Below are 121,896 nucleotides of genomic sequence, written 5' to 3' on the forward strand. Positions count from 1 at the left end.
GAGTGTTCTAATATGTACCGGAGTGTTCCACTCTTGCGAGTTGATGGTCTGGTCAGCTGGCGAGGTGTGCGCTCAGCTGTGTCTACAATAAAACTACCTGTAACCTAACTAGAAATGTCCTGAGTCATCTACAACACTTTCGCACTCCCGTTGTCGGTGCTGCCCCCCTCACGTTGTCGTGATGCCTACTATTTGCAAAGCAATAGGCCTTGCGAAAATGCGAGTCCTATTGCATTGCAAATGCTTGTAATAAATATTGCCGTTCTTCCTTTCGATCTGATGCATGATTTAGCATGGCTTCTCTGGGTTTGCAGAACGTGGGGGGTGCGGAGTCATATTCGTCTTTTGCCCATATCCATCTTTTTGGCACCTCTCTTCATTTTTTCACTCGACTGAAGAATAGTTTGTGGTAGGTGGATGTGGTTCCTAGTTTGCTGCATTTTCCTATCCTCCGGCTATGGTTAAATACTGGGTAATTGCACCGCTTGTTATGTGTAACCTTCGAATCTTGGAGGAGAGTGCAGTTGAACCTTTAGATTCTTCACAAAGTCAGCCGTCTCATGAGTGCATCGACTAAGAACTTTCACACCATCCACTATTTGTTTTCACCTTAATGCTGATTTCTGTAAGCTTCTGTTGTTGGAATATGATATCGTGTAGTTCGATGACTAACTTTTTATTTAGGTAGAGGTTTTATATACAAGGACAAAAATCAGCCAAGCACAACCTCAAGCATGTTCGGAGGGTTAAATGTATTTAAGTTTTCCTGAGTGTATTTTGTGTTTTAAGGAGTGTAGCAATTTTGCCTTGTGCTCATATGTTGTCTCCTAATTATAGTAGTAACAGCGGCATGGTGTAATTTAGGACCTTTAAAAAGTATTATAGCCTAGTGAACCAGCAACTAAATTCGTTTAATAATTTTAGTTAAAAATAAGGTCGTAATATTTTGCAGCAATTTGTAAAGATCTATGTTATGTGTCAATGAAGTGCAATTCGATTCTTTTTTTCTTCTACATTTTTGCGTCACTGACTTCAGTTAATTCTGAAAAGAGCCATTTGAAACCATACCTGTATGTGAACTGAGCACAGTTAAAATTGTCACTTCTTCACTGAATCCACCTTGTTGGTCTACAAATTTAGCCCATATCAGTTTAGGAAGTATATCCCAGTGTCTTTTCAAATATTAAGGTTCTGTGGACTGCCCTGAACCTGTCGCCATTTTTTGTTACACATTTTCTTACAGCAATATTGCTAAAACTGTTCAGAAAAAATTATGATTGCAAATACCTAGCAGGGAGCACCTGGATATATGTAGACTGCTGGTGTTCCAAGCATCTAGCTGCACATGGCAGGCCCCACCATGGTCAGAATCTTGGATGTTTCCACATCTCTGTTTGTAGTGTTCTGTGTTAGGTGGCTGGATCAGTACCACATGGAGTTAACAGTCAACAGTGGGATCTTTCATGAAACTGTGTTAGAGAATGTCCACACCAATGTTTTCAGGCTAAAGTGTAGTAACATTTTCTTAAATCAAGATTGCTCACTGAACTTGCCTCACCCAGGGAGGTGGCAATCCCATCCAGGCTCCTCCTGATACAGCTCAAGATCTTGCATAGAACTTATTACACAAGAACAACTCTCTGCAAAATAGGTCAAACTGATGACCAACTTTGTCTGAGGGGGTGTGGGGCGGCTGGCACTTTCTTCCACACTATCTGGGACTGCCCTGAGATAGCAAGATACTGGGCATCAGTAATGGACACCATCACACGACTGAGTGGAAGCCCAGTCCTGCCAGTACCCAAACGCTGTTTATTAAACGTATAGGAGGCCATAGACCTGAACTCCACAAGACAAACATGTGCAACCCTAGGAATGATGCTAGCTAAAGGAAATATCGCTAAGCATTGGGGAGCTTCCGCCGCCCCCACACTCACGGAGTGGTGTAAAGATATGGACATGGCTATGGTGGCAGAAAAGACAGTGTATGTACGTAGGGGGTGCCCGAAAACATGGATACGACTCTGGTAGGGATGGAACACAAATAGAGGAGGACTATGTACCTTACCAACATTACTCCAAGATCAAAAAACTGTAAAGAGATTATTATTATTTTTTTTTAAATAAATGTATTTATTTTGTCCAGTCAGCATTACAATTCACACATTTGGTATAATTTTCTTGCTTACAAAGTATACATCACATGATATAGCTACATTTTCCATTGGTTAAATCCAACATTTCACGCATCCCTGGTCACTGTGAAATTTTGCATTATCGCCCAACATGATGACATATCCAACCCCTGTTAGGTTTGCATTGTAGCTTATTCTGTGAGATCTCATTACGTTGTACATGAACTTAGGGGCTAGTACTCGTATCTGTCCCCACAATGACACATAGAGGAAGGCCATCACATCAAACATCGTGTAGTATGCAATCACATCAATTTACATGTATTACACATATCCCCGCGTGGTCAAAAGGTATTGTTTCAGTGGTTCCCAGAACTCTCTCAGCCTCGATGGATGCAGTAGTTCTGCATATGTTTCCATAGTTTCTCTGCAATATGACATGTCCATAACCCAGTCCTTGAATCTTGGGGGTCGTTTGCTACCCCATTTAATTGCAACTCGCCTCTTTGCCAGTAATAATGCTACCTCCATCGTCGTTTGGCCAGCTTCAATTTATACATCCCTAATAAACATACAAGGGGTGTGTTCGGTACCAACTCTTTTAGCATTGTAGTTATCGCCCCTATAATGTCTTGCCAATATTTATGTATCTGTGGGCATGCCCACGCTAAGTGCAGAAAGAGATTATTATTTACGTTGTATCGTGATAAGCCCACATTGATGTGCTGCATGAGCATTAATGTAATGTTATGAAAGAAATCCTAACCTATTGATCTGACAAACCAGCTGATTGTAAAGATGTCTAACTGTGCTATTCTATTAATGTGCCTTTTTATATATGATACAATAAAAATATATTTAAAAAAAAAAAGATTGCTCACACGCTTGCCATGCTGTAATGTCATAAGTACACTAAGCTAGTATAATACTGAAGAGAAGGATATTATATATCGGACCATGGAATTCAGCATGATTCTTCATACTGTGCAGCTGTCAAACTGTTCTCACTCCATTTTTAATTAAAAGCTTTAATAAGGTGGATAGATCAAAACTGAATTAAAATGTTGGGTTTCAGTCCCTCAAATTGGCAACTATGTTATCGTTAGCAAGAGTTATCGTTACATTTAATTGCATAGCAGACTTCTTAGGAATGGCATAGTTTTGGAGCCTATAAATTCCAACTATGGAGTTGAACTAGGATGAGTGCCTGGCCCCTACTCTTTAACATATACATCAGCAATTTTGCTACTGAGGTTGGGGAGTGACATATTTCCACCTAGCTTGGTGCTAAATACATACCCTCAGTATGTTCGTCTGCGATGCAGCATTTGGCTAGTGGTGGTAATCTATCATTTGGGAGCCCATGCTCTGGCCAACAGTCTTGCCTTAAATTTGGAGAAAAACCCAGGTAGATCTTTACATTTATTACTAATTCTCATGAACCTGACTGTTGGCGGCCAAACGTCTGAAGCCCTTGTGACTTTCAGTATCCAAAATGTCATGTCAGCTTGTTCTTCTTGTTTGAGAAAGCCTATTTGGCAAGATATAACCTGTTTAATGAATGGAGCGCCAATATGGTTTTTGGGCTGCATTCTCAACTTTGATATGCCACCAGGGCCAATCATGAAACGGGCCTTGAGGCTACAGGCTTCTTCCCTAATGACACTCTCAATCTGATTTCACAGAAATCTGCATAGCGTCTTGTTATGTTAGCAATTGTGTGGCAGCATAAAATGAAGCCAACTGAAGCGTGTTCTGTCTTGGCTGCAATAAAGGAGAAATAATACTGTCTGGGTTCATTCAGTGTAAGTTACATCTGTCTTTCTTGGTGTTGGACCATCCTTTTATGATACTACTTTTCCCTGTGCCCATTTTTTAAGGCCATGATCATTGGATGCCAGATATCAAGGAATAACAGATGTAACCTCACTGTTGGGTTACAGCTCTTTTATCTTTTGTGCTTAAAATTTCAAAGTGTATGTGCTCCAACTGTATCTATAGGTGCACATGTTCCTTCGGTATATACAAACATAAAATTATGTTTTTAAACTTTTGGGCTCTTCTGAGGGCATGTACCAAGGTATTTTAATGGAGTCCAGAGTTTGCCAATGAAGCATTTTTTTCCCTAGAAACTCCGAATATAACTCTTATGCTCTGTGAACTACAATCATGAAATTCCAAACAACCTGATGAATTGGTACTCTTAAGCCAGTAGATTTAATATTACAGGTCTCAAGGCTTATGAATTTTCTTATGAGAAGATCGTGCTATATGAACTTAAGAGATAACGAATAGTATAACTAATGGTGGAATATTCGTTTTATAGTAACTTGTGAATTAAGCAGTGCAGTTTTGCCATATGTTGGGCTGGTGTCCAAAATAGGGGGAACAACAGCAATGTAGGATGGTAACCGTTCCTATAGGAAAGGGAAGAAGAATAAACAGCCAGGTAGGCTGTAGGGAAGTGTAAGGTGTCTCCAGATAGGTTAGAGTGTGCCAAGAAAGGGTAAGGATACTCCTATGTGGGTCTCAAGGTGCCCTCACACACCCTTGCGGGTATATAGCATCCTCATCGGGCTGGTGCTCCTCGTGGGGGTGGCGCTGCAGTCCCTCATGGGCCCGTTTTACGGGGCTCTTTAGTGGAGATCTTTTAGGAGTTTGCCGTATTTGTGAATGGGGGTGTGTGGGTCAAAGAGGTGATGGTGAGTGAAATATAAAAAGAGCCCGAGGACACTGACAATTTATTGAGGATGTCCTTAGAGTCTGGTTAAGATATATCACGGGGATGGAGAAGCAGAGTCTGTTGCCTATGTGAGAGGGGAAATTGAACAAATACGATCCCTCTTCTCTCACCTGTGTAGTGAATATGTGTAGATATATCATGGGGTCAACATGTTTCGCGCTATGAGTGGTCCCTAATGGATCCTGGAGCGCTTCATCAGGACCTAAAAGAAGGGTGTGTAAACTGGGAATCGGGAAGAAACGCCCTATAATCCCAAGGGAGGGCCACATCTAGGGACACGCATAACGACGTGTTCCTTACCTAGTATTTCTAGAGTTTCTCCTATAATTAGGACCCTTGGGATTATAGGGCGTTTCTTCCCGAAACATGTTGACCCCATGATATATCTACACATATTCACTACACGGGTGAGAGAAGAGGGATCGTATTTGTTCAATTTCCCCTCTCACATAGGCAACAGACTTTGCTTCTCCATCCCCGTGATATATTTTAACCAGACTCTAAGGACATCCTCAATAAATTGTCAGTGTCCTTGGGCTCTTTTTATATTTCACTCACCATCACCTCTTTGACCCACACACCCCCATGCACAAATACGGAAAACTCCTAAAAGATCTCCACTAAAGAGCCCCGTAAAACAGGCCCATGAGGGACTGCAGCGCCACCCCCACGAGGAGCACCAGCCCGATGATGATGCTATATACCCGCACGGGTGTGTGAGGGCACCTTGAGACCCACATAGGAGTATCCTTACCCTTTCTTGGCACACTCTAACCTATCTGGAGACACCTTACACTTCCCTACAGCCTACCTGGCTGTTTATTCTTCTTCCCTTCCCTATAGGAACTGTTACCATCCTACATTGCTGTCGCATTTAACTTGGGAGCTCTGGTACAGGACCTTTTCCAATTAGCTCCTCGTCCCCCCTCTTGTGTTGAATCAAAATAGGGGGAAGACAGAATGCCAGCACACGCTTAATGAACCGAGATTTGTAAAATGGGTATAACTTTAACCAGCCTTCGGATAAGAGGCCAGAAATTCATGAACTGGGGGTTAAAGATCTTGTCAAGATGACTGTAGAGAGAAGCAACGTTCCATCTTGTGTAATTAAATATTATCTGGTTAGAGGAGATAATTCTTCAAAGTCCAAACTGATTTTCTCTTTGTCTGGGCGCATTTGCACTTTTTATGTTGTATAATGTTGCCAGTTTTAGCAGTATGATCTTTGGAAATCATTGGCAGTTGCCTAACACCAGCCAAGTAATCCATTTGCTAGACCAGAATGGGCTGCAGATGGTTGCATGTCTCGTTTTCTGCTGAATATGGAATCTGTGTTGAGACAGTATAATTGGTTAGTTTTAGCTTCTAAAACAACTAGATGGGTACTGTTTACTTTTTAGGTCGAGCCTGGGCTGCGCATGTGCTGCGACGCATGCTGTATCGGAGTATGGACTTGAAGCCCTGCCCGCTGTCCGCCCCTATTTGTCATTGGCTTGTGTCATTGTCCTTTGTAAATGCTGGCTTCTTATTCGTTAATAGGCTTGTTAGTCCTTCCTTAGTACCGCCTTGTCTTCATTTGTAACCTCCCACGAGGACAGGCCCTTTTACTTCGGTTGTTACATGGTACTTCTTATTTTAGTCTGTAGGCACTATTTTCTTCAATGAGTTTCTCCTACTGCAGGCATGACATGCTTTCCTGCAACATTCAGTGCACCATGCGCGCTTTCACTTTCCAAGCAGCCCGAGGCCAATGGTAGCCGCATCTTTGAAATGTGATAGGTTTCACATTTACAAGAGTTTGACCTATTGGCATTGTAGATGACAATGCCTTTTATTTATATGTTAATTATCAAAACAGATAAATAATAAAAGGCATTGTCATTTACAATGCCAATAGCTGAAACTCTCACAAATGTGACACCTATTGCATTGCAAATGCTTGTTTAAGAGTAGGCTGTGGTCTGTGGGACCACTGCCTGCTCCTAAAAAACATTTTCGCATCCATTCTCAAAGGGGGGAAGGGGTCCCCTGGTGAACCCTTCCCATTTGCGAGTGGCTTACCACCTACTTGAAATAGGTGGTAAGCTGAGTGCTTTGTGACCACAAAAAAATGGTCATACATCTGGCTCTTGGTTGTACACATCAAGGTATTAATGTGAATTAGGACCCTCTTCCGAACACTGAGATGGATTCCGTTTGTTGATGGCTTATGAAACGCAGACATCACATCCAACCCTTATGTAGCAGGTAGTTCTTAGCCTGTATAACTGCTGGGCACCATCACCTTAGGCACATAATTGTAGGGTAGCCCAGTAAGAGCTTACGGGAAAGGGTGGTAACACTTAACAAATTGTTGTTTCTCTTCACAGGGTGAATGTATGCTGCCTAAAGCGAGGAAGCTTTTCTCACGGCTGGGGCAATGGTGAATAACAAGGGTCCCATCAACAGCGCCCCTAGGGCATTGGGAAGCGCTACTTCCAGCTGTGCCGAAGGTCCAGACCAAAAACATCCTCTTCCCGCCACAGAAGAACCATCAGCCAGATGCCAAGGACTGCAGCCTCCTGAAGCCAAAGGCGAGCAGGCCATGTCGCTGGAGGAGATGCTGCTTCCTCTCACAGAGAAGCTGCAGTACTTGGTGAAGAAGGCAGAGGAATTCCAGACGTACCTGTTGTACAGGTGAGGCTCAACACACCAGCTGAACAGGGGCTGAAGAGAGTGAAATCTGAGTTACAGAGGGAGGTTGAGACTAGCTGAACTGGGGCCAAGGAGAGTGAAACCTGAGGTACAGAGGAAGGCTAGGCCAGCTGAACAGGGGATGAGGAGAGTGAAGCCTGAGGTACAGGGTTAGGCTGAGGCCAGCTGAACAGGGGCTGAGGAGAGTGAAGCCTGAGGTACAGGGTTAGGCTGAGGCCAGCTGAACAGGGGCTGAGGAGAGTGAAGCCTGAGGTACAGGGTTAGACTGAGGCCAGCTGAACAGGGGCTGAGGAGAGTGAAATCTGAGGTACAGAGGGAGGCTGAAACCAGCTGAACAGGGGCCGAGGAGAGTAAAACCTGAGCTGCAGAAGGAGGCTGAGGCCAGCCGAACAGAGGCTGAAGAGAGTGAAACCTGAGGTACAGAAGGAGGCTGAGGCCAGCTGAACAGGGGATGAGGAGAGGGAAACCTGAGGTACAGAGGGAGGCTAAGGAGAGGGAAACCTGAGGCACAGAGGGAGGCTGAGGCCAGCTGAACAGGGGATGAGGAGAGTGAAACTTGAGGTGCAGAGGAAGGCTGAGGCCAGCTGAGCAGAGGCTGAGGAGAGTGAAACCTGAGGTACAGAGGGAGGCTAAGGCCAGCTGAACAGGGGCTGAGGAGAGTGAAGCCTGAGGTGCAGAGGGAGGCTGAGGCCAGCTGAACAGTGGCAGAGGAGAGTGAAATCTGAGCTGCAGATGGAGGCTGAGGCCAGCTGAACAGGGGCCGAGGAGAGTGAAACCTGAGCTGCAGAAGGAGGCTGAGGCCAGCTGAACAAAGGCTGAGGAGAGTGAAACCTGAGGTACAGAGGGAGGCTAAGACCAGCTGAATGGGGGCTGTGGAGAGTGAAACCTGAGGTGCGGATGGAGGCTGAGGCCAACTGAATGGGGGCTGTGGAGAGTGAAACCTGAACTGCAGAGGGAGGCTGAGGCCAGCTGAACAGGCGTCGAGGAGAGTGAAACCTGAGGTACAGAGGGAGGCTAAGGCCAGCCGAACAGGGCTGAGGAGAGTGAAACCTGAGCTACAGAGGGAGGCTAAGGCCAGCTGAACAGGGTCCGAGGAGAGTGAAACCTGAGCTGCAGAGGGAGGCTGAGGCCAGCTGAACAGGGGCCGAGAAGAGTGAACCCTGAGGTACAGAGGGAGGCTGAGGGCAACTGAACAGGGGCAGAGGAGAGTGAAACCTGAGGTACAGAGGGAGGCTGAGGCCAACTGAATGGGGGCTGTGGAGAGTGAAACCTGAGCTTCAGGGGGAGGCTGAGGCCAGCTGAACAGGGGCAGAGGAGAGTGAAACCTGAGGTACAGAGGGAGGCTGAGGCCAGCTGAACAGGGGCCGAGGAGAGTGAAATCTGAGGTACAGAGGGAGGCTAAGGGCAACTGAACGGGGGCCGAGGAGAGTGAAACCTGAGCTGCATATGGAGGCTGAGGCCAGCCGAACAGAGGCAGAAGAGAGTGAAACCTGAGCGGTAGAGGGAGGCTGAGGAGAGTCAGAGCTGAGGTACAGAGGGAGGCTGAGACCCAGAGGGAGACTGAGGCCAGCTGAACAGGGGATGAGGAGAGTGAAACCTGAGGTGCAGAGTTGGCTGAGGAGAGTGAAACCTGAGGCACAGAATGAGGCTGAGGCCAGCCAAACAGTGGCTGAGGAGAGTGAAACCTGAGGTACATAGGGGGGCTGAGGTCAGCTGAACAGGGGCCGAGCGAAGTGAAACCTTAGGTGTAGGTGGAAGCTGAGCCCAGCTGACCGGGGGCTGAGGTGAGTGATTTCTGAGGTACAGAGGGAGGCTGAGGCCAGATGAACAGGGGCTGAGGAGAGCGAAACCTGAGATACAGAGGGAGGATGAGGAGAGCGAAACCTGAGGTACAGAGGGAGGCTGAGGTCAGCTGAACAGGGGCAGAGGGAAGTGAAACCATAAGTGTAGGTGGAGGCTGAGCCCACCTGACCAGGGGCTGAGGTGAGTGTTTTCTGAGGTACAGAGGGAGGCTGAGGCCAGATGAACAGGGGCTGAGGAGAGCGAAACCTGAGGTACAGAGGGAAGATGAGGAGAGTGAAACCTGAGGTACAGAGGGAGGCTGAGGCCAGCTGAGCTGGGCTGAAGAGAGTGAAACCTGAGGTACAGAGGGAGGCTGAGGCCAGCTGAGCTGGGCTGAAGAGAGTGAAACCTGAGGTGCAGAGGGAGGCTGACGCCAGCTGAGGGGAGTGAAATCTGAGCTGCAGAGGCCAGCTGAACAGGGGCAGAGGAGAGTGAGATCTGAGATACAGAGTGAGGTTGAGCCCAGCTGAACAGGGGCTGAGGAGAGTGGAACCTGGGGTACAGAGGGAGCTCAGGAGAGTGAAACCTGAGGTACAGACAGAGGCTGAGGCCAGCTGAACAGGGAATGAGGAGATTAAAATGTGAGGTACAGAGTGAAGCTGAGGCCAGCTGAACAGCGGATGAGGAGAGTGAAATGTGGGGTACAGAGGGGGGCTGGGGCCAACTGAACAGGGGCTGAGGAGAGTGAAACCGGAGGTATAGAGGGAGGCTTAGGAGAGTGAACCTGAGGTGCAGAGGGAGGCTGAGGCCAACTGAACAGGGGCCGAGGAGAGTGAAACCTGAGGTACAGAGGGAGGCTGAGGCTAGCTGAACACTGGCTGAGGAGAGTGAAACCTGAGGTGCAGAGGGAGGCCGAGGCCAGCTGAACAGGGGATGAGGAGAGTAAAATGTGAGGTGCAGAGGGAGGCTGAGGCCAACTAAACAGGGGCCGAGGAGAGTGAAACCTGAGGTACAGAGGGAGGCTGAGGCTAGCTGAACAGTGGCTGAGGAGAGTGAAACCTGAGCTGCAGAAGGAGGCTGAGTCCAGCTGAACAGAGGCTGAGGAGAGTGAAACCTGAGGTACAGAAGGAGGCTGAGGCCAGCTGAACAGGGGATGAGGAGAGGGAAACCTGAGGTACAGAGGGAGGCTAAGGAGAGGGAAACCTGAGGCACAGAGGGAGGCTGAGGCCAGCTGAACAGGGGATGAGGAGAGTGAAACTTGAGGTGCAGAGGAAGGCTGAGGCCAGCTGAACAGAGGCTGAGGAGAGTGAAACCTGAGGTACAGAGGGAGGCTAAGGCCAGCTGAACAGGGGCTGAGGAGAGTGAAGCCTGAGGTGCAGAGGGAGGCTGAGGCCAGCTGAACAGTGGCAGAGGAGAGTGAAATCTGAGCTGCAGATGGAGGCTGAGGCCAGCTGAACAGGGGCCGAGGAGAGTGAAACCTGAGCTGCAGAAGGAGGCTGAGGCCAGCTGAACAAAGGCAGAGGAGAGTGAAACCTGAGGTACAGAGGGAGGCTAAGACGAGCTGAATGGGGGCTGTGGAGAGTGAAACCTGAACTGCAGAGGGAGGCTGAGGCCAGCTGAACAGGCGTCGAGGAGAGTGAAACCTGAGGTACAGAGGGAGGCTAAGGCCAGCCGAACAGGGGCTGAGGAGAGTGAAACCTGAGCTACAGAGGGAGGCTAAGGCCAGCTGAACAGGGTCCGAGGAGAGTGAAACCTGAGCTGCCGAGGGAGACTGAGGCCAGCTGAACAGGGGCCGAGAAGAGTGAACCCTGAGGTACAGAGGGAGGCTGAGGGCAACTGAACAGGGGCAGAGGAGAGTGAAACCTGAGGTACAGAGGGAGGCTGAGGCCAACTGAATGGGGGCTGTGGAGAGTGAAACCTGAGCTTCAGGGGGAGGCTGAGGCCAGCTGAACAGGGGCAGAGGAGAGTGAAACCTGAGCTGCAGAGGGAGGCTGCGGCCAGTTGAACAGGGGCAGAGGAGAGTGAAACCTGTGGTACAGAGGGAGGCTGAGGCCAGCTGAACAGGGGCCGAGGAGAGTGAAATCTGAGGTACAGAGGGAGGCTAAGGGCAACTGAACGGGGGCCGAGGAGAGTGAAACCTGAGCTGCATATGGAGGCTGAGGCCAGCCGAACAGAGGCAGAAGAGAGTGAAACCTGAGCGATAGAGGGAGGCTGAGGAGAGTCAGAGCTGAGGTACAGAGGGAGGCTGAGACCCAGAGGGAGACTGAGGCCAGCTGAACAGGGGATGAGGAGAGTGAAACCTGAGGTGCAGAGTTGGCTGAGGAGAGTGAAACCTGAGGCACAGAATGAGGCTGAGGCCAGCCAAACAGTGGCTGAGGAGAGCGAAACCTGAGGTACAGAGGGAAGAAGAGGAGAGTGAAACCTGAGGTACAGAGGGAGGCTGAGGCCAGCTGAGCTGGGCTGAAGAGAGTGAAACCTGAGGTACAGAGGGAGGCTGAGGCCAGCTGAGCTGGGCTGAAGAGAGTGAAACCTGAGGTGCAGAGGGAGGCTGAGGCCAGCTGAGGGGGAGTGAAATCTGAGCTGCAGAGGCCAGCTGAACAGGGGCAGAGGAGAGTGAGATCTGAGATACAGAGTGAGGTTCAGCCCAGCTGAACAGGGGCTGAGGAGAGTGGAACCTGGGGTACAGAGGGAGCTCAGGAGAGCGAAACCTGAGGTACAGACAGAGGCTGAGGCCAGCTGAACAGCGAATGAGGAGATTAAAATGTGAGGTACAGAGTGAAGCTGAGGCCAGCTGAACAGCGGATGAGGAGAGTGAAATGTGGGGTACAGAGGGAGGCTGGGGCCAACTGAACAGGGGCTGAGGAGAGTGAAACCGGAGGTATAGAGGGAGGCTTAGGAGAGTGAACCTGAGGTGCAGAGGGAGGCTGAGGCCAACTGAACAGGGGCCGAGGAGAGTGAAACTTGAGGTACAGAGGGAGGCTGAGGCTAGCTGAACAGTGGCTGAGGAGAGTGAAACCTGAGGTGCAGAGGGAGGCCGAGGCCAGCTGAACAGGGGATGAGGAGAGTAAAATGTGAGGTGCAGAGGGAGGCTGAGGCCAACTAAACAGGGGCCGAGGAGAGTGAAACCTGAGGTACAGAGGGAGGCTGAGGCTAGCTGAACAGTGGCTGAGGAGAGTGAAACCTGAGCTGCAGAAGGAGGCTGAGTCCAGCTGAACAGAGGCTGAGGAGAGTGAAACCTGAGGTGCAGAGGGAGGCTGAGGCCAGCTGAACAGGGGATGAGGAGAGTAAAATGTGAGGTGCAGAGGGAGGCTGAGGCCAACTAAACAGGGGCTGAGGAGAGTGAAACCAGAGGTATAGAGGGAGGCTTAGGAGAGTGTAACCTGAGGTGCATAGGGAGGCTGAGGCCAGCTGAACAGGGGCTGAGGAGAGTGAAACCTGAGGTACAGAGGGAGGCTGAGGCTAGCTGAACAGGGGCTGAGGAGGGTGAAACCTGAGCTGCAGAGGGAGGCTGAGGCCAGCTGAACAGGGGCCGAGAAGAGTGAAACCTGAGGAACAGAGGGAGGCTGAGGGCAACTGAACAGGTGCTGAGGAGAGTGAAACCTGAGGTACAGAGGGAGGCTGAGGCCAACTGAATGGGGGCTGTGGAGAGTGAAACCTGAGCTGCAGGGGGAGGCTGAGGCCAGCTGAACAGGCGTTGAGGAGAGTGAAACGTGAGGTACAGAGGGAGGCTAAGGCCAGCCAAACAGGGGCTGAGGAGAGTGAAACCTGAGCTGCAGAGAAAGACTGCGGCCAGTTGAACAGGGGCTGAGGAGAGTGAAACCTGAGCTGCAGAGGGAGGCTGAGGCCAGCTGAACAGGGGCAGAGGAGAGTGAAACTTGAGGTACAGGCTGAGGCCAGCTGAACAGGGGCTAAGGTGAGTGAAATCTGAGGTACAGAGTAAGGTTGGGGCCAGCCGAACAGAGGATGAGGAGAGTGAAACCTGAGGTGCAGAGGGAGGCTGAGGCCAGCTGAACAGGGGCTGAGGAGAGTGAAACCTGAGGTGCAGAGGGAGGCCGAGGCCAGATGAACAGGTAATGGAGAGAGTGAAACCTGAGGTACAGAGAGAGGCTGAGGCCAGCTGAACAGGGGATGAGGAGAGGGAAACCTGAGGTACAGAGGGAGGCTAAGGAGAGGGAAACCTGAGGCACAGAGGGAGGCTGAGGCCAGCTGAACAGGGGATGAGGAGAGTGAAACCTGAGGTGCAGAGGAAGGCTGAGGCCAGCTGAACAGAGGCTGAGGAGAGTGAAACCTGAGGTACAGAGGGAGGCTAAGGCCAGCTGAACGGGGCTGAGGAGAGTGAAACCTGAGGTGCAGAGGGAGGCTGAGGCCAGCTGAACAGTGGCAGAGGAGAGTGAAATCTGAGCTGCAGATGGAGGCTGAGGCCAGCTGAACAGGGGCAGAGGAGAGTGAAACCTGAGCTGCAGAGGGAGGCTAAGACCAGCTGAATGGGGGCTGTGGAGAGTGAAACCTGAGCTGCAGAGGGAGGCTGAGGGCAACTGAACAGGTGCTGAGGAGAGTGAAACCTGAGGTACAGAGGGAGGCTGAGGCCAACTGAATGGGGGCTGTGGAGAGTGAAACCTGAGCTGCAGAGGGAGGCTGAGGCCAGCTGAACAGGAGTCGAGGAGAGCGAAACCTGAGGTACGGAGGGAGGCTATGTCCAGCCGAACAGGAGCTGAGGAGAGTGAAACTTGAGCTGCTGAGGCCAGCTGAATAGGGGCCGAGGATAGTGAAACCTGAGCTGCAGAGGGAGGCTGAGGCCAACTGAACAGGGGCCGAGAAGAGTGAAACCTGAGGAACAGAGGGAGGCTGAGGGCAACTGAACAGGTGCTGAGGAGAGTGAAACCTGAGGTACAGAGGGAGGCTGAGGCCAACTGAATGGGGGCTGTGGAGAGTGAAACCTGAGCTGCAGGGGGAGGCTGAGGCCAGCTGAACAGGCGTTGAGGAGAGTGAAACGTGAGGTACAGAGGGAGGCTAAGGCCAGCTGAACAGGGGCTGAGGAGAGTGAAACCTGAGCTGCAGAGAAAGACTGCGGCCAGTTGAACACGGGCCGAGCGAAGTGAAACCTTAGGTGTAGGTGGAAGCTGAGCCCAGCTGACCAGGGGATGAGGTGAGTGATTTCTGAGGTACAGAGGGAGGCTGATACCAGATGAACAGGGGCTGAGGAGAGCAAAACCTGAGATACAGAGGGAGGATGAGGAGAGCGAAACTTGAGGTACAGAGGGAGGCTGAGGTCAGCTGAACAGGGGCCGAGGGAAGTGAAACCTGAGGTACAGAGGGAGGATGAGGAGAGTGAAACCTGAGGTACAGAGGGAGGCTGAGGCCAGCTGAGCTGGGCTAAAGAGAGTGAAACCTGAGGTGCAGAGAGAGGCTAAGGGCCAACTGAGGAGAGTGAAATCTGAGCTGCAGAGGCCAGCTGAACAGGGGCAGAGGAGAGTGAGATCTGAGATACAGAGTGAGGTTGAGCCCAGCTGAACAGGGGCTGAGGAGAGTGGAACCTGGGGTACAGAGGGAGGCTCAGGAGAGTGAAACCTGAGGTACAGAGAGAGGCTGAGGCCAGCTGAACAGGGAATGAGGAGATTCAAATGTGAGGTACAGAGTGAAGCTGAGGCCAGCTGAACAGTGGATGAGGAGAGTGAAATGTGGGGTACAGAGGGAGGCTGGGGCCAACTGAACAGGGGCTGAGGAGAGTGAAACCGGAGGTATAGAGGGAGGCTTAGGAGAGTGAACCTGAGAGGCAGAGGGAGGCTGAGGCCAACTGAACAGGGGCAGAGGAGAGTGAAACCTAAGGTACAGAGGGAGGCTGAGGCTAGCTGAACAGTGGCTGAGGAGAGTGAAACCTGAGCTGCAGAAGGAGGCTGAGTCCAGCTGAACAGAGGCCGAGAAGAGTGAAACCTGAGGAACAGAGGGAGGCTGAGGGCAACTGAACAGGTGCTGAGGAGAGTGAAACCTGAGGTGCAGAGGGAGGCCGAGGCCAGCTGGACAGGGGATGAGGAGAGTAAAATGTGAGGTGCAGAGGGAGGCTGAGGCCAACTAAACAGGGGCTGAGGAGAGTGAAACCGGAGGTATAGAGGGAGGCTTAGGAGAGTGTAACCTGAGGTGCATAGGGAGGCTGAGGCCAGCTGAACAGGGGCTGAGGAGAGTGAAACCTGAGGTACAGAGGGAGGCTTGGGCTAGCTGAACAGGGGCTGAGGAGAGTGAAACCTGAGCTGCAGAGGGAGGCTGAGGCCAGCTGAACAGGGGCCGAGAAGAGTGAAACCTGAGGAACAGAGGGAGGCTGAGGGCAACTGAACAGGTGCTGAGGAGAGTGAAACCTGAGGTACAGAGGGAGGCTGAGGCCAACTGAATGGGGGCTGTGGAGAGTGAAACCTGAGCTGCAGGGGGAGGCTGAGGCCAGCTGAACAGGCGTTGAGGAGAGGGAAACGTGAGGTACAGAGGGAGGCTAAGGCCAGCCGAACAGGGGCTGAGGAGAGTGAAACCTGAGCTGCAGAGAAAGACTGCGGCCAGTTGAACAGGGCCTGAGGAGAGTGAAACCTGAGCTGCAGAGGGAGGCTGAGGCCAGCTGACAGGGGCAGAGGAGAGTGAAACTTGAGGTACAGGCTGAGGCCAGCCGAACAGGGGCTAAGGTGAGTGAAATCTGAGGTACAGAGTAAGGTTGGGGCCAGCCGAACAGTGGATGAGGAGAGTGAAACCTGAGGTGCAGAGGGAGGCTGAGGCCAGCTGAACAGGGGCTGAGGAGAGTGAAACCTGAGGTGCAGAGGGAGGCCGAGGCCAGCTGAACAGGTGATGGAGAGAGTGAAACCTGAGGTACAGAGAGAGGCTGAGGCAAGCTGAACAGGGGAGAGGAGAGGGAAACCTGAGGTACAGAGGGAGGCTAAGGAGAGGGAAACCTGAGGCACAGAGGGAGGCTGAGGCCAGCTGAACAGAGGCTGAGGAGAGTGAAATCTGAGGTACAGAGGGAGGCTAAGGCCAGCTGAACAGGGGCTGAGGAGAGTGAAACCTGAGGTGCAGAGTGAGGCTGAGGCCAGATGAACAGTGGCAGAGGAGAGTGAAATCTGAGCTGCAGATGGAGGCTGAGGCCAGCTGAACAGGGGCCGAGAAGAGTGAAACCTGAGCTGCAGAGGGAGGCTAAGACCAGCTGAATGGGGGCTGTGGAGAGTGAAACCTGAGGTGCAGAGGGAGGCTGAGGCCAACTGAATGGGGGCTGTGGAGAGTGAAACCTGAGCTGCAGAGGGAGGCTGAGGCCAGCTGAACAGGAGTCGAGGAGAGTGAAACCTGAGGTACGGAGGGAGGCTAAGGCCAGCCGAACAGGAGCTGAGGAGAGTGAAACCTGAGCTGCTGAGGCCAGCTGAATAGGGGCCGAGGAGAGTGAAACCTGAGCTGCAGAGGGAGGCTGAGGCCAGCTGAACAGGGGCCGAGAAGAGTGAAACCTGAGGAACAGAGGGAGGCTGAGGGCAACTGAACAGGTGCTGAGGAGAGTGAAACCTGAGGTACAGAGGGAGGCTGAGGCCAACTGAATGGGGGCTGTGGAGAGGGAAACCTGAGCTGCAGGGGGAGGCTGAGGCCAGCTGAACAGGCGTTGAGGAGAGTGAAACGTGAGGTACAGAGGGAGGCTAAGGCCAGCTGAACAGGGGCTGAGGAGAGTGAAACCTGAGCTGCAGAGAAAGACTGTGGCCAGTTGAACAGGGGCTGAGGAGAGTGAAACCTGAGCTGCAGAGGGAGGCTGAGGCCAGCCGAACAGGGGCTAAGGTGAGGGAAATCTGAGGTACAGAGTAAGGCTGGGGCCAGCCGAACAGAGGATGAGGAGAGTGAAACCTGAGGTGCAGAGGGAGGCTGAGGCCAGCTGAACAGGGGATGAGGAGAGGGAAACCTGAGGTACAGAGGGAGGCTGAGGCCAGCTGAACAGGGATGAGGAGAGGGAAACCTGAGGTACAGAGGGAGGCTAAGGAGAGGGAAACCTGAGGCACAGAGGGAGGCTGGCCAGCTGAACAGGGGATGAGGAGAGTGAAACCTGAGGTGCAGAGGAAGGCTGAGGCCAGCTGAACAGAGGCTGAGGAGAGTGAAATCTGAGGTACAGAGGGAGGCTAAGGCCAGCTGAACAGGGGCCGAGAAGAGTGAACCCTGAGGTACAGAGGGAGGCTGAGGGCAACTGAACAGGGGCAGAGGAGAGTGAAACCTGAGGTACAGAGGGAGGCTGAGGCCAACTGAATGGGGGCTGTGGAGAGTGAAACCTGAGCTTCAGGGGGAGGCTGAGGCCAGCTGAACAGGGGCAGAGGAGAGTGAAACCTGAGCTGCAGAGGGAGGCTGCGGCCAGTTGAACAGGGGCAGAGGAGAGTGAAACCTGTGGTACAGAGGGAGGCTGAGGCCAGCTGAACAGGGGCCGAGGAGAGTGAAATCTGAGGTACAGAGGGAGGCTAAGGGCAACTGAACGGGGGCCGAGGAGAGTGAAACCTGAGCTGCATATGGAGGCTGAGGCCAGCCGAACAGAGGCAGAAGAGAGTGAAACCTGAGCGGTAGAGGGAGGCTGAGGAGAGTCAGAGCTGAGGTACAGAGGGAGGCTGAGACCCAGAGGGAGACTGAGGCCAGCTGAACAGGGGATGAGGAGAGTGAAACCTGAGGTGCAGAGTTGGCTGAGGAGAGTGAAACCTGAGGCACAGAATGAGGCTGAGGCCAGCCAAACAGTGGCTGAGGAGAGCGAAACCTGAGGTACAGAGGGAAGAAGAGGAGAGTGAAACCTGAGGTACAGAGGGAGGCTGAGGCCAGCTGAGCTGGGCTGAAGAGAGTGAAACCTGAGGTACAGAGGGAGGCTGAGGCCAGCTGAGCTCAGCTGAAGAGAGTGAAACCTGAGGTGCAGCGGGAGGCTGAGGCCAGCTGAGGGGGAGTGAAATCTGAGCTGCAGAGGCCAGCTGAACAGAGGCAGAGGAGAGTGAGATCTGAGATACAGAGTGAGGTTCAGCCCAGCTGAACAGGGGCTGAGGAGAGTGGAACCTGGGGTACAGAGGGAGCTCAGGAGAGCGAAACCTGAGGTACAGACAGAGGCTGAGGCCAGCTGAACAGCGAATGAGGAGATTAAAATGTGAGGTACAGAGTGAAGCTGAGGCCAGCTGAACAGCGGATGAGGAGAGTGAAATGTGGGGTACAGAGGGAGGCTGGGGCCAACTGAACAGGGGCTGAGGAGAGTGAAACCGGAGGTATAGAGGGAGGCTTAGGAGAGTGAACCTGAGGTGCAGAGGGAGGCTGAGGCCAACTGAACAGGGGCCGAGGAGAGTGAAACTTGAGGTACAGAGGGAGGCTGAGGCTAGCTGAACAGTGGCTGAGGAGAGTGAAACCTGAGGTGCAGAGGGAGGCCGAGGCCAGCTGAACAGGGGATGAGGAGAGTAAAATGTGAGGTGCAGAGGGAGGCTGAGGCCAACTAAACAGGGGCCGAGGAGAGTGAAACATGAGGTACAGAGGGAGGCTGAGGCTAGCTGAACAGTGGCTGAGGAGAGTGAAACCTGAGGTGCAGAGGGAGGCTGAGGCCAGCTGAACAGGGGATGAGGAGAGTAAAATGTGAGGTGCAGAGGGAGGCTGAGGCCAACTAAACAGGGGCTGAGGAGAGTGAAACCGGAGGTATAGAGGGAGGCTTAGGAGAGTGTAACCTGAGGTGCATAGGGAGGCTGAGGCCAGCTGAACAGGGGCTGAGGAGAGTGAAACCTGAGGTACAGAGGGAGGCTGAGGCTAGCTGAACAGGGGCTGAGGAGGGTGAAACCTGAGCTGCAGAGGGAGGCTGAGGCCAGCTGAACAGGGGCCGAGAAGAGTGAAACCTGAGGAACAGAGGGAGGCTGAGGGCAACTGAACAGGTGCTGAGGAGAGTGAAACCTGAGGTACAGAGGGAGGCTGAGGCCAACTGAATGGGGGCTGTGGAGAGTGAAACCTGAGCTGCAGGGGGAGGCTGAGGCCAGCTGAACAGGCGTTGAGGAGAGTGAAACGTGAGGTACAGAGGGAGGCTAAGGCCAGCCGAACAGGGGCTGAGGAGAGTGAAACCTGAGCTGCAGAGAAAGACTGCGGCCAGTTGAACAGGGGCTGAGGAGAGTGAAACCTGAGCTGCAGAGGGAGGCTGAGGCCAGCTGAACAGGGGCAGAGGAGAGTGAAACTTGAGGTACAGGCTGAGGCCAGCTGAACAGGGGCTAAGGTGAGTGAAATCTGAGGTACAGAGTAAGGTTGGGGCCAGCCGAACAGAGGATGAGGAGAGTGAAACCTGAGGTGCAGAGGGAGGCTGAGGCCAGCTGAACAGGGGCTGAGGAGAGTGAAACCTGAGGTGCAGAGGGAGGCCGAGGCCAGATGAACAGGTAATGGAGAGAGTGAAACCTGAGGCACAGAGGGAGGCTGAGGCCAGCTGAACAGGGGATGAGGAGAGTGAAACCTGAGGTGCAGAGGAAGGCTGAGGCCAGCTGAACAGAGGCTGAGGAGAGTGAAACCTGAGGTACAGAGGGAGGCTAAGGCCAGCTGAACTGGGGCTGAGGAGAGTGAAACCTGAGGTGCAGAGGGAGGCTGAGGCCAGCTGAACAGTGGCAGAGGAGAGTGAAATCTGAGCTGCAGATGGAGGCTGAGGCCAGCTGAACAGGGGCAGAGGAGAGTGAAACCTGAGCTGCAGAGGGAGGCTAAGACCAGCTGAATGGGGGCTGTGGAGAGTGAAACCTGAGCTGCAGAGGGAGGCTGAGGGCAACTGAACAGGTGCTGAGGAGAGTGAAACCTGAGGTACAGAGGGAGGCTGAGGCCAACTGAATGGGGGCTGTGGAGAGTGAAACCTGAGCTGCAGAGGGAGGCTGAGGCCAGCTGAACAGGAGTCGAGGAGAGCGAAACCTGAGGTACGGAGGGAGGCTATGTCCAGCCGAACAGGAGCTGAGGAGAGTGAAACTTGAGCTGCTGAGGCCAGCTGAATAGGGGCCGAGTATAGTGAAACCTGAGCTGCAGAGGGAGGCTGAGGCCAGCTGAACAGGGGCCGAGAAGAGTGAAACCTGAGGAACAGAGGGAGGCTGAGGGCAACTGAACAGGTGCTGAGGAGAGTGAAACCTGAGGTACAGAGGGAGGCTGAGGCCAACTGAATGGGGGCTGTGGAGAGTGAAACCTGAGCTGCAGGGGGAGGCTGAGGCCAGCTGAACAGGCGTTGAGGAGAGTGAAACGTGAGGTACAGAGGGAGGCTAAGGCCAGCTGAACAGGGGCTGAGGAGAGTGAAACCTGAGCTGCAGAGAAAGACTGCGGCCAGTTGAACACGGGCCGAGCGAAGTGAAACCTTAGGTGTAGGTGGAAGCTGAGCCCAGCTGACCAGGGGATGAGGTGAGTGATTTCTGAGGTACAGAGGGAGGCTGATACCAGATGAACAGGGGCTGAGGAGAGCAAAACCTGAGATACAGAGGGAGGATGAGGAGAGCGAAACTTGAGGTACAGAGGGAGGCTGAGGTCAGCTGAACAGGGGCCGAGGGAAGTGAAACCTGAGGTACAGAGGGAGGATGAGGAGAGTGAAACCTGAGGTACAGAGGGAGGCTGAGGCCAGCTGAGCTGGGCTAAAGAGAGTGAAACCTGAGGTGCAGAGAGAGGCTGAGGCCAACTGAGGAGAGTGAAATCTGAGCTGCAGAGGCCAGCTGAACAGGGGCAGAGGAGAGTGAGATCTGAGATACAGAGTGAGGTTGAGCCCAGCTGAACAGGGGCTGAGGAGAGTGGAACCTGGGGTACAGAGGGAGGCTCAGGAGAGTGAAACCTGAGGTACAGAGAGAGGCTGAGGCCAGCTGAACAGGGAATGAGGAGATTCAAATGTGAGGTACAGAGTGAAGCTGAGGCCAGCTGAACAGTGGATGAGGAGAGTGAAATGTGGGGTACAGAGGGAGGCTGGGGCCAACTGAACAGGGGCTGAGGAGAGTGAAACCGGAGGTATAGAGGGAGGCTTAGGAGAGTGAACCTGAGAGGCAGAGGGAGGCTGAGGCCAACTGAACAGGGGCAGAGGAGAGTGAAACCTGAGGTACAGAGGGAGGCTGAGGCTAGCTGAACAGTGGCTGAGGAGAGTGAAACCTGAGCTGCAGAAGGAGGCTGAGTCCAGCTGAACAGAGGCCGAGAAGAGTGAAACCTGAGGAACAGAGGGAGGCTGAGGGCAACTGAACAGGTGCTGAGGAGAGTGAAACCTGAGGTGCAGAGGGAGGCCGAGGCCAGCTGGACAGGGGATGAGGAGAGTAAAATGTGAGGTGCAGAGGGAGGCTGAGGCCAACTAAACAGGGGCTGAGGAGAGTGAAACCGGAGGTATAGAGGGAGGCTTAGGAGAGTGTAACCTGAGGTGCATAGGGAGGCTGAGGCCAGCTGAACAGGGGCTGAGGAGAGTGAAACCTGAGGTACAGAGGGAGGCTTGGGCTAGCTGAACAGGGGCTGAGGAGAGTGAAACCTGAGCTGCAGAGGGAGGCTGAGGCCAGCTGAACAGGGGCCGAGAAGAGTGAAACCTGAGGAACAGAGGGAGGCTGAGGGCAACTGAACAGGTGCTGAGGAGAGTGAAACCTGAGGTACAGAGGGAGGCTGAGGCCAACTGAATGGGGGCTGTGGAGAGTGAAACCTGAGCTGCAGGGGGAGGCTGAGGCCAGCTGAACAGGCGTTGAGGAGAGGGAAACGTGAGGTACAGAGGGAGGCTAAGGCCAGCCGAACAGGGGCTGAGGAGAGTGAAACCTGAGCTGCAGAGAAAGACTGCGGCCAGTTGAACAGGGCCTGAGGAGAGTGAAACCTGAGCTGCAGAGGGAGGCTGAGGCCAGCTGACAGGGGCAGAGGAGAGTGAAACTTGAGGTACAGGCTGAGGCCAGCCGAACAGGGGCTAAGGTGAGTGAAATCTGAGGTACAGAGTAAGGTTGGGGCCAGCCGAACAGAGGATGAGGAGAGTGAAACCTGAGGTGCAGAGGGAGGCCGAGGCCAGCTGAACAGGTGATGGAGAGAGTAAAACCTGAGGTACAGAGAGAGGCTGAGGCAAGCTGAACAGGGGAGAGGAGAGGGAAACCTGAGGTACAGAGGGAGGCTAAGGAGAGGGAAACCTGAGGCACAGTGGGAGGCTGAGGCCAGCTGAACAGAGGCTGAGGAGAGTGAAATCTGAGGTACAGAGGGAGGCTAAGGCCAGCTGAACAGGGGCTGAGGAGAGTGAAACCTGAGGTGCAGAGTGAGGCTGAGGCCAGATGAACAGTGGCAGAGGAGAGTGAAATCTGAGCTGCAGATGGAGGCTGAGGCCAGCTGAACAGGGGCCGAGGAGAGTGAAACCTGAGCTGCAGAGGGAGGCTAAGACCAGCTGAATGGGGGCTGTGGAGAGTGAAACCTGAGGTGCAGAGGGAGGCTGAGGCCAACTGAATGGGGGCTGTGGAGAGTGAAACCTGAGCTGCAGAGGGAGGCTGAGGCCAGCTGAACAGGAGTCGAGGAGAGTGAAACCTGAGGTACAGAGGGAGGCTAAGGCCAGCCGAACAGGAGCTGAGGAGAGTGAAACCTGAGCTGCTGAGGCCAGCTGAATAGGGGCCGAGGAGAGTGAAACCTGAGCTGCAGATGGAGGCTGAGGCCAGCTGAACAGGGGCCGAGAAGAGTGAAACCTGAGGAACAGAGGGAGGCTGAGGGCAACTGAACAGGTGCTGAGGAGAGTGAAACCTGAGGTACAGAGGGAGGCTGAGGCCAACTGAATGGGGGCTGTGGAGAGGGAAACCTGAGCTGCAGGGGGAGGCTGAGGCCAGCTGAACAGGCGTTGAGGAGAGTGAAACGTGAGGTACAGAGGGAGGCTAAGGCCAGCTGAACAGGGGCTGAGGAGAGTGAAACCTGAGCTGCAGAGAAAGACTGTGGCCAGTTGAACAGGGGCTGAGGAGAGTGAAACCTGAGCTGCAGAGGGAGGCTGAGGCCAGCCGAACAGGGGCTAAAGTGAGGGAAATCTGAGGTACAGAGTAAGGCTGGGGCCAGCCGAACAGAGGATGAGGAGAGTGAAACCTGAGGTGCAGAGGGAGGCTGAGGCCAGCTGAACAGGGGATGAGGAGAGGGAAACCTGAGGTACAGAGGGGGGCTGAGGCCAGCTGAACAGGGGATGAGGAGAGGGAAACCTGAGGTACAGAGGGAGGCTAAGGAGAGGGAAACCTGAGGCACAGAGGGAGGCTGGCCAGCTGAACAGGGGATGAGGAGAGTGAAACCTGAGGTGCAGAGGAAGGCTGAGGCCAGCTGAACAGAGGCTGAGGAGAGTGAAATCTGAGGTACAGAGGGAGGCTAAGGCCAGCTGAACAGGGGCTGAGGAGAGTGAAGCCTGAGGTGCAGAGGGAGGCTGAGGCCAGCTGAACAGTGGCAGAGGAGAGTGAAATCTGAGCTGCAGATGGAGGCTGAGGCCAGCTGAACAGGGGCCGAGGAGAGTGAAACCTGAGCTGCAGAGGGAGGCTGAGGCCAGCTGAACAGTGGCTGAGGGGAGTGAAACCTGAGGTACAGAGGGAGGCTAAGACTAGCTGAATGGGGGCTGTGGAGAGTGAAACCTGAGGTGCAGAGGGAGGCTGAGGCCAACTGAATGAGGGCTGTGGAGAGTGAAACCTGAGCTGCAGAGGGAGGCTGAGGCCAGCTGAACCGGCGTCGAGGAGAGTGAAACCTGAGGTACAGAGGGAGGCTAAGGCCAGCCGAACAGGGGCTGAGGAGAGTGAAACCTGAGCTGCAGAGGGAGGCTTAGGCCAGCTGAATAGGGGCCGAGGAGAGTGACACCTGAGCTGCAGAGGGAGGCTGAGGCCAGCTGAACAAGGGCCGAGGAGAGTGAAACCTGAGGTACAGAGGGAGGCTGAGGCCAACTGAATGGGGGCTGTGGAGAGTGAAACCTGAGCTGCATGGGGAGGCTGAGACCAGCTGAACAGGCGTCGAGGAGAGTGAAACGTGAGGTACAGAGGGAGGCTAAGGCCAGCCTAACAGGGGCTGAGGAGAGTGAAACCTGAGCTGCAGAGGGAGGCTGAGGCCAGCTGAATAGGGGCCGAGGAGAGTGACGCCTGAGCTGCGGAGAGAAGCTGAGGCCAGCTGAACAGGGGCAGAGGAGAGTGAAACCTGAGCTGCAGAGGAAAGCTGCGGCCAGTTGAACAGGGGCAGAGGAGAGTGAAACCTGAGCTGCAGAGGGAGGCTGAGGCCAGCTGAACAGGGGCAGAGGAGAGTGAAATTTGAGGTACAGAGGGAGGCTGAGGGCAACTGAACGGGGGCCGAGGAGAGTGAAACCTGAGGTGCAGAGGGAGGCTGAGGCCAGCCGAACAGAGGCTGAGGAGGGTGAAACCGGAGGTACAGAGGGAGGCTGAGGCTAGCCGAACAGGGGCTGAGGAGAGTGAAACCTGAGGTACAGAGGGAGGCTAAGGCCAACTGATCAAGGGCTGAGGAGAGTGAAACCTGAGCTGCAGATGGAGGCTGAGGCCAGCCAAACAGAGGCAGAAGAGAGTCAAACCTGAGCTGTAGAGGGAGGCTGAGGAGAGTCAGAGCTGAGGTACAGAGGGAGGCTGAGGCCAGCTGAACAGGGGATGAGGAGAGTGAAACCTGAGGTGCAGAGTTGGCTGAAGAGAGTGAAACCTGAGGCACAGAATGAGGCTGAGGCCAGCTGAACAGGGGATGAGGAGAGTGAAACCTGAGGTACAGAGGAAGGATGGGGCCAGCCAAACAGAGGCTGAGGAGAGTGAAACCTGAGGTACATAGCGGGGCTGAGGTCAGCTGAACAGGGGCCGAGCGAAGTGAAACCTTAGGTGTAGGTGGAAGCTGAGCTCAGCTGACCAGGGGCTGAGGTGAGTGATTTCTGAGGTACAGAGGGAGGATGAGGAGAGCGAAACCTGAGGTACAGAGGGAGGATGAGGAGAGTGAAACCTGAGGTACAGAGGGAGGCTGAGGCCAGCTGAGCTGGGCTGAAGAGAGTGCAACCTGAGGTACAAAGGTAGGCTGAGGAGAGTGAAACCTGAGGTACAGAGAGAGGCTGAGGCCATCTGAACAGGGGATGAGGAGAGTGAAACCTGAGGTACAGAGGGAGGCCAAGACCAGCTGAACAGGGAATGAGGAGAGTGAAATGTGAGGTATAGAGGGAGGCTGAGGCCAACTGAACAGGGGCTGAGGAGAGTGAAACCTGAGGTACAGAGGGAGGCTGAGGTCAGCTGAACAGGGGCCGGGGGAAGTGAAACCTTAGGTGTAGGTGGAGGCTGAGCCCAGCTGACCAGGGGCTGAGGTGAGTGATTTCTGAGGTACAGAGGGAGGCTGAGGCCAGCTGAGCTGGGCTGAAGAGAGTGAAACCTGAGGTACAGAGGGAGGCTGAGGCCAGCTGAGCTGGGCTGAAGAGAGTGAAACCTGAGGTGCAGAGAGAGGCTGAGGCCAGCTGAGGAGAGTGAAATCTGAGCTGCAGAGGCCAGCTGAACAGGGGCAGAGGAGATTGAGATCTGAGGTACAGAGTGAGGCTGAGCCCAGCTGAACAGGGGCTGAGGAGAGTGAAACCTGGGGTACAGAGGGAGGCTCAGGAGAGTGAAACCTGAGGTACAGAGCGAGGCTGAGGCCAGCTGAACAGGGAATGAGGAGATTAAAATGTGAGGTACAGAGTGAGGCTGAGGCCAGCTGAACAGTGGATGAGGAGAGTGAAATGTGGGGTACAGAGGGAGGCTGGGGCCAACTGAACAGGGGCTGAGGAGAGTGAAACCGGAGGTACAGACGGAGGCTGAGGCTAGCTGAACAGGGGCTGAGGAGAGTGAAACCTGAGCTACAGAAGGAGGCTGAGTCCAGCTGAACAGAGGCTGGGGAGAGTGAAACCTGAGGTGCAGAGGGAGGCCGAGGCCAGCTGAACAGGGGATGAGGAGAGTAAAATGTGAGGTGCAGAGGGAGGCTGAGGCCAACTAAACAGGGGCTGAGGAGAGTGAAACTGGAGGTATAGAGGGAGGCGTAGGAGAGTGTAACCTGAGGTGCAGAGGGAGGCTGAGGCCAGCTGAACAGGGGCTGAGGAGAGTGAAACATGAGCTGCAGAAGGAGGCTGATTCCAGCTGAACAGAGGCTGAGGAGAGTGAAACTGGAGGTATAGAGGGAGGCGTAGGAGAGTGTAACCTGAGGTGCAGAGGGAGGCCGAGGCCAGCTGAACAGAGGTAGAGGAGGGTGAAACCTGAGGTACAGAGGGTGGCAGAGGCCTGCCGGACAGGGGATGAGGAGAGTGAAACCTGAGGTACAAAGGAATGCTGAGGCCAGCTGAACCGTGGCTGAAGAGAGTGAAACCTGAGGTACATATGGAGGCTGAGGAGAGTGAAACCTGAGGTGCAGAACGAGGATGAGCCTAGCTGAACAGGGGCTGAAAAGAGTGAAACCTGAGGTGCAGAGGGAAGCTGAGGCCAGATGCACACGTTGGGCACAAAGGTACCACTTAGAGGGGTGCAGAGAATGAGACAACTACCTGCTTTAGTACTTGGGACAATGATTTTCTTTAGAAAGGGGGAAAAATATCCATCCTGTTGAGGTGAGTAACACAAGACCAAAAAAGCTGCCAAGGTTGGCTGCTAGGCCTTTTCATTGGGGTTCTATGGTAGTTAGAGGTTACTGTGTATCTTGCACCACTGGTGTGCTGGACCACGCACTGTCGTATGCAATCAAATGTCCAAGTTCTCCCTTTCAGCCCATGATGGTCTCAAGGCAGTGGTGTCAGGCAGTCTGTTCTCACTCCAGCAGGTTCGGGTTATTTGGGCTTAGACACTCAGACACAGAGTAACATCATAGATAACAGTTAATAACTTTAATGTTTCCATGGTAGTTAATTTATCAAATAAATAGTTTACTATAAATTAGTGAATTGTTGTATACTTAAGAATAGAAAATCACTCCCCCTTTCAGCTGCACCATAATTTGCCTGATTTTCCATTTTTTCTACCTTTCTATCCACCCACCCTCTTCCGACCTCTGAACCATACCCTTTGTTTCTTGTTGAAGTTTTGTGATGTTTAGCTGTGGACAAGGGGCAATATTATATACAGTGCCTGGGAGGCACATGGACCTATGCGCCCAGTTTCTGTGGTCCTGGGGCACTTACAGAAGAGGTTACAGATGCTGGTGTGGCCCTTTCTAAAACACTGATAGCACCAGAGCTACCTTAATGGGTGTTTCTTTGTTAGCATACGGGCATGGCCCAATGCTAATGAAGGAAACATTTTGCCTCTGCACACATGCTGTATTATGGATGCAAGTGCAGAGATAAGATACCATTAGGAGACACAATGACTGTGCATCACAAAGAGGTGGCCCACAATATATGCACCCCCTCTAGGCAACCCTCTGGAGGGAGTGAAGGAGGTCTCATGACCCCCCCCCCCCCCCCCCCGGGATCTCTATACCCCTATAAAGGGCAGGCCAGGTCCCACTTGCACTGTGAAAAATGGACTGGCTGCTTCAAACAGCCAGTCCAGCTTTCACTAACGTGCTGCCCACAGGTCAGCACGAGGTCATGGCTGCCATGGAGGCAGTGCATTCTATGTAATAGGGCACACGCTCCCTGTTTGCGTCGATGTACCTAGTTATGGGTGCATAACAGAACAAGCAGGGACAATGCCGCCCCTGATGCTCTTCTCTCTTGGGGAATATGTGTCTTGTGTCCAATATCACTCATCAAGTTTTGTTGCTTCCGTCTGTGATTTATTCGCTCTCAGGACCCTTCGCAGCGGCAAACAGCAAGTGGAGAAACGGTGCAACTCTTCCCAGATCGCCCCAGCTCGAATGTCCCCTGCATTCCACACCACACATTCTACCCTATGCTTATACATTCGAATATGCCAGGTGAGGAATGGTCATAACACTAATGATAAACATTAACTCTTACCTAAAGAACAAACGCAACACATCCTCCCTTCCAAAATAAAACAATAACCCTGAAAGAATCGTTAAAAAAAACGTACAGATTGAATGCTAACACAGTGATCAAGTGAACGTAAGCAAAACAACATATTGTTTTTAAGAACTCTAGGGATTCATGTCAGCTCCGAAGAATTCACTAAACTAAAAAATCACATAAACATTTAGATTTTACACAAACCCTGCCACATCTGGAAACCACTTGATGAGGAACAAGATTTCCCTCTACAGGTTTGTTAACAGGTGAAGTGGCACCATTTTCATCTCCTCCCTGTTGTTCCGAAACTATACTCTCGAGTATAGTAGATTCATTGTTATCACCCTGTTGCTCCTGAACATCCTTAATACTGTGTTGATTGATTATGATGGACCTATAATTAACAGCTCCAAAATGGTTACTGTCCAGGCATACGTCATCCACCCAATCATATGACCTGCCCCCAGGATTCTCTTTAGAATCCACATTCCCAATTTTTCCTCTGAACAATGCCAATCTTTTCGCATGCCATACTTTGCTGTCACTCAATAAAGCGGAATTGTACAATATTTTGATAACCTTTAAAGGTTCAGAAAACCTACTCTCACCCTTGCATACCAACCACCCTTTTTTTACTTTCACAACATCTCTTACTTTAAGATCTACTCTTTTTACACCCGTGGATGAATCATACCTTTGCTTGTACCTTCTCTGTCCTTGTTTCATACACTTTCTTATTGCATTGGGTGACCACTCAACCTTCCTGGTATTACTTAACCAACCCATGTTGACTATGGTGAGAGGTGGTCTACCCCTCATCAGTGCAAAAAAGGCTATGCCCCGTGGTTTTACACTTTGCAATCCTATATGCTCCCACGGTCTTCCTCACCTCCTCCTCCCAAACGATGCCATTACGGGTAGACAACTCAATGGTTCCCTTGATGACCTTATTGAAGCGTTCCACATTTCCGTTTCCCTCGGGGTGGTATAAAGATGTGGTCTTATGCACTATTCCTGTTTGTTTTACCAATGCTTTGAATACCTCTGACATAAACTGTCCTCCGTTATCAGAAACTATAATTTTTGGTAAACCCTCTCGACAAAACACCTCCTTCAAAAAATCCGCTACTGTTTCAGAATTTACCCTGGACACCATTTTGAATTTTAGCCACTTAGAAAAATGGTCTACTACCACCAGCAGGATTAATTTAGAAGTACCATCACTATTTTGCACAGGACCAAAAATATCAACTCCCACTCTCTCCCACGGCATGCTAGGCACTACTATGGTGGTTTAAATGTAACCATGGATTTGTCTGAATTGGTACAACTTACACACTCCCTTAACACCTTTTCAATCTCTTTATCACCTCCAGGCCACTAGTACGATTGCTTTACCCAGTTTTTCGTTTTTACAATTCCGAGATGTCCCTCATGACACAATTTAATCACTTTCCCTCTTAGAATCGTGGGTGGAACAAGTTTTCCCCCTCACAGCAGAAAGTCCTCATCCACAGATAATTCTACTCTTACCTGCCAAAAAGGAACAAAATCCTTACGTAAAAACTGTTTCTCCAGCCATCCTTTTATGACAATTTCTTTGATATCACATACAAACTTATCCTGTAAGAGTGAAGCAATCCAGTCTTCATGACATATACTCTGCAAATCATCTTTAGCTACTAGAGCTAATAGAGCCAGTCCATCTTTCACTCATGTGCTGCCCACAGGTCAGCACAAGGTCATAGCTACCGCGGAAGCAGTGCATTCTATCTAATAGGGCACACTCTCCCTGTTTGTGCTGATGTACCTAGATAATGGTGCACCCCAGAACAAGCAGGGACAATGCAGCCCCTTTTGGGGAACATGTGTCCTGTGCTCTGGTTCTACAGGAGCTGGTTCTGGGGGTTTAGGTGTAAACAGCTAGTGGAAACCCCAGGCGCCTGTAGTAGCACAAACTTGAGTGTGATGACACGTGTCACTCTTTCTCATTAGCACAATGTTTATCAATAAGTCCTAGAGGAGGGTGTTGATATATTGTTGTAGAAAAATGTTATGCGTCTGTGGGGATTAATTGTTTGTCTCTGTGTGCGAGGTTGTGTCCCCTAGGGACTGTGTTTGGAGATCCTCAGTGACACTGGAGCAGGATAAGGGAGTGCCATTGGTGCACTGCCCAAACCAAGTTGCCACGGGAAGGGCACTAGTGTCAAGATTACCAGACCCATGTGCTGAGGAGACTGCCTTCATCTGTTGGCCATGTACTGGCTGTGCACTGTGAGCAAGTGTGGTTCAACCATTAAATACCACTTTTCCGCAGTTTATTTACCTTTGGCAATGTAGTGGTTTATGATTTAGTGACCCTCAATGTAGTCGTTTCCAGAATATAGTTGAGTTGAAGTAGTTGTTGGAGGTTGTGAACTTGATGTTGTGGGGGGTGTGTCATTTAAACCTCGGAGGGATAAATCCCCTAATGGAGAACCCCAGTCATACATGAACTCTTAGACTAACAGATTAGTGTGAAGCATACAGCGAAGAAGTAGTGTCTAGAGCAGTTCCTTGCTTTTGAAGACTGACTGTACGTTTCAGCATTGTTCAGCTGAATAGAAAGAACAGCAAAGATCTGTACAATAACCTCCTTTAGAGAAGCAGAGGGTGAAGGGTAGAGTTGGTTTTAAGGTGACTCCTTTTGTAGATTTCACTGCAATTGTCATTAACTTTTGCATTACCGTGGCTGTTCGCTACTCAAATTCCTTTAGGCCAGACTGCAAAGAATGATAGTTTATGTCTGATATATTTACTGCTTTTGGTGTGGGGTGTTTTAGCTGTGAGTGTAAACATTCTTTAGCATATTAAGAACAGTTCACTCTAGTAGCTCTGTTGGGCACTAAATCCATGCGAACTGAGCAGTGCTGCTTAGTGGAGGGAAAAATGCTTGAGTTTTTCTTAGCTATTTTAAATTTCTCTGATTCACATTCCAATTGTTGTGTTTTTTGCTCACTGGGCCTCTACAGAGACCAATCATAGGTGAATCATCTTCGATTCTGCTTCGATAGGAGCTGTCTATGCCAAACTACTAGGGAACATTTTTCTCAAAAGGAACATAAGCAACTGCAAACCTTTCTAAACTATGTTGGGCCTCATCAGTGAGTTGCAGTTTGAGTCTTGTGGCTCAAGGAGCTGCAGAACCAATGTCTGAGCATACATATTGAAAAACAACTGATGGGTGGTACTCTTGAATCAACTCATCCACTGGTTACTATTTCAGTCAACGGAAGATCCATGCAGGGGAGCTCCTACTTTTAAAGGCTGCTTAATGGAGGTTGCCACAGTGTTGAAAGGAATCCCAGAACTTACACCCTTTGTAAGTCACATTCAGTATCTTTGTGCAGGTGATGTAGGTGGATTTCATTTGGTCTATGTTGACGCATTGGTTGTGATGATCCCAAGACTAGATTCCCTCTGGTAATCCAAAGATCAGTGCTCTGTTTGAGAGTGGAATAATACTTCTCTCTGTCCAGTGACAATGGTTGCCTGTAAAGATTGTGTGTTGTGACTTGAACTGTTTTTCTCCAGCAGGGACAGAATGCGCAAGGAACAATTCGCCAAAGCGATGCCTACATTTCTGCAGGCGTGCCAGCCGTACCTCTTTTACATAGAGTCTGTGTCCCGCGAAGCAACACCTGGCAGGAAGATGCTGCAAGATGGTGTGCAGAAACGGGTAACTTTGTTGCAGATGGCAGATGCGTGTATCCTCGCAGGAGGAACCCGAGAGTTGTGACCCCTGTAGAAGGAGAACATTATTAAAGTCTACAGATGGGTAACCTCAAAGGAGAACCTATAGATGGATAACCTCACAGTATAGACCAAGTATTGGTAATCTCATTTGAGAGTTTAAGATGAATGGCTTTCATAAAGCAAGCATAGGCTGGAAGAACAGAGACAGTGGGGCCTTCGGGGGAATGTAAAGTCAACAAGACCCTAACAAAGGGAGAAACAAATCGCAGTCGAATATACAGACGAGAATGGGCAATTTTAGAATAGGGCATAGAGACAGGTGGGACCGTACAGGAAAATGGGAGCCTTGGATGACTTTTGGTAAATGTTAGGGAAGCACACAAGATGGTAATCCTAATGGGTCAAATGGAGCATGGGGATTCGTATTGGAGCACAAGAGGCATAGGAACCGCAGCGAAGAACAATGGACTGGGGAACATCAATGCAACACAGAGAAATGGGAGCCTTAGATTGAGGAGTTATATTGGAACACAAGAGACCTCTGAACCTTAGTGAACCAGAAGAGGTTGGAGAACCTTAGTGGAACAGAGAGAGGCAGAAATCCTTGTGAAAAACATGGAGTAGGAAATTATAATGACATGCATGGAGACCTGGGTACTTTAGAGGAATGCAATACAAGAGAGTGTGAAACCTTATTAATGCACACAGGCTATAACCCTTTATGGATTCTAAGAGACTGAGAAATGAAACACACAAGACCAGGGAACCTTAGAGAAGCACACAAACAGGGTAACCTCAGTGCAGCTAACAGAGACTTGTGATCTTTACAAGAATGCTCAGGTATTGGAGGTATGCATGACTACCCACAGGCTATGGTCCTTTTCATAACATAGCAGGGGCAGCATATCATTTCAGAGCAAAGAGTCACTCTCAGAGGCACAGAGATGGGGAATCCTTTCAGTGGCACCTAGAAGATCATTTTAGGGTTTCACACACAGGGTATCCTTTCGGTGAAATAGTGCAGAGGTGAGATCCCTCTTTTGACATTGCAAATTTCCAGAACATTTTTCTTCTCTCCTTGCACAGCTCCTGGAAATTTCTCAACAACTGACAAACCGGCTGGAGCAGCTCGCACTGATGTATGCTTCTTTCGGATTTATCTCCCTGGATGACACAGACCCATGCAGGTACAGATGAGGGCTAGACCACATGTATCAAGGTGAGGTGAGGATTCAAGCATGCAGGAAATGGAGAGGCCATAGCATTGGGCTTAGCACGGGGAGATGGCGGGAACAGAACAGCAGGGTGAGATTTACTAAGATTTTACGCTGTGTTTGTGTCACAAAAGTGAAGCAAATCGGCGCAACATTTTTTTTTCCGATTTACTTTCCAGTGCTAAACTTGCCTAGCGCTGGAAATAACTTGAAAGTAACGCAAAGCAGCACATAGCTCTGCTTTGCATTACTTTGCGCGAAGGTTGCATGCCATGGGTGGAGCATGGGCATTCCCATGGAACCACCCAAGGTTTCTAAAGCTAAACCGTATTTACTAAATAAAATAGACAGGATTTAGTGTGGGAAAACTGCACCCTTTTTTTAAATAGGTGCATGGAAGGAGAAATGCTTTCATTTCTCCTTCCTTTTCCGACTTTGTACGTGTGCTGCACTGTACAGCACACATACAAAGAGGGAACATGGTTTAAATCACTCTATGCATAGTATTTTTTACCCGAAGGGTACCCTTCCAGTACAAAACCTATGCTAGACTCATAGAGACACTCTTGCACAATGGCACAAAGGCCGGCGCAAGGGAAAGGGGAAGAGAGTGCCATATTTGAGTAAATTTGGCGCTCTCCTCCTCTCTCCTTTTCACGTAGCGCAGCATTTGCGGCTGCTGCACTGTGTGAAAAAGTGGTAAATCTGCCCACAGGTCTTTTCACCAGGCCAGCCAGAAATTAGTCCTCACTTGGTGGGTACTGTCATATACCAATGGAGTGCCAAGTCAGTGGATAGTTACCTAATGCAGTTTAATTAATTAAATGCTTAAATATCTGCTTTAGAAACTATTAAAGGGCCCTTCCTCCTTAGGACCAGCGCCAGTCCCACCCGAGAATGCCCTTCAATCAAAAATTGAAAGATTAGAGAAGCTAAAGAAAAAAATTATCCTACACACATCTTATGACCCAGTATCTACAATCTAATATCATTCATGTTATCTGCAAGTTAAAAATGGACCTACAGTCTTTAAAGATGACCCTGGGCTTAGAGAAAACTTGAGTTTTGTTGCCAACAAATGTTCTCACCACTGGATGGTGCTTGATAAGCCTCTCAAGAATATATGTAAATTGGAAAAGGAAATAGCTGACTTAATTCAGGAAATGGCAGACAATCAAGCTTTGACTAATGCTAGAGAGGCACTTAATTCATTAGATAAGGCAATTAATGAATTTAGAAACATCACACATAGATAAAATGGCCAAGGACATCAAAAACGATGACAAATTCAAAACATACCCCTATTTAGCTGATAAGTATTACCAACCAAACGAAGTAGAACATCACATAAACAGAGGTTGAGGCCAACAGAGACGTTTTGTGACATTCTCAGACATCTCTGACTCAGACAGCAACCCCCAACCAGGAAAGAGTCCCTCGTCTCTTCTATCAGGCCCAACACCATGTGAACCAAACAATCAGCTTTTTTTAGATTGCCAGGGAAGACCGGGTCCGCTGAGAGAGCAGAGGCAGGGGAAGGGGCTACTTACCAACAGGAGACACATGGGGGAATGCAAATTCAACCTCCACACCTAGACCCACATCTCACTTTAGAAATGTCCCCAATCTATTTAAACAAACTATTTCACCTCCAGAGAGTGTGGTACCAAGCAGAGGCTTAAGTTTTGTGCCTACTACAAGACCATATTTCTTTATCATCAACATTGAACTACAAAAATTATTTGAAAAAAATCAGCTGAAGTATTATTTTGCTCATACCCCCTGCAAAGGACATTGTAGCATCACAGGCTTAACTTTCAATCCACCATCGCATGTTACCAGTTGAAATTCTCGCTTTTGAACCAGTTGTCACCAGAGAAATTGATCCTTATAGTCGCAGAAGATGTTATGAGATTAGGAACTTGATTCTGGTGAGTACCAAGGAAGGATTAGAAATAAGGTTTCTGAGTAAAAATGTATTTAATGTTCTCAATAATAAACATTCCAAGATATAAGTTATCTGCATTTCATGAAAAATACTTAAGCGGTGGCAATCTCCACCTTGAAGACCAAATGTTTTTGGTCTGTGAGTCTGTTCCTGGAAGCATATGCCCATATGTAGACGTTTTCACCAAGCCCTTTGTTACTGGGACATGTGCCTACATCAGTGACAGTATGGACTTTAACAATAAAGTTGAGTACTTAGCTTTTGACTGTTCCTCCCAACCCTTAATCGCAATGGACATCCAGTCCTTATAAACCAACATTCCCCAACAGGAGGCATTTAAGGTTGTCAGAGAAACCCTCTACAAGAGGTAACAACCATGTCCTATACATTCATTTCCACGCTTACAGAAATAACCATTATCCAGCACAAATTTCCAAACTTCAAATTAATTTTATTATCCGACTAAAGGTTTCGCTATGGATGCATTAATGATTTTGTAGTGTTACATACCTATTGTGATCATAACGTTCCCCACAAATATCACAACCTGGCTCAGGTAAATTGATTTAGTTTTTGTGATTTGAAATGGTAACATACCGTCTCTTGACAAATCCCACACTTGGATTAAATTGCAACAAACTCTACAAGTCACTGCTTCAAAAACAGACAGATCGTAATTCACTGTTGGGATACAACAGTTATAACCCAAACAGCCTAAGAGACAATTTGCCTTTCAGCCAATTTCTTCACATTAAACGTAATTGCACCAAGAAGGACGATTAAATCATCAAATGAGATATTCCGAAAACCAGATTATTGGAAAGGGGTTGCCTTGATTTTCATCAGGACCGTCAGCACAGCCAGCAAAGACATTAGAAAAATTGTGAAATAAGCAATAGGACATAATAAAAACAATTCTACAACAATCAGAGAAACCTTTTTTCTCTTTCAATAGTGGTGCTTACATAAGAGGTTCTGTGGTCAGAGCTGTACTTCCTGGTTGCAGACAACCAACTCTTACTTCCCAGTGGGTGGTGCCACCGATGATAGGTCATTATAAATGTTGTCAATGTAATGCATTCCAATATTTGTTTTGAGACTTCATATTTTTTATATAATAATGTAAAATATAACTTAATATGTGTAATTAACTGCAACATAAGCAGTGTGATATATGCCCTAGGATGTCCCTGCAATTTCATCTACATTGGGCAGACAACTCCAACAATCAAAGCACTAATCTTACAGCTTTGGAGAAGGATTAAATGTAGTATCATTGGATTACCTTTGGTCAAGCATTACCACACCAAATGACATTCTATTGAGGACATACAATGGCAGGTTGTTGGACCTGTTATCTCTAACCCAGGTAAGGTAACAAGGCAGCTATCCTAACCCTTTGTAAACTCAAATGGTTTGACACTGTGAAATCCATTGATCATGGCTTGGATGAACTGGATGAGTGGGGGCAAGCAAAAACACTATGAGATGATCAAATCTTGAAAATCTTGAAGAGGAGTTGTTTCCTTTGCTTCATGCTTTTACATATATTGAAAATCAAGTAGTTATAGTTAGGACCTATTTTCCATAGGAAATCCCCAACATTCCATTCCCAATAAGTCTGGCGCCGGTTGACGAATCTTCGCGCAATTTTCCAAACTTTTGGCCAGCTCCGGTCCGGTCGTATCCTGAAAGTCTCGGGGTGATTCGCCAAGCGGGGGCCGAGAAAAAAGGGGTTTTCCCCATGCAATTTCCCATAGGACCTTTAGCCGCAGCTACAGCCCGAACTGCTGAACGGAATTACACCAAATTTGGCAAAGAGGTAGTCCTCAGTTCAGACTCGTACCTTTTGCTTAAATGGTGTTAATCTGTTGAGTAGTTCCTGAGAAAATTACAGTTAAAAGTACATATATATCTATGGCACCCTTAGCGCACCCTCTGCACACCGTGCGCGCACCCTCCTGATCACGCGCTAAATGCTAATTGGCTGTCAAGTGGTTGTCAGCCTTCGAAACCAGGAACTGTTGGCAGCCATTTCGTGCCTCAGTAGAAGCGAGGCTGAAGAAGTAAGGGGAATAAGTGTGTAAAACATATAAAGGGGGCAGGGTAGAAATACTCTGACCCTCTAGACCTGCTTAGGGGATCCCAGAAGGACTCCCAGGACTCCTTTTTTTTTTTTTTTTAAATCGGCAAAAGGCGCGCTGGGTGCACGGATCCGGCCGTAAACAAAAAAAACCGCTTCTTTAATATTTAGCCCCCGGGGAGCCAGATTCGGGGGGCAAAAACCGTAAAATTGAATGGGGGGCCCAGGGGGGCCCCCAGTCCCAGGGACCGCTACCCCCCGGGGCTACAAAATAAATGGGTGGGGGGGCTGAACGGCCCTCCCAAGCCCCGGGGACCACCACCCCCCGGGGCTTTTATTATTGAGGGAGGGGGCTGCGTGGCCCCCCTCATGGAGCCCTCGACTGCCCTGGGGACCGCCACCCCCCGGGGCCGGCTCCTGCAGTGTCCTGGGGTGCCCACCCCAGGACACTGTTGATTGCTATGAGAGGGCGGGAGTCTCCCGCCCTCCCATAGCAAACTTCGTTTGGATTTTGAAAGAGAGCAGGGAAACCTGCTCTCTCTTTCAAAATCCAAACCATAATGCTTTTCCACACGGGGAGCTGCATGTCAGCAGCTCCCCATGTGGAAAAGCAATGCCGGCTCCTGAAGGACGCGGGGAGCCGGCTGGGACCGTGGGGGCGTTGGGGCTCCCCCCACGGTCCCCAATGTTTTTTATAAGCCCCGGGGAATGGGGTCCCTGGGGATAATAAAAATTAGTGATAGAAGCTACTTTTTTTTACGGTAAAATTAGGAGTCGCGCATCCTATTGGGTGCACAATGTCTCTCGCGTAGGGTGCGCGATTCCTAACGCGTTGGGTGCGCGACTCCAAAAGAAATTTGAAAAAAATAATAATAACAAAGTATTAAAAATATAGTTTAAAAAATATTAAAAAAATTATAAAAATAGTTACATTTTAAAAAAAAGTATTGTTTACAACAATTTCATTAAAAACATGTCATATTTATTAATTTTTTTAAAAATATGTAAAAAAACACTTTAATAAAAATGGTGAAAAACAGTATAAAAAACATAAATAAAGGAATTGATATACTGAAAAATAAAGATTTAGAAATCTATGAAATTCAATAAAAATCATAGGTTAGAGATAATTTATAGATAGGAATTAGCATTTAAAAAACCTTTGAAATTCACTTAAAAAAACCATAGGTTTCAGGTATTTTATAGTTAGAAATTATCATTTAAAAAACCTTTGAAATTCACTGAAAAAACCATAGGTTTCAGGCACGTTATAGTTAGGAATTAGCATTGAAAATCCTTAGAAATTCACTGAAAAAAACATAGGTTTCAGGGGCGCTATAGTTAGCTGGACATTTCCCTCGTACAAAACCATTGAAATTCCCCCTTTATAGTTAGTTCAGCTAACTATAACTCACGCCCCCGCAATGCACTGCTGATGACGTCACATATTACATCACTCATGACATTGTCAGTGACATCACTGATGACGTCATCCATGCGATAATTTGATGCATCTTCTCACAACCTAATATAGCCATTGATACACCGACTCTAAATTACATACTGCCATTCTCAAAACCATAGACACTCCAACACCAATAAGTACATAACCACTCACTGATTCTTAGGTCTACACACCCATCCACTCACTCACCCGTACAGTCACTCATACTTATGGTCACTCAGTACAGGACTATCATATGCACTCATACACCTATATACACACTCACACACCACCATTCATCCATAGAGGTACTCACACACCTACTCAGTCATGCAAATAATTAATCACACTGCTATTTACTCACCTATAGAGTTATACACACACTAGCTCAATTACTCATAAAAATACTAGCACATTCTTACCCTCTTATACAATCAATGATACAAGCACACACTCATCCATACAGCCACTCTCACAATCACATACTCACTTATAGCCATTTCTGTACTCCAACACACATATATACTGCCGTTCACATATGTAGTAAATCACACATGTACTAATGAAATATAGATTCACTCACTAACACAACCATACACACACTCACCCACCCATACAGTCCATCACAGATCTAGTCTTGAAACCATGCACCCAGTGAATCACCCACTCACTTATCTATGCACAGAGTCACACACACCCCACCCACACAAACACTCAGGCACCCATACAGATACTCAGACAACCAATCTATAACCCATATAGACAATCATGTAGCAATTTGCAAACCCATACAACCACTTACACACCAGCAGACAGACGGATACAGACATTCATACAGTTTAGTCACTAACCCATGCATTCAGTAAGATACGTTTAATCACTCACTTATAGAATCAATCACGCACCTACAAAATCATCCATTCAAACACTTATACACCCACTCATTCTTCAATATGCCTTTCCCTATATATAATAAACATATTAAAACTTTATAGAAACACACAGACACTGGATGATGTCATCAGTGATATCATCAGTGATGTCATTTGAGATGTCATCAGTGATGTCACTGACCATGTCATGAGTGATGTAATATGTGACGTCATCAGCAGTGCATTGCGGGGGCGCGAGTTATAGTTAGCTGAACTAACTATAACGGGGGAATTTCAATGGTTTTGTACGAGGGAAATGTCCAGCTAACTATAACGCCCCTGAAACCTATGGTTTTTTCAGTGAATTTATATATATATATATATCTATATATCCACTGAAAAAAACATAGGTTTCAGGCACGTTATAGTTTGGAATTAGCATTTAAAAAACCTTCGAAATTCACTGAAAAAACCATAGGTTCCAGGGGCGTTATAGTTAGCTGGACATTTCACTCGTACAAAACCATTGAAATTACCCCGTTATAGTTAGTTCAGCTAACTATAACTCGCACGCCCGCAATGCACTGCTGATGATGCCACATATTACATCACTCATGACATGGTCAGTGACATCACTCATGACATCACTGATGACATCTCAAATGACATCACTGACGACATCATCCAGTGAATGTGTGTTTTTCTGAAAATTAAATATGTTTTATATATGCTAATTTCTAACTATACCTACAGAGATAGGACATGTGAAGAAAGAAGAAAAAACGCACAGAAAGAAAAAAAAAATGCAGAAAGAAGCAAAAGAAGTCCTCAAAGATGAAGAAAAGTGCAGGAAGAAGGAAAACGTGCAGAAAGAATAAACAGAAGAGCAGAAAGAAGCCTTGTTGCAAAATCATCCTGTACCCTCAACTTTTTCAGACGGATACTGGTGGTAACTGAGTCTGACTAACCAGTTCTAGAGCCAGTGCTATGTTAAAAGACACTTAGAATACAGTGAAAACACCTACATACACTAGGGAACATTATGCGATGGGGTCCCCCAGTGATTAGCATGACCTCCTCTGTAAGCCCCTAGTATATAATAGGGCAGAGGGATTAAAACTACCTCTTAAAACGCGCCACAGGGCGTGTTTGCACACGTCACCTCAGGCCGTTTTAAGTTGGGAGATTAAGTCCCCTTGAATCCTGAGGGTCCAACTAGTCCACTAGGTACCTCCAGTAAGCGCCACAGAGCTGCGTTGCAGACTGGTGTGAAAAGGGGCACGGCCAAGTCCACTTCTCTGCAACGCAGCACAGTGGCGCTTACTGGAAGCACCTGGTGGGCTAGGAGGCCCCCAGGGAACCTCAGGATTGAAGGGGAATTATTTCCCCAACTTAAAACGCGCCACAGGGCGTGTATGCACACGTCACCTCAGGCCCTGTCCCCTCCCTTCCCCACTGTGCAAACACGCCCTGTGGCCGTTTTAAGTTGGGAGATTAAGTCTCCTTTAATCCTGAGGGTCCCTAGGGGCAAATTAGCCCACTAGGTACGTTCAGTAAGTGCCATTGCAGAGAGGTGTAAAAAGGGGCACGGCCTGCACCACCTCTCTGCAACGCAGCGCAGTGGCGCTTACTGGAAGCACCTGGTGGGCTAGTTGACCCCCAGGGTCCCTCAGGATTGAAGGGGAATTATTTCCCCAACTTAAAACGTGCCACAGGGCATTTTTGCACACGTCACCTCAGGCCCCTCCCTTCACCACTGTGTCAACATGCCCTGTGGCCGTTCTAAGTTGAGAGATTAAGTCCCCTTGAATCGTAAGGTTCCCTAGGGTCAAACTAGCCCACTAGGTACCTCCAGTAAGAGCCACAGAGCTGCGTTGCAGAGCGGTGTAAAAAGGGGGTGTGGCCTCAGAACACCTGTCTGCAACGCAGCTCCCTGGCGCATACTGGAGATACCTGTTTGGCTAGTTGGCCCTCAGGGACCCTCAGTATTGAAGGGGAATTAATTCCTCAACATACAACTCGACAGGGGGCGCGTTTGCACAATGGTGAAGGAAGGGGGCGTGGCCTGAGGTGGCATGTCTGCAAACACGCCCTGTGGTGCGTTTTAAGTTGGAGAATTAATTCCTCCTCAATCCTGAGGGTCCCTGGGGGCATCTAGCCCACCAGGTACCTCCAGTATGCGCCAGAGAGCTGCATTGCAGAGAGGTGTTCAGAGGCCACGCTCCTTTTTACAACACTCTGCAGCGCAGCTCCGTGGCGCTAACTGGAGGCCAGGGGGCACGTTTGCAGAGTGCTGCAAGGAGGGGGCGTGGCCTCCGGTGCAATGCCAGTCTTTTATTTATTTAATTTTTTTAAGAAGGGGGCTGTGTGGCACCCCTTCTTTTTCTAATTTATTGGCCCTGGGGACCCCATCCCTCAGGGCCTGCCTGCCCCCCCAATTTTTTTCTTTTTTTTTTTAAAGTTTGGAAGGGGTCCCCCTGGTCCCCCTCCCGAGGCCTTAATCCCCGGGGCCGGCCTTTCTTTTTTCTTTCTTTATTTTTTTATTAACATTTTGGGGAGGGGGGCCACGTGGCCCCCCTCCCGGGCCACTTGCAGCCCCGGGGACCCCATCCCCCGGGGCTGGCCTCTCCGTTGGGGACCGTGGGGGGCAGGGGCCGGCATTGCTTTTCCACATGGGGAGCTGCCAAGATGCAACTCCCCGTGTGGAAAAGCAATTTCGTTTGCATTTTGAAAGAGAAAGCAGGTTTCCCCGCTCTCTCTTTCAAAATCAAAACCAAGTTTGCTATGGCAGGGCGGGAGCCGCGCGGCTCCCCCCCTGCCATAGCAAACTACAGTGTCCCGGGTTTGGGCACCCCGGGACACTGCAGGAGCCGGCCCTGGGGGGTGGTGGTCCCGAGGGCCATGACAAGGCTCCAGGAGGAGGGGGCTGCGCGGCCCCCCTCCCACAATTTACAAAGCCCTGGGGTGTGGTGGTCCCCGGGGCTGGGTGGTCCATCACAGACCCCTCAATTTTAATATTTAGAGCCCCGGGGAGGTGGCGGTCCCCGGGGCGTGTGGGGGGGGGCTTGAGCCACCCCACACAGGTTATTTGTTTTTTTTAAAAAAGCTCCGGGGGTAGGGGTCGTCGGGGCTGCCGGGGGCAGTGTGCCCCCCCCCACAATAACAATTAAGTAGAGCCCTGGGGGTGGCAGTCCTCGGGGCTTGGGGGGCCTTAGAGGCCCCCCAACTTTAAACTAAGAAGCCCCGGGGTGGCGGTCCTCGGGGCTGCGGGGGGGGCAGTGTGCCCCCCCACAATCCAAATTATGTAGAGCCCTGGGGGGTGGCGGTCCCCGGGACTGGGGGGGCTAGAGGGGCCCCCCATTACATAAAAATATTGCCCCCGGGACTTGGCCCCCCCGGGGGCTAAATAGTATAGTTTTTTTTTTTGTGGCTGGATCCGTGCCCCCTGGGCGGATTTAGCCGATTTCTACACTGCCCCCTTTTTGCGTTTTGCACATTTCTTTCACTGTTTTCTTGTGCCTCGGTTCTACCGAGGCACAAGATGGCTGCCAACACTTCCTGGTTTGGAGTGTTGACAGCCAATTACCATAAAGCTTGTGATCGGGAGGGTGCGCAGATCCTGCGCGCCCATAGATATATATGTGTTTTTTCTTTTGATTTTCTCAGCAACTACCGAACGGATTTACACCATTTAACAAAAAGGGTTCTTTCTGAACCAAGAACTACCTCTTTGCCAAATTTGGTGTAATTCCGTTCAGCAGTTCGGGCTGTAGCCGTGTCTAAAGTTTGCTATGGGAAATTGCATGGGGAAAACACGTTTTGGGACCCCCCCCTTTTTTCTCGGCCCCCGCTTGACGAATCACCGTGAAACTTTCAAGATAGAAGCGGACCAGAGCGCCCCATGAGTTTTAAACATTTCGCGAAGATTCGGCAATCGGCGCCAAAGTTATTGGGAATAGAATGTTGCGAATTTCCTATGGAAAATAGGTCCTAACTATAACTATCTACTGGCGACCGCCAGTAGATAATATAGATGCTAAACTTCATCTGATAATAAAGGCGACCGAGTGTCAAAATTTACCTTGGAGTGCCGGATGCTCATTCCTAACAAAGAATGTACCTCTAATTGATCATCTGTTTATTTAAGCATATTGATTAATGATACCTGCACTCGTGATCAAGGGGTTGTCCCCGAAATGCGTTGGGTTTTGTTCAAAGCGTGAATAAATTACCGCTTTTGCAACCTTCTGGTCTTCGGCTGTTGCTTGAAAAGGAATCAACAATTGCTTTGGATATATATATATATATATTCAGTGAAAAAACCATAGGTTTCACACACGTTATAGTTAGCTGGACATTTTACTCGTAAAAAACCATTGAAATTCCCCCGTTATAGTTAGTGCAGGCAACTATAACTCACGCGACCGCAATCCTCTGCTGATGCTAATACTGTATTTAGACACTTATTTGCCCATGTCTTCTTCCATTAAATTTTAGCTATACATATATTACAAATATTTTTTTTTCATAAAGACACATATGTCATCAGCAGAGGATTGCGGTCGCGTGAGTTATAGTTGCCTGCACTAACTATAACGGGGGAATTTCAATGGTTTTTTACGAGTAAAATGTCCAGCTAACTATAACGTGTGTGAAACCTATGGTTTTTTCACTGAATTTGCAAGGTTTTTTAAATGCTAATTCCTAACTATAACGTGTGTGAAACCTATGGTTTTTTCAGTGAATTTGTACGTTTTTTTAAATGCTAAGTTACTTTACGCCGTTCGTGGCGTGCGCGCCAACTTAACGCAGTTCGTTCCGTGCGCGCACGGTGCGCTTCGCGCACCGTGCGCGCACTTTACGCAGTTAGTGCCGTGCACGCACGGTGGGCACGCGGTGCGCTACGCGCACCACGTGCCCACGTTACGCTGGATGGGCCATGTACACACGATGCGCTTCGTGCATCGTCCGCACACGGAGAACATATTATGCGCTTCGTTGAGAAACTTAATCTATTAATTGTTCCATTAAATAATATGCCATGCACAAAATGTGCCCTTCAGGCACCTTTTGCACACGGGGGAGGGGTGAATGTGGTTACTTTTTTTTTTATAATTATTTTTTACCGTACGCGTACGGTAAGCGTAATCGGCGTTTTACATATTTTCCACCTTTGTTTTTCCTCCCCCCCTCAGAGTGCGAGAGAGAAAATGGCGGCCGCCGCTTCCTGGTTTCGACCGATTCGAATGTTTACTAAGATCTAACAGCCAATCAGAATCGCGCTCGCGCACGTCACCGTACGCGTACGGTAAGCTTACGGTAAGCGCACCGTAAGCGCACCGTAAGCTGCCACAGATATATATATTGATTTAAAGGCTATTTTCTCAGGAACTACTGAACAGATTTACACCAGACCTACAAAAGGCACTTCCTTGACCTGTAGACTACCTCTCTGCCAGATTTCAAGTAACTCTGTTCAGCCGTTCGGGCTGTAGCTGTGTCTAAAGGTCCTATGGAAAAATGCATGGGAAAAACGCGTTTTGGGACCCCCCTTTTTTCTCAGCCCCCACTTAACGAATCCCCCCGAGACTTTCAGGGTAGGAGCGGAGCGTAGCGCCCCATTAGTTTTGAAAATTTCGCGAGGATTCGTCGACCGGCGCCAAAGTTATTCCAAATAGAATGTTGCGGTTTTCCTATGGAAACAGGGTCCTAACTATAACTACCTACTGGCGACCGCCAGTAGGTAATATATATATATATATATATATATATATATATATATATATATATATATATCCAACAAAAGTTGCCTGCAATGAAAGAGCCCACACAGGACGGTGAGTATAGCCTTCTCATTTATTGCTGAAAGCGGTGGGAGAAACAACAGGCTGCTGCGCAAGCATTTCAGTCCAGCCCGACGCGTTTCGTGCGGAATGCACTTCTTCATGGGCTAAGGGCTTCTCACAGAATGTAGACATCGGCAGTTTCAAACGAGCACTATTTCAAATATTCTTGCAACACGCCCAGGTGGGCGTGGCCACCCCGTGGCCTGCTGGTTGCTGTAGTGCTGTGAGTTTTCCTCTAATAAGGCGCCATGCTGCATTCTCAATACAATGAAATTAAATCCAAGTGGGTAGCGTCTCACAGTTCCGTTGTACACCCACACTCGTTTATATTCAGCAATGGCAAGTCCTGGCCTAGCGCTGCAGCGTCGGTTGGCACTGTAGCAGGACTGCACACAGGTGCTGCTGGGCTCATTCCGCGGCTCAGGCGGTGCCGCTAAACATCCAACAAAAGTTGCCTGCAATGAAAGAGCCCACATAGGACGGTGAGTATAGCCTTCTCATTTATTGCTGAAAGCGGTGGGAGAAACAACAGGCTGCTGCGCAAGCATTTCAGTCCAGCCCGACGCGTTTCGTGCGGAATGCACTTCTTCATGGGCTAAGGGCTTCTCACAGAATGTAGACATCGGCAGTTTCAAACGAGCACTATTTCAAATATTCTTGCAACACGCCCAGGTGGGCGTGGCCACCCCGTGGCCTGCTGGTTGCTGTAGTGCTGTGAGTTTTCCTCTAATAAGGCGCCATGCTGCATTCTCAATACAATGAAATTAAATCCAAGTGGGTAGCGTCTCACAGTTCCGTTGTACACCCACACTCGTTTATATTCAGCAATGGCAAGTCCTGGCCTAGCGCTGCAGCGTCGGTTGGCACTGTAGCAGGACTGCACACAGGTGCTGCTGGGCTCTTTCCGCGGCTCAGGCGGTGCCGCTAAACATCCAACAAAAGTTGCCTGCAATGAAAGAGCCCACACAGGACAGTGAGTATAGCCTTCTCATTTATTGCTGAAAGCGGTGGGAGAAACAACAGGCTGCTGCGCAAGCATTTCAGTCCAGCCCGACGCGTTTCGTGCGGAATGCACTTCTTCATGGGCTAAGGGCTTCTCACAGAATGTAGACATCGGCAGTTTCAAACGAGCACTATTTCAAATATTCTTCCAACACGCCCAGGTGGGCGTGGCCACCCCGTGGCCTGCTGGTTGCTGTAGTGCTGTGAGTTTTCCTCTAATAAGGCGCCATGCTGCATTCTCAATACAATGAAATTAAATCCAAGTGGGTAGCGTCTCACAGTTCCGTTGTACACCCACACTCGTTTATATTCAGCAATGGCAAGTCCTGGCCTAGCGCTGCAGCGTCGGTTGGCACTGTAGCAGGACTGCACACAGGTGCTGCTGGGCTCATTCCGCGGCTCAGGCGGTGCCGCTAAACATCCAACAAAAGTTGCCTGCAATGAAAGAGCCCACACAGGACGGTGAGTATAGCCTTCTCATTTATTGCTGAAAGCGGTGGGAGAAACAACAGGCTGCTGCGCAAGCATTTCAGTCCAGCCCGACGCGTTTCGTGCGGAATGCACTTCTTCATGGGCTAAGGGCTTCTCACAGAATGTAGACATCGGCAGTTTCAAACGAGCACTATTTCAAATATTCTTGCAACACGCCCAGGTGGGCGTGGCCACCCCGTGGCCTGCTGGTTGCTGTAGTGCTGTGAGTTTTCCTCTAATAAGGCGCCATGCTGCATTCTCAATACAATGAAATTAAATCCAAGTGGGTAGCGTCTCACAGTTCCGTTGTACACCCACACTCGTTTATATTCAGCAATGGCAAGTCCTGGCCTAGCGCTGCAGCGTCGGTTGGCACTGTAGCAGGACTGCACACAGGTGCTGCTGGGCTCATTCCGCGGCTCAGGCGGTGCCGCTAAACATCCAACAAAAGTTGCCTGCAATGAAAGAGCCCACACAGGACGGTGAGTATAGCCTTCTCATTTATTGCTGAAAGCGGTGGGAGAAACAACAGGCTGCTGCGCAAGCATTTCAGTCCAGCCCGACGCGTTTCGTGCGGAATGCACTTCTTCATGGGCTAAGGGCTTCTCACAGAATGTAGACATCGGCAGTTTCAAACGAGCACTATTTCAAATATTCTTGCAACACGCCCAGGTGGGCGTGGCCACCCCGTGGCCTGCTGGTTGCTGTAGTGCTGTGAGTTTTCCTCTAATAAGGCGCCATGCTGCATTCTCAATACAATGAAATTAAATCCAAGTGGGTAGCGTCTCACAGTTCCGTTGTACACCCACACTCGTTTATATTCAGCAATGGCAAGTCCTGGCCTAGCGCTGCAGCGTCGGTTGGCACTGTAGCAGGACTGCACACAGGTGCTGCTGGGCTCATTCCGCGGCTCAGGCGGTGCCGCTAAACATCCAACAAAAGTTGCCTGCAATGAAAGAGCCCACACAGGACGGTGAGTATAGCCTTCTCATTTATTGCTGAAAGCGGTGGGAGAAACAACAGGCTGCTGCGCAAGCATTTCAGTCCAGCCCGACGCGTTTCGTGCGGAATGCACTTCTTCATGGGCTAAGGGCTTCTCACAGAATGTAGACATCGGCAGTTTTCAAACGAGCACTTTTTCAAATATTCTTGCAACACGCCCAGGTGGGCGTGGCCACCCCGTGGCCTACTGGTTGCTGTAGTGCTGTGAGTTTTCCTCTAATAAGGCGCCATGCTGCATTCTCAATACAATGAAATTAAATCCAAGTGGGTAGCGTCTCACAGTTCCGTTGTACACCCACACTCGTTTATATTCAGCAATGGCAAGTCCTGGCCTAGCGCTGCAGCGTCGGTTGGCACTGTAGCAGGACTGCACACAGGTGCTGCTGGGCTCATTCCGCGGCTCAGGCGGCGCCGCTAAACATCCAACAAAAGTTGCCTGCAATGAAAGAGCCCACACAGGACGGTGAGTATAGCCTTCTCATTTATTGCTGAAAGCGGTGGGAGAAACAACAGGCTGCTGCGCAAGCATTTCAGTCCAGCCCGACGCGTTTCGTGCGGAATGCACTTCTTCATGGGCTAAGGGCTTCTCACAGAATGTAGACATCGGCAGTTTCAAACGAGCACTATTTCAAATATTCTTGCAACACGCCCAGGTGGGCGTGGCCACCCCGTGGCCTGCTGGTTGCTGTAGTGCTGTGAGTTTTCCTCTAATAAGGCGCCATGCTGCATTCTCAATACAATGAAATTAAATCCAAGTGGGTAGCGTCTCACAGTTCCGTTGTACACCCACACTCGTTTATATTCAGCAATGGCAAGTCCTGGCCTAGCGCTGCAGTGTCGGTTGGCACTGTAGCAGGACTGCACACAGGTGCTGCTGGGCTCATTCCGCGGCTCAGGCGGTGCCGCTAAACATCCAACAAAAGTTGCCTGCAATGAAAGAGCCCACACAGGACGGTGAGTATAGCCTTCTCATTTATTGCTAAAAGCGGTGGGAGAAACAACAGGCTGCTGCGCAAGCATTTCAGTCCAGCCCGACGCGTTTCGTGCGGAATGCACTTCTTCATGGGCTAAGGGCTTCTCACAGAATGTAGACATCGGCAGTTTCAAACGAGCACTATTTCAAATATTCTTGCAACACGCCCAGGTGGGCGTGGCCACCCCGTGGCCTGCTGGTTGCTGTAGTGCTGTGAGTTTTCCTCTAATAAGGCGCCATGCTGCATTCTCAATACAATGAAATTAAATCCAAGTGGGTAGCGTCTCACAGTTCCGTTGTACACCCACACTCGTTTATATTCAGCAATGGCAAGTCCTGGCCTAGCGCTGCAGCGTCGGTTGGCACTGTAGCAGGACTGCACACAGGTGCTGCTGGGTTCATTCCGCGGCTCAGGCGGTGCCGCTAAACATCCAACAACTGTGAGACGCTACCCACTTGGATTTAATTTCATTGTATTGAGAATGCAGCATGGCGCCTTATTAGAGGAAAACTCACAGCACTACAGCAACCAGCAGGCCACGGGGTGGCCACGCCCACCTGGGCGTGTTGCAAGAATATTTGAAATAGTGCTCGTTTGAAACTGCCGATGTCTACATTCTGTGAGAAGCCCTTAGCCCATGAAGAAGTGCATTCCGCACGAAACGCGTCGGGCTGGACTGAAATGCTTGCGCAGCAGCCTGTTGTTTCTCCCACCGCTTTCAGCAATAAATGAGAAGGCTATACTCACCGTCCTGTGTGGGCTCTTTCATTGCAGGCAACTTTTGTTGGATGTTTAGCGGCACCGCCTGAGCCGCGGAATGAGCCCAGCAGCACCTGTGTGCAGTCCTGCTACAGTGCCAACCGACGCTGCAGCGCTAGGCCAGGACTTGCCATTGCTGAATATAAACGAGTGTGGGTGTACAACGGAACTGTGAGACGCTACCCACTTGGATTTAATTTCATTGTATTGAGAATGCAGCATGGCGCCTTATTAGAGGAAAACTCACAGCACTACAGCAACCAGCAGGCCACGGGGTGGCCACGCCCACCTGGGCGTGTTGCAAGAATATTTGAAATAGTGCTCGTTTGAAACTGCCGATGTCTACATTCTGTGAGAAGCCCTTAGCCCATGAAGAAGTGCATTCCGCACGAAACGCGTCGGGCTGGACTGAAATGCTTGCGCAGCAGCCTGTTGTTTCTCCCACCGCTTTCAGCAATAAATGAGAAGGCTATACTCACCGTCCTGTGTGGGCTCTTTCATTGCAGGCAACTTTTGTTGGATATATATATATATATTACCTACTGGCGGTCGCCAGTAGGTAGTTATAGTTAGGACCCCTTTTCCATAGGAAAACCTCAACATTCTATTTTGAATAACTTTGGCGCCGGTTGATGAATCCTCGCAAATTTCTCAAAATAGGTGGGGCGCTACGCTCCGCTCCTACCCTGAAAGTCTCGGGGGGATCCGTCAAGCGGGGGCTGAGATAAAAGGGGGGTCCCAAAACGCGTTTTCCCCATGCATTTTTCCATAGGACCTTTAGAACGAGCTACAGCCCGAACGGCTGAACAGAATTACTCGAAATTTGGCAGAGAGGTAGTCCCTAGGTCAAGGAAGTGCCTTTTGTAGGTTTGGTGTAAATCTGTTCAGTAGATTCTGAGAAAATAGCCTTTAAATCAATATATATATCTGAGCCCGCTTACGGTACGCTTACCGTACGCTTACCGTAAGCGTACGGTGGCGTGCGCGAGCGCGATTCTGATTGGCTCTTAGATCTTAGTAAACATTCGAATCGGCCGAAACCAGGAAGCGGCGGCCGCCATTTTGTGTATTTCACTCAGAAAAAAAAGAGTGAAAACAAGAAAAGGGGGCAATGAGGAGAGTTACAGACCCCCTTACATTTGTGAGGGGGTCAAAGAAGGACTGTAAAGTACAAAGAAAACATTTATTGATTTTAAAAAAAATCACGGGGTACGCGTACGGTAAGCTTACGGTAAGCGTACGGTAGAAAAAAAAAAAAAAATGAAAATCAGATTTAAGTGTTTAGATATTAGGGGGCTCTAAAAAGAGCCGTTGTGTTTATGAAATGATTTTTTAGTGGACTCTGTTCCCTTCATCATTGAAGTGCACACCATCTCCTCTATAAATGTCTTGCATGTCATAACGCAAGTTGTTGTGGTAAATGGCACCCATACCATAGTCACGGAGGAAAGCAGAAACAGATTTGTTGACGTGCTTTCTTGCTTTGTCATCGCACCGCGTGCCAACCGTGCGTGCACGGCGCGAAGCGCACCGTGCGCGCACGGAACGAACTGCGTTAAGTGGGCGCGCACGCCACGAATGGCGTAAAGTAACTTAGCATTTAAAAAACCGTACAAATTCACTGAAAAAACCATAGGTTTCACACACGTTATAGTTAGGAAGTAGCATTTAAAAAACCTTGCAAATTCACTGAAAAAACCATAGGTTTCACACATGTTATAGTTAGCGGAAATTTTACTGATAAAAAACCAATGAAATTCCCCCGTTATAGTTAGTGCAGGCAACTATAACTCACGCGACCGCAATCTTCTGCTGATGACATATGTGTCTTTATGAAAAAAAAATATTTGTAATATATGTATAGCTAAAAATGTATGGAAGAAGACATGGGCAAATAAGTGTCTAAATACAGTATTAGCATCAGCAGAGGATTGCGGTCGCGTGAGTTATAGTTGCCTGCACTAACTATAACGGGGGAATTTCATTGGTTTTTTATCAGTAAAATTTCCGCTAACTATAACATGTGTGAAACCTATGGTTTTTTCAGTGAATATATATATATATATTATCTAGTTATAGTTAGGACCGAGTTCCCATAGGAAATCTGAAAATTTTATTTTGAATAACTTTGGCGCCGGTTGACTTATCTTCGTGAAATGTTCAGAACTAATGGGGCGCTCCGCTCAGCTCCTACCCTAAAAGTCTCGGGGGGATTTGTCAAGCGGGGGCTGAGAAAAAAGGGGGGTCCCAAAACGCGTTTTCCCCATGCATTTTCCCATAGGACCTTTAGTCGAAGGTACAGCCCGAACGGCTGAACAGAATTACTTGAAATTTGGCAAAGAGGTAGTCCGCAGGTCAGGCATGTGCCTTTTGCTTAAATGGTGTAAATCCGTTCAGTAGTTCCTGAGAAAATCAAAAGTAAAATCACATATATATCTGGGCGGAGCCTAACCACACATCTCATCGTGAGATCTGATTGGCTGTCAGCACTTCATCCAAGAAGTGTTGGCAGCTATCTTGGGACCAATATACATGATAGCACCTCATTAAAAAGCATTGCAGTTAATAGAAGATTTTAAGACTTTAGTTACATTATAAATCATTTGTTGATGGTACCATACTCATTTTAGGAATTGTGGTGTGTTCTAATGTGATTTTACCATGTGAAAAAGCCTTCTGCTGTGATATCATGAATCATGTTTGAGAGAAAACTATTTTCTCATGCTTTTCCCACAGAGGTTTGGAAGGTGATCTATAAGCTAACTGAGAGCATATTTTCTGTAAATTCACATTATCTTTCTCAGTCATGTGAGAATGAAGTCTGACATTCTCAGTAAAACATGTACATCCAACAAGGGCAGAGACTGTCAGTTGATTCCTTTGTGTTCTACTGCAGCTTCCCAGAGTGTTCTAAAGAACAACTAGAGCGCTAACAGTCCTACTTATGACAAGCGTATGGCACACCTTAAGCCATCTTGGTTGGAATAAAGTGGTAATTCTTAAAACATTTAATTTAAAAAGGAACAAAATGAGGGGGTTCATTTTGCCATAGAAAGTATGATTAGTGCTGCAGAAAGAAAAATTAGGGCACATTTTGAGTGACTTCTCAAATCCTCTTCTATTTCATTTAAAAAGTCTGACATGCAGACTGAAACATGCACTTTCAATACCAGCAACAGACTTCCCTGGTGAGCAGTAGCTTTACTACAGTGATCTAATAAGCAACTAGAGTGCTACAATTTTGAATTTATGGCAAATTTGTGACACATCTGAATGCCTTCTTGATGGAATCAAAGTAAAAAACTGAAAGTATTTCCTACTGAGGAGACTGTAGTAAATGAGGAAATTAGGAAACATCATAACAAATAAGTCTCCCAAAATGGCCACCAGAGACAAAAGAGCCCAAATGTAGCCCAAATATCACCCAGATGTAGCCCAAGTATAGACCAATGACAGAATGTCCCAGAGTGTTCTGACGAACAACTAGAGCGCTAACAGTCTTACTTATGACAAACGTATGGCACACCTGAAGCCATCTTGAATGGAATAAAGTGGTAACACTTAAAACATTTAATTTACAAAGGAACACAACGAGGGGATTCATTTTGCCATAGAAATTATGATTAGTGCAGCAGAAAGAAAAATTAGGGCACGTTTTGACTTCTCAAATCCTCTTCTATGTCATAAAAAAATTCTGACATGCAGACTGAAACATGCACTTTGAATACCAGCAGCAGACTTCCCTGGTGAGCAGTAGCTTTACTACAGTGATCTAATGAGCAACTAGAGTGCTAACATTCAGAATTTATGGCAAATATGTGATACATCTGAATGCCTTCTTGATGGAACCAAGTAAAAAACTGAAAGTATTTCCTACTGAGGAGACTGCAGTAAATGAGGAAATTAGGAAACTTCATAACAAATAAATCTCCCAAGATGGCCACCAGAGACAAAAGAGCCCAAATGTAGCCCAAATATCACCCAGATGTAGCCCAAGTATAGCCCAATGACAGAATGTCCCAGAGTGTTCTAATGAACAACTAGAGCGCTAACAGTCTTACTTATGACAAAAGTATGGCACACCTGAAGCCATCTTGATTGGAATAAAGTGGTAACACTTAAAACATTTAATTTACAAAGGAACAAAATGAGGGGGTTCATTTTGCCATAGAAATTATGATCAGTTCTGCAGAAAGAAAAATTAGGGCACATTTTGACTTCTCAAATCCTCTTCTATTTCATAAACAAATTCTGACATGCAGACTGAAACATGCACTTTGAATACCAGCAGCAGACTTCCCTGGTGAGCAGTAGTTTTACTACAGTGATCTAATGAGCAACTAGAGTGCTAACATTCAGAATTTATGGCAAATGTGTGACACATATGAATGCCTGCTTGATGGAACCAAAATAAAAAACTGAAAGTATTCCCACTGAGGAGACTGCAGTAAATGAGGAAATTAGGAAACTTCATAACAAATAAATCTCCCAGGATGGCCACCAGAGACGAAAGAGCCCAAATGTAGCCCAAATATCACCCAGATGTAGCCCAAGTATAGCCTAATGACAGAATGTCCCAGAGTGTTCTTAAGAACAACTAGAGCGCTTACTGTCTTACTTATGACAAAAGTATGGCGCACCTGAAGCCATCTTGATTGGAATAAACTGGTAACACTTAAAACATTTAATTTAACAAGGAACACAATGAGGGGGTTCATTTTGCCATAGAAATTGTGATTAGTGCTGAAGAAAGAAAAATTAGGGCACATTTTGAGTGACTTCTCAAATCCTCTTCTATTTCATTAAAAGATTCTGATATGCAGACTGGAACATGCACTTTTAATACCAGCAGCAGACTTCCGTGGTGAGCAGTAGCTTTACTACAGTGATCTAATGAGCAACTTGAGTGCTAACATTCAGAATTTATGGCAAATGTGTGGCATATCTAAATACCTTCTTGATGGAATCAAAGTAAAAAACTGAAAGCATTTCCTACTGAGGAGACTGCAGTAAATGAGGAAATTAGGAAACTTCATAACAAATAAATCTCCCAAGATGGCCACCAGACACAAAAGAGCCTAAATGCAGCACAAATATCACCCAGATGTAGCCTACATGTAGCCCAATGACAGAAGTGTGCAAAACACTTATTTTTTGTGTATTTGCAGTTTTATATAGTGCAGACTTGTCAGGTATTGGAATGCTTTACATGAGCATTGGTTATATCACACAAGATCAAATTCATTTTGGTTGTAGACATGGGGAGATTAAGTGATTTGACCACAATCACAGAATGTTGAGCTGAAGCAGAAACTCCAACCTGGTTCCCCATTTGCAAAGTCTGCAGCTCTGGAAGTAACACCACATCCTCTCGCCAAGGTGCAACATTTAATCAAGTGGTCAACTGGATAAAAAAACATAAAGATTACAAATAATTTAAAAGTTCTTTGTCGCTATTTGAAAACTCAGAAAATATGTCCTCATTTTAGTTTTTTAGAGAACTAACCATAATTTTGATGCAAATAAGACCCTCTCATATATGTAATTTCTAAAGGAAATACTCTAGGTATTACAGTTTTGATTACATCAAGATGACGTCAGGCGTTCCACACTTTTGTAATAAATATAGAATGTTAGCAATCTAGTTGTTCATTGGGATACTGTTGAGAGGCAGAGGCCAGGGGCACGGACTCTGAAAATTGAAGGCAGGTAGGAGAGTGCAGAGGCAACAATTTGACCACACTGGGCAGGCAGGAAGGGCAGTGGCAGCACAACAGACTATGGAGGGCAGTGGAAAGGGGGGCAGGGGCAACAAACCAACAATACAGGACTGGCAAGAGAGGCTGTGGCAATATAATAGACCATTGTGGGCAGAAGGAAGAGGGTGTGGTAGTACAACCATACATGCCAACAGACCCGTTTCAGCCAGGAAACGTCCAATGTTTTTAAGCTCAAATGGGCTTTATTTGATCTGTCTCCTGTCTACAATCTCCTCTTTTTCAATGTAACTCAAAGGGGAAAATCAATACCCCAGTTTTTTTCCAAAATCTCCCTCTTACCAAGTTCAAAATGTTCGCAAGTGTGGTACATTGAATCATGGTAGGCAGGAGGAATTGGTGTAGGGACATGAGGGACATGGAGAGGTGCACCAAACTGACCCTACAGGGCAGGCATCAGGGTTTGCAGCAGCACAATGCACCACACAGCGCATGCGGGACGGGAGTGCAGCACAACAATCCATAGAAAGCAATAGGAAGGGGACAGGACCATGCACATGGAAAACAGAGAACAGATGGGAAAGAGGCAATGGTAGCTAGCTGACCATAATGGACAGACAGGAGAGAAAGCTGCAGCATAACAGACCATAAAGGGCAGGAGGGACGGATCAGGGGCATTACTATGGAACAGACAAGCCAGGAGGGAGGGAATAGGGGGTCTGCACATGGAAACCGAGGGCTGGGGGCAAGGTGGCAGGGCAGGAGCAACAAGATGACCATGCAGGTCAGGCAGGATGGGCACTAGAAACAAGACACACCATGGAGAGCAACAATAAGACTATGGTGGCATACACACAGACCATGGAGGGAAGTTGGGAGGGGGTCAGGGGCAGCTAGCTGACCACACAGGGAAGGTGGGAGGGGCCATGGCAGCACAGAAGACCATGCATGGCAAGCGGGAGGGTTAGTGGCAGCACAATGGCTATGATGGGCAAGAAGGAGGGTGCAGGGGCATGCACAAAGGACCATGGAGGATAGAAGGGAGGGTCAGGACCTGGGCACAGACAAGAGAGTTCAGGGGAAGGGGCCTCACAACAGACCGCGCAGGGCAGGCAGGAGGAGCAGTTGCAGCACAACAGATCAGGGAGGGCAGAAGGGTGTGGCAGTAAAATGGACCATGGAAGACAGGAGGAAGGGGATAGGGGCATGGCATGTGGACAGGCAGGGTTGAGGTGGCAGGGACAGGTTACAGTCATCTGACAATGCTAGGCAGGTGGGAGGGGAGTGGCAGCTCAACAGAACACTCAGAGTAGATAGGAGTGGCAGGTCCATGGAACATAGTGGGCAAAAAGGATGGAGCAGGGGAATGCATAAAGACATCGTAGGTACATCATGCTAAATGGAGGGCAGTGGCAGCACATCAGACCATGCATGGCAGGAGGGAGGAGGCTAGTCCATGGATTCACACAACAGAGGATAGGGAGGAGGTGGATGGGGCAGCAAGCTAACTGTTCAGAGAAGGTGGGTATTAGGAACTTTATTGTTTTTAAAATGTGTGTCTGTGCGAACTACTTAAAATATGAATAAGTATGCAGCATAATCTCACTTTTATTCAGGAAGAAGAGGACGTTTGTGACTGTGACTCCAGGCTCACTTGGCAGAAACACCCCCTGACCCTCCACCCCCATCGCAAAATGTAATGCCCGTGAAAAGGGTAGGTGGACGCAGTGTTATATAGAACATAGTCCTGAGAGCACGATTGAAAATGAAAACTAGATGTATATGGTATAAACTATGCACCAAAAAGTGTGATATAAGATGAACCGGGGCGTGAAATATATTATGCAATACATTGTGCGCAATGACAGATTAATTGGAGAGCGCGAGATAGCACAGGCACTAGCGCGTGCTATGCAATATGCGCCTTGGAGTGTAATATGCACAGGGCAGTGTTGTGTAACATAACTAGTCTCTAAAGTTGTAATATAAAATATGTGCTGGGGAGTGTAACGTTGCATATGCACTGTGACAAAGATATGGATCCCAGATTGTAATATGTATGGCATAGCGCTGTGCGTTATAACATACACATCGAGGAAGGCACGTTGGATGGGGCAATATAACCCGTGCGAAGGCAAGTGTGGCATGACATATTCACGGGGTGGTGTTACAGTGCACATGGGCTAGAGAGTGTCATAGCATACGCACTAGCTGGTAAAATACAACACAGAGGTGTGAGGCAATCGGCGGGCACTGGTGGGTGTAACATAGCATTGGGCTCAGCCAGGAGCACGCTGTGGCTCTCAAGTGAGGTTCGGCTCCTTTCCAGAGAGTAAAATAAAAAGTATTACACATCCGGCGGTGGATGTGTTTTTTATTATCCGTGAGGGGGGTTTCTTGCATAGTTTGGTCGAAATTTTTGTCGAATCCCCTTTGAATGGCTTGGTGTGCGTGTATATTAAATGTACCCGTCAATAGCTACCCATGTTTGTATAAATAAACGACAAGGGTGTCTACTTGGCGAGTACCCACCGGTGGGGCGCCGGGATTAGGCACGGTAGGGCGTCAGACACGTCAGAGCTTCACTAGCGGTGTAAATACATTCCATGTGGATTCATTCTATGCATAGTCGCCTTTTAATGAATATCACACAAATCGTCATGGTGATAGGTACATACGGTTTGTCCAGCATGTCCTAGGTGTTTCTATAAATATATATATTTTTAAAATAATAAAAAACAAAGGCCGGCCCCGGGGGATTGGGTCCCCGGAGCCATAAGTGGCCTGAGGAGGGGGGCAACGCAGCCCCCTCCTAAAGAATTTAAATTAAAAAAAGGCCATGACCCGGGGGTTGGGGTCTCCGGGGCCGATTAAGGCCTTGGGAGGGCCAAATATATTTTTTTCAACAAAAAAAATTAGGGTGCAGGCCCTGGGGGATGGGGTCCCCAGGGCCAGTAAATTAGAAAAAGAAGGGGGGCCACACAGCCCTCTTTCTTAAAAAAATTAAATAAATAAAAGACCGGCATCGCGCTGGAGGCCACACCCCTCCTTGCAGCACTCTGCAAACGCGCCCCCTGGCCAGTTGTAAGTTGGGGAATTAATTCCCCTTCAATACTGAGGGTCCCTGAGGGCCAACTAGCCCAACAGGTATCTCCAGTGTGCGCCAGGGAGCTGCGTTGCAGACAGGTGTTCTGAGGCCATGCCCCTTTTTACACCTCTATGCAACGCAGCTCTGTGGCGCTTACCGGAGGTACCTAGTGGGCTAGTTTGACCCTAGGGCCTTAGGATTCAAGGGGACTTAATCTCTCAATTTAGAACGGCCACAGGGCGCGTTTGCACAGTGGTGAAGGGAGGGGACGGGGCCTGAGGTGACGTGTGCAAACACGCCCTGTGGCATGTTTTAAGTTGGGGAAATAATTCCCTTTCAATCCTGAGGGATCCTGGGGGCCAACTAGCCCACCAGGTGCTTCCAGTAAGTGCCACTGCTCTGCGTTGCAGAGAGGTGGTGCAGGCCGTGCCCCTTTTTACACCTCTCTGCAATGGCGCTTACTGGACGTACCTAGTGGGCTATTTTGCCCCTAGGGATCCTCAGGATTCAAGGGGACTTAATCTCCCAACTTAAAAAAATGGCCACAGGGCATGTTTACACAGTGGGGAAGGAAGGGGACGGGGCCTGAGGTGACGTGTGCAAACACGCCCTATGGCGCGTTTTAAGTTGGGGAAATAATTCCCCTTCAATCCTGAGGGCACCTGGGGGCTAACTTGCCCACCAGGTGCTTCCAGTAAGTGCCACTGAGCTGCGTTGCAGAGAGGTGGTCCAGGCCGTGCCACTTTTTACACCTCTCTGCAATGCAGCTCTGTGGCACATACTGGAGGTACCTAGTGGGCTAGTTGGACCCTAGGGACCCTCAGGATTCAAATTAACTTAATCTCCCAACTAAAAACGGCCACAGGGCGTGTTTACACAGTGGTGAAGGGAGGGGACGGGGCATGAGTTAACATGTGCAAACAAGCCCTGTGGCGCGTTTTAAGTTGGGGAAATAATTCCCCTTCAATCCTGAGGGCCCCTGGGGGCTAACTAGCCCACTAGGTGCTTCCAGTAAGCGCCACTGAGCTGCGTTGCAGAGAGGTGGTCCAGGCCGTGCCACTTTTTACACCTCTCTGCAACACAGCTCTGTGGCGCATACTGGAGGTACCTAGTGGTCTAGTTGGACCCTAGGGACCCTCAGGATTCAAGGGGACTTAATCTCCCAACTTAAAACGGCCACAGGGCGTGTTTACACAGTGGGGAAGTAAGGGGACGGGGCCTGAGGTGACGTGTGCAAACACGCCCTGTGGCGTGTTTTAAGAGGTAGTTTTAATCCCCTGCCCTATTATATACTAGGGGCTTACAGAGGAGGTCATGCTGATCACAGGGGGACCCCAACGCATAGTGTTCCCTAGTGTATGTAGGTATTTTCACTGTATTCTGAGTGTCTTTTAACATAGCACTGGCTCTAGGACTGGTTAGTCAGACTCAGTTACCACCAGTATCCGTCTGAAAAAGTTGAGGGTACAGGATGATTTTGCAACAAGGCTTCTTTCTGCTCTTCTGTTTGTTCTTTCTGCACGTTATCCTTCTTCCTGCACTTTTCTTCGTCTTTGAGGACTTCTGTTGCTTCTTTCTGCATTCCTTTTTTTTCTTTCTGTGCGTTTTTTCTTGTTTTCTTCACAGGTCCTATCTCTGTAGGCATAGTTAGAAATTAGCATTTAAAAAACCTTTGAAATTCACTGAAAAAACCATAGGTTTCAGGCACGTTATAGTTAGGAATTAGCATTTAAAAAACCTTAGAAATTCACTGAAAAAACCATAGGTTTCAGGGGGGTTATAGTTAGCTGGACTTTTCACTCGTACAAAACCATTGAAATTCCCCCGTTATAGTTAGTTCAGCTAACTATAACTCGCGCACCCGCAATGCACTGCTGATGACGTCACATATTACATCACTCATGACATGGTCAGTGACATCACTCATGACATCACTGATGACATCTCAAATGACATCACTAATGACATTACTGATGACATCATCCTTGTGATAGAGTGGCAGACCTCCTCTTCCCCTAATATAACCTTTGATACACACATTCAAAAATAGAAACTACAATGTTCAAAACAATGGACATACCAATACCAGTTACAACAACCTATTCAGTAATTCTGAGATCCACATACACATCCACTCATTCACCAACAGTCCAAAACAGTCACTCATACATGTACTCACTCATCATATGTACTCACACACCTATACATCCTGTTACACAACGCCACTCATCCATAGAGTTACTCACACACATAGTCACTCATGCTAATAAAGAATCAAACATCCATTTACTTGCATATACAGTTATACACACACCACCACACTTACTTCTACAGAAACTTACACATACTTAGTCTTTTAAACAATCACTTATAGAAACACATACTTATTCATACAGGAACTCTTTCAATCTCTCACTCTCACATATACTCACTTATATACACCAATAGTCACATATACTAGTTTAAAACATATGTAGTTACTCATAAAGACACTATTGAGACAGTCTATCACTCACTAACACACCCATGCACACACTCATCCACCCATACAGTCCTGCACACATGCTGTCTTCAACACATACAAACAGTGAGTCACTCATTCATGCACCTATGCACTACGTAATACCCCCCACCAAACCATACAGACACTCAGACACTCATACTGATACTCAAAAAACCAACTAATAACCTATATAGACACTCATGTAGCTACTCACCAACCCATGCAGCCACTTATACACAAAGTGAGAGACTGATACAGATATTTACACATTTAAACATTACTCACTAAGCCATGTATTCACTAAGATACACTTAATCAGTCAGTTATACAATCAATTTTTCAAAAACAAATCATCCATTTAGACACTTATATACCCATTTATTCTTCCATCGACCTTGAGATATACATATATAAAACATATGTAATTTTCAGAAAAACACACATTCACTGGATGATGTCATCAGTGATGTCATTTGAGATGTCATCAGTGATGTCACTGACCATGTCATGAGTGGTGTAATATGTGACGTCATCAGCAGTGCATTGCGGGCGCGCGAGTTATAGTTAGCTGAACTAACTATAACGGGGAATTTCAATGGTTTTGTACGAGTGAAAAGTCCAGCTAACTATAACGCCCCTGAAACCTTTGTTTTTTTCAGTGAATATATATATATATAATATTATAGTGAATTTAAATTCCAAGTCCCTCCAACACACTGCATGGTTGTCTTTAATTGTTTCATGAATGCCAACAATGTTGTAATAGACTTTTTCTCCTCTTGGCCATAGATAGTACATAAGCTGTGACAGGTGATTTAGTGCCTACTTTAATTGCCCATGTTCTGTTGAACATGGATAGAGCTATTAATTTTGTACTGTTCTGTATATCATGTTAAAACCCTTCACTCATTCGCTCCTTTGATTTGTTCTTTTTATTTAAAAAAAAAAAATTCTATGGCAAAACATTCAGTTTTTCACATCTGTATTTCTGCTCTTCTAACAATGGGAACAGTTAGTAATGTATGTGCCTTTTTTATTTAAAGCACATTATCTTTATGTAGTCATTTTGAATATTTAGGAGTGTAATGTGATATGAGGGTATCACCAAAGGCATTTCCATCTACCTGAGGTACATATTTGTAATTTAATGCAGAGTATTTAGTTTTAATGGAAAAACTGCTGACTGTTGTTGCCTACCAGCAAATGAAGTTACTAGCTTACCTCCCCTAAGGAGGTCTTGGAGTTCTCTGCTTCAATTCCCTGACAGACAAGTGCTACAATGAGGTACTTGGTTCTCAAAAACAAGACAATTGCTGACTTATTCCTTGTGAAAGACTCACAAGCCCAACTTCTTACAGTCACCCTGCAGAAAATCCTTATGGTGTTCCAAGAAGGGGACTTCTTTACCTCCCTAGATATTTCAATATCCCAAATTACCCTAATCACAGGCAGTATCTCTGAATCTCCATGACAAGGCAGCAGTACCAATTCAAAGTACTTCCTTTCAGACTAAATTAATCTCCATGGATATTTACAAGCTACCTGGCCCTCTTGCTCAGACAAGGGAACCAACAGAGCCAAAGCTCTGTTAGCATTCTTCTTAGCCAAAAGAGCCCAATCAGTTAAGCTGGGCGACTTTAAATCCCTCCTTTTTCACTTCTGTGTGGAGTCCCACAGGGCCCCTCCATCAACCCTACACTTTTTAATATTTATATGACAGATTTGGCTCAAGTGATTAAAGCTTTTGGTCTAGAACTTACATCACACACAAACATTACTCAAATCGCTCTCTCCGTCCATAAGGACGGAGGCTGCATCTTGGCCAATTTCCATAACAGCATGTTGGCAGTTAGCACCCGAATATCCAGTCACTGCCTCAAACTAAATTTCTCTAAGACCGAGGTGATGGTTTTCAGCAATCTCTCTCTGGCATGGTCCTCCCGGTACTGGCCAGACAATATTGGACAGCTTCCTATCCAAGTCACCAAGGCCAGAAATCTCGGGGTCATCCTTGATGATAAGCTTTCGTACAAATATCACGTCAACTCGTTAGTCTCTTCTTCTTTTTGCATCCTCAGATTGGCAGAGAAATTGTTTCCTTTTATTCCCATCGAAGCTAGGAAGACTATTATATCTGTCTTGGTTCTGTCTAAGATAGACTATTGTAATGGACTATTGATCAATGTTCAGCAATCGGTTCTAAATAAATTGCAGCTAATTCAAAATGCTGCTGCCAGACTACTGTCCGGCACACCAAAATTTCATTCTGTCTCAGATGTGATCAGACAACTACACTGGCTGCCTATTAGAAGCAGAAACAAAAAATGTAAGGCACTGTGCATTGCGTGTAAAGCCACTCACAATATAGGACCTGAATTACCAAAGAAATCGCTAAAGATCTACATCCCTAACAGATGACTGCGCTCTGCCGACGCAAATCTGTTGGTAGTTCCGAGAACCTTTAGAACCAACTAGGGTGACAGAAGCTTTGTGGTGGCTACTGCTAAGCTTTTGAACTCTCTTCCCTGTCAGATTAGAGACAGGCCTTTACTACTTATGTTCAGGAATTTTTTTTAAACCTGGCTATTTAATAATTAGGTCCCATCCGGCGGCTTCTTCTTAAATTGGTCTGGTCTCAGGAGAAGTTAGCACTGAGACACCTTTGTTGGTATTGGTGCGCTTTATAAATATTAATAACCAGGTGTACACACACGTACACCCTCACAGCCTCTTGTATTAACCTTTTCCATCAGTTGGACCTATTATTGAATGAACAAAAACTGACCATGCGTACTGCAACAAAGCTTCATTTTCTAGGAGCTATCTTGGCCGCACATCTTGAAAATGCAGTTTACTCAGCAGCGCAGGTGTCATATTTCAAGCACTGGTGAACACCTTTCATTCTAAAGAGGAGGTCTCCATCAGTACCTATATATCTAGGCTTAATGTCATCATCATTGGTTTAGTGCCTTTCTGCGGGTGCGGATAAGGTTGAAATAGCAGAAGGTCGATAAGCATTGCGGACTAGTGACACAATCTTGGAATGATAAAGTGATGGTGTTAGAAGTCTCAAGCAGGCTCTGCTATGGTGGAAAATTCCCAAGCATATCTAACTCAGTTCTAACCTACCAGAGACAGAATGACTGTGACCACGGATGCATCGATGAAAGGATGGGAAGCTGACATGCAGGAATTGTCTAAAAGAGGCTTTTGGTCAAAAGAGGAAAATGACTCAATTTAAACATGCTATAGCTGTGGGTGATCAGACTAGGCCTACAAGCATTCCTGCCGAGACTGGTGGGCTAAGTTATGTTTGATCATGACAGACAACATCACTCGATATAATACATAACCAAATAGGGATGTGTTAGACCTGTCAGCCCTTTGGGTGGTCCCTCCTCATCATTATTTATTTTGTCCCACTTTTGCCTCAAACCCTGTTTGAATTTTTCCTTTTTGGGAACCACCAGACTTTTTAGTGTTGATGCAGATTCAGGGAGCCATTTTATCTACCCCTGGAACTTCTGTCTGAGGGCCTGGAGCACAAAATGGTGGCCACCTGTGACATCACCAGCACCCACTGGAACCTACTAGAACCTTCTGCAACATTCTGGAGCCCTGTGACAGTTGGAGGCGGTTTAGAATGTTGGGAAGCTAAGACAGAGAGTTGGCAGTTGGCACCTGACTGGTGAAGAGTGAGCAGCAGAAACCTGAAGGAGGAAGGAGTGAGGCAGCAGGGGTGGAAACTTGTGCCTGGAGTGGGGTCCATAAACCCACCCTTGATACTAGTCCCTACTGACTGAGCCCAGCCTGGAGCCCTGTGTGGGAAGAAGCAAGAAAAACCATCTTAAGGACCTGGACAGCAGGAACAGGCCTTAGAATCCAAGAACAGCAAGACCCTGACCTGGATACTGGTTTCCCTGGAGTCCGACGTCGAGAAGCCTGAGACCCGGAGCCCGAGGTGGAGAAGCGGCGCTGACTGGAAAAGCAGACGTCGTACCCGGAGCCGCCAGAGGTCGAGAGAGGGCGCCGACGGAGATCGGAGAAGTACCAGAGGTCGAGGAGGAAGTCACCCGAGGTCGAGTGAGCGGCGTCGACGGGGGAGTGAAGACCGCCCTCCGGAGTCGCCGGAGACCGAGGTGAAGCGTGCCGGAGGTCGGGAGTGGAGATCGCACTCCGGAGTCGCCGGAACCTGAGGAGAGGAGCACCGGAGGTCGGGAGTGAGGTCGCACTCCGGAGTCGCCGGAAGTCGACATCGAGCCAAGGCCGGCCGACGTCATCGAAACTGAGGTCGCCATCGGACCGGAGCCGCCCGAAGTCGACATCGAGCCAAGACTGCCCGACGCCATCGAATCGGAGGTCGAGATCGAGCCGAGGCCGCCGACATCGAACCGGAACCGCCTACCGGCGTCGTCAAGAACTAACATTGTGCCGAGGCCGCCGACATCGAACCGGAACCGCCTCACGGCGTCGACACGACTCCAGCGGCGTCGGAGCTTCAGAAAAAGGGCAGTAAGTGGAATAGAGGGCGCCTAAGGCCCTGTGGAATCCTAAGAGACTACTCTAGGGGTTAGAGAGGTGCTGGAACCAGCTTGATTGTGCCAGGGGTGAACTGAGACTAATACAGTGGGGTTGTGTAGAGTGAGAGAGCCAGGTCTCTAGTATTTCCCCCTTGATCTACCTCAGTTTAGGCCTCAGCCTTGTCCAAGCCAGGGAGTAGACACCCTCAAGCCTTCCACATCACCACAAGCTGTGCCTGGGCCAAATCAGCCCATAGTAATCTCAAACGTGATCTGATTCTATAAGTGTCACTGTCAGCTTTTAATTATTTATTGAGAGCACTGTATTTAGTGTATTTAACCTATTTATTGCTTCACTGTATTTATTGTTCCACAGTATTTATTGTCGCACAATATTTATTGGTTTGCAGTATTTATTGCCTCAGAATATTTAATTGCCTGTATGTAATGCACTTATATTTATGCCTTTATTATTTATGATCACCCCTATTTATTGAATCATTAAGACAGTATTTATTTGACCTGCACTATTTAAAAAGCCTTGTATATTGTGATTGTGTTATTATTTATCTAATCAGCAACTAAGAGAAAAAGAAGATAAAGAAAGATATTTTCATAATTTTTACGGTGTAGAGTCGTTTTTGGAACGGATGCACGCATGGTTATTGTATGGGTATGACGTATGCTTAGCACGGTGCCTGATTCCTGACCACTCGAGCCAAGCTACCACTGTATATGTCTGGAGAGACCCCGTTACCACCACCCTTTCCGGTGTGGGAGTGGGGAATTTCCAACAGGATGCAAGATGTCTCATTCCCTTTCAGAGAAGGCACAGATGTTGTGGGACTGTGCCTTAGTGAATAAGGAGAATATGGCAGTGGAACATCTACTTTGAGTTCAGAAAAAATAGGTAGACCTATCCAGTCACACTCTGTCAGAATGTGACAAATGGATGCGCCACCAGGATCAGCTGCAGTATGTTTCCCAAAAATTGAGTCTTCCATCTCTAGACCTACTTGCCAACCAGCAGAACAAGAAAAGCTAGTAATAAACCAGCAGGTACTGGAAACTGGGGCAAAAACCAATGCCTTCTTAATGACATGGTCAAATGTCTTTCCACCATTTTCCTTTATTCACGTTGTGCTGAGGAAGGTGAAAGCAGACCTTTCTTCTCCGATTGCCCTAGTTTACATGCACCAGTTCTGGCAGAGCAACTTATTGAGATGTTTACGATTCCCACTGGTACAGTTCAAGATCTATCCCAAGCTCCTCTGCAGACACAAAGGACAGGTCCCCCTCCATAACCTTAAATCACGCAACCCTACAGCTTAGTTCCTGACCAGTCAGAGTTTGCTCATCACAGCTGATTGTAGAGATATACTGGCGCAACCACAAGCACCTCTTGCAACGCTAAATGGAAGCTCTTCTGTATGTGGTGCTAGGACAAAGGACTGAGTTTTATAATGATACCCTATCCAGTACAGTTGCACTTACTGCACCTTGCCGAAACGGTCTTCGCTATTCAGAGTTCACTTTGCCGCAATCACAAGATTTAGGAGTGCATCATTAGTCTTCCAAAGAATCATCAAACAATTTATGAAGGGGCCTTTTTAGATCTTTCTCTTTTGTGAGATGCCCTCTGGTGCCATGGGAGTTAAATACAGTAGTTGATGCCTACCTTTGAAACAATCCATACAGTACTTCTATTTTTTTTTTCATGGAAGACTGCTCTGTTGCTGGCTCTCACTTCAGCAAGGAGAATAAGTGAGCTAAAAGCACTCACCATAAAAGAGCCATACCTTGGTTTGACAAAAGACAAGGTCACATTGCACATCAGACATAGGTTCATTCTCAAGGTCTCATCTGATTTTCAACTAAAAGAACCTGTCATTCTTTGTTGCTTCTTTCCCAATCCATCCATATCAAACTAAATATATTTTCCTTTACTAGAAGTATGCATATGCATCATGTTCTACATGGACAAGACTATATCATTGGGTACTTTATTTGTTTCCTTTTGCCTCCCAGGCAAGGGCAGTCCAATGCCTAATCAAGCAATTGCCTGCTAACCTGCATACTTTTTGCTGAAGAAAAGCTAAGTGTTAACTTCAATGCAGAGTGAGGGAGCATTCCACACAAAACATGGGGACAACAGGTGCGCTACACGCTGGTGTTACCACTACAAACTAATTTGCTGCACAGCCCAATGGAAGAGCAGCTTACTTTTACAAAGCCCTACTTCCTAGGTGTTAATGTGGCAGCCGGCCTTTCAGTGTGTCAAGCAGTTCCACGTAACCTGTTTCAGTAAAGGTGGGCCTTTTGTCGCTTTATTCACATTGAATGTGTTGCTTGCTGTTCTGATTCAAACATGTGACTCTATAAAGACCAGATGTTGCAGGAGAAATGAGTTACTTATCTGTAGTTCTTCAGCCTTGGAGCTTTCATAGCATCACATGTGACCTCCTCCCCCACCCACCCCCGTTAGAGATTCACTTTCTATTTCAGGTGTCCTTAACACTTGTGCTATGTAATCTGAACTACGGTGGCCTGTAGGGGGAGTAGAGATGTTAGCAACTCTATCTCATTGGCTGATATTTGATTTGCTTCAAATCTGATGGGTGTGCTAGTAAACAAACCTTATCGGGCAAGTGGCCATTTTAACACTGTTTCCTGCTGTTTTATGATACCTGGAAATCCCAAACTGTCGGCGGGGAATAAGTCAAGCATACAAATCTATGAAAGATACCAACACTGGAGAACTGGAGTTCCAAGTAAGTAACTCCTTTCTTCCGTAGACCACACCTGCATCAACTGTGAATGTTGTGTTGTAAACCGGAAGTATGTTGGTATTTGGAATGACTGTTATGCTGTTCTGTGTATTCCACTACAGTATGGTATGTTCAAATTCTGCTGTAGTGCTTCAATGTAGAACACTTCTGCATGTTGTTTGTTGTCTGAGTTTCACCTTGGTGAGTTCTGTTGTCTTATTATTACAGTGTGTTCTGGTTGAAGTATAGCTTTTCCTGTACTTAGCATTTTATGATGCTTAGTCTGATGCTGTATCTTGCTTCCTTTCTCAGTATTGCCTGCTTCTTTTGTGGGAAATTCACCTTGGGATTTACGTGCCGTGTTTCCGTATTCCGTTATTGTATGGCAGTTCCCTACACAGCAGCGCGCAGCCCTCGCCACCTCTTTAAGAAGATGCGCTGGAATGTTGAACCCTTAGAAGAGAAGAACCGTGAGTCTCGCACAGAATAGTGAGTAACCTGATGTGACTGAACACTGGTAGGCCAACTATGAAGGTGAGCCTCCTTGGCAACCTAGCGAGTGACCTCACCTCAGGTCACACTTTATACAAACATCTCAAAATGTTGCTGATTTATACAGGAACTCAAAATAGGGTCCGTTGAGGTTAGGAGGTATCGTGTGATTATTTTGCTGATGGCACTCCCTGAAAAGAGGCTGTTAAACATCCACTAGCAGGTTTCCAAACTTCACAATCAGAAACATTCACAGGCAGGTTGTTGTACTTTACTCCCTAAAACATCCACTGGCAGCTTGTCAAACTTTGTGCTATAAAACATCCATCGTTTGTACCCACAGATTGTCCCAATTGTTGGGATTTGCAAACTGACATTTTTGGATTATTTCATAAAATTAGGCTACATGCCTGTTTTTTGGATAACCTATGTACCCTGACAAGCGCATACACCAGCTTTCGTCCTCCATCCACCTTCCCACCACCTAATGCCGCCTTGCCCCCAGAGATACATACTTTTTTTTTTTTTTTTTTTTTCTTTTGAAAATTTTTATTGTGCAGAAAGAAGATTACAAACACGGGCCTACAACCACCTGGGCCGGCCGCTAGTAGGTAAAAGTTCAAACAGTGCAAACACAATGACTGGCCCACCAGGGCTCCGCACCCTACAGAAGATCAGACTGCACATAAAGGAAATCAGGATACACCCTTTTAACATAAATAACAACTTAAAACGAAAGCGAGGCAAGAAAACATGAGATGGGCGTCGGGCCACAGCAGGGGCACTTCCATATCCGACCACCCGATGGCAGTCAAGTAGAAGGGGAACAAAGAGGTAGGGGTGGGGAGGAGAAACTGGAATACCAAAACTATACGCAGATGTGCCAGATAATTAAGGAACCATCAAGGATCAGGGGGACAAGGCTACCTCAGACGTTTCCACCAGGGGGGGAGCACAAATACTTCCACGATACACATTCCACTGCCCCCAAATTCTGCTCCAAGCCCCGGGTTTACCACGAGCCACATACACAGTCTTTTCCCTGAACATGCACCAGTCCATGTTCTCCTTCCAGACAGACACGGTGGGGGGCCGCTGCGAACCCCAAAGCTGCGCTATGTCCCTCTTTGCTATCATGTTCCCCAGGGCCGCCCACCGAGTCTGGGCCGCGTTATAATCATTGGGCTCCCACACATTCAGAACACAACGACGCACCTCCGGCAACAGCGAGACCCCGGTGACTCGGCTCATAACCTCATGCACCTGACGCCAGAATTTCACCACCTCGCGGCACTCCCACAGGATGTGGAGAAAGGTGGCACTGTGCCCACAGCCACGCTTACAGAGCCCGTCCTCAGAAAACCCCATCGAGACCAATCGGGGACCCGTCACGTAAACGCGATGGAGGATCTTAAGCTGGACCAAACGGAGACGGGCCGGGATGGCAACCTCCTTAGGAGATGACAGCGCGGACTGCCAGTCCTCGTCGTCCAACTCAACCCCATCCCCCGTCCATGCCTCCCGTAGACGCACCAAGAGGTCAGCCCGGTTATTGATCAATTTTTTATAGATCAAAGAGATAGTACTATCGGGAACGTGACCGTCGAGTATGCGGTCCTCGAGGGGCGAAGAAACAGGGACCGTGGACCCCTCCCCAAAAACCGAGAGCAGGGCATGCCGAACCTGAGCGTAGCGGAAAAACTCCCTCTCACTGAGCTCATACTCGCTCCGGAGCGCCGCGAAGGTCTTGACCGCGCCTTTAACCCACAGATCCCCCACTCTGCTAATGCCGATCGTGTCCCATCGCTCAAAACCTTTCGTCGTCCAGAGGCTCCCCAGGCGGTCTGAGGCAAACAAGGGAGTAGCACACGTTAAACGCTCACTCCAGCCCATCGCTACATTCGCCGCCTTCCACACCCGTACCGCAATCTTGGTAGGGCCCGTGAGGGTCCTACCAGCAGATCGGGAGTAAAGCGCTCTGTTATAATTACCGCCGGGAAGCAGGAATTTATCCATCTCATACGCCGGGTTCAGACCAGGAGCATATGTGGCATGGTTAATTGCCGACAGTTGGGAGGCCCAATAGTACCGTCTAATGTCAGGAAGCGCGATGCCCCCGTCATACCAGGGGAGAGTAAGCTTTGCCAGAGCGATACGCGCCCGCCCGTCCCAGACCAGTCTCCTCTGCAGACTCTCCACCTCCCGAAAGTAGGCCACCGGAATGACATCAAAGGAGTTCTGAAGTGCGTAAAGAAATCTGGGAAGGGACATCATTTTAAACAGGGCCGCGCGACCAAGCGGAGACAGGGGCAACCTACACCAACGAGCCGTATCCACCCTCAAACGTCGGAGTGGAGACAGGAGGTTCTGCTCATAGCGGACCGCCGGGTCCAACAAAACATATACCCCCAGGTACTTAAAGCCGGATGAGGACGTTTGGATAGGAAGTAGAGGCGGCAAAATGGGAGGGCCACCAGAGATAGGGTACACGCAAGATTTGGACCAGTTGATTATCAAACCCGAGTTTTTCCCGAAGGAAGTAAGGACATCAAATAGAACATTAAGCGACTGTCGCGGCGAGGTGAGGTACAGAAGAATATCATCCGCGTACAGCGAGACCCGATCCTCGAAGCCCGGGGCCCACCGGATCCCCCTGATAGAGGGCTCCCAGCGGAGCCAGGCGGCGAGCGGCTCCAAGGCAAGAGCAAAAAGCAGAGGGGACAACGGGCACCCCTGCCTAGTGCCCCTCCCGAGAGCAAAAGGCCGGGAAGCCCGCCCATTGACAACCACCTGAGCCATTGGTCCGGCATAAAGAAGCTTCACCCAGCTAAGAAATCCCTCCCCAAAGCCAAACTTCTCCAAGACCGCCCAGAGGAATGGCCACTCGATGGTATCAAAGGCCATGGTGGCGTCCAAGGAAACCAATATGGCTGGTTCGGAAAAGTATTTCGCCCTAGCTAGGACGCCGTGCAGACGCCGCAGATTAAGAGCGGTATTATGGTGGGGGATGAAGCCGCATTGATCCGGATGAATCAGATCACAGATAACGCTCAGCAAGCGGTTGGCGAGGACTTTAGCCAGGATTTTGGGTTCTGCGTTTAAGAGGGAGATAGGCCTATATGAAGCACAGCGGTCACGTGGTTTACCCTCCTTAGGAATCACGACTATAGTCGCCAGACGCTGGTCGGCGGGAAGGGAACCCCTCTCGTTCGACTCCTGAAACATACGACGAAGGGAGGGCGCGATTTTATCCGGGCGTAGTTTGTATAGTTCGATCGGCAGGCCATTAGGGCCCATGGCTTTGCCCGAGCGAAGGGAGCTAATCGCAGTAGCAATCTCATCGACGGCCAAGGGGGCATCCAACCGCTCACGGTCCTCGACGGATAAGCCGGGCAGGACAATATCCCGTAGTAGAAGACGAGAGTCGTCTTCATCTCTATCAGACACCGGGGAATACACCGCCCGGAGGTGGTCAGCAAAGCACTCCACAATCTCACCAGGCTCAGTCACACACACTTCATCCGCAACCCGGAGCTCTGGGACCACACGATTCACTCTCTCCTTCCTATCCAGCCAAGCAATCAATTTACCAGCCTTGTCTCCAGCATCATACAACCTACCCTGCTGCTCCCTATACATGGTCCTGGCAGCGTCAGTGACAAGGGACTTATACTCGAACTGCTTCAGGCTGAGGGCATGTAGCCCATCCGGAGTGACACCCGTCTCCAAGGCCGCCTCCAACCCCAAGATGTCGGTCTCCAGCTTCACCACAGCCTCCATCTTAACCTTCTTAGCCGCCACAATCTGGGATAGGGCCTGCCCACGGAGTACTGCCTTAAAAGCTTCCCACAGGGACACTGCAGACATAACCGACCCATCATTCTCAAGGAAATATTGGTCGATCGACTTGACCAGGCTATAGCGGATCGTGGGGTTCCGCAGGTACCAAGGGTTAATAGGAGCGATCCGCCCAGCAGACCGCGTCCCAGTGTCAAAAAGTAACCACAGCGGGGAATGATCAGAAATACCCCGGGCCAGATGCTTAACCTCCCGAATCCGGGCAGTCTGGGCCGCGGGCATAAGAAAGTAATCCAATCTGGAGAGACTCCCATGCGCCCCAGAGTGAAAGGTGTACTGACACTGTGTAGGATGCATTAACCTCCAGCAATCGACCAGACCGAAGGTCTCCAAGAATCCGCCAAGCCACGCCTGCGCAGCAGGAAGGGCCCTGGGTGGGTGGCGATCCCGGTCGCCCGAGACTACCGAATTGAAATCCCCACCCATAAGCAGAAGACTGTCAGGAAGCTCAAGCAGCATTCGACCCAAGTCTGAAAAGGTGGAGTTCTGGAGGCCCGGGGGAACATAGACAGAGACCAAGGAAAGGGACTGCCCCTCCCACCGCCCAGTCAAAGCCACATAGCGCCCTCTATCGTCCGGGACTACCCTGGTGATCTCCAGCGGAAGTGAAGAGCGCAGGAGAATGCCAACCCCTCTAGAGCCAGTGGTGAAACCAGAATGGGCAACGAGTCGGTACCCCCCCTGTTCATGGCATGACAAACGTTACCCACCAGATGCGTCTCCTGTAAAAACACCACATCAGGAGACATACGTCGCAAATACTGCAGCACAACACCCCGTTTGATACGGTCCCCCAATCCATTGACGTTCCATGACATCAACCTCAACTCGTCCCCCCCCATCCCCTCCAATCGATCAAGGGTCCCCCAGCAGATAGCGCAACGCCCGAAATTGGAACAGGACAAAGACCTCGCATTAAAAACAAAACACACAAATCAAAACCCCCCAACCCCCCCCAACTTCCAACTCCCCCCACCCTGCACCCCTGCGACCCGAAAAACCACCCCAACTTGCCTGTCGCCCCATAAACCCCTTTCTACGGAAAGACCCCGGAGGAGGAGAGGGACCCGTCCCCAACCGCCCCCCACATTGTTCATAATGAAACAAAATGCAAAAGAGAAGTTGAACCCAGCCGAACAGTACAAAATGGCAAAGTCAAGGACCAAAGTCAATCCGAGGGAGACCCGCCACCCTCGGTACCAGCAGAGGGCCCAGGCCGGTCCCCGCGGCCCGGCAGCGAGTCAAGCCAGTCACTCACAGTCGCGGGAGAGTCAAAGAAGGTTGTTCGATCGTCGTGCTCCACTCGGAGCCTAGCAGGAAAAAGCATGGAGTACTTGAGACCCAGGTCGCGGAGGCGACGCTTCACCCCCTGAAAGCCCATCCTCTGTTTCTGGACAAGTTGGGTGAAGTCCGGGAAAAAGTTAATAGACGCATTCTCATGGCGGACTGGGCCATGTGCCCGCGAGGCCTGCAAAATCACATCTCGGTCTCTGTAGTAGAAAAGTTTGGCAACAATGGGCCTCGGGGGGGCCCCCGGCCGCGGCCGACCGCCCGGAACTCGATGGGCCCGCTCCACAGCAAAGAACTTACTCAGGCCGGCGGGGGCAAGATGCTTGAGGACGAGCTCCTCCACCAAGAGATCCACCGGGTGGTTGTCAGAGGTCTCCGGGACGCCTATGACGCGGATGTTATTGTGGCGGGCCCGTCCCTCAAAGTCCTCCAGCTGCCGGGCCATCTGATCGTTGACCGACTTGAGGTCGCCGAGAGTGGCCCGCTGGTCCGACACATCCGCAACCAGGGTGGACGTCCGCACGTCAAGCGATTGAACCCTCTCGTTGGTCTTGGAGAGATCTGCCCGAATCAGTGCGACATCAATAGCCACTGTGTCAATTTTACGGGCCAAGGCCTCGTATTGCGAAGCAATAGTCTCCTTGATGCCGTTAATGGCGCCCATGATGTCCTGCAGGGACGGATCCGAAGACATGGACGGGCCACCTCCAGCCTCTTCCGAGGGGGCACCAGCCGTTCCAGGGGACCCTCTTCCTTGAGTATAGCGATCCATGTTGTTCGTCTGGACCGGACCCCCGCGGAGGGATGTCTTAGTCTTACGCCCCTCGGGGCCCCCCCTGCCACCCATGAGAACCACGCTCACCAACGGGGACCACCGGCCAAGCGTCAAGGGGGCACCGGCCACTCAGTCAGAAGCCGCGAGATACATACTTTTGAGACATTGGTGCTAAGGGATGTTTCCAACCTTGATCAACAAAGAACCTTTATCCCCTACAACATACCCTTATCTGAAAAACATAAACCCCTTCTGAACTTAAAACTAATACCTCGCTGGTTATTAAGCCAGTGGACAAAGGGGGTGGAATAGTCATACAAGACACTGACCAATACAAAAATGAGCTTCTGAGGTACATTTCAAATAATGAACATTACGTGAGGCTGGCGACTGCTCCCACTAAAGAACTTCAGACTAAGATCTCCACCGTAAACAGAAGAGGACGTGAGTTAGGTTTCATTAGCAAAAATGGGATCTATCCTAAGCCCTCTCCTCTTCAATATATATCTCATTCCTCTCCTTAATCTGATAGAATCATTCGGCATACCTGTCACCTCGTATGCCGATGATACACAACTCATTGTACCCCTGGACAAGCTATCTACCAAAGCTGAACTCAACCTGAAACTCTGCTTGACCGAAGTATTCTCCTGGATGACAAATAACCACTTGAAATGTAACTCAAGTAAAACGGAGATCCTCCCGATCGGCACCAATAATACTTTCTGTCCAGCACTTTGGTGGCCTGACGACTCTGCTGCTCCCCCCCAGACGGTGTCGTCAGCTAGGAATCTCGGTGTAATCTTTGACTCCGAACTTTCCTTTGATCAGCATGCCAGAATCGTCGCTGGCAAATGCTTTGGAACTATTAGATCCCTGAGGAAATTTTTCGCCCTTCTCCCCATCGATGCCAGAAAGACGGTGACAGTCGCACTCATAATCTCGCGACTGGATTACTGCAACGGCTTGCTCGCAGGAGCTAAGAAGAGCACCATCCTTAAACTGCAGAGCGTACTTCACACAGCCGCCCGTCTAGTCCTAGGTCTCCCCCGCAGGTCCTCTATTTCTGCAGCTCTCCGTTCGCTTCATTGGCTCCCCCTCCACAAAAGGATTCTTTTCAAAATCCTGATCTTGGCTTTTCGTGCATACAATAAAACAGGCCCCAAATACCTCACAAGACGCTTTCCCCACTATTTGCCCAGCCGTCACCTTCGTTCAAGCAATGACAATCTTATCATTCTTCCTAAATACAACCTGAAAACGAAAGGCGCAAAAACCCTTAGCTTCCTTGCTACCAAAGCTTGGAATAAACTACCCAATACCCTCAGACATCAAACCCAGGAAAAACCCTTCAGAAAACTCCTGAAAACATGGATTTTCAAACTCCCGGAAGAACACTCTAAGGCTTCCATCTAATTTCCTCCTATCTAAACCCCTCCTGGACCAGCTTTCTCTCACTCATTAGCGCCAAGATGCTCCCTTCGGAGCGAACGTCGCGCTCTATAAATACCCCACAAATATCAAATATCAAAATATCAAAAATGAGCACCTATTTCTGAAGAAAAAAAAACAGAACACTGGTAATTGACATATTACCCAAAATGCATAAAACTCAAACATCACTTCCAGGGAGACCAGTCATCCCTGGATGTGGTTCCATTTTTAAGCCCATTGGTCATTACATTGTTTTTTTTCATTAAGGACTTTTTGCCAGTCACAGAATGTTATGTTGGAGATAGCATGCACCTGATTAACCAGATTGATCATATAGCTTTTGACTGCAATACGTGTCTTCTCTGCACACTAGACATAGAATCCCTATATACGGATATCCCTCAAAGTGATGGGATAGAGGTTATTCGACAAACTCTTGAGAAACGTACACCTCCACATTTGGCCCTCACAAGAATTTTTTTCAGTTTGATGGTGATATACATATATATATTGTCTGATTAATAAAAATCATCAGAAACTGATGTTTTACAATGCACATAGAAAGACTATTTGAAAAGTTGAATACATAAAATACCTCAATTATACATAAAGGATCATTTAGCCCAACCCAAAAAGAACGAAACAGAATCCATAAAAGTGCTTGAAACAGAGAACTCAGTTATTCATAAATTCTCTTTACAAAAATATTCAGCCACATTAAAATTAAGGCTATTGGCAAGAACCTTACAAACTTTAAAGTGCCGCAAGCTTATTTGTTCAAGATAGACTCACAAAGTAACATTTTACAATACTTCAGTGTGCCACATGTTTAAGGAGAGATAGTCTGCTTAAGTTTAAATCAAATAATAACACAATAAAATGATGTTTTACACTACAAACAGAAGAGTATATGCAATACAAATAAAACCTATAGTCACAAAAAATACTACAACTCTGGGCATAAAAATGCATTAGTCCTAAAAAGGTGCCATGTACAATATAGAACTGTAATATCTGATCATATAATGTATTCAGGTAATGGCCAGGAAAGTGCTAAGTGCATAGAATAACAACATTTTACCAGCAGATTAAGGGAACATCCATGGGAGTAGTTTATGCTATCAATGTTGCCATTTTGTTAATGGATAAATTAGCGACTTTAAATTTTGTCTGATAAGCCATTTCATGACAACATAGTGACTTGGAAATGGTATATATATATATATATATATATATATATATATATATATAGCGCTTCGTTGTGCTGAAAGAAAGGAGCACGGACCGCATTTCAGTGCATACAATTTGATTTATTTTACTCAAGGTATGTCAGCCATATATATATTTTTGGGGGAAAGGGAGTACAGCTATGCCTACCTCATTTGTTGCATGGTTAAACATTTACTGTAAAGGTTTGAAGTTCACCTTCCAATACAGCAGAGAGGGGATTTTATTTTTTGGATCTGATGATTAGAGCCCATGAGGGAGAAGTGTACATTTCACTGCATCGGAAACTAACAGAAAGGAACACTCTGTTAGCATATTCGAGTCACCATCCCACAGCATTACGGGATTCTCTCCCATACTCCCAATTCCTTAGGATCAGAAGAAATTGATTTTTCAAACAAGATTTTTTCAGGGAAGCGGCAAATTTGAATACCAAACTACACTCTAGAGGTTACCCCTGGAGATTGATTACAAGATCCATTAAAAGGGTGTGGTACAGCCCACTAGAGGCACTTTGGACCCCCAGAGCAAGAGATGATACAGGAAAGATGGTCTGTGTCACCACGTTGTTACCAGTCTTCAATCAAATAAAGAAAAATACTTTACGCCACTGGCATATTCTAAATGCAGGAGAGTTATCCATAGAATGCCCCATTTTTGCATTTCACAAAAATAAGAACATCAACGACCACTTAGTGAGAGCATGCCTACCATCTGCTAGAGTGACCCGGACTTTGCATGATTTTTGGGGTATGACCCACTTGTTCGGCCATCAAAAATGTGGGAATTGCAGTGTGTGTGAATATGCGATTGAGACAAAAGAATTTGTACACAACAATGTAAAAACTGCACTTTGCAACACTGCAAATGTAAATTATGCGATTTTATGTCTTTGTGACCTGGTCTATTTGTGGCAGATTGCACAATAAGTGAGGATTAGAATATGCCAACACAGAAGCTGATTGAGATGCAAATTGGCAAACGCACCTCTGGTGGAACATTTCAAAACACTCGGCCATAATGAAAATGACTTTCAATGGCAAGTAATTGATGTTGTAAAAGTACCAGAACATGGAGGTGACCTCACAGCAATTCTCAATAAAGACTAACTGAAATAGATCTTGAGAACTGACCGTTTCCACAGCAGACTTAACAGACTAAAGGATTGGATGTATCTGATATGAATCGCTCTGATGGTTCAGGACTGATGAACTATGAAGACACAAGAGGTTGTTATGCCATCTCAAGTCTCCTGATGCTAAATTTTCTGGTTAACTGTTACCTTTGCGCATGTCAAGAGAAGAATTTTTTTAATATATTTCTTTCCCTGATGAACTATGGGACACAAGGGGTTGTAATGCCATCTCAAGTTTCCTGATGTTGAATTTTCTGGTTGACTGTTACCTTGTTACATGTCATGAAGAGACATTTAAGATTATATTTTTTCCATTGTGGCCAATGTCACCCATAGACTGGAACACTTCGATAATTTATTATAAAGGTTCCATAGAACATCTAGGATGGACTATGTCTTACGGATATACCCAAAATGTACATAATTGTTGAACACTTACTTACGGTATGCGCCACCGGTATATGGGATGATATTTTATATTTTGTCTATATATATGGTTTATTTTGGCTATGCACACTGTTTTGCATCTTGCCCTTATATGTATATCTTGAGGCCACATTTTGCTATTTCTTTCTCGATAAGCTGCCAATTGAGGTTTTTTGTGAACATTTCTTAATGCCAATTTTATTAATAATTCGCTCCATATGCCTTTTCTATTACTTTTCTTTACTATTTTTTATCTTTCAAAATGGCCACCATGGATTTTGTGATTGTTTGGGACTTTACGAACTAGTTCCTTCTCCATTTATTTTCCTTTAAAGACAGGAGCGTCTCCATTCACAACCGCTAGATCACCACCACCTTGCTTCGGCCCACCATGCTGTTACCACAGTAAGATGCACCGACTCTTCCCCAATGATGCACAGCTCATTACAGCTGCAATTGTTTGTTCATTTAGTCAATTGTTTTTTTAGAACCAACACAACTAAGTTCTAGCCATGTTCGGGGCCAAGTTGTAAAACTGGGCTCTTCCAGCCGGCAACATTAAATTCCCCGGCTGACACTGGTGATTGTTTTGCTTTAATAGGTATGTAGGTTGCACATTGGCATAATTTTATGAAACGGATTGATGCGACAGGCTAATTATAATATTAATTATTGTTTTTTAGAGCCAGCAAGCCCTTGATTCAGGAGTTTTAGCATCGGGCATTGTCCCCGTTTTTTAATACATGCATTGGTTTCCACCTGAACAATTAGCGCTAGGTATGTAGGCCTCGAAGTTCTTCCTTAAGATTTTTATGACCGTGCCACTGGTATTTCTATACCGGGAACACATTGAATCGATGGAAGGCTACTTGGCTAGAATAGTTCTTGCTGCAGAGATATGATATGGGTAATTATTATATGTATTCACATGAATTATTTCTGTATGACGTATGCTACTCACCACTATGCATGTTACTTTTACAGGTCCAACTTTACCTGCTGGTTGTCAATTTTGGCATGGAGCATTGTATGGAATACCTTGGTCTTGCGGCTATAATTTCTGGTGATTTTTGTATGACACGTTCTATTGACCACTCTGCATGTCACTCACTTATTGTGGACCATTCCAATTGAAGGTTGTCTTAGTGGCAGGGAGCATCGCATGGATCTCCTTAGTCGTGCGCCATATTATTACCTGCTATAGACACTACATGGAGTCTTCCACATGTTTGAGTCACGATTGCACACAGAACGGAGACCTTGCTACATAGATTCTATACTTGTTCAAGTGACCAGAATTCATTTTCCTTTCTCTTTCTCCTCCTCTCACCTTTCTATTTATATCCCCCTCGCTTTGCTCTTACAGGTTCAAATTTATATTTGCTTATTTTTATATTGATTTATGTATCCAGGCAAACATTGTATTGTCCTGATGATAATTTCATATGTTTAGCAAATTGAAACGTCGTTGGCTAAATCACTCTGACCGGTATGATTATGCAAAATTGTTTCTTGGATGCAGTAGTGCTGATTTGGACAGATGTGTGACCTTTGATTCTATGCAACTCTTGTTGTCACAAAACCTTTTTGCCTGTGTTTTTGTGTGATACCTGTTCAGGTGAACACCGTAAGGATACATACTCCTACAAACCAATTTTATTTTTCATATTACAATAATTAACAATTTTATAATATTAAATGTAACAAAAGAAGAGCAGAGCACCAAAGTTGCCACACCTAACCAGATATCTCCCAAGATCATTCAATTGAATATCTGATTATGTGCTATCACTGTAGACAACGCTGCCAAGGTGCCACCCTAACCTTAGGGAAAATCAGTAAAATAAATTTGCAGAGGTGCACCACTTTTACAACAATATTCAATAATCAATATGAATCTTCTCTTTATTCTCTTTACCCTTTAAAGTGCTTCATATGTATATACAGCAAAAATACAGCCAACGAGTTTACATGTACAAATGGACTTCCTCCTTTATCACTCTTGCCATGTAGGAGGGGAGGAGTGGTTCGGTTCCCCCTTAGCCCCAATTGCAGTGCTTGACAATGAATCAGCAGGGTGTGCAGTTCCTAACTGGATGTGAGGGGAATGGGAGGTCTTTCTTCGTGATGTCCTCACACACTCCGGAGGATGTCATGCTTCATCATTGGGCCTTGCTCCTCATCGGGCCGACGCTGCAATGCCTGACGGGCTCCCGTAAACGGGGCTCTTTGTCAGAGATCTTTGAAGAAGCCGTTGGGTGCATGCGGGTGTGAGGGCTGGGTAGTGCACGGGTAGGTGAGATAAAATTAAAAAACCCTTACGTGGATTTAATATTCCTCAAGGGCTGCCAAAGTGAAGTGGGTCAACATGTTTCGTGCCTCTTTAGCCCCTAATGGGTCTAGTGGCACTTCGTCAGGATCGGAAAAAACTAAAATGTGAGTGGTGCACTACCGTCTGGTTCTGCAATTATTATGGCTAGTACCCAGAAACGGCAGGGAATACCCTAGTAGGCTTGTACTGGGGTAATAGGTAAACCCCTAGAACCCAAACCTAGGGCTGACGGGGGTGGCAGAGCACGTTCTTGCTAGTGGGATGCTGACGACTTGCTTTACTCCTACCCTATGCTCCGGAGTGGTCCGAGGCCTCGCCCTTTTTAACACCTCTCTGCAACGGAACCCTGTGGTGCTTACTGGAGGTACATGGTGGGCTAGTTGGCCCCCAGGGACCCTCAGGATTCAAGGGGACTTAATCCCCCAACTTAAAACACGCCACAGGACGTGTTTGCATACATGTCACATAGGGGAAAATGTATCCGGCGCGCTCCTGTCTGATCTTTCTGCTCGCACACTCATCACTTACTGGTCCTCCCTCAGTCTCGCCTCAGGTGGAAGGTTGACCGAAGGTTCTCAGTATTCAGGCTGGAACTCTGGAACTCACTGCCTCCGGGGGTTAGGGCAACATTAAACACTTTTTACATTAAGAAAAGGCTTAAGAACCTTTTTGTTCCAAGGCAAGCCCTGCGGTCTAGCTCATAAGCTTTTCAGATTCTGTCACTCGTTCAACACAGGATTGTAGTTCTCACAGAATCCGCTTTTACTCATGCCTGTGCAAATGGCACTTGCAGCTAATGAAGTCTGTGGAGCTTATTGTACAAATTACGAACATGAAAAATCAACAGTTTCTTTACATTTGCTCCCACCACCCCTTTGCCAAGCTCAGGATGTGGGACTGTTAGCAAAGGATGAGCCGCAGTTACTGTCTTTAGCAGTTCATGTTGCAGTAGGTCTGGCTTTTCCTGCCCTATGTGGGTCATTTGGCCTTCAAGTGTCTGTTGTACACAAGTTCACATCCAGGCCTCTAGCAAGACAAAACATTCTGAAAAGACGAATCGAATGAGGAAACAAATTGCACGCAAAGGCACATACAACAATGTAAGTTTGAATGAAAAGGCCAACTGAAGAGTGGATGGTTAAAACATTGTACCTTGTTCCTATCGTGGAGCTTACCAAAGACTGGCTCTCTGCTGGTGTTTACACTGCAACATCTCCACATGTCCAACTCCTGTTCCACATATTGGACGTTTGGTATTGTTTGGTCACTAATCTTTATGCATCATGTGCATTTCACTAAGCCTCCATTTCCCTCCGCCATTTCTTTTAGTTGCGGACTGTGTACGTCACAACGGTCTTTCCCATTACTAACAATTGATTACGGAAGTAACTGTCACAGCGATCAAATGTATGTGTGGCATGGAGACAGAGTGGCCCTTCAGTCTGTTCTTTGCTAAGAATGGTTCCCACATCACCGTTATACTAGGTAGGCATCAGAGGTAACTCCAAATACGAAAGTCTCTGCCCATTTGTACTATGATGGTTTGTGTCAGAAACATGAGACACATCTTTGATGCATGGAGAAATTTGGCTTCAGTAGCACTCTCCCCTTATTTGTAGGTGTGCACAGGTATTCCAAAACCAGAGGGCTCAGCCTACCTCAATAGCATATGTACGGGAGTCCAGGCCTGCCTTGGAAGGCTGCGTCACCCATTTTGGGAGAAGTATTGACCTCCCACTTGCTGCGAGGGCCAGACTGGGATTTAAGATACCCAGGCAAAAAATAATAAAACCAGCTATACTCCCTTCCTCCCGCCTCTCTTTTTCTATCATTACTCTATCTCTCTCCTTAACTCCCGCCCAGTGGCGGGTCCTCCGCTAAGGCGGACGAGCATCGCCCCACTGCTTTTCGCAGTATAAAAAAAAGAAAATGATAACTGGACGTTATTAGCATTTTATTTGTTCCTGCTGTGGTGTCTTGGCAGGGCGGATCTGCTCTGCTGACAGACCAGGGGAGGAGAGGTTTGCACTCCCTAAGTGCACATGAATGTTTGGACAGCCCTCTCGGGCCAGCCAAACATTCATGCGCTCTTTGCATGTTCTCCACGCAGGCTGCATTACAGCGTGGGTGGAGAACATGCCCAGAATCCTATTCCCTTGCTGAGCGCCAAACTAGAGCACTCAGACTAATCACAACGCTGCGTTGCAGCATTGTGATTGGCTATGGGGAGCCTGTGAGCCCAGGTGCTTCCTGTTTTCACAGGAGGAACGAGGAAGAGGACAGAGAGGATGCAGGATAGGTAGCAGCCTGCCGGCCGGCCAGCTAATTGGTGAATGTTTTTGGGGGGATACCTCCCCCCCTCCTCCTCCTCTTCCCCCTTCCCCGCCCGACTGCTGCTTCCTGGGAGCAGCCACCACTGCTCCTGCCCCCGCTCTCTTTCTTGCTCGCTCTCTCTAATTTCTCGTCATCCTCTCTCTCTCTCAATCTCGTCCCATCTTCTCCCCTTCCCTCGCTTCTATTTTTCTTTCTGTTCTCCCGCTCTCTCTTTTTCCCTCTTTGTTCATGCCCCCGTTGTACCTGATGCAATAAACCCTGGAGACCTGGAGAAGAGTGATAGAGACACTAATGGTACCCCTGGGCATCCTAAAATTGGCCTTGAATGGTTTCAGCCACCCAGAGAAATTCCCAATGAAATAAATGGCCAGTCTGACCGTGCTTGCTGCTCATTCCTTGCTCAGGACAACACTTGCCTTAATTCACCATTGCTGTCATCAGTCCTCTCCTCCCAAGCTGGGAAATCACAGAATAAGATTTTCAATATTTCACTATATAAAATCATTTAGCATTGGGGCTCCTCTGGGCAAACTGCTGATTAGTGTAATGGAGTCTATTTCACCTTCTACCACCTGAATAGGATGCATATGACGTCTACAAGTCCTACATAGTAGGATACACACAGATAACTATAATTGTAGAATAATTCCTGCTAGCGTGCGGCGACCCACAACACTTCTCACCATAAAGTCCAAAGATGCATCTTTAATGGAGGTTGACACTTTCAGAAAGTTCAATTGCAAGCATGATCTCCATAGATCAAGGCAGTTCAGAATTTATTCAAATTTTCTCTCCCTGACAAAATCATTTCAACCTTTCATTGCACCAAACAGCTGAAAGAAATGTATTTCTTCAACATGATGAGTTTAAACCTTTTCCTTTAGAGAAGAGAAAAATGAAGGAAAGGATACCTGCTAGGCCAGGAATGCATTATTTCAAAAACGATATTCTGTTCCTTTAAGGAGCTAGCTTTCAGCTCCAGCAGGACTGTACTTGCAGTTTGCTTTGCAGTCCTCATTTCTCTGTTTTCTGGCTCGCACTGGCTGGATCACCGGAACACTTTAGGGAGGTTTTCTCTATATGTTTTGAGTTTTGAGTCATCTAATTCTCTAACTTTATACTTCTTTCGACATCTAGTATACCTTGCCATCAAAATTAACCCTTTTCTTGGGATGTTTTTTCTCTCATTTTGTGAAGTGCCCATTCTGTGGGAAGAAAAAGGCCACCACAGATCCACACTCGGTGTTTGATCTGTCCACCATCTACCTACTCTGTATCTAGTTGCAAATTCTGATGGAAAATGAGATGACGGGCGCTGAAGGGGGCACCTGAGAGATGGGATGGAAGATCAGAAGGTCCAGCAGGAACATAAAAATAAACAAAAGCAGGACAGAGAGGTGGCTCTTTCTACTGTACCCTTGCATTCTCCAAGGAGGGACTCCAGAGTAGGAGAGCCAAGGAGAAAAGGCGAAACAGACATCATCATCATCACCACCATTTCAGACACTTCTGCACGTTGCATGAGCAAAGACCGATGTTGAGACAGCCTTCAGTACATCGAGACCTTTCTCAGTGATACTATCATCGATATCTGGGAGGACACCGGTGAGACTGATGATGAAAAGATCGATGTTGAGACTTTGCAAATCAACGCCGATATATACACCTTTGGCCTAATTGATGCTGAGACATGCTGGAGCCACTCCTGCGTTTGACTTTCCGACTGAACAATTGTATTCTTCCCCATCATTGAGACCATTGCTGGAAAAAAATATGGAGATTGACTATCCCAGCTTTTGAGCCTTTTCAGAAACTTCTGCCATTATTAGAAATCGCGGCAAGATAAGTAACAGAGAAGTGGTGTACTTCCATGTCTCGTCAAGACATATCGGTACCTAACACATCTCTTGTCCCATCACCTAGTCCTTTTGAGACATCACCAGAAAGACGACTCCGTAGGACACCTCCCATGACCCAACTCCGGATTTTTAATGACTTCGCAAAACTGTTGTATTTGCCCAGTATGTAATTTTAAGATTGCTTCTATAGTTGTGTTTTTAACCGAATAAAGTTGAATTGATTGATTGATTGATTGATTGACTGACCCAGCTCCGGATTCTTCTTCTCACACTCCTTCGACATGTACATCAACTTTACACTCGACCCCCTTTTGCCCCCGACTTCTCCATTGCTCACACCCCAATGGATGACTTAACAGGATTCCTTGATATGCTTATTAGAGGGGTGAACAAACTATATATTCAGCTTTAGGTGTGAGAAACTACTGATTCCATCATTATTGCATATAAAATGCAGCATGTATAAACTTTGCCTCAAGACTACAGGAACTAGAGTCATTGGCCAAGTACCTGTGATAGATCGGTCTTACAAATATCTCTATGGTTTTTCACCAAACAGTTGATTCCACCAGCATTAATGAAACTGAAACAGTCCAATGCCATGATGATTCTCATTGCTCCAGAATGTCTGAGGCAGTCGTGGTTTCCAGATCGCTTTCATCTTTCCGTAACACGACACAGGAAGCTGCCTTGCAGACTGAAGGCCTGATTTAGATATCTGCGGACGGGTTACTCCCTCACAACAGGGATGGATATCCCGTCCGCCAAAATGTAAATCCCATAATATCCTATGGGATTTAAGATTTTGGCGGACAAGATATCCATCCCCGTTGTGACTGAGTAACCAGTCCACCAATATCTAAATCAGGCCCGAGTCTGCTGTAAAGGTTGCAGGAGGGATACATCACCCTAACGAACATTTGAATTTGGCTGCATGGCTCCTTAGGTCGTGCAGTATGGTCACCTAAATCTGCCTCAAGATTGTATGAACATTCTAAAAGAATCTAAACGTCCTTCCACTAGAACAGTGTACAAATTCAAGTGGAAAGAAAATTGATTTTGTGATTGGAAAATAAGCATAATCCAATTCGATGTCAAATGGATGTAATCATACCTTATGTTTTACAATTTACAAAATGAAGCCTACACTACTCTTCCATAAACATACATCTGGCTACTTTTACGTCAGATAGGAAATACCCAAATCAAAGTCCCTTTTAAAAATAGTAGTAATACAGGAGTTTCTGGAAGCATTAAAGACAACCTTCCCACCTAGATTGTAGTCTTACCTGATCTAGTTCTTTCTAAATTATTGGTTCCTCCTTTTGAGCCAATCCATAATCAATCAATCAATCAATCAAAGCATTTGTTGAGTGCCGTGTGTGCGTGGGTGAGGAGTTTGAAGGTTATCCTCTTGTTGACAGGGAGCCAGTGCAGGTCTCTCAGGAGGGGTGTGATGTGGCTGCGGCAAGGGATGTTGAGGATCAGGCGCGCGGAGGCGTTCTGGATGCGTTGGAGCCGTCTCAGGAGTTTGGCCGAGGCTCCTGCGTAGAGGGCGTTTCCGTAGTCCAGTTTACTGCTGACGAGGGCCTGGGTGACCGTCCTTCTTGTTTCGGTGGGGATCCACTTGAAGATCCTGCGGAGCATGGGGAGGGTGTTGAAGCAGGAGGAGGAGACTGCGTTGACTTGCTTCGTCATGGAGAGGGCAGAGTCGAGGATGAACCCTAGGTTGCGTGCATGGTTGGTGGGTGTTGGGGGTGTTCCTAGTGCAGTCGGCCACCAGGAGTTGTCCCAGGCCGAGGGTGTGGATCCAAGGATGAGGACCTCCGTCTTGTCCGAGTTCAGCTTCAGTTGGCTGTTCTTCATCCAGTCGGCGACAGCCTTCATTCCTTCGTGGAGGATGGTTTTGTCGGTGTGGGGGTCGTTGGTGAGGGAGAGGATCAGCTGGGTGTCGTCGGCGTAGGAGATGATGTTGAGGTCATGCGACGTGGGCGAGCGGTGCCATGAAGACGTTGAACAGCGTTGGGCTGAGGGATGAGCCTTGGGGTACGCTGCAGATGATCTCAGTGGCTTCGGAGCGGAAGGGGGGGGAGGCGAACGCTCTGTGTTCTGCCGGAGAGGAAGGAGCACCATTGCAGCATCTAACCAGGAAAGTGTATTTCTTAATAGCAGTCACATTTGCTGGGAGGGTCAGTAAGTTCCATGCCCTATCTGCTGTAGAGCCTTACACACATTTCCATCACAACAGGGTAACGTTACGAACACATCCTACATTTTTGCTCAAGGTAGTTTTGGATTTTCATAATAACCAGTCTATTTCCCTGCCAGTTTCGTTTTCTAATACTTCCACTGCCACAGAGAGATCACTCCATTCTTTAGATTTTAAAAGGATTTAAAAATTTTACTTAGATAAGACGAAAGACATAAGGAAAATAAGTCACTTTTTATCAACTATGCACTCCTCCGCATAGATACTGTGTCCCCAAAACTAACCACAGCTAGATGGATAATTTACAGCATTATTTTCTTCTATTAGGAAATGGAGGCAAACATATATAAACTAAATTCATGCATTACAATATTGTTTTCAAGTTAAAATGTTTAACTTTAAAACTGTATTGACATGCATGTCGGCGGTGTAGGGCAATTATAAACATGAAATACATTTTAAACAAATTAAACTAAACACACTTACCTTGCTGCACTCCTCGCTGCGTCCGGGGGTTCTTCTCTCCTCAGGCCCAGCAACTCTCCAAACCAATCCTGCCGCTGCTCTCAAACAGCATGAGAGCAGTGCCGGGATTGGATGGACCTGCTTTGCTCTGGAATTAATTGTTATATTTGTTTCTTGTCTTAAAGAGTTGCTGGGTATTATAGATATCCACTTCCGAGGGATAAGCTTTCTATGACTATCAGCGAAGATCCTACTATGCAGAAGGAAATGTTACTCGTAATCCTGGTTCTGCATCATAGGAATCGTCATTGACGTCATGAAGAACCCTCACACCTCCCAGGTGTCAATAATTCTATATACAACAGTCTATTAATCAGTGATTGAAGGCCTTCAAAAAGAACTGAGATTGTGAGGTAAACTGCCAGTACAGTGTATGCTGGGAACTGTAAGCTGCTGGCTCCAGGAAGAAGCAGTGTATCTTTTTTTAACTAATACATGCTTGACCTAGTCAGCACCCTTTCCTTCATTTTTCTTTTCTGTGAAGAACAAGCTCAAAGCTCATTACATTAAATGATTAAATTTGTCAGCAGGTTGCTGAAATGTAGGTTTGAACCAGTTTTCTCAGAGAGAGAATAATAGAGTAAATGCTGACCTGCTTTAATTGGTGGCTGTGACACATGCAACAGAACTTTTTGAAAGTGTCTATCATATGATGAGAGATGTCCAGGGGTTCCCACACGCTGGTGGGAAATAGTCTGTTTGGCTATCAGTGAGGATCCCACGAGGCAAAACCGGGATTACAAATAAGCAGATTTCCTTACCCTGAATGTTGTGTAACAGTGCTGCACTCTCTCATATATTTCCTTCCCCTTTATTTAGATTCCAATGTGCTTTTGTCTCTAAGATTAAAGATGTATTTAGCAAACATGTTTCTTTTCGGCTATGCTGAAAAAAAACATTGTCACCGGTAATTATCTTCTCTATTTTGTAGTGTCATCTCACTCCAACAAACAGCTTTAATTACTGTCTCATGTATTTCTTGGCTTTAATAACCCCATGTCTCTTTCGGGTCTCTTATTGCACTGTGGACCCTGTAGTTAAAGGTTCTGAAATGTGGTCAGTCATTGCTAACTAGGCAATCAGCTGCTGTGACCAATCCACTTTTATTTCATCCTAACTTGGAGGGTATGTGAAGATTCATCTTGACCACCTCTATTTTTTAATGACTTCTGTTGATCACTTAGATCACGTATTTACTTTTGTCGTAGAATTACACCAGTTACACAGTTGATACTCAGCTCCTAGTCAATATGTTTTTCTGCATGGCATAGATTGTTTAACTCGCTGAAACTAGTCAAATCTAAAACAAAATGTATTCATGCTAATGACACTCTAACAATATGATACATTTAAGCCTTTGAACCAGCTCTACTCACCATGACATCCGCCGTGAGGGGAACGGCCTGCAAGGGGGAGAAAATCGGACTCCTGCCAGTGATTTCCCAGCCCGCCGTGAGGGGAACGGCCGCCTGGGACTCCAATTCCCAGCATTCTAGTGTCCATTCTGGGCCCCTGCCTTAGCTGTCATCAGGCAGCGCCAGAAGAGCCATAAAAGACCAAGCAGCTCACCGCAGCGCGGGACGCGCCCGGGCAAAGCCCGGGCCAAGGGCGGGCCCGTCCTTGCCCGTCACTGACAGGAGCAGACTGGACTGGGCAACCCCCCTAATGTCGTATCCCCAGCATATGCCTTAAGGTATCGTATAAACTTTTCACATTTGTTTCATCTGTTGGAGAGTCACTGATAAGGACATAGTGTGGGAGTTAAACAGTTTGCTGGCCTCATTCGTCTTGTTCACTTCTTGCCTGACCTGTGAAGCCCACAGCGCCCCAACCTGTCTTTGTGACCCTTTGCTTCCATCATGCCAGCAAAAGATACTAAAGGGAAAGCGCCCAACGTCCAATTTAATGGAACTATGGACCAATTCATCACCAAGGTTAACTGTGTTATTGACCAGGAAATCACGTTGCTGGAACGCCGCGTATCGCAGGATCTCGCGGCGGCTAGGAGGTCCTCTATGGGCCATATTGCCAACGTGTGTACCCCTGTCCAACAAGCTACTAATGGTCTTGTCACTCCATGCTCCGACATTGATTCTTCGACCCTGGATTTGCTACCGAGTGGAATAGTTGCTGTATCCATGGGAGAACAGTCCATGGTCTCTGACTCACTGCTGATCTCCCCTTGTCCACTGCCATCCGCTCATAGCATAATGCCAGAGCCATGCACTAGACAACTGCGTGAGAGGCATCTTGGGGCTGTCCCTAAAAACAAGCAAGGGTGTATCCCCACAAATGGTGGGAAGGTCAAGATAGGCAACAAAAAAATAAAGCCTGTGAGCCACCAGAGAAATTCTAGAATGCCCCACGCTCCCCGGGAGCAGCCCCCTCTGGTTGCACCAGTAAATAAAGATGCACCCCCAGTTCTTCCACCACCTGTTAGAACGGCGCGCCAGGATGCAAGTGGGGGGACAAATGTCATAGTTAGGGACGAGGGAATGTCCCCTGATCTATCTAACATTTACTTTTTTTATTTTTTATTTTATTTTTCATTTTTGCAGTGGTGGAAGAGAGATTGGCGATTTATACTTCATAGAAACAAGTACAAATATGAGTACGATACATAAAAAATAAACAACCTTCAAAGAAAAAAAAAGGGAAATACATGACAGTTGATGATGAAAAACAACTTATTAGTTTGCTAACCAATCCTGAAATGGAGCCCAATTTTTAGCAGCAATTAAACGTCTTCTCCTTCCCTGAAACTTACGTACAGCAGTTTAATTTAAACCAAGCCAACATCCTGGCCTGCCAGTGAAAGAAGGTAGGAGGTTGAGGGTTTATCCAAATAGAAGTAATACAGAGTCTAAACATTGCCATTGCAATGAACAAAAAAGAATGAAGATATCTTGATCGAGTGGTATCCATAGCATATTGATAGCCTGTAATCACCATTTCAGCAGAAATTTTAATTGAAGATTGAGTTATCTGTGTGAGAAACGTTTCAATTTGATTAATGAAGAGTAATAGTTCAGGGCAGTCAAAAAACATGTGAAGAGAATCCGCAGATGGAAATTAGCATCTTGCACATGATAAACTTATGACTCCAGGGGCAATCCCCCATCTGGCTAGTTTAGCTGGGGTGTAATAAAGGTTAAACATAGCCATATAACTTTGGGTACGGAGAGTACCAGAGACAAAAACCGTCTTGGCTAACATAAGTGGTACCTTTAGATCTATAGAGGGTACCCCAAATTTGACCGCCCATTTATTATTAAAATCCGAGAGGTCATCTGGTAATTGAGATAACAAAGTTTGATACAATGCACCAATTTTAGCTTTTTTTTTAACCAATTCAAATATCAAAATTTTCTCAAAAAGTGCTGGATTTTCTGAGAGTTTTTTATCGAGAAAACTTCTAATTTGAAGATATTTAAAAAAGTGATTAGATTGCAAATCAAATTTGTGTTGTAAAAAGGAGAAAGATGCTAGCATGCCAGAGTCAGCTAGGTCGCCTATATCAATAAGGCCTTGCAAGGCCCAGATAACAGTTATTGAATCTTGAAATCTCACTGGAGGGAGCCCGGATGCATTCAATGGTGTATAATAATTAATTTTATAATTAGAAAAAAGACGACGAATTTTTTGCCAGATCATAAACAAGGCCCATGCTACCTTAAACCTCGTTTTTTTAAAGTAACTTGGTTCTAAAATACGTGTTAATATCCCTTGTGTAGCATCGCCTAATGAAATTGAGTATATTGAAGGAGCCAGAAATGGCGGCAATACCACCTTCTTACCAAATAATGGAAAAGCAAAATGTTGGATCATCGCAGCCCAATAATAGTAAGTAAGATTTGGAACTGACCAACCCACGCGTTCTTGCGGGAGATGAGTCCATTTGGCAGCTCGTCGTGGCTTACGGTATACCCATAAGAACCTCTGGCAGATTCTTTGTGCTTTTATTAGAGTAGAGTTAGGAACTAATAACGGGATAGACCTAAATAAGTATAAAAATTTTGGAAGTACCAACATTTTAAGAACATTGCAGCGCCCAAATAAGGAGAGATGGAGGTGGTTCAGCCGTTCTAGTTTGTTATGAAGCTGATCGATAATAGGAAAATAGTTTAAATCTGAAATTTGACCAACATCCGCCGAGATCTGGATGCCTAGATATGTCGCTTGTGAGGCAATGGGAGCATTTGTTATTGGCATAGCTGACGATTGTAAGATTTGAGTTTTTGTGATATTTAACTTCTAGCCAGAGATTGAGCCAAATTGGACTGCTAAAATCTCTAATGCAGGAAAGGAAACAGTAATATTATTTGTTAACACTACTATATCGTCAGCATATGCCAATGTTTTGTACTCAGTACCATGAACAGTAATTGGAGAGATGTTTTGTGCTCTTTCTATCAGGGATAAAAAGGGATCAATATATAAAGCAAAAAGGAGAGGGGAACAAGGGCACCCTTGTCTGGTGCCGCGAGTAATAGGAAAATAGCTTGATTCCTCTCCTGAAATACGGATTTTAGCGATTGGGGAAATATACAATGTTTGCAAAGCTAAAATAAATTCAGGCGGTATCCCTTTCCAATGAAGAACGGCCCAGAGATAGCCCCAGGAGACCCTGTCGAACGCCTTTTCGGCGTCCAACAGGATCACACCCAGGGGAGATTTTGTGGTCTGAGCCCAATCTAAAAGAGCAATAACACGCTTAATATGATCGGTAGTATCTCTACCCTGAATAAAGCCATGCTGGCGAATGGAAACTAACGGGGAGATAATTTGAACAAGACGGAATGCTAAAACCCTGGAATAAATTTTGCTGTCGGTGTTAATTAATGCTATGGGCCGGTATGATGCTGGATTTAGTTCATCTTTTCCTTTCTTTTTGAATAATACAATGGTCGATTGTCGCCAGGTTTCAGGAATGACCCCCCTCTGAGCGAGTTGAAAAACTTCAAGCATCTGTTGTTTAAATAAATGTGAAAAAGTTTTATAAAATTCGAGATGTATGAGATCAGGTCCTGCCGCTTTGCCAGAAGACAGAGATTTTATGGCAGCTTCAATTTCTTCCCAACTTATAGGTTCAGCCAAGATTAAATTCTGGTCGGGAGAGGACTTCCGAGTTTCAAGGGATTTAAAAAAATTATCCAGTTGTTTTTGTTGAAGCTGAAAGATGTTTGGTTCCTCAGTATATAAAGTTGAATAGAAGTCCACAAAGGTGTTTATCTAACATTTACGACGCAATTAGGTCTCTCCTCCGCCCCATAGAGGACAGAATATATAAGATTGAACATCACCTATCTAGGATCGAACAAGGGCTTCGGGGTTACACTGATTGTACAAGCAACATTGACCAACCTGGGGTTCCTAAATTGTTGGACAGTATCAGAGCAGAAAATGCACCGGCTGCTCCCCAAAACCAGTCAATACTGCCCTCAAATCACCAGGACTTAACTCATTATGAGGTGGCCCCCTACGCCCAGTTACTACGTCTGGAGCATGTCACGGGCAAGGATTTAATTATAATTAATTACTACAACAATACCTTTGATGCACGCAGGAGTCCTATTGTGTATGAAATTGGGAGAGAGATCGACAAGATGCTGGCCCGATCCAGGAACCAACCCGTTCTCTTATGGGCAGGAGATTTTAATATACAGGCTTGCCCATATGCAAAACAAAGGACATGCGGCTTCTTGGGGGAACTAGACGATAATGCTAGTTTTCCACATATCCATTTCCCACATAACGATTATGGAACTCTACTCAATAATTTGATAGCCAAACTGGACCTAGAGTTACTTGACTGCTCCTTGAAAAAGGGCAATATTAAATGCCCAACTTTTAAAGGTAGGGATGCCCACTCTAACATTGACCACATTCTTGTCTCCTGCAACACTGCGTATACCGATTTATGGATAACAGAGCAAGCAGTAAGTGACCATAACAGTATCTCTGTAACATTACTGACGTGGGGACACATACATCCAGACCCCAGCAGTTCCGTTAGAGATATAGTTGCAGAGAGACCAAATGGGGTAAGAATTAAGTGGGCTAACGTTAATCCTGTCATACTTCTGGAAGAAGTCATAACTAAATGTACAACAGAAATTGACTACTGCCTAAGTAATGAGATAGTACCTGCCACATTGCTTTCTAAATTTTATAAAATTAATATCGTTATTGAGGGCTTACTGACAGGTAGGAGTAGGCCACTGAAAACCAGGTCAGTCGGCTGGTTTGACAAGAATTGTACACAGGCCCTGTCGAAATTAAAAACCGCCCTGGCCACCAAACCCAGGGATACCACTTGTATTAAAGCCGAACGCCATAATTATAAGATCTCTTTGGAAGTTCGGAAAAAAGAAATACAAGAGGAGTTATGGCACAAACTCAATTTAGAGGCAGACACAAACAACAATAGATTATTTTGGGAGACAATTAACTGCCCTTTTCTAAAGAATGACACGATTCCCGAATTAACATCACATGTAAACTGCAACGCCTGGATTGACCATTTTACTAACATTTTTAACCCAGATAGGTTGGTTTTAGATTTTTTAACAAATCACAATTCTGTATGGCTATCGTCACCTTTATCCATTAGACTGGATGAGGTTTATTTGGGGCTGTCAAAAAGTAGCGGGGGTAAAGCCCCGGGTCCAGATGGTGTTCCCGTGGACTTGTACAAACAGGAGATGAATTTATGGGCACCAATCTTAACTCGTATCTTTAATGCTGCCATAGAAGGCAACCTTCCTTTGACCTGGGGACAATCTATCATTGTTCGCTTATTTAAGAAGGGGTCCAGGTCCGAGGCACGGAACTATCGTCCGATCTCCCTCCTGGACTCATCAATTAAAATTCTGAGCAGAATCCTCCTTAATAGACTAGAAACATGGGCAGAGGTAAATACTATTTTATCGTCAGTTCAGTATGGGTTCAGGAGGGGATTAGGTACAATGGAGCAGTGCCTGAACCTCGACCTCATTATAAACAAATATATTACGGTCAAAAAAGGGAACCTATTTCTATGTTTTGCTGATCTTAGCAGCGCTTTTGATTTGGTCGAACATTCAATTTTATGGCCCATACTTTTGGAGATGGGTGCACCAAAAGATATTGTACACTTCCTGGCTAGATTATATGAAAGGCTTTCCTGTAAAGTGCGTTTCGGGTCTAATGGGGGGGTCTACACATTTTTTTAGAGTGACCAGAGGCATCAGGCAAGGATGTGTTTTGGCCCCCTTGCTATTCTCCTTATTTATTAATCAAATTGATACAACCCTTAGACAGGTTCCAGCTGATGCCCCTCGAGTAGATGGCGACCCAATTCCAATACTGCTGTATGCGGATGATGCCGTCCTCCTGTCACGTACCCAAATCGGCCTCCAACGCCTAATTGGCAGCTTCCTGAGGTTTATTGACAGCAGGAAACTGCTAATTAATAAAGAAAAAACATATGTAATGTCTTGCGGGAGGAAGAAAGGGGTTAAAAGGACTTTTTACCTGGATGAGGCTAAAATTCAAACCGTTAACAACTTTTGTTATCTCTGGTGATGGGAGATGGGATAATGAATGTGAGAATGTGCGCCTCAAAATGGTAAAGAATAATAACGGTGTATTCAGATTTGCCTCCAAGCTTGGGAACAGTAGAATTAAGGATATGATTTCGATTTATAAAGCCAGATGTCTATCATCTGCTTTGTATGGGGCTGGTGTGTGGGGTCACTACACCCTTTGTGGTAACCGTATCCAACTTGACGAAAACTCATTTTTGAGGCGTCTTCTGAGTGCCCCCGCATCAGCCTCTACAGAGCTAATCCACAGAGAAGTGGGTCTAGATTACATCAAAGATCTTGTAGCTCTATGGCCATTGGCCTTATGGTGTCCATCTGGTCTAAAACTGAAACCATATTCACACAAAAAGTAATCAGAGACTGTCTAAGGTTGGACCACTGTTTGCATATACCCTGGCTCAGACACATTCATCACTGGTACAAGCTTCTTTTTAATTTGGATCCTTTTTTAATACCGGAGGAAGCTGCCAGTATATCCAAATTAGACCTTAAGGTGTCTTTTTTATGCAACTCAAGACAATCTAGAGAACTTGTCTGTGCCAAACAATGTACCTCTGTTTTTTATTGTGAAAATAACACGAGGGAAGGTTTCCAGCTATACTTAACGGAAGTCTCAAGAAGATCTCACCGTTTCGTTCTTACTCGTCTAAGGCTTGGTATAGTACACCATCTTGTGTCCTTCCCCATCATTAGGCAGCACAGTAATACTCTATGCCCCTGTGACGACTTATCCAAACAGAGTTGTTGTCATTTTATGCTGTTTTGTAAATTTTATACTTTTTTAAGAAGACACTTTTTAAAACCTATCTTTTTAAAATAAAATGTTCGGTCTACCAGGAATGCGATGCAGCTAATGTTTACTCTGGAAAGCGCAGATATATGTTTTCATGTAGCTACCTATATCCTAAAATGTATGACCGCCAGAAAATCTATTGTTATCTAATCATTTAGGATTTTAGCAAGTTGCACTCGTCACTTTGTTGAGTATTGCAGAGGTTTCCCCCGCGATATTTGTACATGTCCCGACATGGGAACTGCACTTTTTATTGCGTATTTTGCACATTACTCAGCACTTTAGCAACCAGCACATGTAAATTTATTGAGTCCATTAGAGCCTTCTTCTTCTGTATTTATACCGAATATTCTATTATGTTTTGGCATTATTTGTGGAGATTGTATCCCAGTTAGTGTGTCTTGTACCTACCCAATGTAATTGGTCTATATATTTTGCCCTTTTTATAGTTTTATTGTATGATTGCTGTATGTTTTATATTTTATGTCTGCTATATGGTTGTGTAAACAAATCGAATAACGCATTTTGAACTGAACTGATACATTTAAGCAACTGCAAACAAATAAGTAAATCACACTATAACTGGCAGCGAGAGCAGCAATTACTTGAATGTGTGCAAATAAAGGTTGACTCAACCAAAGAAGAACCGTGTTGGTTGCTGGATCTGAACCTAATCTTTGCCCTCCTTCTCTGCGACCACACGCGATCTAGACCAATTTGAGCCCCTTGTACACAAGTTCACAACCTTGGTGTCCTGTGTGATGGAGTGCTCATTGTGGAATGTTGAGGGGGCTGTGGTAATTTAGAATACTTTTCCCATATCTACCCCACTGTCAGAGAGTGTGTGCAGTGGCAACCATTGTAATATTGTGCACTATCTAATCAAAGTGGTGTGCGTCGTTATTATGAAATACCTTGAATTCACAACTTGGTTTCTTGATGGACCTTGAGAGCGGAGACAGCCACTATCCATTGTCTCCATTGGCCTCAAGCGGTCCAGCAGATGGGGGTTCAAAATACTGAGTCCATTGAGTCTCCTACAGTAGAGGCCTTTCTCACTCCTGAATAGGGCCGGACTGGAACCAAAAACCAACCCTGGCAAAGTGCTTGGCCAGCCCCCTAGGGGTTTGGGGGGTCCGGCCGAGCTCTTAGCCAGGGTCGGTTTATGTCGATTTTGTTACAGCGGCCGATATTGCAGCTATGCTGCAAAAACGGCCTGTAACAAAATCGGCCCCCAGGGGCCAAAACCAGCCCCCAACCCTGGCGGCCCACCAGGGAAATGCCGGCCCTGCTCCTGAAACAAATTAAACTAGGGTAATCTATTGAATTTTCGAAGCTCATCAACTCTTCTGCTGAAGGGTCCCAGGCCCGGAAACAAGTGACCAGTGGGCACGTCATATGCAGTTTTAGCTCCAGCCTTGTTGTGGTCCTGTCCTTGTGTGTTAGAGATATCAAAAACACAGCAACTTTTAGGACATAATTTAACACTTTTCTATTCCCTACTTAACTCAAATAAGAACAACTAACTTATACCTGTTGCATAACAGCACCAAGATGCCTGATGAGTGTGAATTGGTGCATTCAACAAATCCAATAAATTGACACAACAAGAAGGCATACAATACGCTGAAATGCTCTAGGAGTGTCCATTTTGCTTTGCTACATTGGTGAGTCAGGGATTAGTGCACTCCGTTTGTTAATTTCCAATTTCTCTCGTTTTTTTTAGTTATTTTCTGTGCTACAGAGACACGGGTGAGGACCTGAGCAGAATCAACCAGGGGTCAGGTGTTGTCAAGATGCAGAAGCTGTGGTCGATAGGTCGCTGGGTGCCAGATCTGAGCTGCAGTGATATCTATTCTTGGTAAGGGTGAAAATGGCTGACCCTTTGAGAGGGCTGGTAGGAGGTCTTGATGTTGACAGTCAGTGTGCCTGGTTCTGCCATGGGAGTCTTATTTGTGTGTGTCTGTGTGTATATATATATATATATATATATATATATATATATATATATATATATATATATACACCTATACATATACAAATATTCAAAAGAATATTCATAAACACATGCATACACATACATATATTAAATGAATCCGCAGCGCCTCTGCCTTAATTAGCCACACATGGACACGGACCATATTCCTGGTGCAAATTGCGTGTTTATTTCGTAGATGCCTCCGCCATTACGCGTTTCAACTCCTCAGTGTCTTGGTCACATGGTAACGTTCTTTACATCTTTTGCATATTTAAAGTGACATTGTGCTTGGTGATAAGTGCATGATTTGCACGTGATCATAGGCATAGAGAAAACATTTGAAATATATATGCGCGCATACATCTGTATTATGACTTTGATTGCTAATCGACAACAGTATTATGCATAAATGCAATTTTTATAGTTTTAAAAAAAAATCATACCGTCATAAAATCCAATATGTAAATAAATTGTAAATGCTTTCCTTAAAATCACAGCAGTTTTGTGCTTTTTTTTTTTGCCCCAACTTGACTAACTAGAAATTGTATCACCGCTTGCAAATTACAATTTCTGTTTGCGTTTCAATAATTTGAGTTTTTTGTTTTATATTAATGATCTGATATCGTCGTCTTTGGTGTTTGCTTAAATGCAGTAGGGACTAGTATGTCGCCTTTGTAAAAGAGCATTATTGATTCATAATACTTGAATGATTTCTTATTGCTCATTATTTGTCTCTCTGACATCATGTGTACTGATGCTGTGAGTTTATAATTTTGTGCCTATTTTCCTTAATGTGCAAATTGTGCAAAGTATGTGTAAAAATGTGCTAAAAATTATTTTTGGTGATAATAAAATAATATAAAATAATGCTGTACGATGAGTTTCCCGTCACTCAAAATATCGTATCATGTAATTGCCACAGTTATTTTGTATCTGTGTGATTACTGGGATCTCCCCTGTATCTACTCATGGATATCTGAATAACTGGGCCAAACTTTATTACATTTTATAGACTTTTCACATGTTGATTGCAGTAAAATGTTAGTCGTGGAGATCTATATTAGGTTGTCATGTGGAGCCTATATCCATCATATGTGGTGCAATAAATACACTAATATATAAATACATAGATAAATAAATATATAAATACATATATATAAAAAACACATATAATGTTTCTAAAAAGATCATCACATAAAACCAACAATTTAATGTGCTGAAACATATTTATAATTTCCTGAGCAAGTATGCAAGTTGCATATAGTTGGATTGGATGAGACTGTTATATGCAAGTATATAAGTCCTCCGTGATGTTAAGACCTCCCGGGGTCTTTGAGTCCATCTCAAGGATATATTGTGTTTCTAACCTTCTCAGTTTTGCTTCTCTGTTACCTCCACGTCTGCTTGCAGGTACTGAGTCGATTAGAAAGAATTTTAATTCTTGACTCCTGGAGTTGTGATGTTCACGGACGTGTCTAGCTACAGGATATGTATTATCATGATTGTTTATAGCCCTGATATGTTGTAAAATCCGTTTCTGGGCTTGTAGCTTTGTGCTACCGATATATTGTAACCCACAAGGGCATATCAGGACATATATAACATATTCTGTCTTGCAAGTAAGTAATTTTTTAATTTTAATCTCATCCTGGCTAAATGGTGTTGTGTATGATGTTTTATTTACACCCAATTGGCATGCCGTACATGTTTTGCATCTGAAAAATCCATTATGAGATTTGAGCCAGCTGCAATTTTCAATTACTTCAGGAGTTGTTATCACTAGTCTCTCCCTCATCGATGCAGCTCTTTTGTATGTGATGGATATTCTATGTGGTAATGATTGTCCTAGTACTGGGTCACTCAAAATCAGGGGCCAGTTACTTGTAATGATGGTTCGTAACTCTTTGTGCTGTTTATTGTAATCAATGATAATCCGAAATTAATTTTTACTATCGCTGGTATTGCTTATCAATGGTGTCTGATGTCCCTTTATTTTGGGTTTTATTAAATCAGATCGGTTCATATTCATAGATTCATCTATCACCTCTTCCATTGTTTTATGTGAGTAACCCCTGGCTAGGAATCTGCTTTTAGCCTCCTCTTGTGCTTGTTTTAAAGCACTTTCATTACTGTTGATTCTTCTTAGTCTAAGCATTTCCCCGTAGGGGATGCTATTAATCAAGTGTCGTGGATGGGCGCTAGAACTATGTAATGTTGAGTTGCCTGCCGTTTCCTTGCGATATAATCGTGTTTGGATTTTACTATCTTGAATATAGATGTTAGTGTCAAGGAAATTTACAGATGTGATGTTAATAGTGCCTGTAAATTGTAAATTCAACATGTTGTTGTTGATGGAATTCATAAAAATATGTGCCTTCTGTTCCGTACCCTTCCATATGATGAAAAGGTCATCTATGAAGCGTAGCCAAATAATTATATTATTTTTCACAATCGCCTCAAATTCTTTGGATAAAACCAGCTCCTCCCACCAGCCCATGTGAAGACAGGCATAGCTGGGGGAGAAGCTGGCTCCCATGGCTACTCCTGTATATATATATATATGCACATACATGCACATACATGCATATACATATCTATCTATCTATGTATATATATATATATATATATATATATATGAGTAGATCCGTAAAGCTGCTGCGAACGCCACTCCACACCGTCACAGCATAAACGGACACGGACCAAAGTTCAGTGCTGATTATTTTATTTTGTGCCTTTCTGCCGCCATAACGTTTCGGCTCCTCCGAGCCTTGATCTCATATACATATCTATCTATCTATGTATATATATATATATATATATATTACCTACTGGCGGTCGCCAGTAGGTAGTTATAGTTAGGACCACGTTTCCATAGGAAAACCTCAACATTCTATTTTGAATAACTTTGGCACCGGTCGACGAATCCTCGCGAATTTCTCAAAATAGGTGGGGCGCTACGCTCCGCTCCTACCCTGAAAGTCTCGGGGGGATCCGTCAAGCGGGGGCTGAGATAAAAGGGGGGTCCCAAAACGCGTTTTTCCCATGCATTTTTCCATAGGACCTTTAGAACGAGCTACAGCCCGAACGGCTGAACAGAATTACTCAAAATTTGGCAGAGAGGTAGTCCCTAGGTCAAGGAAGTGCCTTTTGTAGGTTTGGTGTAAATCTGTTCAGTAGATTCTGAGAAAATAGCCTTTAAATCAATATATATATCTGAGCCCGCTTACGGTACGCTTACCGTACGCTTACGGTAAGCGTACGGTGGCGTGCGCGAGCGCGATTCTGATTGGCTCTTAGATCTTAGTAAACATTCGAATCGGCCGAAACCAGGAAGCGGCGGCCGCCATTTTGTGTATTTCACTCTGAAAAAAAAGAGTGAAAACAAGGAAAGGGGGCAATGAGGAGAGTTACAGACCCCCTAACATTTGTAAGGGGGTCAAAGAAGGACAGAAAAGTACAAAGAAAACATTTATTGATTTTTAAAAAAATCACGGGGTACGCGTACGGTAAGCTTACGGTAAGCGTACGGTAGGAAAAAAAAAAAAAAAAAATGAAAATCAGATTTAAGTGTTTAGGGGGCTCTAAAAAGAGCCGTTGTGTTTATGAAATGATTTTTTAGTGGTACCTACAAGTAAGTACCGATGCAGAGTCTAAGGTTCAAGAGGAAGACTCTGTTCCCTTCATCATTGAAGTGCACACCATCTCCTCTATAAATGTCTTGCATGTCATAACGCAAGTTGTTGTGGTAAATGGCACCCATACCATAGTCACGGAGGAAAGCAGAAACAGATTTGTTGACGTGATTTCTTGCTTTGTCATCGCACCGCGTGCCCACCGTGCGTGCACGGCACTAACTGCGTAAAGTGGGCGCGCGGTGCGCGAAGCGCACCGCGTGCTCACTGTGCGCGCACGGTGCGCGAAGCGCACCGTGCGCGCACGGAACGAACTGCGTTAAGTGGGCGCGCACGCCACGAATGGCGTAAAGTAACTTAGCATTTAAAAAAACGTACAAATTCACTGAAAAAACCATAGGTTTCACACACGTTATAGTTAGGAATTAGCATTTAAAAAACCTTGCAAATTCACTGAAAAAACCATAGGTTTCACACATGTTATAGTTAGCGGAAATTTTACTGATAAAAAACCAATGAAATTCCCCCGTTATAGTTAGTGCAGGCAACTATAACTCACGCGACCGCAATCTTCTGCTGATGACATATGTGTCTTTATGAAAAAAAAATATTTGTAATATATGTATAGCTAAAAATGTATGGAAGAAGACATGGGCAAATAAGTGTCTAAATACAGTATTAGCATCAGCAGAGGATTGCGGTCGCGTGAGTTATAGTTGCCTGCACTAACTATAACGGGGGAATTTCATTGGTTTTTTATCAGTAAAATTTCCGCTAACTATAACATGTGTGAAACCTATGGTTTTTTCAGTGAATATATATATATATATATATATATATATATATATATATATATATATAGGTGTACATATGTATATTTGTGGGTGTGTATGTTTATATATGTGGTATATATGTGTGTATATGTGCATAAATGTGTATTATCTACTGGCGGTCGCCAGTAGATAGTTATAGTTAGGACCGAGTTCCCATAGGAAATCTGAAAATTCTATTTTGAATAACTTTGGCGCCGGTTGACTTATCTTCGTGAAATTTTCAAAACTAATGGGGAGCTCCGCTCAGCTCCTACCCTGAAAGTCTCGGGGTGATTCGTCAAGCGGGGGCTGAGAAAAAAGGGGGGTCCCAAAACGCGTTTCCCCCATGCATTTTCCCATAGGACCTTTAGTCGAAGGTACAGCCCGAAGTGCTGAACAGAATTACACCAAATTTGGCAAAGAGGTAGTCCTCAGTTCAGACTCGTGCCTTTTGCTTAAATGGTGTAAATCCGTTCAGTAGTTACTGAGAAAATCAAAAGTAAAATCACATATATATCTGGGCGGAGCCTAACCACACATCTCATCGTGAGATCTGATTGGCTGTCAGCACTTCATCCAAGAAGTGTTGGCAGCCATCTTGGGACCAATATACATGATAGCACCTCATTAAAAAGCATTGCAGTTAATAGAAGGTTTTAAGACTTTAGTTACATTATAAATCATTTGTTGATGGTACCATACTCATTTTAGGAATTGTGGTGTGTTCTAAGGTGATTTTACCATGTGAAAAAGCCTTCTGCTGTGATATCATGAATCATGTTTGAGAGAAAACTATTTTCTCATGCTTTTCCCACAGAGGTTTGGAAGGTGATCTATAAGCTAAACTGAGAACATATTTTCTGTAAATTCACATTATCTTTCTCAGTCATGTAAGAATGAAGTCTGACATTCTCAGTAAAACATGTACATCCAACAAGGGCAGAGACTGTCAGTTGATTCCTTTGTGTTCTACTGCAGCTTCCCAGAGTGTTCTAAAGAACAACTAGAGCGCTAACAGTCCTACTTATGACAAACGTATGGCACACCTGAAGCCATCTTGGTTGGAATAAAGTGGTAACTCTTAAAACATTTCATTTAAAAAGGAACAGAATGAGGGGGTTCATTTTGCCATAGAAAGTATGATCAGTGTTGCGGAAAGAAAAATTAGGACACATTTTGAGTGACTTCTCAAGTCCTCTTCTATTTCATTAAACAATTCTGACATGCAGACTGAAACATGCACTTTCAATACCAGCAACAGACTTCCCTGGTGAGCAGTAGCTTTACTACAGTGATCTAATAAGCAACTAGAGTGCTAACATTCTGAATTTATGGCAAATGTGTGACACATCTGAATGCCTTCTTGATGGAATCAAAGTAAAAAACTGAAAGTATTTTCTACTGAGGAGACTGTAGTAAATGAGGAAATTAGGAAACATCATAAAAAATAAGTCTCCCAAAATGGCCCCCAGAGACAAAAGAGCCCAAATGTAGCCCAAATATCACCCAGATGTAGCCCAAGTATAGCCCAATGCCAGAATGTCCCAGAGTGTTCTAACGAACAACTAGAGCGCTAACAGTCTTACTTATGACAAACGTATGGCACACCTGAAGCCATCTTGATTGGAATAAACTGGTGACACTTAAAACATTTAATTTACAAAGGAACAAAATGAGGGGGTTCATTTTGCCATAGAAATTATGATTAGTGCTGCAGAAAGAAAAATTAGGGCACATTTTGACTTCTCAAATCCTCTTCTATTTCATAAAAAAATTCTGACATGCAGACTGAAACATGCACTTTGAATACCAGCAGCAGACTTCCCTGGTGAGCAGTAGCTTTACTTCAGTGATCTAATGAGTAACTAGAGTGCTAACATTCAGAATTTATGGCAAATGTGTGACACATCTGAATGCCTTCTTGATGGAACCAAAGTAAAAAACTGAAAGTATTTCCTACTGAGGAGACTGCAGTAAATGAGGAAATTAGGAAACTTCATAACAAATAAATCTCCCAAGATGGCCACCAGAGACAAAAGAGCCCAAATGTAGCCCAAATATCACCCAGATGTAGCCCAAGTATAGCCCAATGACAGAAGTGTGCAAAACACTTATTTTTTGTGTATTTGCAGTTTTATATAGTGCAGACTTGTCAGGTATTGGAGTGCTTTACATGAGCATTGGTTACATCACACAAGATCAAATTCATTTTGGTTGTAGCCATGGGGAGATTAAGGGATTTGACCAGAATCACAGAATGTTGAGCTGAAGCAGAAACTCCAACCTGGTTCCCCAGTTGCAAAGTCTGCAGCTCTGGAAGTAACACCATGTCCTCTCCCCTAGGTTCAATCAAGTGGTCAACTGGATAAAAAAACATAAAGATTACAAATAATTTAAAAGTTCTTTGTCGCTATTTGAAAACTCAGAAAATATGTCCTCATTTTAGTTTTTTAGAGCACTAACCATAATTTTGATGCAAATAAGACCCTCTCATATATTGCATTTCTAAAGGAAATACTCTAGGTATTACAGTTTTTTTTTTTTCTTTTTTTTTTGAAAACCTTTATTGACAGTTCAATAGAGAACAAGTGTGGGCCTACAACCCCCCGGGGCCGGCCGCTAAGCAATCAGAGCAAAAACAGGCAAGTATAAACACAGGCAGCACATCGGGGAGCAGAATCGTGATGCTAATACTGTGAACAGCGTAGGTAGGGCACCAAGAGAAAAAGGTTTTCGTTTTATAATGAAACAAGGCAGAAGGATCAGGTGCCAGACAATTTTCAAACAGCAATTACAGGTACGCAGAGTAATAGAAGTAAACGATTTACAGCAATCTATTAGGTCAATGGCGCAAACACAAGAACATCAGGATGAGGAAGAGTATCATAAGCAGTTGCGCCTGCAGTCCCCCGCCAGAACTCCCGGAGAGCACCCCGGAAATTGTGGTACACATGGAGCGGCAACGAGTCATAGCAAAGGAGGTGTATCACACTGATCCCAGAAAAAGAAAAAACAAAAAGAATCAGAGAAGAAAAAGGAGGCCATGGAAAAGAGATAAAAGACGAAAGAATCCCCTCCCCCAACCCCCCACCCTGCACCTCTGCAGATGAGTACGGCCCCCCCCCAGCAGTGTGCCTGTCGCCCTGGAACCAGACCCGAAATATAGGAGAAGAGGGAAAAAGAAGTAGGAAAAGAACCCCACCAGACGGGGGGGTGGAGAAAGTATTAATAAAACTGGAGGAGGGCCTTCAAAACATACCCCCGGCTTCTCCCTCCCGCACGGTAAGTTTCCCCCAGAGTGAACAATAAACAGCACAAAAGCGATCTTCTCAAAGCAAGATGGGGAGCACTATGCACCTATTATGCTGTTAGCTATGCCAGGAGAGCACGCAACCCCTGAGCCCGCCTGTCCACTAGATGACCACCCCTGAAGGATCAGCCTTATCCCTGACCACTCTTTGGAATTCTGCCAATGCCTACCCCTCGACCCAGCACCATATCCAACGTTCCAAGGTAGAGAATTGTCCAAAAACGTCCGAGAAGCGACGCACACAGGTGGGGTGGAAGTCTCTGAGCATCAACACAGTCCGCAGCGTGGAGAAACAGGCTTCCCAGTGCTGCCCCAGGATATGCACTGCACTCAAGGTCCAGGAAGGCAGAAGCAGCCAAAGCAGACAATAGTTGCTGGAGTTGTCCCTGGGTCGCAGGCGGGCACGTACGGGACGAGGCTACCACACCCCACTCAGGTCCGACGCCTCCGGGACAGATCAGGCCCTCAGCTGGACGAACACACTGTAGCATACTGGCCTGAGTGTCCAGTCGTGCACTAACCTCAGGGGTGGCCGCCAAAGTGTCCCCCTGTGCGCAGTGTGGGTAGGCCCTATGTACGTGCGGACAGGCGGGCCGCCTTTGCCCCAACGCCGACGCCACACCGTCGAGCTTACTCCCCAAGACCCCGACACCATGAATCAAGGAGGAGTGAAGAGCACCAAGGGCCTCGAGGAGGTCGCCGTACCCCAGCACAGCTCTCTGCGATCGCGCCGCCACACTCCCAAAAGTCGCACTCTCACAATCCCGCTGCGACCCAGCGGACAGGATGGTAGGCTTCATCACAACAAGATGGCCGCCAAGCATGCCCGACCCCCACCGGGGCCGGGACCCTGGGACAAGCGTCCCGATGGCCACGTCGCTGGTGACCGGGTTCCGGGGGCAGGCGAAAAGTTATCCGTTGCGTGGTCACGGGCAACAGTCGTCCCCACTACGGACCCGCTCCCGTAAAAAGCCGGGGGCGGCCCGCAAGGATCAGGGCAGGATACGGGCGGCAGCCGGGCAGCTCACCATCAAAGGCAGGGGCAGCCACCGGAGGATCTGAGAATTGCACCCACGGGCATGCACCCGGACCGCTACACTTGACAGTAGAAACGACCACGACGAAATGTAGGCCGAGTTTGGCACCGCTCCGGTGGACCGCCTCCGCCCAGTCACAACAGGCCGCTGTTGTTGAACTGCCACCCGGCCACGGCGTCCACCTGAGGTCCCGGCTCCAGGGCCGCACAGGCCGCAAAGTTCAAATGCTCGTTTCTCCGGCGATACCGCAGCCAGAAACCTCGGAGTCACACAGTCGGGTGCCACTCTCCTTCAGAAACACAACCGCGTAGCACAGGTTGAGGATCTCGTGCAGGATATCCGTGCGGGATGCGGAGGTTCACGGAGCCGGGAGTCTACGCTGCCGTCCCGGTCGCCATCTTGGCTCCTCCTCCTCTTATAGGTATTACAGTTTTGATTACATCAAGATGACGTCAGGCGTTCCACACTTTTGTAATAAATATAGAATGTTAGCAATCTAGTTGTTCATTGGGATACTGTTGAGAGGCAGAGGCCAGGGGCACGGACTCTGAAAATTGAAGGCAGGTAGGAGAGGGCAGATGCAACAATTTGGCCACACTGGGAAGGCAGGAAGGGCAGTGGCAGCACAACAGACTATGGAGGGCAGTGGAAATGGGGGCAGGGGCAACAAACCAACAATACAGGACTGGCAAGAGAGGCTGTGGCAATATAATAGTCCATTGTGGGCAGAAGGAAGAGGCAGTGGTAGTACAACCATACATGCCAACAGACCCGTTTCAGCCAGGAAACGTCCAATGTTTTTAAGCTCAAATGGGCTTTATTTGATCTGTCTCCTGTCTACAATCTCCTCTTTTTCAATGTAACTCAAAGGGGAAAATCAATACCCCAGTTTTTTTTCAAAATCTCCCTCTTACCATGTTCAAAATGTTCGCAAGTATGGTACATTGGATCATGGTAGGCAGGAGGAATTGGGGTAGGGACATGGACTGGGATAACAGAGGACAGGAGGGACATGGAGAGGTGCACCAAACTGACCCTACAGGGCAGGCATCAGGGTTTGCAGCAGCACAATACACCACACAGTGCATGCGGGACGGGAGTGCAGCACAACAATCCATAGAAAGCAATAGGGAGGGGACAGGACCATGCACATGGACAACAGAGAACAGAGGGGAAAGAGGCAATGGTAGCTAGCTGACCATAATGGACAGACAGGAGAGAAAGATGCAGCATAGCAGACCATAAAGGGCAGGAGGGACGGATCAGGGGCATTACAATGGAACAGACAAGCCAAGAGGGAGGAAATATGGGTCTGCACATGGAAACAGAGGGCTGGGGGCAAGGGGGCAGGGCAGGAGCAGCAAGATGACCATGGAGGTCAGGCAGGATGGGCACTAGAAACAAGACACACCATGGAGAGCAACAGTGAGACTATGATGGCATACACACAGACCATGGAGGGAAGGTGGGAGGGGGTCAGGGGCAGCTAGCTGACCACACAGGGAAGGTGGGAGGGGCCATGATAGCACAGAAGACCATGCATGGGAAGCAGGAGGGTTAGTGGAAGCACAATGGCTATGATGGGCAAGAAGGAGGGTGCAGGGGCATGCACAAAGGACCATGGAGGATAGAAGGGAGGGTCATGACCTGGGCACAGACAAGAGAGTTCAGGGGAAGGGGCCTCACAACAGACCGCGCGGGGCAGGCAGGAGGAGCAGTTGCAGCACAACAGACCAGGGAGGGCAGAAGGGTGTGGCAGTAAAATGGACCATGGAGGACAGGAGGACGGGGATAGGGGCATGGCATGTGGACAGGCAGGGTGGAGGTGGCAGGGACAGGTTACAGTCATCTGACAATGCTAAGCAGGTGGGAGGGGAGTGGAAGCTCAACAGAACACTCAGAGTAGATAGGAGTGGCAGGTCCATGGAACATGGTGGGCAAAAAGGATGGAGCAGGGGCATGCACAAAGACATCGGAGGGCAGGGGGGAGGAGAATAGGGGCAGCAATCTAAGAACAGAGGCTAAGCAGGAGGTCAATGATGGGCCATAGAATTGGGCAATGGAGGGCAGGAGGAGTGGACTGGTACATCATGCTAAATGGAGGGCAGTGGCAGCACATCAAACCATGCATGGCAGGAGGGAGGAGGCTAGTCCATGGATTCACACAACAGAGGATAGGGAGGAGGTGGATGGGGCAGCAAGCTAACTGTTCAGAGAAGGTGGGTATTAGGAACTTTATTGTTTTTAAAATGTGTGTCTGTGCGAACTACTTAAAATATGAACAAGTATGCAGTGTAATCTCACTTTTATTCAGGAAGAAGAGGACGTTTGTGACTGTGACTTCGGGCTCACTTGGCAGAAACACCCCCTGAGCCTCCACCCCCCATCGCTAAATGTAATGCCCGTGAAAAGGGTAGGTGGATGCAGTGTTATATAGAACATAGTCCTGAGAGCACGATTGAAAATGAAAATTAGATATGGTATATGGTATAAACTATGCTCCAAAAAGTGTGATATAAGATGATCCAGGGCGTGAAATATAATATGCAATACATTGTGCGCAATGACAGATTCATTGGAGGGCGCGAGATAGCACAGGCACTAGCGCGTGCTATGCGATATGCGCCTTGGAGTGTAATATGCACAGGGCAGTGTTGTGTAACCTAACTAGTCTCTAAAGTTGTAATATAAAATATGTGCTGGGGAGTGTAACGTTGCATATGCACTGTGACAAAGATATGGATCCCAGATTGTAATATGTATGGCATAGCGCTGTGCATTATAACATAGGCATCGAGGAAGGCACGTTAGATGGGGCAATATAACCCGTGCGAAGGCAAGTGTGGCATGACATATTCACGGGGTGGTGTTACAGTGCACATGGGCTAGAGAGTGTCATAGCATACGCACTAGCTGGTGGAATACAACACAGAGGTGTGAGGCACTCGGCGGGCACTGGTGGGTGTAACACAGCATTGGGCTCAGCCAGGAGCACGCTGTGACTCTCAAGTGAGGTTTGTCTCCTTTCCAGAGAGTAAAATAAAAAGTATTACACATCCGGCGGTGGATGTGTGTTTTATTAACCGTGAGGGGGGTTTCTTGCATAGTTTGGTCGAATTTTTGTCGAGTCCCCTTTGAATGGCTTGGTGTGCGTGTATATTAAATGTGCCCATCAATAGCTACCCATGTTTGTATAAATAATCCACTAGGGTGTGTACTTGGAGAGTACCCACCGGCGGGGCCCCCGAGATTAGGCACGATAGGTCTTCAGACACGTCAGAGCTTCACTAGCGGAAATACATTCCATGTGGATTCATTCTATGCATAGTCGCCTTTTAATGAATATCACGCAAATCGTCATGGTGATAGGTACATATGGTTTGTCCGGCATGTCCTAGGTGTTTCTCTAAATATATATTTTTTAAAAATAATAAAAAACAAAGGCCGGCCCCGGGGGATGGGGTCCCCGGGGCCATAAGTGGCCTGAGGAGGGGGGCAAGGCAGCCCCCTCCTAAAGAATTAAAAAACAAAAAAAGGCCATGACCCGAGGGTTGGGATCCCCGGGGCCGATTGGGAGGGCCAAATTTATTTTTTTCGACAAAAAAAATTAGGGTGCAGGCCCTGGGGGATGGGGTCCCCAGGGCCAGTAAATTAGAAAAAGAAGGGGGGCCACACAGCCCTCCTTCTTAAAAAAAATAAATAAATAAAAGACCGGCATCGCGCCGGAGGCCATGCCCTCTCCTTGCAGCACTCTGCAAACGTGCCCCCTGGCCAGTTGTAAGTTGGGGAATTAATTCCCCATCAATACTGAGGGGCCTTACGTAGAACACACAGAAAAACCGGCTCTGATCAAGACAAAAGGCGATTAAAAACAGCCGCAAAAAATCACTCAAAAACGGTGCGGGCTGCTAAGCGCGACCACTTAGATGCTCAATGGCTGCGGATTTTTGATCTGTTAAGTCCTTGTAAAACCCAAGAGTTCTGGAGCTATTTAAACACCCTTGCTCAAGGTCATAATCACAGAGAAAACTCTCTTGATGCACGTTCTTGGATCAGTCACGTACAGACATTATATCAAGACGACCAACATAGTCTCCACTCAAATAACGACCATGCTGGGACTGGCGAACCAGACTCTTCCGCCAAATTTAAAGTTGACCTTGAGACAGCTTCAGTCACCAGAATTTTAAAAAAAATCAGACACAACGGAGCCCCGGGTCCCAATGGCTTGCCCGGCTCTCTGTTTAGGGCACACATAGAATTCTGGTCCGCGACTCTGACGCTTCTCTATGCAGAATGCCGGCTTCTAGGGGATGTGCCAGACTCCTGGAGAGGGTCGCTCCTTCACCCAATCCATAAGAAAGGCCCAAAATCCAACCCGAACAATTATCGCATGATCGCTCTTCTGGACATCGAGGGCAAGGCCTACGCCAGTTCCATCTTGGTAGAGTTAACCCACTGGGCAAGTTCCGAAGGTCTTTTACCATTCTTTCAAACAGGGTTTAGATCTGGGGCATCGACGATTGATAACATAATAGCCCTTTCTTACCTGGCCCATCAAGCAGTTATTCGCAAGGCCTCCCTCTCTTCGCATGCTTTATTGATTACTCAGCAGCGTTCGATGGTGTAGACCGAACAATCCTTTGGAAGAAGCTGGCACTTTGGAACATTAACCCTGCGCTGTTGAAAGCTATACAATCATTATACCATAAAACGTGGGTCAGAATTAAACTCTCCAATACCTCAGCAACAGAGAAAATAAAAACAGACCGGGGTTTAAAGCAAGGGTGCGTCTTAGCTCCGCTCTTGTTTAATTTGTATACCGCCGACATGGGCCAAGCCTTGACAGGAGCAGCACTGGCCACGCCGAGGATCGGGGACACCAAGATACAGCTCATCCAATATGCCGACGACCTGGTACTTTTAGACCACACCAAAATAGGTCTACAAAAAGCTCTGTCGGCCTTGGCAATCTACAACGCGGCCCACAAATTGGTGACCAACCAATCCAAATCTAAAGTTGTCATCTTCGGCCATCACCCGAAAAAGAAATTAGCAAGATGGAGCCTTGGCCAGCTGACTCTGGAAAGCGCACAAAAATACAACTACCTGGGCGTTTGGCTCACCGAATCCGGGCGTCCGTGTGCTCAACTGCACAAAATTCAAATGAAAGGGAAATGCATTACTTACGCTCTCTGCAAATTACAAGCTACTTTGCACAGCCCAACCACGACGGCCATCCGAAGAGTCCTACACGCAAAATTAATGCCCGCTCTCACTTACGCTCAATTAGCATTCCCTGGAAAACTAACAAAAGAACTAGAAAAAATTCATTGCAGTGCCCACAAAAGGTTGTTTCACCTACCTGCGTGCACCCGAAACACATTGGTGCGCCTAGAATACTCTTTAAACCATCAAATGCTGGAAGAGACGGCCTCTCTGTGTAAATACTACTTTCTTACTATTGCGGCCCAAGAGAAATCTATGAAGGCAGTTTTAAAACATATCTTCTGCGAACCTGGGAACCCATGGTCAACTACCCTCGCAGCCGGAGCAGTCCAGCTCAAATTAGCCTTGGAGAATTGGAACCCTAAGATCATTATGTACTCCGCCATCAAATGCACACTTAAAAAACAAGTTCGCATCCTCTCTCGCGCTCTAGACCTGGAACTGTTGGACAAAAAAGGCCTCCATGAAAGTCAAACCCTGCCACAAAAAGGATTCAACTCCAAACACCATCTCACGCAGGCCGTGAGCAGAGCAGCCTTACTTAGGATCTTGGCATTCAGATTACATCTTCTGCCACTTCAAGAAATATACAATACCAAACGGAGAACAACGGCGATCAAGGGCTGCCGGCTCTGCAATTACAAACACGAGTCTGTGGCCCATCTTTTATTTTGTTGTCTGGCCTTGCGCACAGCCCGCAGTCTCTATCTACGGCCAATTCTATTACAACTGGGCACCCGTATAGCCAAGGAGGCGATCTCTCAATTGTACACATTGAACACAGTAAAACATATGGCTTCGTTTGGCAAATTCATCAAACAGACTCGATTATTGCTGACGGCTCCACCACTTAGAGACCCAGTCAATTGCAAGTCTGCTTGACGTCCATGGATTTTAATTATTGCCTTCTTTTAAATGCTGTTATCTTTTTTACAACTGTGTTATATGCTAAGGTTTTATGTTATGGTTTTAAGTAACCAGCAATAAAATACTCATTAATTCATTCATTCATTACTGAGGGTCCCTGAGGGGCAACTAGCCCAAGAGGTATCTCTAGTATGCGCCAGGGAGCTGCGTTGCAGACAGGTGTTCTGAGGCCACACCCCTTTTTACACCTCTATGCAACGCAGCTCTGTGGCGCTTACTGGAGGTACCTAGTGGGTTAGTTTGACCCTAGGGACCCTTAGGATTCAAGGGGACTTAATCTCTCAACTTAGAACGGCCACAGGGCGCGTTTACACAGTGGTGAAGGGAGGGGACTGGGCCGGAGGTGACGTGTTCAAACACGCCCTGTGGCGCGTTTTAAGTTGGGGAAATAATTCCCTTTCAATCCTGAGGGACCCTGTGGCCGACTAGCCCACCAGGTGCTTCTAGTAAGCGCCACTGCTCTGCGTTGCAGAGAGGTGGTGCAGGCCGTGCCCCTTTTTACACCTCTCCTCAATGGCGCTTACTGGACGCACCTAGTGGGCTATTTTGCCCCTAGGGATCCTCAGGATTCAAGGGGACTTAATCTCCCAACTTAAAAAACGGCCACAGGGCGTGTTTACACAGTGGGGAAGGGAGGGGACGGGGCCTGAGGTGACGTGTGCAAACACGCCCTATGGCGCGTTTAAGGTGGAGAAATAATTCCCCTTCAATCCTGAGGGCCCCTGGGGGCTCACTAGCCCACCAGGTGCTTCCAGTAAGCGCCACTGAGCTGTGTTGCAGCGAGGTGGTCCAGGCCGTGCCACTTTTTACACCTCTCTGCAACGCAGCTCTGTGGTGCTTACTGGAGGTACCTAGTGGGCTAGTTGGACCCTAGGGACCCTCAGGATTCAAATGAACTTAATCTCCCAACTAAAAACGGCCACAGGGCGTGTTTACACAGTGGTGAAGGGAGGGTACGGGGCCTGAGTTAACTTGTGCAAACAAGCCCTGTGGCACGTTTTAAGTTGGGGAAATAATTCCCCTTCAATCCTGAGGGACCCTGGGGGCCAACTAGCCCACCAGGTGCTTCCAGTAAGTACCACTGCGCTGCATTGCAGAGAGGTGGTCTAGGCCGTGCCCCTTTTTACATCTCTCTGCAACGCAGCTCTGTGGCGCTTACTGGAGGTACCTAGTGGTCTAGTTGGACCCTAGGGACCCTCAGGATTCAAGGGGACTTAATCTCCCAACTTAAAATGGCCACAGGGCGTGTTTACACAGTGAGGAAGTGAGGGGACGGGCCCTGAGGTGACGTGTGCAAACACGTCCTGTGGCGCATTTTGAGATCTAGTTTTAATCCCCTGCCCTATTATGTACTAGGGGCTTACAGAGGAGGTCATGCTGATCACAGGGGGACCCCAACGCATAGTGTTCCATAGTGTACGTAGGCGTTTTCACTGTATTCTGAGTGTCTTTTAACATAGCACTGGCTCTAGGACTGGTTAGTCAGACTCAGTTACCACCAGTATCCGTCTGAAAAAGTTGAGGGTACAGGATGATTTTGCACAAGGCTTCTTTCTGCTCTTCTGTTTGTTCTTTCTGCACGTTATCCTTCTTCCTGCACTTTTCTTCGTCTTTGAGGACTTCTGTTTCTTCTTTCTGCATTTCTTTTTTTTCTTTCTGTGCGTTTTTTCTTCTTTCTTCACATGTCCTATCTCTGTAGGCATAGTTAGAAATTAGCATTTAAAAAACCTTTGAAATTCACTGAAAAAACCATAGGTTTCAGGTACGTTATAGTTAGGAATTAGCATTTAAAAAACCTTAGAAATTCACTGAAAAAACCATGGGTTTCAGGGGCGTTATAGTTAGCTGGACTTTTCACTCGTACAAAACCATTGAAATTCCCCTGTTATAGTTAGTTCAGCTAACTATAACTCGCGCGCCCGCAATGCACTGCTGATGACGTCACATATTACATCACTCATGACATGGTCAGTGACATCACTCATGACATCACTGATGACATCTCAAATGACATCATTGATGACATCATCCTTGTGATAGCGTGGCAGACCTCCTCTCCCCCTAATATAACCTTTGATACACACATTCAAAAATAGAAACTAAAAGTTTCAAAACAATAGACATACCAATATCAGTTACAATAACCTATTCAGTAATTCTAAGATCCACATACACATCCACTCATTCACCAACAGTCCTATACAGTCACTCATACATGTACTCACTCATCATATGTACTCATACACCTATACATCCTGTTACACAACACCACTCATCCATAGAGTTACTCAAACACATAGTCACTCATGCTAATAAAGAATCAAACATCCATTTACTTGCATATGCAGCTATACACACACCACCACACTTACTTCTACAGAAACTTACACATACTTAGTCTTTTAAACAATCACTTATAGAAACACATACTTATTCATACAGGAACTCTTTCAATCTCTCACTCTCACATATACTCACTTATATACACCAATAGTCACATATACTAGTTTAAAACATATGTAGTTACTCATAAAGACACTATTGAGACAGTCATTCACTCACTAACACACCCATGCACACACTAACCACCCATACAGTCTTAAACACATACAAACAGTGAGTCACTCATTCATGCACCTATGCACTACGTAATACCCCCCACCGAACCATACAGACACTCAGACACTCATACTGATACTCAAAAAACCAACTAATAACCTATATAGACACTCATGTAGCTACTCACCAACCCATGAAGCCACTTATACACAAAGTGAGAGACTGATACAGATATTTACATATTTAAACATTACTCACTAAGCCATGTATTCCCTAAGATACACTTAATCAGTCAGTTATACAATCAATTTTTCAAAAACAAATCATCCATTTAGACACTTATATACCCATTTATTCTTCCATCGACCTTGAGATATACATATATAAAACATATGTAATTTTCAGAAAAACACACATTCACTGGATGATGTCATCAGTGATGTCATTTGAGATGTCATCAGTGATGTCATGAGTGATGTCACTGACCATGTCATGAGTGATGTAATATGTGACGTCATCAGCAGTGCATTGCGGGCGCGCGAGTTATAGTTAGCTGAACTAACTATAACGGGGGAATTTCAATGGTTTTGTACGAGTGAAAAGTCCAGCTAACTATAACGCCCCTGAAACCTATGGGTTTTTTCAGTGAATTATATATATATATATATATGTATATATGTATTTGAATATATGTGTGTATATATGTATATATGTATTTGTATATATATGTATCTGTATATATATATATGTATATATATTTGTATGTATATATATATGTATTTGTGTATATATATATATATATATATATATATTTATATATGTATTTGTATATATGTATATGTGTTTTGAGAAAGGCTGCTGTGCCAGTAGAAACGCGTCTCTTCAGTCGCTGGGTCGGTGGTGGCCCTATGAAATAAAGAAGCCTTAACTCAGCTGCCTCGTGTGCGTGCTCTCTTCCTTGTGGAGTAGGGGTTGTTTGTATATATATATATGTGATCAAGACTCGAATGAGTTGAAACGCGTTATGGCGGCATCGATGAAATAAAGAAATTGGCATCATGTTTGTGGTCCGTGTCCGTGTGTAGCAAACAAGGCAGAGACGCTGCGGATTCGTCCATATATATATATATATATATATATATATATATATATATATATATATATACATACATATATATACATATGTGTACGACCCTATTATGGTTGTTGTTTTTTGGTGCTTTTTATGGGGTCCATCCTCTATTAAACAAGGTAATGATGATGAATGGTTAGGATGCGCCTGTGCAATGAATTCCTTTAATATGTGCTTTACTTTAATTCTGCCATAGGCATGCTGGTACCTATTTCCCTGCCCCATTATTCCTACTTCTCTTCCAGTGGTGTTTGGGCCCCTGCTATGGGAGTCCTTTTTCTGTACGTTTGGTTAGTGGCTGTCAGCCAAATAAGTCTTGTTTATAGGCTTCTGGCTGGAGCTTGTATGCTATATGAATCCTTTTTCTACCTTAGTTGCTTTTGGCTGTCTTTTATGTTTGTATCCTGTACCACAAGCTAATGGCAGACGTCGGCAGTTGATTTCTATTACCTTAAACCCAGAAGGCTGCGTTTAGCACATGAGTCCAATCTCTGTGTCTTTGACAGGGTCCGTATCACACGAGTCTTACTATATTCATATACCTCAGGTTGATTGGCTTGTGAGCACTGCGGCCCCTGATACTTGTGCCACTAAGAATTTATGAAAACGTACACACTGTACAACAGCCTATTCTATACAGATGTCTTGTTACATGTCAAGTTTGCGGTGTACAATACCTGCCAATATGCAGATCGCTTTTGGTTTTGAGACCCCAAATTAGCCTCCTCCATGCACTAGTCATTTTAGAAATCTGCTAATTATGCTAAACACCAATTCACTTCTCCTAGTTATTTTTCTAACACTGCTTCTCTCTGCTCCTCCTCAGGATCCTATGTCCACAGCCAGTGGGTGATTATCAGCAGCTTTTGACCATCGGCTTTGAGGAACCTTCGCAGACCTTGGCTACAGATCTCCTTGTACAGATCCTAACAAACCATGGAACTGTTCCCAACCCAGAAGGACTTTCCAAAGCCAGAGGAGAGCCTTGTCGCCTGCCCTGCCAGTCAGGATCAGCTCACTAATTTCAGGACCTACCACACATGCTCGATGTCGGCAGCAGCTGGTTTGCCAACTCAACCAACAGGAAGGATAGAAGGCATTCTCAGAGGACTAGACCTGGTGGGTCACAGCACAGAAGCCTCTCCCAGCAGGCCCCAACACAGAACTTCCTCTCTCTAAAAAATAAAATACATACATTGGTTTTTTTTCTCGCCAACAGTGGTGGAGAAAGATAATAAAATATTATCTGATCTAGTATTTTAATAACAGTCACATGTTTTCAATTTCTCAGGTACCATGAAATTATGGACAAAATATAATGACTGATCAAAGTAATAGAAACGCCTCAGAAAGGCTTGAAAGGTAACAAATCTTTGTTAAAGGCCCATCCTTAATAAGCCAGCATGTGACAGCAATCCTTAGCTCGAGGGCCACCGCCAAGAGGTTTCTGATGCTCTGCAGGCCTAAACTCAGCAGTTCCTCTAAATCTCAATGAGGTTGAGGAACTGTGGGTATGGCGGATGGGATATTTGCAGATTTTTGGCAGATATCTCACATTTGTTTAAACCTAAATTAGTGCCATCGTCTTGCAAGAGCTTTAAATGTGCAAATGTATTATTCTATTTCCAATGCTCGCCAATGCAGGCTCTTAGGATAAGTCAAAATGATGAGTAGTGGTCACGGGCAAAGTTGGAATTTGAACCTTTTTTTTTTAAAACAGATTTTATTGTGGTTTTATTCAGCATATTACAAACATCTGCTTTCGATACTTCTGTTGATACTGAAAAACAATGGTCCTAAACCTTTCTTTATGCAGTATAAATCAATTATATCAAATCAATTCTTCTGAGCTCAATCAATGTCTGCTCATAGCAATTAAAACATTCGCGATAATGATGTGCAACAACCAAAAAATGTCCAAATTATCATAATTTATTCAATCATAATTGGACTCGCAGTGGGAATCCTACTGCATTATTCGAATTTACAAAAATAAAAAAAACAGAGTGGTTGCTCCAGGGAAACGTGCAAAAGGAGAGTGCTCAAGTGAAGGGAATGGGAGGATCCCTAGTGAAATAAGAGAAGTAATTAAAGACAGTTCAGCGATTGGATTGATAGAAGAATATCAATCACGGTAAACCTGGCCATACAACATCAATAGTTCACAAGGTCTATTTACATATATTTTGCAATCCAGGAGTGTATCATTATTTTAGCACGCCATGGATGGGGGGAGAGTTTTTTTGGTCCAGGTTTAGTGGATAGGAGCATCAACGTTTCGACCCGACTTGGGGCACAAGGGGTACTTGGGGCCTCAGCCTGCGGGTCTTCCTCGGGACTGGGTTGGGCAACCAACTTCAGTAATGTGGTGTCCGTGTTCCTGAACACACATGTACAATGAACTGTAGATCTACTATGATGTATATATTGCACTGCATATTGTATGTACTAGCACTTATTATGCGCACATTACATCCCATTTAGGATAAGACACAGGCATATGTATGAATTGTTATAATTCAATCCGACATTGCACTGTCACTGTTCGCTTAAAAAGTTTTTAAGCAACACGATCGAATGCGTCGTACACACACCAGTGTATATATTGCACCTTAAATTGTCGGTATGGTTGGATTTTAATTATTGCGTGCTTCGTATAATCACCACTGTATTGTTTGAACTGTCTTAAGTCCATATACAATTATGCAATCACCACTGAAAATAATCTGGTTGTGTTCCATACAATATTGTCCATTACTTGCTGATATGGTTTAATGCTATTGCCACCTATTACACCCATGCCAAGCTCCCACTCGGAAGCTCTCAGAAACACATCTCCGATTCCTTGCCTGCCCGGTATTGACTCTGGACACAGTCTTTCCTTCATTTCCAGTAACACGCAAGTAGCGTGAGGCTAACGCTCACGTAAGCGAACGTTCCACTGAATGTCCTCGAGGCAGGCGTTGCTTTATGAACTCAGCGGTTCCCTGCTATTGCCTCTCGCACGAATGGCTGGATCGAGGAGATTGACGCCCTAGGTAATTGGCACACCACACGGCCCCCGCTGCCTCTTGTACTTTTCAATTTCATTTTTAAGTCAGACAGCACCTTAACGTGTTTATGTTTGTCTGTTTATTTTATTTTTTAACTATAGTTTCTGCATTAAATGCCCAAGAACCGACTAAAGCGGTCAAACTATCATGCACCACGGGTTAGGATTTTTGCATAGGGACATCATCCATCAGACAAAGATATACCCACAAGCCCCTTGCCTTCAAGAGAGGACGTATGCCTCCTGAACTTGTACCAGTAAGGGCACCACTTGTCCTCTCCGCAAACGTTGCGGGTAAGCTGTATTAATTTGGCCAATTCGGTTACCTTGTGACCCTTGTAATTATCTATGTGCACTACCCTGATACCCTATTTTAATAATTATGTAGGTGTGGAACACGGACACCACATTACTGAAGTTGGTTGCCCATCCCATTCCTGAGGAAGACTAGCAGGCCAAGGCCCCAAGTACCCCTTGTCCCCCAAGTCGGGTCAAAACATCGACGCCCAAACCCACTAAACCTGAACCCCCCTCCCCCAATTCATGCCGTGCTAAAATAATGATACACTCCTGGATTGCAAAATATATATAAATAGACCTTGTGAACTATTGATGTTGTATGGCCAGGTTTACCGAGATTGATATTCTTCTCTCAATCCAATCGCTGAACTGTCTTTAATTACTTCTCTTATTTCACTAGGGATCCTCCCATTCCCTTCACTTGAGCACTCTCCTTTTGCACGTTCCCCTTGAGCAACCACTCTATTTCTCTTTTTTTGTAAATTCAAATAATGCAGTGAGATTCCCACTGCGAGTCCAATTATGATTGAATAAATTATGTTAATTTGGAAATTTTTTGGTTGTTGCACATCATTATCTCAAATGTTTTAATTACTATGAGCAGAAATTGTGTGAGCTCAGAAGAAATGATTTGATATAATTGATTTATACTGGATAACTAAAGGTTTAGGACCATTGGTTTTCAGTATTGAACAAAGCCCAGGTCCAAGACTGTTATTTGGTTACCCCATTTTTGTAATTGCTTCGATACTTCTGTAGCATAAACATTCTTGTATTATCATTATCCCCTCTCTGCTGATATTTTTGGCCCAACCCTATCCCCACCCCCGTGAGTCACTTCACTGTTGACTGTCACTTTTCAAGCCAAAAGTTCCAAACTCATTGCCATACAAAGAAAATGTTTCAGATTTTTTGCCAAATAACCATAAAAGCAGAAGAGGATACATTCATTCTAAGAACCCAGGCAAGGAACACCACCATTGTCAGTAGGGAACCACATTATTCATTCACATACTTTTAGTCAGACAGTATCATACCAATACTTGCCAAGCTCCTGAAATGTTAAAGACATCAGGAATCACACCTAACATCATACTATACTTCTAATATTACCCCTAGACACGCTACTGATTACACTACTAAAACGGAAAACAGACTCCCGCCAGTGAGGAACCCAACCCAAAAACGCTGCAAGAACATACCAATGGCAATCCAGCGCTATACAAATCTCTGTTGACATAACATAATGCATGATATAAATCGATCCATTACTCCTTTTATTGACATTTGTATTACACCCCTTTTGCCTCTGAGAGACACAGCCTACCACAGGTAGGATGAAGCTCCCTCTTCCGCTAGGAACATCCAAGGGTAGCGCGATGCACAAAGTAAACTGGAGTCGCACTTTTGCTTCATGATGGTGAATGCCAAGGTTGCCTCATGGGCTCACCTCTCGGCAGGGATTAGCCTAGAGGCAGATCAACCCATCTGCATCAGAGGTCTCCG

At 46.6% G+C, this 121,896-nt stretch overlaps 1 protein-coding gene across 1 annotated transcript; it reads left to right on the forward strand.

Annotated features, from left to right (window-relative positions):
• Nucleotides 1–7,297: 7,297 nt before the first annotated feature.
• On the forward strand, nucleotides 7,298–118,060 carry C4_1H19orf67 (chromosome 4_1 C19orf67 homolog). Its single transcript, XM_085651222.1, has 6 exons — nucleotides 7,298–7,554; nucleotides 31,778–31,919; nucleotides 33,023–33,123; nucleotides 68,460–68,636; nucleotides 98,149–98,283; nucleotides 117,865–118,060. Exons 1-6 carry the CDS (start codon nucleotides 7,298–7,300, stop codon nucleotides 118,058–118,060), a joined length of 1,008 nt encoding a protein of 335 aa, XP_085507348.1.
• The last annotated feature ends 3,836 nt before the right edge of the window (nucleotides 118,061–121,896 follow it).

The sequence above is a fragment of the Triturus cristatus genome, chromosome 4_1 (assembly GCF_964204655.1).
Source record: "Triturus cristatus chromosome 4_1, aTriCri1.1, whole genome shotgun sequence".
Taxonomy (NCBI): domain Eukaryota; kingdom Metazoa; phylum Chordata; class Amphibia; order Caudata; family Salamandridae; genus Triturus; species Triturus cristatus.

Bases quoted from the DNA above. Each gene is read 5' to 3' on its own strand.
- C4_1H19orf67 (XM_085651222.1), top strand. From the start codon at position 7,298: ATGGTGAATAACAAGGGTCCCATCAACAGCGCCCCTAGGGCATTGGGA. The intron at 31,920-33,022 runs GTAACTTTGTTG...CTCCTTGCACAG, and splicing joins AAGATGGTGTGCAGAAACGG to CTCCTGGAAATTTCTCAACA. The intron at 98,284-117,864 runs GTAAGGGTGAAA...GCTCCTCCTCAG, and splicing joins TGCAGTGATATCTATTCTTG to GATCCTATGTCCACAGCCAG.